General features: G+C 39.5%; 1 protein-coding gene across 1 annotated transcript; it reads left to right on the forward strand.

Annotated features, from left to right (window-relative positions):
- Positions 1-41,843: 41,843 nt before the first annotated feature.
- angpt1 (angiopoietin 1) lies at positions 41,844-109,233 on the forward strand. Its single transcript, XM_074686895.1, has 9 exons — positions 41,844-42,685; positions 67,990-68,145; positions 68,735-68,856; positions 69,900-70,132; positions 77,991-78,118; positions 80,367-80,468; positions 84,609-84,775; positions 103,547-103,677; positions 108,924-109,233. The coding sequence occupies exons 1-9, from the start codon at positions 42,296-42,298 to the stop codon at positions 109,085-109,087; spliced, it is 1,593 nt and encodes a 530-aa protein (XP_074542996.1). The 5' UTR covers positions 41,844-42,295; the 3' UTR covers positions 109,088-109,233.
- The last annotated feature ends 12,663 nt before the right edge of the window (positions 109,234-121,896 follow it).

The raw sequence follows: 121,896 nt of genomic DNA on the forward strand, positions 1-121,896 counted from the left end.
AGGCATGGGATGTTCTCGATTTTTTTTTTCCAAGCTGGTAATTCTTTAAATTGCAGTTAAATGCTGAAATGCTAAATCTGTTATTCTTCTTTTTTGCCAGTGAAAAAGGTTCATATTTATCTCCATGTAAAAAAAAGATCCAACTGCTTCTCATTGGGAAAAATGCAAGAGTGAATTTATAAAACAATGTCTAGTGATGTTTATGTGACAGCATTTGCACTTTTCAGTGGTTCCTGTTTGATTGCCTTGTCTGAAACTATGAAACTATTATCCCCTGGGACAGTGAGCCACACATGTTAAAAAACACTCTTCCAGTTTTTGTGATGCAATTTCCCACTTGACTAGCTGGTTCCTTAATGCTTAGTTTGTAGGTCGTCGCTTGAACTCAAAAGTTAACTCAAACAGAAAGTTTAATTTATTTTTTTGACTCGTCAACTTAACTTTCTGGGAGTTGCTGTTGGTTGCTGTTAGCCAATGAAAATCTGCCAAATCTTCTCTGCCGATGCTAAACAGCTTATTCTGCAGTTGACTTTTTTGGGGCTGGATAAGTTGATTGAAGTCTGATGTAACAACATTTTTTGGCAATTTACCAATTAATTCATTTCACAACAAAAGTTAGCATCTGTAGTGTGCACAGAATACACAGCATACAATTCAACCTACAAGACAAAGATTTCTTTGTTGTGCTAAAAGGGACAAAAAAGCAAGCAATCAAAAAAGTCAACACACTTATTTTGTACCTTCATCACAATTTGATTCAAATGTCAATGCTGTCAGCTAGCTGTTAACACTCAAAGTGCCAGAATTCAATCACGGCTCGAATCGCCATGATTAGTCATTTTTAACACTTTTATTTATGATATTGTCAATATGACCACCAAAATAGTTAGATTCAGTGATATTTCATGCTCCTTAAATGTAATCTTTGTAAAAATAAATTCCACATTTAAATAAAGACAATTTTAAGAAAAATTCAGTGACTTGATTTGAGGTTTAGATGAAAATATCTGGTTTGGTGAACTCACATTTTGATTACTCTGACCTATGTAAATGAATAAGAAATCTCTCTATCTGAAAAGGTGAAACACAGCAAATCAAATGCTAAAGCTAGCTAGCTAGCGAGCCAAAAGTAGCCATACCAAGATAGCCGTAAAAGTAGCTTTTGACTCAACATATTGTTGTGATGTTCCTGCTTCTCTGCTTCAAGGATAACATCAGCTTCAGTATGTAAACATGCACACATAAATCATATAGAATATTGCTGGTTTTAATTTTATGCTTAACTGTTATTAGTCTAACCTCAAGCAACAGTTTGCAGACATACTGTATATCATATTCATTAAGGTCACCTCACTGAACCAGCTGTAAATGATATGTCTCATATAGAAATATTAGGCCCAAAGGGGTTTGTGAAGCAATGTCCCATTAAATTCCACTCAACTACTCAGATCTCACATTTCAGGTTTGGTATTTATAACATAACACTGGAGACAATCATGGCCTCTGTGCTGCAGAGTTATAAGGGTGTAATATAAGACTGTTTCTTCTTTCACTTAAAGTAAAACAGCACGCTTTATTCACAGTCACACCTTGCTGAATGGTGCTGATACATTAATTCTCTTGTTTTATGTGCCACAGAAGCAGGTAAATAAAACGCAGCTCTCACCTGAGCGTCATATGGAGGCCTGTCAAACCCGGGAACCTCAAACTTAAAACAAAAAAGCTCTTTATATGCAGATGCTTTCTGCATTTTAATGCAAATCTAACTCCTTCTGATGGGCAATGCATTTTATGACAGTTGGATTAAACAGCCTACCTCCCATATGTTGTGCCAGCTTGCTGCTTTATCTCTTCCTGTGCTGTTATGTATTGTAAATGTGGATGTAGACTAAAAGGATGAATGCCAAGTTTTTGCGTCCAATACTCTAGTGCCATCTAGTGGTGAAGATTCATAACAGACAAAACCCCCTTTTGAAAAACACACACACGCACACAGAGACACACAGACACACACACACACACACCTATACTTACTCACATGTATAAAGACACACAATAACTCCTCTGTCCTCATATGTCCCTGTTTGTTCCCACTGGTACAGTCTGGTTTGTGTCTGACTGTATACCAAGGGATATTTTAGGACCCTTTGGGCCCTGACTCACCTCTTAAAGAGGGTAAGACATGATGCAGACAGCCTAAACATCAGCACCACCACTCTGCGGTCTAGCCTCACATGACTACAGGACATAAACAAACCAGAGACCAAACATCCCCCAGGGGTGAGAAACAGTTTTCTTTAATACAGCCGGGAAATGACGGGGAAATGGGGCCGTGTGTGAGGGAATATATTTAGACATGTTCTCTAAAAGCTAGAAAATAAATCATTATTGAGAACGACCTGAACTCAGCCCAGAGGACTGTTTGGATACACAAACACTGGATTAACAGTCTGTAAGTGTTGACATAGAATGTGCTCCGGTCTAGTGCTTTCATTGGGATTCAGGAGGAGTATAATTATCTTCTCTTGCATAACTACATTTGTAAAAAGAAATTTCAATATCTCAAAAACTTATTTTTCAGAGAAAAACTAAATATTTGATTTGACAAAAATGTTTTGAATCTGTCCCAGGCAGTTTTAAAAGTATCTTAAAAACTGCTTTACCACTACTTGAATGTTAGGCAACGCTCTAATGAGTGCGAACCTTGAAGTTGACACTCAAAATTATAACTTTAAAGCAACAATGCAGTTAGTCCTTCCTTAAAGGCCATTCAGTTTACTTTTGGTGGTAAAAGTAGCAACCAAGCACTAACTGTTGTTAAATAATGAAGACACAGTAAAAGGTAAAAAAAAAAATATAAGTTAATTGAGTGCCAACTTGTGGCTGTCTTGCAGAAGTTCAAGCTGACAAAAGACTGTATAAAAACATTAACACTGGCTCCATGACATCACCAATGGTTTCCAAATGAGTGGCTGTTTTCAAAACTGCCTACTACACTACGGTACATACTGATTTGACCAAAACAAGCAAAATCTGCTGTATGCCAAAAAATATCTAGATGTTGTACGGATTCAGGAAAAAAAAATTAAGTATGCAACAGGCTAGTCTACCTCGCATTCTTTTTCGAACTATGCAAATTTTCTTCTTTTTTTTTCCTTTTATAATGGGAGGCATTTGTTTTTAGGTACATTACTGTCACCTACTGTGATAAGTTAGCATCGCATCTACTGTGCTACAATGCTAAACATTACAGTGATTAAATGCGAAAGAAGTGCATCAAGTCTTGTCACTTCTAGTGCTTATAGAGGTGAAACCCCATTAATATTTTAATTTATATGTTCATTAATATAAATTATTAAAGTCCATGCTAACTACTTATCAACTTATTTAAACCCTAGTTGATGCCATGGAAGCAGTTTTGTGATAAGTTTTACTTCTGCTTTCCAAAACTGAAACCTAATGAAATATACAAGAAAACAGGTCCAACAGAAAAGTCAAACAACTTACTACATTTCTAATCGGTTTGTGGTATGTAGTACATGCCATATACTATATGTGTAAATAGTCAGAAAAAGGTGGTTCAAAAACCCGCCGGTGTTTTGAGGCACAAGGATGGTGGCCACTATATTAGAAATAGTGACTCAGTTTGGAAATGGGCAAAGAGGTGGAGCTGGAGTGGCGGTTGGTTAGGACCCAAAATAAACAAGTTGCTGCAACTTCAAAAGTGATACATGCAGGATGTGTGCATTTACAGCTGTTTCCACAATTTTAAAGTGACCAAATCTACAGTTATGGGAGCTTTAAGAGTCAAAGTCCTTTTATAGGCGTTCATTACCACGTAGCACATTTTGTCTTTGGGTGGAGAGATGTATTAAAACAGCTATAATTTTGACAAAGTGGTGAATGTAAACACCCTAAAATTAGCACGGAGAGGCTGCACTGTAACCCCAAAGTCATTTTTTTCACGATATATCCCCTGTGCTGGAGCCAAAACAAACACTAATGCTGGTGGGCTGCAGTTTAAGTGGGTAGGATATTTGTGAAGCAATGGCAAAACACTTCCTCTTCCAAACAGCATAAGAAGGTTAACTGTAGATATTTATGCCTCTGTGTTTTTATAACATGAGGTCAAGAGTGGATTTTTGGATCAAGAAAAATAAAGGATATAGAGGAGTTAATCCTTCCTTAAAGGAATGGCTTCCCATGATAACATCCAACAAGTGAGGACAGATTAGCATACAGGCGCTTTTCTGTACTCACACACTCACAGACTTCAATAGAAATTAATACCCTAAGTCTCTACACATTTACAACACACACCCCATAACATATAGCCCCCAAAGCTGCTGAGTGATGAGCGGTCCTCTAGACAGTGTGTCTGGGGCTTAACTCCCCAGGCTATGACATAGTTCACAGCTGTGTGTGCCTGTGTGTCTGAAAGTGTTTACTTTCCAACGGTAACACTACCTTTTAAATGACTTTCTGATTTTATTGAACTTTCCTTTTCAAAAGACTGTTATGATAAGACGGATAGAGGGCTAAAAAAACAAGCTAAGCACTGCCATACAATGCTGGTTATTGTTTGTTCCTCTTTTTGTCCAACAGATGGCAGTCATGTTGTACTGTGACTGTTATTCTCTCTGGAGCTTTTGGGAAACACTTGACCCACATACAGAGAAATCAGTCATGATGAGACGAAAATTACTCTGTAGAAACATTTACACAAGCTTATAAGTAGAGTGCTTTTACTTATTTATGGTTTCAAATTCACTCTAACTCTTTAACTTTGTATCTCTTTAAACAAAAACTGTAATGAATTAATTATTTCATCTATCACTAGTTGTTTGTTATCCTTTTTTTGGTTTGTTGCTTCACTTCCACACAGTTTCACGTTTTTTTTTTTAACACTTGAATATTAGTCCTTGTCTACCCAGTCTTAACCTGGAAGTCATCTGGTTTACCAAATGTTGCACAGATTTGTCTGTAATCTTTTACACTTGGGTCCTACCTTCTTGTCTGCACAGCACACCCTGGCACTCAACTCAACTTTATTTGTATGGTACCTTTGGCATACAAATGCAAGCAGCCTAAAGTGGAGAATGTAATGACAAAAATAAATGAAATAATAAAACGCATTAAAACATTAAATTAAAAAAAACCCATAAAATAATAAATACATTAAAAAACAAGAAAAATAAATTAAATGTAAATCAATTAAAACCAGCTAGAGTTTTTAAGAGTTGACATCTGTATTCTTTTTGCTTATTAAAAGTGTACTGCAGCATTCTGCGTGAGCTGTAGCTATCTGAGAGTTTCTGTGTAACCTTGTAAAAATTGGTTACAATATTTAATGCCGCTGGTTAAAAAAAACATGGTTAAAATATCGGCTTCTTTCTTAGATAAGAAAGGTCTGACTTCAGCAATATTTCTAAGATGATAAAATGAAGGCCAAAAGACCTTGTAAAAATAAGCATTAAAATTTAAATCTTACTAAGTCCCTTACTAAATTAGCAACATTAGATTTAACTTTCTTCTTAAGACCTTTCATAATTAAGTACACTTTGTCTTCTACTTTTTATCCAAGAATTACACTTTTTTCTTATTTAGTTTAAAAAAGTTCTTTCTCATTAACAGATTGACTTCTGTGAACTATGACATGTGGTTAGATGGTTAATTAGAGTTGCGTGTCATCTGCATAGATAGAAATAGAAATAGAAAATACTTTATTTATCCCTGAGGGGAAATTCAGGAGTCACAGCAGCAATCAAGAAAACAAAGGTAAGAAAGTGTGTAGAAAGTGCAAAAAGGTCCACAAGAAAATAGATGACGACAGTGCGTCCACCACTCCCCAGCCCAGCCAGTCTCCACCTCCACAGGGTCCAGGACTGAGCTTCTTCAGCAGTCTGTTCAGTTTCTGTCTCTGGATCCTGTCTGCCCACAGCAGGCGAAGCTCCTCCAATGTGGCGCCGGCGTCCGATGTCAGCTCCGTCAGCCACGTCCGTGAACAGCATGATGCCGCTGGGCTAGCACGGCTAGCTCGTCCATCCCAGCGGAGACAGATCCCACGTTCCCAACAACGATGGATGTAAGGACAGGTCCACGTCGTCACCTCCCAGCTCACAGCCGAGAACCAGCACGTCGTCCTCACCTCCTTATCCTCACCTCCTCCTCCTCACCTCGAGGGAAATCATCAAGCCCTACACTAGTTAGCATTGACATGCTACAGGCTGCTAACAGCTAATTTCACATGTAAACAATGCAGCCATGGTTACATGTAGGATCTCCAGACAAACACAGGAGAAAAGTAGTAAAAATATCGCTGAAGCCACAAAAAGTTTGGTGTCCATGACCAACAATAAACCATACAAAGTAATGATCCACTCCAAATACAAAGATGACAAAAAAGAGACGAAAAAAATTACACGAAACGGACAAAGAAGAGAGAGCTGCTGCAACAGGCAGCTACTTGGGCAGCGCCTCGCAACAGAAAAACAAACAAACAAAAAACCCATATAATTATTATTGTTATTAATTATAAAATTATTAAAATAACATTGTTATTAATATTAACTATTATTGATTATCATATAATGACAATCAACATGGTGATATGCAATGATGCTTTCAAGCAAAAACATGTAAAGTGAAAATGAAAGAAGCCCAAGAATGCATCCCTGTGGAACACCAGCACACACTCTTAACACATTCAGCCTAGATGATTCCCATCAAGAACAAGCCAAACATGAGTAACAAATCTCTTCAGTACATGGTTGATGCAGTCAGTTACTTCCCATAGTTCACCCCTAATCCCATTTGTAATCTTCCTCAGAGCTCAAATAAATCAGAAAATCAAAGCCTTGTCTCTCATGCTGACATAATTCCCAGCGCTGCGATTTATAGCTCACTTCTGTGATCCCTTTCCTTATGATAGATATGGACTTCCCAAAGAGACAGAGAAAGATTAGACAGGCAGATGGATGATTTATCAACTTCCCTGCTTTTACAGGCTTTAATAGTGTTGGTGGTCCAGCTAAAGAATAATGATTCAACTAAGAATTAAACAGTGTAGCTTTTACTTTCCCTCACTCTCAAAGGGATCCCTCTGAGGATTTTCTCCTACTATCGGCTGTCTCTCTGTGTAGATAATGTAGGTCTAATAAATACTTCCCGACCTCCTCTCTCCTGTCCAAATCCCCCCCCCCCAGGGGCAGTGGCTATCAGAAGACTTCATGACCCATTTGCCCTGAGGGTTTGTCAGGCCTGAGCTGGAATACACAGGCTCCTTTGATCCCTGCAACAGAGCCCTCAGACGCTGTTAACTTCAGATTAGACCTTCCGTCATTTGCATAATGCCTCCTTTAGTTGCTGGAACAGCCGCGGACTCTCGGGGGGAAGAAGCAATAACTGTAAGATCTTTACGACAGCATGACAGACAATTGTACAATACTTAAGCTAACAGAAACTGCTTCATTGACTAACCTTTTTAATGTTTAACTAGACCAAGAATTACACAATCCTTAAGTATTGCTGCATTTCATCTCATTTGATGTCCCTTTGATGCCCCCATTTCTTTCTTTTTTCCTAAGCTTTCATAGAACTTTATTGATGCAAGTTAATTTTCAGTACCCACAGTAAGATATGTGATCCAGTCAGCAGGGTGGCCCTCAAGGCTAATTGCAACAATGACCTAAAATACTTCCATTAGGAGGCAAATTAGAAACGTGCCGAAAACTTCTGAAACAATTCCAACTTTCAATGAAACAACATGATGCAAAATTCCAAATAGAGGTAACTGGAATGCATTTAAAATGAAAATAATGTGCTGCAAAATTACAAATCAAAAGCTGCAATAAAATGCTGCAAATACAAGAACATCACGCAGTTTAGTTACGTAAAACGCCAAACTGTGAAACTATCCCTATCATGTCATAACTAGTTACAGGGCTGAATACTTAGTTCTGCTCACTATTGAACTGAAAATGGCTGGTGGTGAATAATAAACCAGCGAGCTGAAAATGTAGTGGAAATAACAGCTACAGTTCACAAACGGAAAGCAGCTCTACTCTTTTCACCAGAACAGACCTGCAAGGCAATTAACTATACAGAGTAGACAAAGCCCTCTCCACCAAAATGTTTTGAATATGATAAAGCAGTACTCTGTATTAATGGAAAAAGTATGTTCTCTGTGTCCTTATTTGTTCCTAGTTTGTCATTATTAATATACTAGATTGAAAGTTAGCACTTCCCAATGAATTACTGCAGCTGCTTAGTTACTACTGTTGATAAATGTTTGGTCCTATTATCTAGTCCTCCACCAGAGGGCTCTTGTTCTCCCCAGAACTTAAAGATTTGTCAACTAGCAACTCTTGAATTAGCTAATTCAAAAACAAACTACTGACTCATAAAGAATCCTCTTCACTAATGCTTAGTTAACAGCTTTTTTAGCTATAAACAAGACAATACTAGACTGTACTTCCCACATGTCAAACTAGCTTTCCAAACACACTGATATCAAATGAACATACAAGAAGACGTAATTTTTCCTACTATCTACAGCGTCCTGAAGCCTAAAAAAAGCCTGAAGCCCCCCAGAGTTTAACTCAAAAATGATTGTTCTATCTGTGCTGGTAAGGCCTAGCAGTTAGGTCACGACCCATGAGGTTAGCCCTCGAGCCGTTGGCCCTGGTTTGAAACAAACCTGCGGCCTCTTTCTCACTTGGGTTCAAGTATCTCTTAAGTCTTGCAAGCATTGCTATCAGTTGTCTATTTCAGTTCCTTAAACCATCCCAAACACACTCACACACAAACAGACAACCCTCTGACTCTCTGTTGCGTGCCTTGAAAATGGTGAATAAGATGACCTGGACTTGAAAGGCTTAGGTAAGCTGGGCTCCATTGTCTTCCTCCATTGCTACTAATGTCCACCACCCACACCCAAACGCACACAGTGCAGCAGAGATAAGTGTAATGGTTTTGCTCTGTAACCATGACATCATTTAAAATAGAGTCCTTTCTGAGTTTCTCTAATTCTCTAATCAGAAATCTCTGGAGGGAGGAACAGTGTTTCTAATCAGGCTCATGTCACACAAACTGTAGATCTGAACCATTATAGCAAACCTTGGACAGCAGTTGACGTACTGTCCCCCTGAAGCTACACAGCTGCTTTCACAACAAATCTGCTTCCAATTGAAAAGCAAAGTGTGAACAAATTGAGCCTGCTGGCTTCATGTACATAGTCTTGACCCTAGAAAGTTTTATGTTGGTGGTTTCTGTTAGTTTTTAAAATAACAGTCATACGTGTCATTCTGGATAATTTCTTGAAAAGCACTATCCTAAAACATCATGGCAGCCAAAGGAAAATACAATATGCTTAGCTAACTAAGTATTTTCAAGCTAGCCTTTGCTCACATATGTTTCCTATCTGCTAAGTTTAGCAAGAAGACCAGTGAGAATACTACTCTTGAAAATGTTTCCCAGAGCTGAATGTAAAGCTAAAGTAGAGCTTACCTTTGCAATACTGTGGCCAAGGTATTCAGCTAGCTTGTCTTTGAAAAAATGCACGGACAACTCCTTAGTATGCCAAAAGCTAAGTTTGATCTCATTTTTTTCCCTTTAAACTCAGACTTTACTTAGCTAACTGTTAAACTATTTTTTAAGTTTTTCTGCTAAACTAGAATTCTGCCTTTTAGGTGAAGAAAAGAGAAACATTAGCTTACCTTAGCCTAAATGATATGCGCTTAGGGACACATTAAACACAGTTCTACAAGGAAGGTGGGAAAAGTTTGCTATTAAACTAGTTACATTTCATTTGAGTGTTCTTTTTTAACTTTTGTTTAACCAAGCTAACTACTTACCTTAGTCATAAGCGACAGACTTTTTGCTAAGCTAAGAGTCTGGCTTTTGGCCCTATACCCCATTCATTTGACATTAACTCTGTGTGAAAGCTAGAAGCAGAAAAGACAATGTCCAACCCATGCTTGCTAACAATTGCTAACAGTTAAGCTAGCTAACAACAAATTTATATAAAATTTTTGTCAAAAATTAACTTTGATCACTAACTAACTCTTACCCTCTATAAACTGTATTTCTGCCAAGCTAGGCAATGCGTACCGGCTGTCTTGCTTGCTAACAATTGCTAACAGTTCAGCTAGCAAACAATGAATGTATATGAAATTTCTGTTAAAATCTACTTCAGTCACAAACTTACTTTTACCCTCTGTTTACAATATTTCTGCTGAGCAAGGCAATGCGTCCCAGCTGTAGCCTCAACATTAGCTAGGTTTAGCATAATTACTAACCCCATAAGGAAACCTTGTGTGGCTTGGTCTTGGTATCCCACTCTTAAGCTTACCAATGATAAAATAATAAGTCATTTGAATAACTTTTATCCTTTTTTAATGCTAGCTCTATCCCTTCTCTTGAACTGTTTGTCAAGCTAAACTACTGACTTGTAGTATTAACCTCATACTTGGTGCAGAAAAATGAAATTTAAAATGTTTGAAAGAAGAAAGTTAGCACGTTTACCATTATGTGTGTCAATTCAATAGTCAACACTTGTGTCAGAGTGGATATAATTTAGATTTTCCAAGATGCTAAGAGATGCTAAGAGATGCTATGATCTAAAATACTAAACTTCTCAGTATTTTCCACTTTGTCTTAATGGATTTTTCAGCTCTGTATATTCAGGATGTAAACTTCATCTCCTCACTTGAGGTGTGGGGTTCACTGGTATTTTTGGATCCCTTGTTTTACAGCTGCTATGTTTCCATCCGTGGTGACAGAAACGGGGCCAGTGATTGACCGAGCATGAAACCACCGCTTTCACCTCTCTCGTTTTTAGATACACACAACCAAATTGTCATTTCAGTATAACACAAGTGTTAAAACGTAGTAACGTGCCAAAGTGTCTGTTAATTCACACCCATGGAAGGCAATTTAAATCATATACTAGATCTCAACAGCTGCCTCAGCTCCCCATTAGCTGTGCAAATGGACAAATAATCCTCAAATCAGCACTTGAAATAATTGTCCCTGAAAATCAACACTTATTAAGCGTACAAAATGTGCTGCACACAGTTACGCACACTGACCCATCACATCACAAATCATAATCAGCCGGTTATGAGCTGTTGAAATTCTTTCAGTTATATATTCCAGGACACTTGAAGAAAGTTTAAAGAAGCTTAGTCAGCAATTCTCTCTACCCTGGCGACTTGTGCTTTAAAGTAAGAAAAGTATCTTTCTTTTCTAAGAGAAGAAACTTATTACTCTTCCCATTGTCTCCTTATCAGAGCTATGCGCTGCATATTCTGGAGGTGTGTTATCTGAAAGAAGTGTCAAGTGGTTGTAGAGCTTTAATATCTCTGTCTTTGCAGCATTCCTTTAGAATACCTGATATTTAAGGTTTCTGCTGACTAATGTTGTGATTTGTCATACCTTCTCTTAAGCTTTAACAATCTGAGTTTTTAAATTCTTTTTAAGCCTCAAAGTGCGTCATCCTTGGCAGCCAGAGTTACTCTATTTTGCTTGTTTCAGAGCTGCAAATCCACAAGCCAGAGCAGATGGTAAACATGCATACACGCTCAGTACAGCCTCATCAAACAGAAGGTGATGGAGACAAACACCAGGACTCTCAGGGCTAAAGCTGCTGGTGCTGCTGACTGATGCATTCTCATGTTCAATATTTTATCTTGTATTATATAACAGTGACTATGGGAATGGGATCCTGAGAGCTGCAGAGGGCATGTCCTCAGTTATTGTTAAGGTCACTTTGAGTGATGTTACGCTGAACTCTAAGCCTCTGTAGATTTGCCTTTAAGTGGTTAAATGCAAGTTGGATCTTAAGGGGCTGTTACACAACAAATTTTAGTGTGAAATGCAAAAGTAATGCTGTGTTTTTACCTCTCATTTACACGGAAACTGTATTTTAGCTGACCTAAAACACAAACTTTAGAAAATGTCCCCCAGAGTGGATTTTTTTCTAAAAGGGTGCCACCACCGTTGCCGTGTAAACAATAAGCCAGCATTTTCGGGGGAAGCGCTGACGTCACACTCTGCTACGTGCAAGCGCATACAAGAGTATAACAGCAACGTTGTTACAATCGTCTTCAACAAATTTTGCCTTTCAACAAAATGAGCATCTGTTGCACCACTTTTCCATTTAGCATCCCCCAATACACCAGATGAGCGACTCGACTCTACTTTGGTGGGTATCTACCAAAAGCTGCTCCTGGACAAGACAGTTATAGCGCCAAGTACAGGCCCGGCATGCCTACTACAGCGTTTTCAGACCTTCACTGTTTCTGTGAAAACAGATTTTTTTCACTACATTTTTACAGTGTTCTAGCATTTTCAGATAAAATGTCATGTAAACAGGGCCTAAGAACAGTCATAAAAATCACTCTGTGTACAGATATACACAACAAAAACTGTTCAGCTTGCACCTTCAACTATGATGTACATTTCTCTTAATCTAACCCAGCACTTGTTAGCATCTATTTGCAACTTTTCAAAAGAGACAAGTGCAATTGCAAACCAATCAATAGTGTCTACTGTCTCTTTAAGGCTCCCAGTTCCACAAGTCCCTTCCCTCTGATTTTCCAGCCCTTTGGAGGCCTGTTGGATGCAGGTGTGTGGACAAACCTTGGTGTTTGAGGCCCGTCCCTCCAAATAAGGTCATGAACCAATTGGGAGATTCCTGTGTGATGACCTCATCACTTCAGCAAGCCTTGTGAGGATCTTGTGCTATTTTTATAACACCACTATGAGCAGTTTACGGACAGATTCAGGGATTTCTACAACATATGAATATGTTGTGGTTCAAAAGTCTGAATATCTTGAGTATAAACATTCAGAATTTTTCCTTAATAGCTATGTTTAAATTTAGAGAAAATAGTTTAACCCCCCTTTAAGCTGCTGTATCATCTCATGGATGTCTTCCTCTTCATTTTACCTCTATTTTCCAGTGAGGAAGGATCAGACTCCCTGCTAATAGAAGGAAAAGCAATATTTTGATTCCAGAAGGTTTCTTAGTTTTTACTCCAACCATGCCTAGAATAGCTATCACTGGATCATGCTGGACTGCCTTCTTAAAAATAACAGTGTTTTGATGTTCCAGCACACGAACAGTTGAAGAAGGGGGCTATAACTGCTGTTTTAAGCTTGGATGAAAGCTGAATTCTTCCATCTTAATCAAAGCTGGATTCTTCAAGCAAAGTGAATTATGATGCATTATAGCTCTCAAGAGGCTTTTAAAGTGAAAGGCTCCACAAGCTTTGAATTACGGAAAACATTACTTACAGTATTATTAAAGCAAGCCATCTGATTTTAGACCAAACTAAACCTAATGAAAATGTTATCTTCTGCACTCTTCAGTGCTAACACTGTGACTCACAGTGACAATATTTTAAAACATGATGCCAGATTTTAAAAGTGGCCTTCAAAGGGATGACTAATCACCTACAAGATCTGAGATAGCCCCCTTTTTCCTCCTGTCCCCCTTAAGTCTGGAAGTCATTTCTGTCCGTTTTCCTGATAAGGACATGAGTAGCACTTTTCGTGACACTCTGCAGAACGTGGGTTTGAGCCCGTCTCACAAAGAGCCTATTCAACCACAAGAGCAGGAATATCCTTTCAGCGCAGATGCCATCTCTCCAGCTATGTATGGGACACTCGAGAGGGACGTGGCGGTAATATGGTTGGAAACATTTTGGCAGCTCACAGCCAGACATAACTCAGGTATTTGTGGTCAAGAGAAGAGGGAATTAAGCAAAACAGTAAAATGAAATGAAGCAGCTCCCTGAGCTAAAACCGCTAAATTGAGGTCAGATTTATTAAGGGACACACATGGGGGACGTGTCGGTTTGCAGATTAATCACATTCACTCATGGTTACGTGCGTCGACACACACCACGTTGGCCCAGTCACGCAAATGCTCTGCAATTAGAGAGAAAACCATCTCGCTAAACCACTTTTCATCGATCGCGGTGACGTTAAGTGAGCTTATTGGCGTGAGTTCAGCTTTTCCTGTCACATTAGTGATGTCAAGTCGACAGTTGTGCGCATCCTGATGCCAAATCAAATACATCACCGCATAGGTGGAGTGTGGCATTTACAGTGGGCTCATATCACAGCTTGTGCAAGAAATTGAGCGTAATATCAAGCAGCTGTGAAAGCAATTTAATTATTAAAGATAAACTCAGACATTTCTGAATTTCCCAAAGCGACACACCCAGGAGGGTGGTCTGTTAGTACAACGTGACTTCCTTGATCAATTATGGAAAAATTGGTCATAAAAGTCTGTTATTGTGGAAATAAAGAGGAAGCCAGGGTTAATGAAACATGATGGCTAATAGTGTGTTTTATATTTACTTTACTTTTATTCTAACCGTCAAGAAATTTGTTGCTGGTTTTGTGAAACGGATGAGGACATCCAGAGGAGGTGACCTGCGCTCACTTTTGCATGAGGCATAAAACTGAAACTCTATCAATATTTAAGAATCAATTAATCTACAGTGTGGGGATCAAAGTCGATAGGGGGTCTGGCATGCGGTATTTTCCGATCCGTCGGAATGGGTTCCATGTGCTTCCCAGATCTGCTGCGCTGCACAGCACAGCTGTCAGTGGGGGTAAAAATAGAGGGTGTAAGACTGTCATGCTGCTCTGTCCTGACACCTTTCAGCAGATATGAAACACAATTAATCGAGTGGTTCTTCCATACACGTCAAAGTGTGCCGGGAGAAGCTCTTGTCACCTCAGCGACACCGGGCACCAGGAGGCCTTACAGTGGAAGAAGCCAAACCCTTTTATGATACATGCACAGACTCACGCAGCCTTTTCTTACATGCTCATCAGAGAAGTGCTTTAGTGCTTAATTGTGCTTTATTTTAACATCTAAATTATCAAAGCATCAGACTCTCGATTCAAGCTTCTTTCTAGAGGTTTCATGTCCTTTTTGATAAATTTAGCCCTCTCTGTAATCACACCATTTTTTTTTCCTGAGCGCCACTGAGGCTGCATGTTATCACCATCAAAAACACCAAATAGCTTGGCAGCAGTGCCAGGCCTGGATCACAGTTCTCAGTTTCCAGGCAGGAGCTGGATTACATCTGGTCCTCTAAGCTGCTCAAAGGTGACAGCGAGACTGTGGTGAAATCACAAGAGGGTGCTAGTCACCGCACACACACCGCATGAGAAAACACTGCTGGTTGCACTTTCAGGGAGCTGAGATAGACCTACACAGACATACCGTCAAACATCAGGTTAAGCATGAATTGGGGAATGATTACAATTTCAGAATTTAGTTCTCAAGCCAGTATTATACATTTTAAATTTGGAGCTTAAAAATAATTTGGGCTCTTCTGTTTTATGATCCATGTACAGGCTGTTTTAAAAATCAAGTTCAAGAAAATGTGCCAGAAAGTTGATGTTGAAATTATAACCTCCACTTAACCTGATGCTACAATGCAAAGTGAGCACTTTTCATCACTGTCATATAACATTGTTATGATTATCATAGTCATAGTCTTCCTAATTTTGTTCAGCGTTAAAGTAATACTCCGGGATGGAACAAGTTGGGTCCTATCTCAAGGTTTAGGGCAGAAATTACCCCTACAGCAGTGTTTTTGTGCAGCAGAAGCCCAGAGCGCTCGCACCAAACACCCCCTCCCCGCTCCTCTGCACTCAGACAGGGCCATATTTTACTTGACCAAAAACACAAATAAACGGACTCCCACCCAAAAAATCTGATATCGGTCTGCATGCAGGCTTTATTTAGAGAATTTTCAGCGTGTTACTTTCACACAAAACACAGCTAAATAAGGCTCTAGTTCTCATTGTGTCTCTTCGTCCTGGCAGACTACCTGCGTTTGTTTATATCTGGCACGCCGCCTCGTAGCCAGCTGTGGCTCTGCAGCGGAGGTAGCGCCGTTTTACGACACGATGAGAACTAGAGCCTTATTTAGCGGTGATTTTGTGTGAAAGTAACGCACTGAAAATTCTCTAAATAAAGCGTGAATGCAGACCGATATCAGATTTTTTCGGTGGGAGTCCATTTACTTGTGTTTTTGGTCAGGTAAAATATGGCCCCGTCTGAGTGCAGAGGCAAGCGGCAGACGAGCAGGGAGGGGGTGTTTGGTGCAAACGCCCTGGGCTTCTGCTGCACAAAAACACTGCTGTAGGGGTAATTTCTGCCCCAAACCTTGTGATAGGACCCAACTTGTTCCATCCCGGAGTATCACTTTAAGTTTTCAAATGGACCTGAGCTTCAGAGTAATGCTACATATGAGGCCTGAGAATGCTGACACAACTAAACAAATTGTGCATAGTATTACCTCAGGCAGGTCATTTAACTCCATTCTGTGCCAGCTAACAGCTCATCTGATTATTCTGTATCTCTAAATTAACTGACTAAGAGCAACCTTCACATCAACACCTTACTTGATTCTGTGTTAGATTTTATCCGTGGCGTGTATTGTCGCTGATGCCCACTCTGTTCTGTACTCTGGGGTACTTTGCTGATGCTCTCCCTGCCTTTGCTTTTCATGTATGCATATGAAAGAGACAACCTCAAGATTTCACATAGGAATGTGGAAGAGCAGGGAGCTCCCAAAACAGAGCTGTAACACTAAATACAACTTATCTCATAAAATTATTTGATACTTTTGAGCATAGTTCCAGCTGGAAAAAAATCTTTGTCCCACTGAAATATTGTTTTTGATTTGAAATATTTAATAAATCTATGTAGTGTGTTAGAAACAGCTTCCAATTGCTTCTGCCTTATATTGTTTTAATAAATTGCTTAGAGGATTTTAACAGTAAGTGCTCTGCAAAGGTTAGCTTGATTTTCATGGGTCACAAATGTAGTCTTTTGGCGCCTGCTGACCAGAGCTAGCTAAAAATTCCTGCCGGGATTTTAGCAGGATGTGACCCAAGTCATTAGTTTTGGGTTATTATTCTATGACAAAGTACTGTAGTAGCATAATAATACGACTGTATCGTAGTATCCTTTTTTTTTCCAAAGTGTTTTCTTAGCCAAGATTGAAGAAAACACAGATGCAGAGATTATGACAGATACAGTCACACAAAACACAGATGCAGAGAAGAGTCTTCTTACCGCATGTTTTCTCTTAAGAACTGTTTGGTGGCTAGATAAAATCCTCTGACCCATTTGACCCAGCTGTCAAGATAATCTTGTCAAAATGAAAAACTCCGTACTTGCTGTTGTTCATCATTGGTTCTCTTACTGTTTTCTGCTGGAACCAGTCCCATTGGCTTGGAGTCCAGATTACTCGTTCCACCAAAAGATAAGGATCTTGTTGTGGTCCTTAATGTAAGTCAACATTAGCTTGCGTCAGACTTTTGTTGGCCAGAAACTTGTCAGGCTTACATCTGTGTTAGCTTGTTGCCAATGTTTTGATTTCAGAATAATTTTAGGACTATCGTTGTTGTTCTACTGGAATTACTGACTTTATCAACTTAATAGTTTGGTTAATCTATGGTCCAAAATGATTGGCAAAGCTATTATAGTAAGCTAATGCTTAGCAAATGGTTGTGTGGGTTTATAAGTTTGGATTTGACTTAGAATTTTAGCTGAGCATGCCCTTTACTCTCAAAGAGGGAAGTAACTGGAATTTGTAAAGCTCCAACCTGAACTTTGACTAACAGGTCAAAAACCTAACACCAGTTTTCCAATGTGCATACAGTACGCTTATATTTAAATATTTCTTAAAGTTAATATTTTACTAAAAAGAGCACTGGTAGGACAAAGAAAAGTGGTTGTAAAAAGATCATCTACGTCAAATGTCTACCGCGGGTGATAGTGTTCATGGGAAGTAGCGTCATCACCCTGGAGAGACATTTCTGATTCTGGCCAAAGGTGTCACTGCAGTTAACAGGAAACAGATAGAGCTTGGAAGCACTTTTAAGGGCTATTTATCCAATATTAGCTTAAAATGTTCCCTCAAACAATAAATATCTGATCCAGTTTTCATGGCGATCTATACAAAGTTTTTTGGGACAACATGCTCCCAAGAGGTGGAATTAACCAGGAGGCCAATTTAGAGGCCAATGTAATGACCCACACCGTCAACACAGCTTCTGTCTGAAGAAAGCTCATTTCACCCCAACGGCGATAGTCTTGTGAGTTCAACTTTGGATGGAAGCAGAAATCTCTAACAACTTAATATATGACAACAGTATAACACTCACATAACCTCAACTGCTGGGTAAGGTGAGGCCAATGAGGTACCAATTACAGAAGTAGAGGGATAACATTTTGTAGCTCTTAATATTTCTTTTTGCATACTTTCACTAGCTTTTTGAAGGTATTTGTGGCAAAGTAAAATGGTTTTCCATTAAGGGAAAACCATTTTTTAATGAGTACAACACTATAAAGTCTAATAGAGAATAGCCAAAGCCGCAAAACCATGACAGATTTATCTCCTCATAGAAAAGACACTGAACAGAACAGTACAACATGATTGAGGGGGATTTAAGGTTGGAACTAAGTAGCTGTAACAAGAAAAGGTGAGCAGTCATTGTTGGTTATGGCTACAGTTTTTAACTGTGATTACCTAAGAATACCGTCAAGCAGCATGATTTAGAAGAATAGCAGAATTTCCATGGAATTACACTGGGAGACTAAAATAGACATTCCTTAAGTGATCTAACAAAGTTTTCACAATGCCCTTAGCTTTTCACCTCTTTCTGTGAAATGAATGTTTTGTCGTTGTAGCTGTTTCTGTAAATTGCACAACACAGAGTAAAAGCCAATTTCCCAGAAACTGACTTTAATTTTTTGACTGAAAAGCTGCATTCTGAGCAGAAGACAAGAGCCAGGATGTGTTAAAATGTTTGTCTTTGTTTTAATGGTTTGCCCTTTTAACCACACTGATGCAATATTTCCTCAGGTCAAGAGTTTTATTGTAGGTTGTACTTTGGTATTGTGTTTCCAGTTAGACGATTCATAAAGATACAACAAGACCACAACTTTTTGTGCTGACAGTTTATTCAGCAGAATTTAATGTACACTGTAACACTTTGAAGAACAATTAAAAAAACATGATTACATCCGTCATCACATCCTCATTTGGAAATCTGAGCTGAGGTTCATTTTTCATTTTTAGGGAAGTCAGTCAGGTGGATAGGAAATCTAAAAATCTAAATCTTAACAAATCGTTTTACCACTTCTGAATTCTTTCTGTGGATGTGTATGCTTGGAAAACACAAGACATTGTCTACATTGCCAGTTAAATCCAAAACTTCTAATCAGTTAAACTAAGTGTCAGTGATATTTATATTTCATCTTCTAATCCAAACTACAGTTGACCTAACATGCCAGTCTTGTGTACTGTCTAAACTTGCCCCACAAGCTGGGACTTTCAATCTAGACAAAGGTTTAAAAAAGAAAAACTTTAGCTAACATTTATTTATTTGAAATCCTGTACGTGACGTACAAGTTAATGATATGATTCTTGCCCACAATAAAAAAAGGTTATATATCACATCAGGGCAGAGCATCCTTAATGTTAGCTGTCACTTCATTCGTTTTACTCACCCCAACTATTCCTTCAGGCCCATTTATGGTTAGCATTAAATACAGATGGAGCCTCCTGTCTATGGTCTGTATTCATTCAGTCTGTGTTTCTGTGCATTTCATTAAGCTTGAGGATACCTGCCAAATGAACTAGTACCACCAGAAACCATGGGAGCAGTGTGGCTGTTTGTACTTGATACTAAGCTCTCATGCAGGGGTTCCCAAACTTTTCTTGCTCAAGACCAAAAACAGAAATTTGGTGTCTCCCCAGGTCCCAAACTCAACTTTTCTTTGTACTTGCCCAATCATGATGCTCCAATCAATACTGTTGTTTAAAGTTTATCGTTGATCTTTATTCAATTCCTGTTTCTGTGTAAAAAGATATACATACAATATAAATATAAGGGAAAAAATCAGAAATGGATGAAAGGAGCAGAAAAAAAAAATCTTACTGTATCTGTTGTCTCACAAAACGTTAACACTTGTCAAAACACACACAAAAGAAGTTACACTATTTGGCCAGTATTCCATATTGCACTTAAATCAGATCATTCTTGAAGCAAAACGCAAAGAAGAACGATTCACAAACATAAAACTCAGTTTCACCCAAACAAAAGAAAGTGACAAAACAACAACAATAAGCAAAACAAAAAAAAGCACTATCAGACAGGGATCAGAATGTCTGGGATTCCCTGTTTTTGTCTAATGTGTTGGTTTTGTTACGTTTTTTGAAGATACTGAAAGTTTAGGCTTCTTTGAAATTTTTGTCCGAGTTGGCTGAATCCAAGGTTATTACAGTTTTGCTTTTTTTCATTTTTTATTCCCAGCTTCATCATAAACAGATATAGACTGTCTTTTATTCTGCCTGCTTCTTAAATAATCTATAACGACTGCAATCTGTGTGTGCAATGTGTTGATCTTGCGTGTGTGTGTGTGTGTGTGTTGAGTTTAACAATTTTTTTGTATTGTGTCGGCCACTGTCTGCTAAGTGAATTGCCCCTCAGAGACAATAACATTATACTCCAGAAGTTAAATTTTGATTTTTAAAACCAGAAAACATAGCTTCAGAACATCCAAAATTCTTTTCACCACACGTAAAAATGACATTCAGTGAAATCCAGAGTAACATCCTTCTAAATTGCACAGCAAAAACAGACAAAAGTAAATTTGCTATACTAGCATTTAATATTTTTCGCTAATAAGTAGCATATATCATTACCCAGGAATTAGCTTGAGGCTAAAGCCATGATTTAGCTCACCAAAGATGCTAATTCTTAGCTAACTTTGATTTCTTATTTGAAAATGACCGAATGGACATTTTACAGTTTTTTCCTAAGTAAAACAAATTTTGCTAATCCAAAAGAAATGGATGGACACAAGGTTATGCTGATTTAACATGTACAACTACTTTATAGTCGCCAAGAATCATAATGTTAGCTTCGAAGTGGTTGAGCTATCATGTTTAATACTCTAAATAGGTTACAGGTTATCAAATTGTACTTTACTTTGAAAGTTTTCCTTACATTCTCAGATTCCACCATGTCTTTCCTCTGAAGAAAATCACTGCTAAATTACAACACCTACCTTCCTCCTCTTCAGTTTGGACTTCCAACAGTGGAACGTCAGACCTGAAAAGTGGCATTGACAGTCCAACTGTTTAATACGACCTGGAGCGGCTATCATTGTGGGCTGATCTCCATGCGTGGAGAGCTTTTCTGGCAACAACAGCGCAGCATATGAAGGTGTTTAGTACAAAAACATCTCCATCACCGTGGCAGGAGAAGCAGTGCGGAGGAAGAAAGACAAAATGATCTAGCATGTTAAGAGCGGTGATGGCTGGATGTGGTGTTGAAAGCCTGGCTGTTTTTCAATGTCCTGTGCGGCGTCATGTGATGGACACGCTACGGATGATAGAAAAGGTTCTGCCCCACACATTTGTTGTTGATTACCTCTTTGGAGGGTCGGGGAGGATGCGTATATTCCATGTTCTCATAGAAAACCTGGAATCTGGTGTTATTAAGAAGAATTATGGCAAAAGTTGTTTGACCAAATAGTGTGATTCTTTGAGGCGTTGCAATACTTCTCTGTTTCCCAATGTTCTATCAGAGAACGATAACATCACTGCTTGCTTTTGGAATCTTCGTGTTCATAGGTATCTCAAACTGAAGAAAACAGACACTACAGTTTAAAAAAAAATCCACAATGCTTAAGAAAAAGAAATAAAACAGGCCACAGATGATGAATTTGTCATATGACATAGCTGAGATATTTTTAATCCATCTACATTAGTTTTTCACTGTTCAATCATGGCTCAAGTTTTTTAGTTGAGAATTAAAAATCTACATTTAAAGTGTGATCATAACTGGCTGCTGAAATCAAAGCAAAACTCTTTGCCACCAAAAGGCCTGATTCAGAAACTTCCTATAATCTCTAGAGAAACACTTTCTCAAACACACCCAAATGGCTGAGATGTGGGAAGCAAAAATTCAGTAATAAAAACAACTTCAAAAACACATTTTTTTTTATTATTTTATTGTGCATTAAATCATCTTTATCTCATCTTTCCCTTCGTCAATCTGTTGGCCTCAAATTTCACATCGCCCCGCAGAGTTCTGAGGGTTATTCTTGATAACAAAGTGAAGTCAGGATTGAGATGATTAGATCCAAACCACAATATTAAACATGAAATTATCCAGAGCTAAGATCATTGATAGAGTTTTTTTTGTTGTTGTTGTTGTAGTAAGTCGCAACATATCTTTTGTTTAATCAAAAAGAGTTTTGGATGAATTCTTAGGTTCTTTTCGAAAAGATGGCAAGATGAAATGAAATGTCACAGTTACAGTTCTTAAACTATGTGTGATGCTGAGTATCAGTTATAATTTGAATGCTTTCCCCTTATACGTCACACAAGATGGTGACTTTTTCATGTCAAATATATGTTACAACAGATGGATGGCTTGTCAGTTCAAAAACAAAAATATTGTTTTAAATGTCTATTTATTTGCATCTTGATGGAGAGATCGAGACACCTGATGTGTGTTGATGGAAAAAAACATGTTGTTTTATAATGTCCTTCAGTTAAAATATTTAGAAGTTGAATCACTGGATTTTTCATGGGTAAGAAACTCTAACTCTCACTTTCAAGTCTTTTTTTCAAAGAACAAATCAACAAAAATCACAACAAACAACATCAACAAAAAAAAAACTACTTTTTAGTGTGTCATTCTGTTGCTGCTTTTTGTTCAATTTGTGTGTGACTCTGTTGTGTTTCTTAAGTCCTGATCTCTGATTTCTAATTTTAATGACAGTTTAGTGTCTGTGAGTCTTGAAAAAAGACTAAACAATTTATTATCATTACTGTTGTTATGTTTTACATGTAGATTTTATGCTATTGCTAGTTTTTAATTTCTGTTACACTTCTGTGGGCTTTAAGAATGTTACAAAAAAAGAGAAAAAATATCAAGATAACACCAAATAGATAATGATAAAACTGTTAAAAAATAATAAAATAATAATAATATGGAACAGAAAAAGAACGCCATCATATCTGATGCTGCTTGAATATTGTTAAAATAATCTTGGATTTTACCCTGAAAGCATCAGTTTCAGTCCAAAAACATAAAAAACAAAGCATTTAACATTTTCCCTCAGTCCCTTTATTTTTAAAAAGACATAAAACAGGCATATTGTGTAAAAAGTTAAACACAGAGTCACAGATAAGCTGATATGAGAAAACCAGAATCTTAAAGTTTGAAGTTTCAAAGGTTTCAAATTTTGGAGGGGAAAAAAAAAGTTGTTTTCTGCAGTTAAATCTGACGTATTGAAGAAAGAAATGTACAAATCAATAAAACTGATTTGCCTTTCCAGATTCTGCATGTAGTTTATAATACGATTTAACAAGAAACTGACAAATTATCCCAGTAGAAACTACTCTTAATGTTAGTCCCCTTTGATTTTAATGCTCTGAACATACTGTGACAGGAAGTCGGCTGCTTATAAGGGTTTGATAAAACAATCAAAGGGATTAATGCTTAACACTTTAGAAGATCGTTGGGTGTGAAGAAGTAGCTCTTTACTCTCATAGAGACACACTTAAGAAGGCAGTGAGTGCGCTGCTGCTGTCTGCCAATCTCATCAAAGCAGGAAGCCCTGCACACCTCCAGGCTGCGTCTCTGTCAACTGTTGCCCTTCTTGGAGCAACAAACACACCCAGAGACATCAGTGAGTTGGTCAAACCCTGTGGTCACGGAGGTCACGTACCATGTGGTGGTGCTTTCTCTCCCCATTTGCTGAATTAGTTTCCATTTATTTGTACTTGGTAATAGCCGCTTTGGTGCGTGACAAGTTCACAGACACGACCTCAAACAAGCAGTGAGGACCCTCGCTGGTGTGTCCTGGAGGCGAGGCGAGAGGGCGCAGTCATTGATTGTGTTTAGTGTTGGCCTGCTGACCCATACAACAGAGTGACATGATGTAAACCATTGGTGGCTTCTGGCTTTATTTGATGTGACAGACCTCCTGTAAACATATGTATAACACAGCCAGGTTGTACCACTTCTTCACCTTTGTGCTAATTCAACGACATGAAAGTGATCAGGTCAAATTATCAGTTGTGTGCGCACAAATTTACTCTCATTAAAAGGCATCAATTTATCAATTGTGACAGATTCATGGGGACATTTGTTTCTGATCAGCAGTGGAGGAATTCACCTCCATGGAGCAGCTGAGGCGAAGGTCTGGTTTGTGGCACCGACAATGTTCCTGACAGGCTGCAACAAAAAGCGCCCAGATCACCAGGTGAATATCTGCCAGTTTGCATGAGACATGTTCGACATGCTCTCCTGCTATCGGAGCTCTAATAGGCAGCTAATGGGCCCACTTTCTGCGAGGTGTTTAAGGTCCTCGCTACACTCTGTCACTCACTCCCTTGACCTCATTGTGTTTCTAATGGTTGAGGCAAGCGTCGCCAGACACTGACGCAATGATGCCTCACACGCTGTTTCCAAAACCAGAGGACCGAAGGAGAAGCTGGGTGGAAATTTTCTTTGTTTTTGTACTTATCTTGATACTGTGTGTTGAAAAATGTCACCAGTTATCAGAAGGTCTTGTCAGGCTATCATCATTACAGATACAAGTTGTTTATTTGTTCGTTTCACTTGTACGTTACACACAAGTCCGGCGAAATCTGTGACACATCAGCTTTGCAGCAGGAGACAAAAATGAATTGCTTTGGCTCTCTGGGTTTCAACTTTATGAGCGTGCTCAGGGATGTGGTCATATCTGCTGGGTGCTGTTTCCCATATGGTTGTCATAAGAAAACAAAAAAAAACAACATGATCTTATTAGCTCACAACATATCCTCTCAGATTGTATTAAATCAATTTTTGGCAGGGGGGCAGGTCTGGCACCAGTTAGCAGAAAATCACTTCAGCGCTATCACAGCTTGAGTGTGTGGTCATCAGATGACAGTTCTACAGAGAAAAGAAAAGAAGGGAGAGAAAGATACAGAATGGTAAGGGCAGGTTATTTTTTTCATTTAATATAGTTATTTTAAATAAACTTCTGTATTTTAAAGCGTGAGGCCAGAATTTAGCATCAGAAGTGTTTGTGGTCTGAGGGATTGCTTTTGCGCCCCTAAACCTGTGCAAATTGGACAAATAGACTAATTCATGAAGCATGCACAAAGGGTTAAATGCTCTACAAACCACTCTGCAGAGCAAATAGCATCACTTTGTGCCAGTGTTCTTCCTATACATTGAAGTGATTCATTATGCATTCATTTGGAGAAGCACAGGCCCTTCCCTATGCAAATGAGCTTTACTGCAAACACCAAACTCATTAATACAAGTGCTAACAGCCCTCCGCTAAGAGCTAGCAGTATTGCACCGCTGTGTTTAAAAAGCATACAGTTCCACCTCAGATGATCAAAGATTTACAGTTATCCGAAAAAAAACAAAAACAAACAAAAAAAAAATCATAGTTCTCTGACTTCACTGTCATGATAGTTTGGGGTTGAGTCAGTCTGAAGAGTCCTAACTCCTCCACATGCATACTATACCATACCATACCAACTTTATTTAAAAAGCATTTTTAAAAACAACCACAGCTTTAAACAAAGTGCTGTACAGGTAGACAGAAATAAATTGATAAAAATAGACAAGACAAAAAAACAATGCAAAAAAGAAAACATACTAAAAACAATTAAAAGTAAGTAGAAGCAAATAAGAGAAAATAAAAGCAAATAACGCTCAACAATAACTCTCAAAAACTCTCACTGAGGTTAAAAACCAAAGAATGAAAATGGGTTGTAAGACAAGCTGTAATATTATAGATATGCGTCAAATCCACAAATAGTAAGGGTTTCTTTTCTTTCAGTTCATTGTGATTCTAGATGGATTTTTAAGTGGTAAGAATGAGAGCACACAGCACAGCTCTGTGCAGCACAGAGAGTACATGTGGCAGCTCATCTTGGTCACGATAATGCGCAAAACTCAAGCAAAGCTGTAAATCTCTGGGGGGTGTTTTGTGCTTGAATGTCATTTGAGCAATTTTCTTTTTGAACTAGACCTTGAGATTGAGCAGATAGCTGGGTAAACAATGTGCAATTCTTGGCACTATTACTGACTGATGGAGAGTAGAGATATTGATAGTGATTAATGGAGAGCTGCCCCTTGGGTTTAATTGTCCATTTGTGTCACAGTGAGCATGAACTAAAACTGAGGTCCTGTTTACAGGACAACGTTTCATCTGAAAATGCTAAAATGCTGTGAAAACGCAGTGAAAAAAATCTGCGTTTACACGGAAATGCTGATGGACTGAAAACGCTGTAGTAAACACACCAGGCCTGAAGGTGGTGCTATAACTGTCTTGTCCAGAAGCCGCTTTTGGGATATCTCCACCGAAGTAGAGTTGAAACGGTCATCTAGTGTATTGGGGAATACTAAGTTTAAAAATGGAGCAAAAGATGCACATTTTGTTGAAAGACAGTCAGATACAGCAGATTGAGCAGCACCAGAACAACATGGTAGTTCGCGACGATCGTAACAACAGTACTGTTGTCCTGTTGAATGCGTGCATGAGGCGGAGTGTGACGTTAGCGTTTTCCACTGAAAACGCCGGATTACTGTGTACACGGCAACCGTGTTGGGAGCGTTTCGGAAAAATCCAACTCTGGAGGCCGTTTTCAAAAGTTGGCATTTTAGGTCGGCTGAAACGCCATTTCCGTGTAAACGTGAGGCTGAAACGCAACAAAACTTTTGCGTTTCACCCTAAAACCGTTGTCGTGTAAACGGCCCCTGAGTCAGCCACATCACACCAGATCCATCTCTGCTCCATCACAGCTGCTGATCTGATATGGTTAGTTTCTTGTCCATGTATAGACTCACAAAGAGTCCTATGGGGTGATGAAGCTACGACACATCAATTTGCACAGAACATATAAAGCAGAACAGGAAGTCAGGCACTGAAACAACATAAAAACATTCAGTTGACTCCCAAAGGAAAATACACTGTGTCAACGTCAGATTGATATGTTTTTTTCCACTTTACAACAACAAACAAACTAACACAATAAGCAGAGCCAGACCAGGTGTCAATACTTTTCTAAGGAGAGGCTCATGGAAATCCTAAATCTCACAATTCCAGCAGTATGGTGGTCCGGGGATGGGAGTCCAAGCAGATAAAAAGCAATGAAGTTGAGGTGGAAGGACACTCCAGTTAGCTTCATTTGACCAAGAAAAAGTCAAAGAGGGAAAGTGAAGGTGAGATGTAAGCCTTGTGACAAACAACTAAATCAGGCTTGCTTGTAAGGGCTGAATATAGATCTTAGCTAATGCTGATTTAGCAGTTACTGGTTTCCTTAAACAGATAAATGCATACAAGAGCAACTAGTAATTCCCCTTTTAAACCTTCTATAACAGCACCAACTCCACTGCAGCTCATGAAACTGTACGTCTGTTGGATGTCTTTGTTGGACTGTTCACAACAGCAACACGGAGACAAGAAAGCCTTGGCTGGAAGTCATCTATCACATACTGCTGGCTTCACTGTGACCCCTGAAAAGTTGTCAATCACCCCCAGAAGCAAACTGTTGACAGACAGCCGGAGTGTCCCAGACAAATGTCAATGCAGCTCAGCGGTAGAGTTCGCTGTCTGGTTTTGGGTTCTGTCCCAGCTCCTGTAGTCCACATGCCAAAGTGTCCTTGGGCAAGACACTGAAACTCAAGTTGCCCCTGGTGGCCAAGCTAGTGGTGTGTGTCAATAGGATTAGCTAAGACTGATTGGCACTTTGTAATGCAGACTCTGCCATCGGTGTAGAATGAATGGGAGAACATGGCAAGATGACTGAAACTGCTTTCTGCAATGTGACCTATGTTCAAACCAACAACAACCCAGCCTAATGACAAAAGGGCTGGCTTTGTGAAGCTTTTTTAGAGGCTGATCAAGCTGAAATTCAACACAAACTATGATTGTATTCAATCTGATCTCCACGATGACAGTCCAGTGTTCAGCTGAGACTTGTTAGAGTTTAGTTAAACTCTGAGAGCTTGCTCGAAAGTCACAACAAAGATTTGAGACATGGAGAAGGGAGGGACACTTTTGCGTTGGATGTAGGGGTCAGATCTGTGCTGAGAGGCAATAAGAAAACAAAAGCAAAACAACTTCAGCCTTTCAAAATACTGCAGGAATGTATGGCTTGATGTGAAAATGAGCCTAAGGTCAAAACCAGCAATCAGTCAGCCTGACAACAGACTGTTGCTTTTACTCAGTATATGTAAGGTCCTTCTGTGTGGCAACATTTATTCATTATATGAACCGAAACACACACTGCAACTTGAAGATACATATTTCATTCAAAAATGTTTCCCAGTGCTTTGTTTTCACCACAGTCATTCTAACCTGAGGTAAGCCAATGAGTCTGAGGTGATGACAGCACACTGTGCAGCAGTTCACCTGGCCAGGTGATGACTAACATATTCAACTTTGATGAAAAGTTGGTTTCAACACCGGTAGTTTATCGTAATGTTACAGCACTGATGGAGGATTTCCTAGATCAACTCAGTGAACTTAGAAGGAAATAATAAGATAAAATATTCTAAAATATTTTTTCTCTTCTGTTTCTGGAAATGTTGGCAGCAAAAAAAGAAATTGTTTTGAAAGAAGCAAAACAAAAGTTGAAAACCCTGCAGTGGATGGTTTCACTTTCTGCCACCAACAAAGACCAAGCAGCTGGTTAGTGTCAGGGCTGCAGAGTGAAAATAATGAAGTCACTTTGTGTTTTTGTCAGGTGATTAAGAAACAGTAAAAGATGCAGAAGTGGGAATAAAATACAGATCATACTGAGGGTTTGTTTGAAGAATGGGCTTGTGAGAGAGACAGAAAAACATAATTTTAAGTGTTTCCTTTATTAATAATATCATTTTGCCGGAGCAAAATCTGTCTGCACAGCAGATTGTGAAACAAACTCTGTTCAATGTTTCACTTTACAGTCAACAGACCAGGAGAATTGAATACTGGACTTCACCCAACAAAGTAGGCAGATCTTGCATACAGCCAAGAAGTTACTGTGATAACTATATTCAGAACAGCAATGGTTTCCCAGATCACTGATTGATATAAGTACGAAAAACAAAACAGTTCATTCCCATTGAATATCAACACTGATCTGGAAGTACTCACAATATTGTATTATACAGAAGCTATCAACCAACTGAAACTTGGTTTATACTTGTACACGTGGCTTATAAAGGACTTATTTGTTTAACAACAAAGCCGGATGCGCTCGCAACTTGGGCACAGAAGCACTGCGAAGTATAATGGTTTGTCAACTGACGTGGAGGAGTTGAAAAAAACAAAACATGTATTTTTAAACTAAATATCAGCACCTATACGGATGGTAAACAGCTCCCAGGTTTGTAAAAAAAGCAGTGAGTGGATGGAAGAGATCAGCAAGTGGACAGATATTAGGTGGACAAACGTTTTTAGCGGAGAAATTCTGTGTGTATTAAGAGTAGTTTAAACACACAACTGTCACTTGGTGCTCAAGTGGTGACTCTCAGCTGTTAATCACTGATACTCACTGATGCTGAGAGTCACCAGTTAGCATGGTCGCTATTAACTTTTAAACACCGGTTGCTCTGTGATGGTCCAAACTTGATAGACCTTGCCTCTGTTGTATAGTATCATTTCTGAAAACTGACCACAGAACAACCATACATTTTAATGCTTCTAACAGGCTGTATTTAGTGTTTGAAAAATGCTAACTCATTTGAATGAATGGAGCTAAACGCAGCTTCTGCAATCAAGATGCATGCGCATCTTTTTGATGACGTAGACTGATGTAAATGTTGTAAACAGTGCTAACAACTTCTTCTTCTCTCTGTGGTAGATATTTGTTTGGGATGCACAGGCCCCTGCAGCTTGGGAACAAACACTGCAGGAGTGTCAAAACTATTAAAGCCACACATGTTCTCTCGTGCTAATTCTGTTTGTTGCATATCTGTGCTGAAAGCATAACACAGCCTTAAGTCCTTTTAAATATTGCTTCATCACGACCAAAAAAAATGACTGTACTGTTTGTTGGCATACCAGTTGTTACATCCACTACAATTTCTACCAAACAGGAATGTTGTTTCTGCCTGTGAAGACCAACAGTCACACTGGGGTGTCACAGCACAACATAGAATGTAACGTCATTCTTATGTCATGTAAAGGTCAAGAAAAGCTGGATGGCAGTTTTACAAGAACAAGAATTAATCCCTGAGGAACACCACACACTGTATGGAATAGGCCACTGAGTATTGCTTAACCGCAAAACAGAAACAGGCAGTCAGTAAACAGATGCAGATGCTGCTGTTCGTGTTGAGGGCTTAAAAGACAATAACTTCAACATCATTGGTCCCATGAGCCTTGGTGGCCACATGCACTTGATATTCTCCCCTAGTTGCATCACATAGTAGTGCTGTTAACACTTAAGTGTCCCAAAGTAGTCATCACAATTTGTCTTTATTGCAGGGCTTACTGGTGAATGGATTATAATTATATAACACAGTCTAGTCTTTTTTAATTTCAAAACATCAAAACCATGAATGTTACACTGATGATGTTTGGGTTTCTGTAACCAAACTTAACGAAAATTGAGTCCAAGGAAATATATGCTGCATAAATTTCTCACCCTACTTTTGACTTTGTGAACACTCTTTAAACAATACATGATTGATTCCACAGACCTGAAGCTGCCTTAAGTCACGCATTTTAAAGAAACCTTAGACTACTTTTTGGGAGTTTAATAAATCAAACTCTTCTCTGTGTAAGCTGCATTAAGTTTTTATCACATCATCACCCCCAGATAACACAAGTTTGAAGATGGATGCTGCAACGAGAGCAGTATCATAACGATCCATCTTGTCTCAAGAGGCCATATATTATGGGATTCCTGACACTGTAAAGACTTTGTGAACATTCTTTGGATCTTAGCACACCAACTGTCTGTGCATTAAAAGATTAGCATTGTGACAGGATGGACAAAACCCTGCTCTCTCTGGTGTTAGCTGTATCATTCCTCATAATTTTCACAAACAGAGCTGTGAGAAGGTGTAGGTGGGGCGGACAGTGAAGCATACAGACCTACCGTTGTTCAGGAGGCCTCTTATCATTCCTCTGCCTCCATCCTTCACACTGTATGTTACAGGTTAGCTGAGGGGAGTGGACTGCTTTTTTCCACATTTATCTTAACTTGATAGAAAGCCAAGAAGAAAAATTAGCGAGACAGAGACATGAAGGACTGTTATACAGAGGAAGTACATGTGTGGCAAATTGTGTGTGACATTCATTTTCAGCACCCTTGTACTCCCCATGTGGGTGAGTCATTGTATGTGATAGGCAACATATAATACAATAGACCAAAGGCAGGGAGTCTGAGGTGGACGTATTTATTGCTCTCACATGTATGATCTCATACAAAACACACCTTAACACTGTTTAAGTATGTGAGGTTGGTTCCACAGGCAGGTTAAGTCAAGAAAATAAGCATGAGCTGATGTCAGGCCCCGAAGTCAAGAGGACCGACCGGCCCCATTACCACAGAAGAAAACACAAGATGACAAATAGCAGCAAACTGGCTTCACATTAAGATAAAGAGAGCAAACACTGCTCGCCAGGGATGAAATTAGCAGAGTAAGAAGATATAGCTGGGCTTACCGCGTCTACTCTGATGTATGACACTGGACAATGTAAGCTATTTGAGGTCTGCAAAAAAGGGGTCCCCATCAGCAACATCTTGATTAATGTCAAACAGTGGTCCAAGTAGTCAAGGCTAAGTTCGTTATCGCTAATTAATGCGGCAGATCGGGTTCCATTGTTGGATAATGCTGCAGAGCGCAGAGAGGGCTGTACGACGGGTCACCGTTGGACTCGAAGGACAGCGATTGTGAAGGAAACATGGTGATATCAGCAGTCATCGGCTTGTATCTGGTGTCAGCTTGCTGTAGTCTAAAATGCTAAACTTTATCTGATGTGGCAGGAGGGGACGGAGAATGTATGTGGAGAATATTAGCTAAAGGCTGAAGAATGCAAATGGGCGAGGGCTGTATAGTTACTGACTGAATCTTGGAGGGGACTTTCAAATTATTGAAACATCCAGACGTATGTTCACTGAAATTTAAGTCCCAAGATTCCAATAAGGGGAACATTTTGTCCAAGTGAGAAAGAACTATTAGAGAGACATCATTCAAGATTGCAGGGTGTCAATAATGACTTTTTCAACTGAAGAGTTTGGAAAGGAAAGTTCAGGACACAGATATGGTTGAGTGGTTCAGGTCATCCCCTTGGGTTGCCCATGTTCAAGTCTTTCCTGCTCTGACCACTGTCCTGTCCTCTAAATTTGAGCCATAAAAGGCCAGAAAAAATACCTTCAAAAATGAAAGTTTGAGCATCATGGTGCTGAGACTGTATGCCATGCTAACTTTGCCCTTGTTGTAAAAAGCTCACATAACAACTGGCACAAGAAATCAAGATGACTTTGCCGTAGCCCCCTGCATATCTTCCGTATGTCCCTGTTTTTTGTGCTCTGTGGAACTAGACTGTGCATTGTTTGCTCAGCTCTCCACACAAGTGGCAGCAAGACAGAGTACCATCCCCAGGGCACTCTTGCAGAATTTCAAAGTCTAGCCAAACCTTCTGCCGACCCCCGCAACAAGAAAACATGGCAGCAGTAAAGGTCAAATTTGTTTGTGCATATGATTGTGAATTGAAAACAGGGTTCCAGTGACATCACTTCATTCTGACAAACTCGATCTGAGTGATTTGCTGAAAATCATTTGACTGTGCACAAAAGCAGAGTGCAGTGCAAGGGTTGGCAAAGTCGTATGTGGGTAAGAAATTGGGGGAAAAAGAGCCAATCAGGAGGGATTGATGCTGTGCAGTACACAGTAATTCATGGAAGGTCTCAAGAAAAACACACATCAACCCGACCTTTGGAATGGATTATGCCATAATGATGAATTACCAACGCACAAAGGGAGGACAAACGCAGAATCTAAACCACAAAAGTTGTTGGACGCTTAAACTTGAAAACTGACCTGAAACACTTATATCTTATTTATTTATCTTTCTCTTTGTCTGTTCCTATTGTGGCTGGTGTTTTGACATTTATTTTTCATGCAGCCATGGTACCATGACCCCAATGGTTTGATCAGCACTAGAGCTGTTACCTTGAACACTGACTCACCCCTTTTGCTTCTTTAACTTCTTGATCCCTCTCTTTTCCTCACTGTGTCTGTCATGAGTGAAAAAAAAAGACTTAGAACTGAGAAGTGGAATAAAAGTTTTAATATCACACTGACAGACGGAAACCTCCTTGCTTTTCTGTTCACCTCAGCCTGAACTTTGAGTCATTTGAGTCGAGGATGGAGGGGACTGAGGTGGGACAAGGATTGGGCATGGCTGCTTTGACAGGAGATAGAGGCCATGCCAAGTAAGCACAGACCTGGGAGCTTGGGGGGGAGTAATGAGGAATGGCAACCACCTTGTGCTAATGGTTCTGCAATGTCACTCTCCTCATGCTCTCACCCTGATGACATCATTGATCCAGGCAGGCAAGTGTCACAACGGGCTGTTTAGAAAATCCATCAAATCATCTGCTCCTGCAGGAACTGGTCCAAGTCACTACTGATGGTAATTACACATCACTGTTGGAGGTTTTTCTGTGTGACATGTCTTTTTGGCTAACAGGATAACAAGAGTAAGAGACTGTAACGATTTTAACAGGATTGTAAATCTGTCTTGTGACAGTATTGTTGCTAATGTCGGGAAACTGACAAAGCTAAAATGCTGATGTGGCAGTTTTAGAACATACATTAATCATAAACTTTGGCACGCTATTGGCCATATAGCACTTAATAAAACGTAGGTTGGGAATTCATCAAATAATAATAATAAAAAGTCATTTGACTTGATGAAAACTAAAAAGATACATTTCAGGAGGGATGCCCAAACTTTTTTTCAAAGAGGGCCTCAAATGCTATATTACCATTATATATTTTACCATTTCTCTTAGTGATATCTGGGAAAAATCAATCACTTTGTGGAGCCAAATGCACCAGTGTCATCATTACAGACTTAAGAAATCAAACCTCACCTGTCCTTAATGTCTCTGAACAACAGATGGCAAGTGGTAAGTTTTTTGCAGTGTTACGTGCTGCGTGAACATCAGTGACTCTGCTTCTTCTCAAATAAATATTCTCTATTAGGGAGAATATGGGGAAATTTTTCAGGACCAGGATGTGGATTTTATTTTGATTCTTTTTTTTTGTGATCTCTTTAAAGCTATATTGACTTGCAAACAACATTTTAGACCCAAATATTTCTTACTCTGCATTCTGAACATTTTTTTTCTATATTTTTTTTGCCTTTTCATCACCATTTCATTATTTTAACTATGTCAAACACGTCACCTGTAAGAGTTGTTGAGTTTTTGTAGGATGTACAGAGCTTTAGCTTTATACAGGTAGCCTATGCAGAGTCTGAATGTAGTTTTGTGACATTTCTAGAAAATCTTAAGTTTTCTCTGTGCACATGATGAAAAATGTAAGGGGCCGTTTACACGACAATGGTTTTAGGCTGAAACGCAAATCTGTTGCGACTTTAAGTGCAATCTTTTGAAAACTGCCTCCAGAGTGTGATTTTTCTGAAATGCTGCCAACAAAGTTGCTGTGTAAACAGTGATCCAGCCTTTTCAGTGTAAACGCTGACGTCACACTCTGCGTCCCGTGAGCACATACAACAGGACAACAGTACGGTTGTTAAGATCTTGGCGAACTACCGTGTTGTGCTTGTGCTGCTCAGTCTGCTGACTGTCTTTCAACAAGATGTGCATCTGTTGCTCCACTTTTGCACTGAGTATTTCCCAATACACCAGATGATCAGCTCAACACAATGTACACATATTTCAGATCATTATTTATTTAAGTGCTATAACTCATGTACCGTAAGATTAAAGCTAATTGCTATATGAAAGTGGACCCTGGGCTTTGTCTGGCTTGTGGTTCTGACTTTGGATGCCGATACAGTGTGTGATAAAGGAAAACTAAAGCGTGTACCAATTTTTGTGGTAATATGTACAAAATTCATACAGAAAATTCAATCTGAACCAAAATGAAGAAATGGCCAATTATCAACATTTGTTCCTGATGCTATGATGGTAGCCTTTACACAAAGACTGCTGTTCTATCATAATAAGTGGTGATGCTAAGTGGCAGTTTATGTGGAATTCAGGATTAAACTTTAATCCCATCTCAAGAGGAAATAGCATAACAAAACTTGTATTTTGCTTTTCTTGTTTTCAATCTGTTCTCAGGGGAGTCCACCTTTAATGTTAATCCATTTACGTTTATTTCTACAAGAAACTCTTTTGAGGGTATCATTTTCAAAGGGATTTCCGTTAGCATACAGCTTATGGTCCTATAGACTTAGATTGCTCAAGTGGCTTCAGAGAGTAAGGCATCAATGTAATTCTTTACCCCTACATATCCACTCAGACTACCCTTCACAGAACTGAAATCCACTCAACGCTCACAGAAATGTATAATTCCTCAACTCTTTTCTTTGAGCTGTTGAGTGTGAACAGTGAAGTCATCACTCGTCGAAATGCTAACAAGGCTATTGTGCGTGAGATTAACGTTCCCTTGAGGCCCCAGCACACTGGATTGTGGATCTTTCAGAGGGGGACTCAGAATATGACAGGTCCACCCTGAACTCAAAACAGGAGAATAATACATCTAGGTGACCCGCATTAGCACTTGCAAATAGGTCCCTTCGCTGATGACTCAATGGTATAGATGCTGGCAGAGCTTCAGCATTACCATGACACTGTGCTGGAGTGGGTGTGTGTCTGTGTGTGTTTGTGTGTGTATGTGTGTACACTTTAATCACCATCACCATGACAAACGGTGAAGCTCTAGGGCTAAAGAAAAGGTGCCATCAGTGTTTTGGCAAGGTTATGCAAGCGTTTAATCAAATTCAAATTTCCCCAGTTAAAAGGGAGCAGGCAAACAGTGAGAGTGCTGAAGCCATTCATACAGGTCTGAATGAGTTGCTGCGGTTTGTCTTCGGGGTCTAACGGAACGCTTTTGCCTTTTACATCCAGTGGCAACTGCTTTTCTAACCCAGGGTGTGTTTTCTTTGTGTCCTGCGGTTAACTGTGCCAAATGCAATATTGTGGGTCACATTTTCTTCTCATTAATTTTTGAAAATTGATGAAAATGGTGCCATGTGTTAAAATATTTTTTTTCAAAGGGCTCAAAGTAAGTTACTCTAGGAGCCCAAGTTTGGTTTTGTATATTGATGGTCTCATAGTTAATAATTTTATGAAAAGTAGAATTTATTTTTTTTGATTCAACAAGCTATTCTGGTGCCAACCAGCAAGGCTGATAATGTTGAACTGTTAAGACACCTAAATGCCTACATCCTTACACAAACTCATGTAGTTTGAAGCCTGAAGCAGCCTTAACTCCCAAACACCTATTGCCAAATTTGATCCAGAGTCCAGATAGTGTAGGCATTCCCCCAATGTCAACATGAGCATATTCAATATATAACCTGGAACCTAAATATGGAACCTTTGGCATGCACTGGTTTCTCATAGGATCAGTAGAAGTGGGACCTACATATGGTTTATGGAAGCTTGTTTCGTGGTTAGCAAATAAATACTTGGGGGCTGCAAATTTGGCGAAAATATCAAATATAAGGTAAGTTGTTTGTTATGTTACATGTTTTATATGTCATGTGTTATATACATTTTATTATTATATGTGTTTTATTATGTCATATTTATCTTGTATGCTATGTTATGTACTATAGATATCTTGACAACCTCCTCTTAATTTTTCTCCAGCTTGAAAGCAAAAACAAAAATATATTTTTTATTTTAAAATTGTAAATAAATTCAGGCATCAAGGGGTTAAGGATCCTCATAACAATTGTAACCCACTCTGTGTTATAGTCTCAACAGTAAACTGTTGTTTACTTCCTAACATACCTAATTTATGAAACTAGAGTTTGTTTCCCAGTCAGGATTCAGATTTGGAAAAGTTTCATTTTGTAGTTTTGGCTACAAAAGTACTGACACACCTGGAAGCTATGATTGAATAATGTTAGTAGACAGAGTTTAGCTAACACCTCCTAGCTGCTCATAGAGAATGATGTGCGAATTCATTTTGCTCTCTCAAGGTTTCCCAGATCAAGGTAGCGATTATCTCCTGCTGAGTTTCCTTTGGAAACAGTCACTGGCACCCAGATTTTAGGATACCGGCAAAGTACGCCAACCAAAGTCAGGCGCTCCAAGAGATATTTGCACATGCTTTGTGTCTTGGCCGGTCTGAGTTATTCAAGGGGTTTGTTATCTTGGGTCTTGCTCATGCATTCGTTCTCACTGCCCCTCTGCTCCCACACAGAGGGCCCTACTTTTTGTAGCCCCCTGCTATCTTTGAATACACACACTCTATCAAACACACACACACTCATGCAGGATCATGTAGATATATTTAGTGTGACATGTAGGCATGAGCAGGCAGATAGAGATTGGAAAAACGTGCACCATGCTGCTCATGTACATGCATAACACATTGAAGCAAGGACATGCACTCAAGCACATGCACCATCGCATATATTTGGATGTTTTGGACTAAAGAAGAATGCTGAAGCTCGGCCAGAATTCAGACAGCTGTGTCTCCCTGAATCAGACGTTTAAAATGGACTGTCCATAACAAGGACTTGACCTTTGACCCAGAGCCTTTCAGCACTGTGTTTCCTCACTCAGCTCTTTCTTCAGGCCTAATGATGAAGACACATTCCTTCTTTCCCTGCTCACACTTGGATATCACTTTTGTTTTCTTGAAAATATAACAGCACAGGGTGTGTGTGCGTATGATAAAGACATACTGTACATGTAGTGGAGATATATGGGGTAGATGAAAGACAGAAAATAAATCTTACTTTCTGCACTCCTTGCAGAATCATAAACCCAGATTGGTTCTGCTTTTTCACTGTAGCTCCTTTCTAGGCCATGGTGAAAGTACTATTAAAGTCATTCAGTCTGATACAATCCTGATGTTTAGAGCCTCGGTATGAGATTTTTATAACATAATATTCTTTATTCTGAAATCCATCAATTTTTCGCATCAAAATCTGTTTATAGATCGAATGAGGTACAACTGCAGTTGTTAAAAATATTCTGTAAAAGCTGTGTCCCTGTTCATTAGGTAGCCTTTAGAGCAGGGGTGGCCAACCAGCCAGAGACCAAGAGCCACAAAAATTACCGTGATACTACAAAGAGCCACATCACACATGTGGTCTTAAGAATGCACTTCTTCTCACACAGAAACAAATTGACATGAAATGAAAATCAATATTAGAGAAACTGAAACTTCAGTATCAATCTCATCACCCAAGTATTGATCAATACTGGTCCCAACGTTGGCATCAATATATTTATATTTTCGATTAATCGTCCTTGCACTACTTATAACAATATATAAATACCTACAATTTTTTAATGAATTGATCAAAAAGCCGCACCCCAAAAGGCGGGTTGGCCACCCCTGCATTAGAGGACCTAGCATTCATGCGTAGACCGCAAAGACCAAACTAAAATGTAGCAATCTACCAAGGATTCTCTGTTTACATCATCAACCGTAACTACCTGAATCCCAGCGTCACATGGCGCCAATCCTGTTGTCTAGCAATTGGTAGCTAGCTGATGTGGCTAACGAGCTAACATCACCCAGCTAGTACAACCATCGCTAACATTTCCCAGCAGTCTGACAATAACAACAATTTCTTGAAGGTGTGCAATTGACCAGACATCTGTGACTTTTGGTAGGGATGATGTATCATGGGAAATGTAGGCCCTTGGTTGCATTGCCTTTATTATTCTCTGTGCAGCTGCTGTAAGTGAGGTCATTGGTGTACTGACGTGGTTTGATACAAACCCCTCCAAAAGCTAGAATGCTGGTCCTGTTTAAAACCAAATAATCCTGATGTCAGGCTCTGAGCAGGAAACTGAAAGAGATGGAGTGGATAGATAGATTAATATCAAACCTGGATCGACTACTATGAGGACTGTAGCCTCCATACATGGGGCACAATTCATCCACAAGGCCAAACCAGCAACCTCAGTTTGGTTAAAAAACAACTTTGCCGTTGACTGAATGAAAAGTTTGGGAAGAAAAGAGAGACACAAAACAGTTTATGCTCAAAAAAGAACATCATCCAGTCATCAGCTGGTCTCTGTTACAACAGCTGCTGTATTTCTCCAATTTCCCAGATAAATGCCACAGATTTTATTCTCTGGAGATTACTGACGACATCCAGGAAAATGACGAACAAACAGGGGCTGTAAAAGGAAAGGACACCACACAAACCCCAGGGGGGACTGATGTGCGTAATTCTTAGTTGCAGCAATGCCTCAGTTTTGGACGACTCATGTGACTTGCCTCAGAATATCTGTGAGTACACAAATGATGCAGTTCATGCCCAATGCAAGAGAGTGCAATTTTTACGGCCTTTTAATGCTTATAAATATTGACAAAGGCAGTCAGTCTCTGGACCTCACAGATCCTTAGCTTGTGATTTGGCTCTGTCCTTTCTCGCCTGTCAACTCACACCAGAGCCGAACCACAGGACAGCTAGAGTCACATGACCGCAAATTTGTGCTTCCTACCCCAATGATGAGACTTTTTTATTCATGTAGTTTTTATTGGGCTCTAAAAACCTCAAGCTTGTTGAGTCCAGTCCTTTCTCCACTCATTTTATTGTCCACACAGAGTATCTTAGTTTTACAGTCAAATGGATATTTAAATGTAGTTTCAATGCATCAACTTCCTATTTCTCTCAATCTGCTCTGTGCAAGTTGCTGAGTCGTTGCTGAGAAGTCCAGCAAATAATGAAGTCTTGTGTGTCTGATTCAGTGTCTCCAACTTCCAACACAGTGTATTAAAACTAGATAAACAAGGTCATTTTTATCTGACAAGCTGATTTTTCAATTGACAAATGTGATTGAATCAAAGGGAATAGCTAGTTTGGCAGCTATTAGGCTCTTGGCTATGCAAGCAAACTGTAGCACAGTCTCTATAAAACCTACTTCTGAAGTTAAATTTGGAAATATACTTGAGACTATTTTTTAATTAAACATTTATTTAACTAGATTGGTCCCATTGAGATTAAAAACCTGTTTTTCAAGGGAGACTTGACCGAGACAGGCAACAGCAAAAACACAAAAAACTGTGGGAAAATACAAAGAGAGATAAAGTACAGTTAACAAAACACAACAGGAGATGGAGGTAGGAGAAATCCCAATAAGAAAGGAATGGACCCTCGGCTGGCCTCTCCTTTGTAAGCTTACCTAAGTGGAAACAGGGCATTAGCTTACACTATCACACTGTCTTTCATCAGCTAGCTAGCAAACGGATGGTTACGTCTGACAGTGAGCCACATGGACAGGTAAGAAGTGAACCAATAATGTCTTCACACTCGTGGTGTTGGTGTGAGATCACAAGTTCACGCGCTAATTGCTTTCAGAGGTAGTTAGCTTGAGTTGTCTTGAGCAGGGAACCATAGACTTTATAAAACATGGACGTAGTCTCCCCGATGTCACCCGTCTGTTTCTGAAACGGAAAATGAAGCACATCTGCTATAGCGGCCATATTGATAGTGGCAAGGGCTTCGGGTACAGCTATAGGGCGCCTGTCGGTCATGTGACCCAAAGCTGTGCCTCTGATTGGGCGAGCTTGCGATCTTGACATCCTTTGAACTACTGAATAAGAAAAAAAAATCACCCCCATACAGTGTGTGCGGATAGTAAAATTAGCGACTCAGACAGGAGACGTTTTTTGAACCAGGCTGTAAATAGGTTAACTTCTGCTTTGAAAATGGCTTTTTTTGGCTTGGTTTGATACAGTACTTCCGGAGCCAGCCTCAAACGGACACTAGAGGAACAGCAGATTTTAGCACTTCTTGGACCAGGGGTTGCCGCTTGGCAGGAACTAGCTCAAAACGCTAAATCACTGACTGACTGATGCATCTTGGGAAATGAAGGAGCTTAATTTTGACAAGGAAGAACTCAAGACTATTTCCCTACATTTTTGGTATATATAGATTATTTTTAAGTACTTCTTTTTGTGAAGAAATGTTTTTACAAATGTGACGTTTAATTAGCCAAAAACTGATTTGTGATTTAGATGGAGCTTCTTGAAGGTACTGCGTTTAAGTTTCCTTTAAACTGGAAGTTGTAACCATAATTTAATAAAGCAAAAAAAAGTATTCTATATATGTACATGACAAAGTGATTTGCACCTCAGGTGCTTGGAAGAAAGAAGACATTCACTTCAGTTACAAGGAGAAGAAGAGAAAATGACTTCCTTTGCATGACCTCACTTGCACCTCACTGATTTTTTTAACAGACAGAGTTAAGACCATAAAACACTTAAAAGTTTGCCTCCCACCTGCCCATTTGTAATATATTGTCTGTCTTTTTACAGAATTAGAGTATCTCCAGAGCAAATAAATTAAACACACACGTTCAGCTTTTTGTGTCAGCGCAGAGGCAGAAAGGCAGGTCAACCACATGATCCTGCAGTCAGAGTGGCTGTAAACCGATCCTCATAGTCTAAGCACATCCTCTGTGCTGGGGTCCCTTTTCTGCCAGGCTCTCTCTCTCACACACATACACACACACACTCTCACACACTCACCCAAGCACACATTCCTCTGCAGGCTCTGTGAGGGGCAGGCGCAGAGTGTGCTGGAAGCTTGGATCTGCTCCTCAGAGTGAGCGTCTCTCTCTCTCACTCCTTCCAAGTCGTTAAGTCTGAGAGCGGAGGAGGAAGAGAAGACAGAGAGACCGGGGGAGGTCTGACGACACCAAACCCAGCTTTTTCCCGGCACCTATTTTAAATGCACAGATTGATAAATGCGAGCGCACAGTCTGCTTCTGGCTGTGGTCTGCTGGAGGGACATCCAAGACTGTCACCCTGCGAGAGATGTGTGCAACTTTTCCTGCCAGGACAAGAACTTGAAGGATACTTTTGGAAGCGTAGCATGTGTATCTGTCCACGGTGGGAGTAGAATTCAATGCTGGAGGTCCAGTGTGTAAGAATGGATGACGCATGCTCCTCACTGAAGGTGTCTGATGCAGCTTTAAAGAGGACAAGGAGAAACTAAAGACACAAGAACTTAAGACTTCACCTGCAACTTTCTCCTGAAGCTGATATGATGCTTTGGTGCAACTTCGGCCACCGGTTGCTGTCTTTAGCAGCACTTCTGGTGATTGTAAGCTGTGGAGGAGGGGAGCAGAGGAGAGGAGCAGACAGTAGCAGCAGCAGCAGCAGCACAGGTGGTGGCAGCAGTAGTGGAGGAAGCAGCAGCAGCAGCAGACGCTTCCATAAGATCCAGCATGGCCAGTGCACCTACACCTTCATCCTACCTGAGGGAGAGGGAGGCAGAGGAGGCTCCTGCAGGGAGCCCAGAGGTGGGAGCACACCACAACAGAACGCAAACTCCCTCCAGAGAGATGCGCCGCCACCTGAAGCGGAGTTTCCAAGCCAGAAGATCCAACAGCTTGAGCACATTATGGAGAATTACACCCAGTGGCTTCAGAAGGTAAGGATGGGGCTCAGGTGGGTGTGTGGAATTAACCAGACAAAACAAAAACTGCAACCACAACAGTTTCACAATGTTCATAAGTGTGTCTTCCTGTTTCAAAACCCTCTTCACTTTTGTGATGTCTGAACCTAGAAGACGCATAAACTTCACACACTGCCCTCTTTGATCCATCGTTACGCAATGTAAAACACTAAATCACATCTGCAACGGCTCCTCATGCGTGGACTAGATCCGTGCACTTTTGAAGCGGTTCACGCTGTCCTGTATCTGTCAGGGTATTTGTGTTTCCGCGGGTGTGTGGTCTCCCCCTGCCGAGTGTGTGTTTGTGGCTTTCACGAGAGATAACTTGTTTTGGTTTCTGGACGAGGCTCTCATGAGTAGAAACCGCGGCTGTGTTTGCTGTTTTCTCGCAGCCGACACATTGTTTGTCACGGTGTTTGTCAGACGGAGAGTTTGTGTACTTTGGGAGCTGAGAATTTGTTTTCCTCTTGGGTGATGCCGTGTGACTGGAATATTACTGAGGGGCAAAAAAACGACTTTATCAGACACACATCTTCACCTTTTCATCTAAAAAAATCTCTTAATTTCTTCTCTGAAGGAGCAACACAATGTATAATTTCCCTCCACACTCTTATGTAACTGTGTTCACTATCTGAATTGAACTTTTTGTTCCGCATGTCAAACAGCTGTCTCAATTTAAATCCTCATCTTTCCAAACTCCAGCTTCGTACCCATCCTGTCAAACACATCTCTGCCTCCTTTAACCTTGTTTCCTGCTCAAACTATCCTGTGAATACATTCCACACACATGTCCAGTTGAGCTGCGTTGAGCGTCGGTCATAGAGCAGAGGTAGTTACATGTCAGTCACCCCGTGTGGGCTGTCTCTTTAATGGCAGGAAGTCAGAGAGAGCCCCCCAGAGACCCTCGGAGGAGGAACAGACAGAGACAGAGAATGCTCCCTTTATTTATTCTCGTGAGTCGATCTTATGAAATCCCCTCTCGAAAGTGAGGAGAAAGTCTGTAACCTGTTAAGTTAAACAAATACTTTTATTAATCAGATAAGGTGTAAAAATAACTTCTTTTAATTACTCTGGAACAACCAAATTACAATTTATTTAGAGAGCCAGCGAGGTGTTTACTATGTTCAAATATGGTTCTACTGTAGTGTTAATGATGGCTGATACCCTTTGGCAGGCACTCTGCTTTCCTAAGCTTTGAGACTTTGTGTCTCCACAGAGAGCCAGACTATCTCTGTGAAACGAACACAAGAATTAAATAAACAAACTTCCAAATTCAGCTTTCCTGCTCCTCCACCACTCCACAATATTGAGCTTCTTAAACTAAGATTAGCTCGCCTGATCTGTGATGAATTGCCCAAAGCTTGTGGTTTGTTTTTGTCCACGAATGCAGTACGCGCACAGATAACACCTGATGGATTTGATGGATTACGGTGGAACAAGGGGAATTAATCAGCCCGAGCTTCATCAATACACCACAGAGTCGATTCGTTAGCGTATCTGCCACTGCTCTCCGCCGTGTGCCTGCTTCTCATTTCCGCTGCGAAAGTAAACTTTTCACTCCTCTGGTTGGGGGAAACGGTCATTTTTCATCAATTAAGCAGGCGTTGGTCACAGTGAGATGTTGATGGATTTTGTAATTAGAGAGGTGTAGGGGTGGAGGTCTCCATCCAGCTGCAGGTCCAGATACTTTATCATCACCAAAGTGGAGATAGAAAAACATCAAAATAGAGCTATTGGGAAATAATTAATCAACATATGGTTTTAAAGGTCTCTCTTTAGCCTGAAAACCAAAACCTGTTCATCTGAAGACTGAGAAGAAAATGAAAAACTGCAAGTCACTGAATTTCTATGACAACTTGATGTTTTCCCCACAAAGAACCACAAAGAAACACTGAAACAGAAGAGTTGAAAATTAATGCATACTGAGTAGTCAATTGATTAATCACAGTCCAAAACCTGACAATTGTTCATCTTTTGACTTAAAGGACAAAGGAAAGCATCAAATCCATTTTTTCTTTCAACAGCCACAAAAGTAGTCGTCAATCAAGTCAGTCTGAGTAGTTAATTAATCACAGTGTTCGAAGAAATCGTTTTGTTCTCCAACACAGCCTAAAAACCTGAATATTGTTAACCTTTTGACTCAAGAGACAAAAGAAAGCTTGAAATTATTCAATATCTGCAGCAGCCGAATGCTTCGCCTTAAACTGATTAAACTAGTTGGTGATTGAGGCTTTTTTAATGGTTACACGATCAGATTTGAGCTCAGACTTGTCTGATTTAACCAAGGGTTAAAAACTTGAAAGTTAACTGATTTTGTAACTGAAGGAATGCAGTCCCTCTGCAACCAGCTTGACACATCAGCACAATGTTGTAAAGAGCACAAAGATGTCAGGCTGTCTAGACGACAAATTTTAGGTTGTACATGATTAGCCAGCAAGCTAACAGCAAAGGTGATGAAGAGATCACTCAGACATAATACTTACACTACCCACCAGTGTTTCAAAAAATGGATTAAAGTTAACTTCTTATACCTTCAGGTAGGAAACAGTTTGCATATCTGACTGTAGGTATCATTGTTAGAACGTTTTAGAAGTTTTTGGTTACCAAAGGCTTTAAGTTTCTGGCACAGCCAAATGCTTCCCTTCAAGACCAATGGATGAAACGATGAATCGTGTATCACATTTGGTGGCAATTGTTGATTTTTGATTGATCAATTGATTAGTCTTGCTTATTCTTTCCAACCTCAAGCCCAAACCTTTAAAAAATGTATCTGCTGACTAAAAAGACACAGAAAAGCTGTGAATTGTCTCATATTAGGATTGCAAACTTTACACCTATGCTGATGAGTGTCCCTTTTAACAAGTCGATAAACCTGCGTCTTTTAGTTGGGCCCCCAAAGCGATCCACGTGTCAGGAAAGGCCAGGGGTGAAATAACACCAGCTTTATCTCTGCTCAGTGGACCTCATCTGTCTGTAATAGTACAAGTGATACTATGAAAACAGTGTGGCAGTGTTCATGGACTGAGAGTTTGACTGATGAGACCTCTGGAATAACTTTCTCCTCAGGTTTGAGGAGAGGGACTTGTGGAAACATCTGCCACCCCCACTGATTTGTCATATTTCTTTTAGGGAATGTTTTGGAGATCTTAAAGGGATAGACAAAAAGCAAGAATGTGAACAGCACAAGAAAGGATTTGGTGTGGTCATTTTAGTTGGGACACTTGAACACACAGTGGTAATTCGGCCTAATTGCACAGCATTTTGGGAACATCAGGATGCAGTTAACATTTTTCAATGGACAGAAGATTAAGTGTTCTAGCAGTCTATCTGTCTTAATCACACCAGTGATTTTTACTGCTTGTCCAAGCAGGAGCGCTCAGCCTGATGAAAGAGACGTTCAGAACAGACTGAACTGCCAGATAGCAGCCCTGTGGCTTGGTGCTCAGTCGACTGTGGGGGTCGAACGCAGAGTGATGCAGCAAACAGCTGTTGGGGAAGCATTTAAAGTCAGATCTTTCTTCCTTGACCGAGGGTAGAGTATATGGACCCTGATAACATTCCTGACCAGTCAAAGGTGGCGTGTGTTTGTCCAAGGATTACTACCCTGGCCTGTCTACAAGGCAAGGAGCCTTGGACAAGCTCTGCTGAGACCTCAAAGAGGAAATGCATCTGATAACAAGCTGCTTTACGCATTAAATAATATTTACATTTCACTTTTTGATGTTCAGCACATTTCCAGTACATTCCCCAAAAAAGATAGGAAAACAACCAACAGCACAACACAAATACTGTAGGAATTTTCGGGTGCTCCAAATTTAAGTTTTTTTGTTTAATGAAAGCCAGTGAATTCTGTGATTGGAGAACCAATCGAAACTGAAAGGTAATGTCGGCAGGAATTTTCGTCACTTATTAGCAAACACTACATTTAAACTGGGGACATCCTCCTTGGCTCAGTGCCAGTGGCAGCACACACCCGCAGCCTCTGACTGTGTGACTAGGCCAACACATTTGCAAACTAATGCAACCATCTGTAGCATCACGTTTCTATGTGGGAGAGACTTGAGAGCTGTGCAACTGACAGAGTATCATGAGTATTTTACACATACCTGGTTAGTGGTGAAAGTCTAGCCAAGCTTCACCCCCTTTCTGGAAAAAGCTTCATCTGTTTGGCATTTCGTTTCACTTTGGTTGTGTTTTGTTTTTGTTTTTTTTCCTGTGATACGCCCTCTTTTGTAGCTGCTCAGGAATAGCATAGCAAGGATTAACAAGGATTAGCATCTCCGCTAGCCATCATCAACACGCAAAGTCACTTGCACACTGGACATGTTGTGATTGGCTGAAAAAACCATGGTTACTCTCCACACACAAATGTCTCAATACAACCAAAACATCAACACACAGGCTGAGGAGAGGATTGAGGCAGACACTGACACTGACTCACACATATAATGGTCCATAGGAGACGATTGAGCAGGATTATTCCTGTAAAAGTTGATATTTTATTTTTTTAGGAAAATTCTGCAGACCCTACCTTTACATCATCTATAAATTGAATCAGTGTTGGTACTCTTGGATTGCGAAGAAGCTTTGTCAACCATGGCCAGATTTGTTGTGCCAAATCTCTAAGTTCACTGGTATGAATTTGGTACATTCCTGTATACATAAATTCACCAGAGACTCAGATTACTCTTAGATAACAGATCTAGTACAGAAAAATTTAGTGGAAAGATTATGTAAATTAGATTAATGTTTGTATTTAGGTTGACAATTATTTACACATTGACTTAACAAGTTAGTCACTAGCTCAAATTACTTTACTTGCATGTGGTGTGAACCCACCATTACAGCACCATTTAATTGACAGAGAAATTATTTTATAGCTACAGTGTTACGTGTGTGCTGTACCTGTTTGTCCGGAAGCTTTAGGCCCACCTTGCCTTCACCTGTTTGCCTGTTTTTCCAACAAGCTGACCACCATGGTGTGCCTCATCAGGAATCAGTGGGTGACTTGAGGGTATGTCCATGTTTTGGACAGTCTATGATGAATACCTTAAAGAGTAAGAAACCAATTAGCCTTTGGTACCCCAACAGTTTCCCACAAACTTGCTCAGTTTTTTTTGCATTTCTGTTAGTGCTAGCCTCATGAGCCACTTGGCTTGTGTTACGCTCAGGGGAAATGAGGATAAGTCTACTCAATGAATGGATGGGTTACTTGAGATAAAGGAATTGTTACATTGAGTAAAACGTAGATTAAGTGCCCATCTCATAGCGCTCTTTGTGAATATTCATTCTACTTCTATAATATTTCAAGGAAAATACAAATTTGGCACAGAAGGACGTAAAGCTAGCCAAATTGTGTTTCTGCTCTTGGGAGTGAAAGTAATAATTCTTCTCCTTCCCCTCCTGGTGGAGACAGTAGAGTGGTTGAGAGCAGTGTTTCTTGAGAAAGACGCTGTGTGCCAAACTAAGCTGCTCAACAAGGGGAGGAGGAAAAACGATCTGCGTTGTCTTATCCCTGTGAAATTCTCATCATTCTGCCTCTCTATGAACATTAGCGTGCAGCACAAACAGTGGTTAAAGCAGATATGGCAGCATGTGGGCAGCAGCTTGTTTCCTTTACATGCTGGGAGTTCAAAATGGGTGAATGTGTTTCCCTACTTAGCCCTATCAGAGGGCCACACAGCATGCATGCGGATCCAAGAAGAAACCTATCTATTTTAGGGGTGACCGCTTCTATGAGAGTTTATTTTCGCTGATAAAGTGCGCCAAAACTAACAATCAGACGACGAGGAAAGGCTAAGAAATGCCCAGAGGGATAAAAAGCGCTTCCTTCTCGACCCCAAATCTTGTAAAAAGGAAACCGTGGAAATTGCTTAAGGACATTACAATAACAGCTTCCAGAGGAGTTGTCTTGGTAGCACTTTCACTACGACTGAGGTGGAAAGGAAACAGGGCTTTCTACTTAGCATGTCCTGGGAATAAAGGAAAACATTATGGCCATGCCACATTATTTCCACATGGTTGTGAAAAAAAAGGATCCCAACTTTGTAAATGTTTCAGGTTTTCAGGTTTTCAGGAAATGGGGCATTTAGTAGTTTTGTCACACTCAATATGGAAAGACTCTTTGTTTTGAGACCGCCCTTTTTCCAGAAATCATATTTCAACAGTTCCTAAATGTGCTTGGAAGTTTTGATTTTGGCCAGACAGATATTGTACACCTTTGTACCTTTATAGCTCAATAAATTAAGATGTATTTCTTGGTTATTTCACTGTGTGTCTTGAAGCTGTCGAGTTTATCTTGCAGCAGCCATAATTCAAATATATGCTTTCTTTTTGATCACTCATTCTTTAGAATCACTCTCTGGTGGGAACTTTATTCTTGATTTATTTTGTTTTAATTACAAGTTGATTCACTTGGCCAAATGGATGCAGAATTTATGGTATTCCTTCTGAAAACATTGTCGCTAGTTTGTAGTTTGGCACCAGCTGATGCATGTGTGGTATAAATCGAGGACTTCCCATGATAGGTTTATGTTTCCATGTGCCCCTGAGTATATTTCGTTCCATAATGGTGCTAATTTTTCTTCATTTCGTTGTCGTGTGAGTTTATTAATGATTGTGCTCTGCAACATGTCACCCAGGCATGAAAGTGTGCAGAAAATTTTTAGGACCACTTTAAAGAAAAACAAACAAACAGTTGCATTTATTTATAGTATTGACTCAGACTCTCTTTAAACACGAGTCCAATTTTCACTTGTCTTTTGGCTCTGCTCCTAAAGCCATCTTTTTAGTGAAGATAGAATACCACCTACTGTTTTGACAGAGATGGTGCAGCCAGACCAATGCAGTGATGATGGCTCCTACCGTTACTATTGGTTGGAGACAATGACTTTATTAGGACATTGTCAAAACAGAGTTCTGAAGCCCTTTGTTAATTGGGGCCACTGGGAATGTAACCTTGCAGAGCAGACGGACCTGCCTGATTCAGTTTCTGAACTCCTGCAGGTTCATCTTGCCAGGCTCCAATGACCAACGATTTCACATGGCTAAATTCTGACCGGCCCAATCAGGGAAGAGAGGCAGGAGCTGTGGGAGCTGACGTGACGTCAGCAGACTTTCGTACTTGTCAGCGTTCCTTTGATTCTGAAGTTAAATTTATAAAAACGGAGGCTGTCATCTAATGCCTTTTTCACAGCTGTTTCTCGTGATTCAGTAGTTGTTTATCTATTGTTTCTTAGAAGCATCAGCTCACATGAGCTACGTCATACCGTGGCTTGATGTGGATTGGTCCATGGTGAGTGTGTTCATCAGAAATGTCGTCACCAGCTGGGGATTTTTTTTAAAGTCCCGCCTCTAAAAAAAATCGGAAGAGCTGCTACCCAGATGGACTAGTGAAATATTTCCGTGGCGAATATATGAAACTCTACGTCTGGCGTGTCAGGTTACTGGGAATGCTGAACTTAGAGAGGAAACAACATTCTAACAGCGATGGCCAAGATGGGTGCAGCTGTATCTCTTTGTGTTTCTTACTACTACTGCTTACTATGTATGTTAATTACATTACATGGTCTTTGTTGCATTGGAGCCCAGCGACCCTATTTGCCATGGTCATCTACTTTGCAATGTGAAAGTTGCTCAGGCTATATGCCTAGGTGTATCGAGACTTGCTGAATCCTGGGGAATCCAACCATAGTCCGATAGCAATGGCATAATTGCATATGCCAATAATGGGTCGATTGTGGTCAAATTAGTTCGATTGGAACTGAGTTGTGGCTATTTCACCTCTTTTTCTAAGCTCTGCATCAGTAATCATTGAGTTCACCCATGTCTAAACAACCTACTTTAAAATGCCCCCAGTTTTGGGACAGGTTTTCCAAACAATCCAGGTATTGAAAGCATCCCAAAATTACTGGCTGAAAACCAAAACAATCAGCTGAAAGATGCTAAAATGCTCAGCAGAGTCTCTTCAGTGTGACCTTATTGTTACCTTTTTGTTCATCACACAAGTTGGCCAATTCGATCCATTCTTCCATAATAATATTGATCAAAGAAGCTTTAATATATCACAAATTCAGCACCTCAGGTATAAGAGGGGTTTCCAGGTATGTAGTCTACCGTGAATTTAAAAATGTTCCATTTAGAACGACAGAAACAAGATCTTAAGCTGTTTAAGAAAGAAACGTAAATATTACTCTGGGCAGAAAAGGAGCAGTGATTTGTTCTGAGAGTGTAAGTTATAGTCAGAAGAGCTGCCAAAAGTCCAAAGTTCATGGTTGTATCCCAGCCACTGTTAAGGCTGAGTAATTATCAGCTAAATATGAGATAGTAATAGCTCAGATTGAGCCAAACACTGGACATTATAGTCAATCTGAGCAATCGGAGCGGGCAAGTAATGTGTTGTTATCACAGCCTGCAGCCAATCACAACTATGTTTGAACAGTTGCAGAATCAGCTGTTATCTTGGGTGTATTTTTGTTTTATAATGAGTTTTGATAAACTGAACAGATGATAATATTACTCACCCGTATCTGCAGCACTTTATTTTCCCGCAGATTTCAGGTTCATGCAGGCTGTGCGCTGTAAATCAAGTTTTGATGGAGGTTGAGGGAACTCAGTCTGGGTTTAGAAACAAATCTTTGTTCTACATTTCGGACCGCAAGACGCCTACACTGCGTGACTTTACATTAATGTGTCAGTGGATTTTTTACAACTGCTGTATTTCCAGGAAACGATAACATTGAGAAAACACGCCTGTCTTGTCGTGCTGATTCTGGCCAGAGAATGAAAAATCGGGACACAAAGCGAGTTTTAATGCGCCTGCGACACGCCTTGTTTTAATGTTCGCTGAAATGTGAAGTGAAGTTGTTTGATGCTCTTGTATCTGACAACTATAAATCCCAAAGTTAATTCTGTCATGTTGAAGAAACAGGGAGGTAATTCCCGAAGCCTCTTCACATGCTGCTTCTGAGCCACGGCTCTCCCTGTACTGTCTCTTCGATTCTCCCCTACAGACGTTGCTCTTTGAGGGGATGTCTTTGTCTGTCAGCACCAGGGAACCTTCCAGAGCTGCTTCACCTCTCCTGGAGTTCAGCTCTGCAGGTTGAGCGTTTCTATGGTTTTAGATTGAAGAAACAAAAAGAATCACAAAGGCTTTGTTGAAAGATATATTGAAATTTAAAATGAAGGGCCTGCAGAATCGGTTAGTTGTGGAAAACGGGAAGCAAACAAAGGTAAAAAGAGAGACAGAGTGGGAGATACTGGGCGGAAGATAAACAGTTTCTCTCCCTCGCTACGTGGGCCAAATACATCTTCACATGACTAATGGTTGGCTCCATTGTTTTTGTTTTGTTCCTGAAGCGGTGGGATAGAAGCCACTTCTTCTTAAGGCCTCTGCGTCACATCCAGGAATTACCTCACTTATTTATCTGATCTCTTTTTCATCCTGTACTGTGGGGGAATACGTTATAATGTATTAACTTTCAATTTAAACCCACATATCTAGCTGGTAGGCAGTCTGATTACATCCTGTCTCTGCTTCATGTGGGTGGTGTGGGATAATTCATTGTTTGTGTGCTTACAGACACACATGCTTAACTTCACGCATATTAAGAGAAAAAATATAGACACACATGCAAGCAAAGATATTACACACTACAAATCTGCATCAGTGTTTTGAAAACAGACTCTTAATCCTGTCCAGAGCAGTGTTTGCCTGGTCTGGGATCAGAGCCAGGATTCTCACATTCTTTATAATACCAGGGCTAGACTTGGCACAAGGACTGTAAACTTGAAGGAGAGCCACGGTGAGGTGATAAAAATCAAAACATCGTACAGTAAAGGTCAGAAAGCCTCATAAAATCATTCACATTGTTGACCCTTCCCCACTTTCATCTGCTTTGCTGACAGCTATCAGTAATGGCTACAACACCTGCTGCACAACACATGTTCACATGTTTTCAGCTCCACTTGTTGAACTAAAAATTGTTACATCCCAGTTCCACAGCCATTTTTAAAGATGTAACAACCATTAAAAAAAACTACGTTTTTAGCAGATGCACGAAAAGGTGCTGATATGGTGGCCCAAAAGTGCAAAACACACCCAAAAAAGGACAGAAAAACTTACAACAATAAAAGTACAATTACAAAGACAAAAAGAATACAAAAACAAAATAGAAAACACAGAATAGGAAATGTAATAACAAAAACATAATCCCAAAAATGAAAGCAGAAACAAGAAAAGAAAATGATATAAGAATTAAGAACACAGCCATAGAACGAAAATTGTTAGACCTGTCTTTTTTGTTTGTTTTTTATTCATGCATTTCTGTTTTCTTTCATGCTTGTCTTTTTTTCTTACATTTTTTATTATGTTTTTGCATTCCTTCTTTTGTGCTTCACTTTGTTGTTGTCTTGTTTTTGTTTTCTTTATATTTGCTTTTTTTAATTTTTTGAGTGTATGTGTGTTTTGCACTTCACTACATTTTACAATATTGCAGTTTTTACATTTCATCAACATTCTTTTGTCTCCTTGCATATAAACATTAGGTTAATATGATTGCACACTTATGATATATACATTTTTCATGGTGCATTAATGCAAGCATACACTGTCATCAGTTATTTTATTTTGCTATCTATAAAATTTTAATCCAGTTTTCCTTGCAGAGTTGAGGGATACAGACAAAGATGAAGCCACAATATACATGTACAGGACAAGTTTAGTGCAACATGTCTTAAGCATAAAAAGTTTGCGATGCATATCCCTGGTTTTGGATTCACATGTCTCTGTTACATAATAAACCTATAATTTTCCCATATAGTGTATCAGAAAACCCTCAAAGCAAGAATGTTGCCACTGTTGTGTTTGGCATTCCCAGTGTTTGCATCAAGCTGCTCTGTACAAGGGCACACGGTACACCATAAATGACAAAACCAGTTACACATGATAAGTGCAGGTAATACCAAGCTAGCGATTATGTGTCTGTAGTAAAGACAGCATGTCAACCTCGAGTACATTCATTTCAAGAAAAGCAATGTAAGCATTTTTCTTGACTTACTGGAACATTTTCTAATATGTCTGAACAAGTGTTTCTGAATGTGTTATTTTTATATGGTTTGCCATCAGTTTCAACACCAGCAGTCCTCTTACACCAAGCTTTGACGAGTCATATGAATTCGTATCACAAAGACAGACCAGGCCTTAAATGTGCTTCTGTACTGTGACCTAGCAGGACCTCACACATAAATCTGTCATTGTCAAACAGATAGATGTGCTTCTTGGTCTGGGTTTACAACCAAAACTACAAACAGCTCCCAATGTTTATTTAAAACAACGTGTTTGCAGTGGTTGTAAAACGGCGAGACCAATCCTCAGGGAATGTGCGTGGTTCATCCATGTCTGCGTACACATGAATCTTTGTCACACTAATGTCCATTTCTGAACATACGTCTGTGCATCACATTGTTTGACGTACATGGGAGTCTGTGTTTGTATTAAGAGACCTTGAGCTTAACGCTTAACTGATGGCCTGTACAGAATCAAATGGGGATGTCTGGATGTGGACATTCATGAGGTGAAGAAGGACAGGAAAGAGGCTCTCATGTTTTCTTGGTGACTGTCAAACAGCTCTACAGCAGAGATGACTTATTTCTGTATGCTAACCCCAAAACTAGTATCTCTCTGCTCCCCATTAAGATTTTAAAATTACCCTCCCTAAAAAAACCTGACTGAAGTAAACCAACAGCAAAGTTGCATGACTTTGTAACATCCATTTCATGTGTCTGACAACCTCTGTCATCTCATCTCGCCACTCGCTAGCAACAAACATCTAATTTTATGTACAAGGTTTGATGTTGGTTTACTTGGTCGCAAAATAAACAGTTAAAACTTTCAAGCTAACGTTAACCATGGACTCTGCTTTAAACAGCCACTGACTTTGAGACCAGGGAATTTAAAGTCAAACTTTCAGGGTTTGAGACTCATTCCATTCCACTTCATTCCATTTAAGTGATGCATGATGTCCAGAGATGACAAGACACATCACTGACAGTTATGTCAACACGGACAAACCAACTCTGAAGCAGGTCCAGGCCAATACTGGAAACAGACCCCTCGTTTTCCGTAACATAAATATTCAACGGGGTTTTTTGAATTTGTCATGGTGTACAGGTCAGATACCTGCAAGCTGAAGAAATGGCAGAAAAGAATCTCTTTGAGCTCCATGTGGAAGCTCTTCTGGGGCTTTTAAGCCAACCGCATGACCACGACCACTCTCCTAAGTTGCCGTAGAAGTGCAAATGTTCACATTTCCATTTTACACTTCGGGCACTATGAGGAGTTTTTGTTTACGTTGGCTTCACTGACGGATCTCAAAGCTCATTCTTATTCTTGGAAGCAGCTGTTGACTAATAAAAAAATCTCACCCTGAGGTCTTTTTTTTTTTAATAAGACTACTGCTTTTTACATCACTGCAGCATACATTGCAGACATGATAGTAATGTTATAACATAAAAGACAAAGCAGTAAAGCAAAAGCAGCATTTGAATCGCATGCTCCCCTTCAGATGCGCAGCACTAAAATGTGACAGAGTATGTCACTTTCTGTTCAGTCAAATGACTTTGATCCTAAGAATGGCTAATGTTGTGGTTTGAATTCCTCTCCAATGTGCAAATCTGTTTTGCCTTCTTGTCTGAACAGAATAATACCAGCTTTGTATAGCTGCTTTTGATTATTTGATCCGGCCCTTGCCTTTGACTGTGTTTATACACAGTGTTTTTTGCACCATTGATGCAAAAATAAACACAAACCTGGGCATATGAAAGGCCAGAGATAGTACATACAGTGCACTCTGTTTGCTCAATGCTTGTCTAAATTATTCTCCACTCTATCCCTCAGTTTTTTTACAGCAGTGGTGAAAGTACACTTTGTTTTTCCTCAAGTGGAGAAAGGGATAGTATATGTGTACTGATTCAACTGATTTTATGAAGAAACAATAAAAGGAAGGCTCGGGCAAAGTATCGGTCGCAATTAAAGACTAAAAAAAAAAGAATTATTTCCTCGTCATTTTCTTAATGAAAGGTTCAACAGAGGGAAAATCATTGAACAGCTTCTTTAAGAGACACAGTTAGAGGGAAAACAACAATGACAAAAAACTGATCATCTGAACCGTGCCCAAGCTCACTTCAACACTAAAGTCCAGTTTGTTTAACCAGTGTGTCAGTGAGTGTGTCGTGCTCAGGCACAGTTCACTTTTCTTCTTTGGCACTCTTTGGGCTGGTGTTCTTCTGCACGGCACACTTCATGCACGAGCACATGCACACACATAATGGGGGCATTATAGGAAACCCATGACAAATCATCATTGCGCCACTCCTCTTTTTAAACAGGGACGGACCAAAACATCTTAAAAAGCCTAAAAGTCACTTAAGTCTTAGAAATGATCTCGTGTTCTCCACTGAGTAGATCTGATAAGATGGCGCTACTTGTAAACACACGCTTTCTAATGATGCAGGTGGGCCATGCTTGTGTCTTAAGTCTGGTTCATATTGGAGTGTGACTGCTGGGCTGAGTATGGCACGGTTCCGATGGCCAGTGTCACAGTGCCCCAAGGTTAGCAGTGCTAGCGCCACCAACCTTAAGTCCTGCACATTAACCCAAACACAGAAGCCTGTGCTGGTTATGTGTTGCTCTGATCCAAGGGTTAAATTTGCATCATTCAGACAGAGCCTAATTACAGCTCAATCTCAAAGCCTCTGGTAGTAACATAAAAGGGAGGGCTAAAAAGTTCATAGTCTGACTAGGAAGGAGTTATGCTATATTGATGAAACTTGGTATGTATTAAATTAATCATTTTCTAACACTTAGGGCATGGCTTATTTTTCAACATAGTCTTCTCTGCGGTCCACATACTTCTTCTGGTGGTGTTGCAGCGCTTGCATCCCTGTGGTGTAGAAGCTTTTATCCTGATCACCAAAAACTTCCACTGCATCAACTGCCGTTTGGTCTCTGCCTCAAGGTTATGGACCCTACACTCATCTTGGGTAAGGAAACTTTCAAGGAAACTGGCTGGATCTGCTTCAAAAAGGGCCAAGTTCGCCTGCAACATTACCAGCCTGGTTTGCATTTGATCAGGCGTCAAAAAGCGTGGCACCCACCGAGCTGACACCTTGGACATGCCAAGTTCTTTGTGCAGAATATTCTCAGCTCGTTCATGGGAGATGGCTATGGTATAACATGGTCAATGTTTTCTTGGGTTGTTGCTGTGGCAGGACATTCGGACCTTGGGTCATCTTCAAGGCTCTCAGTACGCCTCTTGATTTCAGCTGCCCACTTTTTCACAGCTGATAGAGCTAGAGCATCTTCCCCTAATGTAGCAACTATGTTGGCGTGAATGTCCTTGGGGGGTTAAACCCTTTTTCTGCAGATATTTGATAAAACCACAGTGCCAAATTGTATCAGTCCTCAAACACTACATCAGCATCAGTTAATCTGAAAATAAACCATGTCGTTGTGTAAAACTTATAAGTTTTGCCATATATGGTCATGACTGACTTGACTGATGGGTGGACGCCCTGTAGCTGTCTTCAAGGTGGCTGAAGCCTCTTTGCCTTATCCTAAAGCAAACAAAGCCAGGTTGAGTTCAACATTTCCAGTATGGGCTCTGTCGACAATAGGCTTCATAACTATGCATCAGAAATAAATGGGTGACATCACAGAGACCACACCTGTTTACTTTACAATCTATGGGAGCATCTGTAAGATAGATAAGACTATTAAAATGTGTCTGTTAACATGTATGTTATGGTCTATTGTTTCTTAAACAGCTGCAGTCTAAACTGAAGCCCATCTTTGTGCCCTTTTTTTTGATTGAATTGAATGACAGTTCATTATCACTCAGGGAATCCTTAGGCCCACACACACTCACACACACATATAACCACATACTGTACAATATATCACCACGCTTAAAAGTGCCTCACACAGCCAACTGTTTTGATTTATGACTAAGTTCGTGTTCGCCACTCGTAAAAGCAACAGTGGGAGAGCAGAAAAGACTCGTAAGTAACATAATCCGTACCCGATGTGATAGCGTCTGTCTGTCTTTGGTGATAGAAGTAAAGCAAAGCCGTGGTTGCTGGAGAGAAACGGGGGGGAACACATCGAGATAAAGCGATACAAAGCGCGGCATGTGAGAAAACCATATCACTGTGTGGTGATAGTAACACGGGATGACTCCAGCAATGGTTTATAAACTCTGGAGTCTTTGCTTAATGGGATGTTAGGACGTAAGATAAACACAAACGTGACGTTGAAGGAAACAGTCTCTGTCATTAAACACCCATTCATTTTGATTAGAAGAGACATCCAGCTTGAAAGATAGCGATGCTGGCACACGAACTGGAACACTGGAGCTCCTTTTTTTCTGCTGGTAGGTTTAACATACATAGTCATGGCTGAGCTTAAAACAACACATGTCCTTTTGCATCTATTTCTACTGCTTTCTGGCAAAGGAAACCCCTGCTGTGATGCTGAGAGGACACACTGGGAAGCTATCTCAAATATTTGGGTGTAAAAGCCTCCTCCGTTGGATGCTGGGTTTGTGGGATCCTTTTGTGCCTGAATAAAAGGGGCAGACTGACATTTTGGTTAAAATTAGAATAAAACAGCCACAACACAAGCATTTATACTCCTTTTGTGTCCTCACGCTGGAAAACTTCATAACTGAAGTCTGCCCCTCTGCTGGTACTCACTGTGTAAGACCCCCTCGCTGGTCCGTGTTTGTTTGGTTGTTTGGTTTTCGTCACGGATTCCCATGTCTTGGATGAATGCAAGCACTTCCTCTCCCATATGGTCAGCTACGCATAATTAGATTGTAATTTTCAGGCTCATTTTGATATTAGAGAGCAGGATTGTAAGTGGAGGATTTTGAAAACACACATTCATGTGTTAGTTGTTCTCCACTCAGTTTATTTTTATGTAACATAAAAGGAAAGCACAGGACAGTGTGATTGTTGTATCTATTTGAGGTATTAGTCGAACATAAAAGAAACCTAGTACAGTGTTTGAGCCAGGGAAGTCTGGGATGGGGTCAAATGGGTTCTTACATACTTGTCCTGTGGGCTACTGTTCAGTTTAGGTGGACATTAAAGCAATAGTGTAAAAGCAAAAGTGGCAATACATATTTTGAAATAAGCTGTCATATCATTTTTTACCCTTTTTTTAATATAACAGTTCAACAGAAATTCTAGTTATTTGTAAGGACAGTAAGTTCTTTTTATCAGGATTTACTACTGTCTGATATTCTGTTTCACCCTGCCTGAGTCAACTTTCTGGGGGTAACATTTAGCTGTGATACTACATCACATGAAACATAACGTCATGTTCAAGAGTGCATTTACGTTTAATACCTGCTTTCAAAAAAGTTTTGCACCAAAAAAAAAAATTAAAGCTGGATATTTTCAACATTTGATCCTACTAATATATGTCAGTATTTGCTTTGGCTAATGCTACTCTAGCTAACAAACGTTTTGTTGATAGATCAAGGTGCCACAAAATTAGAAGACATCCACATTAAGATTTTTAACCAAGTAGCAACCTCCAGCCTGACAAATTAAACTGATTACTACTTATATTGAAATGAATAATGCTACGAATTTTGTCCATGTAAGGGCATGGCTGACCTGACATACAGGTAGGCACCCTGTAGCTCTTTGAGGCTAAAGGTCTGTCTTTTGCATCATCCAAACCCAAACAAAGCTAGGTCGGGTTCAGCACTTTCGATACAGCACCCATCGACGGTGGGCTTCAGAACTCTGTATCAGGGACAAAAGGTTGATGTCACAGACACTAAGTACATCATACAGTCTGTGGTGCCATTTAAATTAATCGCTATTGTGTTAAAATTTAGAGCAGAGTATGTTTAGTGTTTGACCCTGCAGACATATCAGTTCTTGCTTCAGCTAATGCTGCGCTAGCTAAGGGAAGTTTCACAGACAGGTTCAGGTATTTCTGAATAGAGGAGATGCTCATCAAGATTTTTAAAATATGGTTTTGCATTATAAAGGGCACAGTAGCTCTTTCCCCAGGCTGTAATATTTGACACTGTCGAGGTGATTATCTACCAGTGTGGTGGTTGGTTAGTGTCGTCAGTTTACTTCTTAACTTCCTAAAGTCCAAGTTTTGGAAACTCAACAGTTACTTGTCACTAGCACTGAAAAAAAGAAATAATAATAATTCTGCTGCTAATGTTAGCTCTACGTTTTCTTCTCCTAGCAGAGGATTTTTGGAACAAAATCACTTTTTGCTCACACTGTGCTCAATAAATTCAAATATTTCTTCTGAACATTCTTCTGTGAACATTTTTCAGCTTGTTGTTTTTTGGATATAGGAAAATAAATAAAACTTCTACATGCTGTCAGTCACGTGAGTCTTTCAGATATATTTGATACTACTGGAATCTGGTCCTGTCTGGACTGTCTCTGAAAATTAATTTCCGGAATAAGCTCTGATAATAAAAACAGCCAAGTGTGCCCACACCACTGTACCAATATCTATAAAAGAAAAGCAAACATTTCTGTTGGATCTGCTCGCAGCAGCCCTGCAGAGGTAAAGAACTGATCTTCAAGAAAACATGTTATCATTCTACTGTGATGCAAAGAGAAAGTTAATTCTACTAATAAACAGAATGTCTAAACATAATTTTCACTTTTCAGATAAATGTTTTTTATCTTACGTTAAGCAGACACATGGAAAGCATTCGCTGATTCATCTTTCTTGAATGCATACAGTCAATCTTTGACGGAATTTCCTGTAGACATAACACTGTCAAAAAGCTGATTTAGAAGTCCTCTGAAGTTAAAGGCTCTATTCATGTTGTAGGGTTTGACTGTATGTAAGTCTCAGTAATAAAGAGGACAAATGAGAAATGTGTGCCTCGGGGTAAAAGTTATCTTTATAACAGCAAAAGCAAATCGCCAGATTAAATGTTTTGAAATGTATTATTTATTCTCCCAAAGGAAATTACAAAAACAGCTTACTAGCTCTGTTTTCAATTCTCAGGGCTTCATTTCTGGTTATTTGACCCCGTCTTAAGATCTGTTAAGAGCCCATTTTGACTCAACAATAGTCGCATTTCTGTCAGCTTGTGTTTCAAAATCATGATTTAAAATCACATTCCTCAAGATTTACTCACACTTTCAGGAACCAAGCCTTATTATTTCAGTGGGCTTTACTATTGCTGTTCTCAGTGTAAATAACACTCATGCTTCTCTGAAAATTCATCACATCAGAGTTTTATCAACATACTCACACTTATACTTCACACTCTGTGTTTATTTTAATACTCAACACTTGTTTATTGGCATTGGAATGTGGGACTCAACCTGGACTTAGCAAAAGAACATTAGAAGACATTTACAGCTTTCCAAAGAAACAAACAACTAATCAACCAACCTTCACTAAACTTGAGGTTTGTTTCTCTCATTTTGTCTCTCTTGATGACAGTCCAGTGTGACAGAAAATCTTCAAAGAGTGGATAAAAAGTTGAATTAGAAGTTGGCGTCAGAACTTTCCAACTGATTTTCGACATGGCCAAGATAGCCCATTGATTTGCTCAGAGATTTATTCAGATAAACATTTAGCTTGTTTCAAGTTGAACAAATTTGTTATTATGTCCTTGGAAGTGCACCATCCAAGCCCAAGGCTTGTTCTTCTTAACAAGCTGCCTGATCAACAGTTTTTGAACTTGGGAAAATAAACTACAAGACTACTTTTCATACTGCTTACAAAATTGTTTATTTATTTACTTGAATTTTATGTTTGTTTGTTTTTTCATAAAAAAGTTCTAAAGTTAACAGTTTCATTTAGCAGATGATTTTTGTCCAAAGTGACATACAACACAATCAAGAATTTAGACAGAAGGAAAAACCTAGTTAGTACAACAAAGTATCTTATTCAAGCACTTTGTAATGAACAATTTAAAAGCTTCAGGTTGTTTTGTTTTTTTACATGTCGAATGTATTTGAAGTCCCTGTTCCTATATTTAGGTTTTTGATTCAGTTATTTTTTTTTATTACTTTTTTTACTCACTCAAATAGAAATGACATCATGGTGAAATCCTTTTTCAGGCACAGATATCACTTTACAAAGCAATCAAATCCTATTTGTAGGGCAACTCTTGTACAAATAAAATGCAGTTCAAACTACTTTGGATTGATTGAAAAACATACAATTAAATATAAATAAATACAGTGGCAAACATAAAAAAATATAGGAGTGCATACAAATGCACACCCAAAAAATTAATGATTTCAAAAAATTAAAAATATCAAAAGTAAGTGAAAACATCAAGACAGCATAATATTATAGATATTTAAATAAATAAAAAGGTTGAAGGGAAAAGGTTGGAGACGAATGAAAGCATTTAAAATTTCAATAGGGAATTGAAATAAATGAATTAATAAAACAATAAATTTGGAGTTTGAGTGCAAACTTGTACAGAACCGAAAATAGAGTTAGCCTCTGTCATTAGCTTAAATGAGGACAGCAGCATAGCTTTCCAAATGTGGCTGGATGTTTAAACTACGCATGTAACTTTTTACTTTAACTGTAAACAGAAAAAAAAGACATTTTATTTTACCTTTTTAGTTAAGAAATGTTGACGAAATACATTGAATATCTTTTAAGTGATGTGAGATAGACATGCAAATTAAATCAGCTGATTAGCCCAGATACCACATACAACACCTTAATCAGCTCCTTACTCTTTAGCTGTTCAAAAAAAGTTTGGCTCTTTAACTTTAAAACTGTGGCAGAAATTGGGTAAAAATCTGGAAGTTGCCCACTTCAAATGTCACAGAGGTCAGCTCTGAACTCAGCTTGAGTTGTTGCTCACTGTATCTTGACAGTTTTTAAGACCAAAAATCTTTTAACTGTTTTATATTGGATATGAAAACAAAACAGTCATCTCTACTGGGTAAGAGTTCCCATCCCTGAGCAGCTCCTAAAGCCCTACAAGAGTAAACTATAGCTCAGGTTACAGAGAAGGGTGTCAAATTCACCTTTCATTGTTGGTGGGCGATAAGAAGGTGTAAGTGTATTAGCTGGTGGCTGTCCCCAGGCTTTTTATACACCAGGAGGTGCTGATTTGGGGGGGATGGGTCACTGCGGGTAACAGCCTCCCATGCTCTCGTCCATTAAAGCGGACAGAAATGGATCCAGGCATGAGCGCAGGGGATGCATCCCAGAAGCCAGACTGCTCCGGTAATACCAAAGAGATAAGCAGAGATGAGACGCAGCTCCAACAGAAGTGTTTTATACAGTCCAGACCCAGCATTTTCTAACCCTACAGTCTCTCACAGTGCTGCCGTTTGGAGAAGATCAAGACCTCCTTTTGGAGCAGCTAAAAGGGAAATGTCAGAAAAGTGGTAAACATGTTCTGTAATCTGTAACAATGATAACAGGGAGTATCATGTTGACGGATTATCCTGTTTCTGGCTCTCAAGTTGTGGCAATTTAGCAATTCAGGCACGATAATGTACAGAATCAATCTCAGCTGATGGGTTTTGTGGTGCTTTTTGTCCTTGATGCTTTCCATAAATACTTGCTCATGTTGAAGCTCACTTGGTAAACTAAACACTTTTTTTTGTGATAAGCTTTTTGCCGTTTAAACCTGCATAGTTGCAGCTTTCATTGTTGTCCTCTAGACTGTTTGTTCAGTGATCATTACTTAATTATCCCTCATTAGCTGTTGAAAAGGATAAGTCTGTAACTTTAGTTTTCTACGTCACATGTGTATGTGGAGTGAAGGTCATAAAAGCAGCATCATTAGTAAAATCACAGGAAGTCCACATTGAAACCACCATTTAAACCTTTATGCTTAGGTGTAAAGTGGCACTTAAGGCAACATAAACTTCTGTTTATGTGACTCTTGCTGAGCAAACAGTGATTTTGTCAAACCAAGGGCGGGGTAGAGGGGGTTCTAAAAGCAGAGACAGGTATTATTGCTCCAACTGGTGTGCCTCTTACACAGATTTATTATCATTACATTGACTTAAAAAGGGGTTTCAATTTAATTCCTTTGTTTCTGGAGTGTTTTGCATGTTGCAGTCCAGAAAGTCTGTGATGGTAGGTGTTTAAAGCAAGACTGTAAACGTTAAAGAAGTAACACTTTCTTGATTTAGACGCAATAAAACTCACCACTCCTGTCTTGGTATGCATGTGGCCTCTGCAGCTATACAGCCTTATTTGGTCAGATTCAGATTGTGGCTTATAGCAGCTTAGGTTAGCAAAGTCAGGGTAAAAATTGTTGCAGAACTGACACTGCTGACTCCATGACACTGAAACATTTAAGTCCCATTTGAAAAAAAGTTGGTTCAAAGGTTTGATTTTAAGCCTCAAACCATGTTTCTATGTATTGTTTAAATCTCACAATATCCCTCATACTTAGACGGTCATAGCGGATCCCATTGTGAAGGGTTACCTCTGGTTTTTTTTTCTGTTTAACCCCAAGTTGGTGGGCTTCATGCCCAAGCTTACGTAAAGCCTTTAAGCCAAGTTTACTGCTCTGGAACCTGTTTCTCTTCAATTTCCCATTTGTGGAAAGACAAGTGTCAGGCCAAAACACCGATGTTGTTTCTGTAGCTCTTTGACTCTGCACTTTGCACTCCACTGATCGACTCAAAATGGCTAAGTTACGATTAGGAAATCTAATCATTTGGGTTTTACCTTCAAGTTTTAGAGTGAAACCAAGCCCAGCAGCCTTGCATTCTCATTAAGCATTCATATTTATTCCAACATCTCAATCCCATTCCCTGTAGACACAAATTTGAATTTCAGTCCTGGCAGCAGAGCTGAGTATTTGTTTTTGTTGCTGACAATAGCAACTGTTGGTAGTCACCACCTGGAAGGCGCTGCATTTAACTGAAGTTGAGGTTAGAGACCATCCAAATAACCCCAACACCCACACAGACCTATTTTACTGCTTCTCCAGTGGTGATTTTACATGATTGGGCGTGTTTGTGTAATCTTGTTTCTCCTTGGTACTTTCCGTTTATGACCCCCACCAGGCCTAACCGTGAGTCAGCCACATTCCCTGAGAGACCAACCATTGAGTGATTGCTTGGTGTAGGTTTCCGTGCTTCATCTGTCCTGTTCGTACCTTTTCTCTCAAGGTGACTTCTTTTGTCCTCAAAACAGTGAACATGATAATCACGGCAAAGGGTTTAATAGCAGTGCAAGGCTGCGGTTCGAAGCAATGGAATTTGAAGCTTTCAATGATGTAGAAAGAACCCACACCGATTTCAAACACTTAACATCTCTAGATGGACTGAAAAGCATTCATATTCTATGCTTCATTATCAAGCAGAGTGATCTATCATTACTCAAGCTCTTTGGACTCCAGAATCACTGTTTTCTTTCCAATTCTGCGAGCCAGACCATTGGAGGTTGTGTGGAAAGTGACACTTATATCAGCTTTATATAGTTCATAGTCAGGGGAAGCTGTATTATGCATGAATTCTGGCCTGAAAAAATGATATGGGCTTTAATACTACAGCCAAGAAAGGATATTGCAATGAGAAACTAATTCAACTTGGCAGACCTATGCAAATGGCTGGAAACATTTTTTTTCTGCTGCAAACAAATCCATCTTTGGTCAGACTGTTTTATTAGCTATCAAGCCAAGATTGATTAAAATGTCATGATTAACCTTTCCTTTACCAGAACTATTGCTCTTGACAACAATGTAACACTATACTAGAAATATCCACCCTGTGACCCTTGCCAAGGTTGTGCTAACTAGTACCAAAAGAAGTAAAGTGAGTATTTTGACATGGGTGTTAATGGGGCTTTTGGGAGCTTTGGAGGAACCCACGAGTGGACCCTCAGGGAACTGCAACTTTTTGATCTGCTGCACTGGCGTCAGTTTGGAAACATCAGAGGTTGCCACTTGGGGTGCTTTTTGTTTTTCTTTTTACCACAGGAACTTAACATTTTTGAACCTTCTGGTCTTAAAACGCCATCAGCTTCAAGCTGCTATTTGAACTGTAAACAAACGAAAGGCATAGAAACAAAGTCATGGTCAGATAATCGTCATCATTGGCAGCCCTGAAAAGTTAGTCATTGTCCCCACATATTATTGTGGCTAGCTGGCACGGTTCAAAGTAGCCATTTGATGGACACAAAGTACGCAAAATACTGTGTATCATCATGAGGAATAAGAAAAAAATGCAATGATATAATCTACAATGCAGAGAAAGTTTCCTTTGACAGCTCCCAGCAGACAATAACACACCCCCAACCCACTTTGTTATTGCCACGTTGGAGACTCTAAAAGAAGTCATACTTAACCAAACTTTTTGTTGACTAGTATATTGATCCCAGTACACTGAAGCTATTTAAAAAAGTAACTACTTGTGTCAGAAAAGCGTTCCCTGATGTCCCTCATTTGTTTTATGGCGAGTTTATTCTCTCCCACTAGGGCTTTTGGGGCTCTACACACAAGTTTTAGATCCTCAGTTAAAATCTTCTTTGAAAGAAATGAGTGTTGTTGTCACTTCATTTGGACTGTCAGTGGATGAAATAACCAAACATCAACTAACAAGATAATTACAGCAGTCTGTTGCTAAAGAATGATAGATGGATGAGGCTTTATTGACCCCAGACTACTTCCTCGATCTCCTCAGTTCTAGTTCCAGACGGGGACTGTTTATTAGTAAGATCATCGGTGTAAGGGATGCCATGGCGTTTGACAGTAATTTGACATGGCTGATCTGTTCCTGAAACATGGCTGCTACAGTCCATTTATGATCCAAAGCAAAACTCGGACCTTTAACAAAGGGATAACTGAATCATCTTGGTGTGTGTTCAGACAGAGGACAACCAGATACACAAAACTCAAAATCCAATTGTGTCGAGTTTGTTTATAAAACAAAAACATGGCTCAGACAATCTACGGACAAGCCTTCAAGAAAGTGGACAAAAATAATGTAAAACAGCCGACAAGGACACAAGGACAGAGAGTTCAAGAACCGTGACATGGACAAGAAAAAAGCTCAAAAACAAGCTGCACGGATGTTCCATGTATTTGATGCATAAGGAAATAGTCTTATCTGACACACGCCTCCATCTCCATCTTGTCATTTGTTTGTAGATAAGGATGAAAGAGTTCCTTCCCAGACAAGCCTGAGTGAATATCTGTTTATCTCTGCCTTTACTATCCCCAGCTAACCACCTACATCTGGCAGTGCCTATATTGAATAAACCTATTCTCCACTTGAATGCTGCTCAAATGACGGAAAAAATATGTTTGTTTATGGGCTGGTCCTGGCATGTAAGAAAGTATTTTACGGTGTGTGACCAGAGGAATATTGTTTGCAGAGTGTGTCCGTTCGTTCAAGTGCACGATAAGGTATCGCTCATTTCATTATGTCGTTTTTGGCTTTGGGAGCTGCAAGTCCAGCTTTAGCAAGTTAAGCTAACAAAAGCTCTTGGCATTAAAATTCTTCATCTGTATATTACAGTTAGTAATAACATTGGCATGATTTGCAACATTTGGCATCTGAAATTCAAGTTGTGTATGGCACTGAAGTGAAACACTTAAAAGAATTGTTGAAATATTCATATGAAAAGTTTGCAGAACAGAAAAAACTGTTCTGTACAACCCCCTCAAAAGAAACATGCTAAGTTAAACCAACTCTTGGTCTGTAAGAAGCTAAGCAATTACTGTAATGCATTTTTTTTACGTTTTTGTGATGGCTTAAGACCAAGTCATTAGAGCTGAAGTTGAAAAGTCTTAAATTCACGTTGTCATCATGTTACCCAGAGTTCATAGAGTTGAGTTGGCACCATAGTTACAGCTCTTTAAAAAAAAAATGGCCTGAATGAAGCAGTTTCCTGTCATAACAGCTTGTGCAAGCAAACTGATGCTAATGCTAACAGAAATTCTCCATACGTTCAAATAATAGTAAAGATAGGATCAAACATGATATTTCATGACTTGTAACATTGAGACACTCACATGTAAAATATGAGGCTGAAGTATGATGAGCTACTACTTTGGTTTTGCAAAGAGCTAAGACATAAAACAGAAGGGTTGGAAAATTAATATTTAATAACCAATCTCAGTTCTGTTGACATGTCATTCGCCCATGTTCATCAAACTTTGAATCTGAACAAACTGATTATTTTATGTTGAAGACTTTCTGATGATTTTTTCCTTTTAGGTATGGTCCTGCAAATGACGATAATAAATCATTTTCTGTTGCTTTGTTTTTGCACACAGATTGAGAACTACATCAAGGAGAGCATGAAAACAGAAATGGCTCAACTGCAGCAGAGCGCGGTCCACAACCACACAGCAGCCATGTTGGAAATGGGCACCAACCTTCTTTCTCAGACAGCTGCACAGACACGCAAGCTCACGGACGTGGAGACGCAGGTAAGGCCTCATTAAGCATAAAAAATGTAGATGTGTCTCATTCTGTCTTTGTCTCTTAAAAGTACACACACTCACACTGAAAGGATCCATCCTATGGGCCATTAACCAAATATTCCTTCTCCAACTTCCCCTAAAAGGTTAAAGAGAGCTCGCCAAGGACAACAGGGATGCTATATAAACTCCTGTCCCTTATTGAGTTATTTGGCTCAGCTTTCTTTAAGCGTTTATTTAGGGAAGTGTGAGGAGGAGGTGATGGAAAGTCATGAAGTTAGTGTTGGGTAATTTTTGCTTAAGCACTAAAAAGATAACTGTTTGGAAAGTTAAAAAAGAAAATCATAGCAGAGATGATATTGGTTAAGTATTTCCATGTGCTGGGTGCACACTTGACAAAATGAAAACAAAGTAGATGGTTTTTATACGCTCAGAATGTTCTGTGTGTTAGTCCTCTATGAGATTAAAGTGCCCTAAATGCAGCCCTGTGTTTTGGTTTTCTTTTCTGGATTGGGCGCACATGTGTATGAAATTAGCATGTTTTACAGCAGCTAACTCGAGACATAATGTCATCACAATGTATTTCTTACCACGGCAGGTTCTGAATCAGACGTCCAGGCTGGAGATCCAGCTGCTGGAAAATTCTCTGTCCACTAACAAGCTGGAGAAAGAGTTAATGGTCCAGACCAATGAGATCAGCAAGCTGCATGACAAGAACAGGTAAACAGACAACACTTCAAGCAAACAAAACCATAAAACCACAAGAGCGTAAACATACTGGAGAAAATGGGACAAAGACTGATTGAAGGAAATAAAGATGACCAACTCTGAGCAGAAAACAGGTTTCACTCTAAGTACCGCTAACGTCTGGGGGGATTGCGTAAATAAAACAAATGCTTTGCTACCAGCTCTCATTGACTACTATCTAGCCTGCTATTTTACAACACAATAATTGGAAATATATACAACAGCATAGTAAAAAGCTGTATTTTTTGGAATGCATGAGGCTGTACTTTCCATGTTGGACCATTATGCATCAGTTGCAAAACCAGACAATTAAAATGTGGCTTATGGTTACATTTTCATGTCTCCAAAACTTCTCCTTCACTGTGATTTGTCTAATGAGATCACATTAGATGATGTATTGTGTAAAGGTTTGGTCCAGATCTCTTATTGCAGTATCCATGGGGACTTCATGCAATCACTTTGAAAGAAAAGAGAGGACCATTTAGAGGGGTAATCTCTTGGGGTTATGACTTTTTAGCTAATTTTGAATGGTTTTTTTTCTGGGGGGCAATTTTACTAATTGTCAGCAATTTTTGTCAAAAGTCCAGTGGGCACATCTGTGTGTTTTCCTGTCACTAGACACATAATAGAAGGAATCACATGGTCAGTTAATGAACTAGATGTCATCTTTCATCAGCTTTCATCAGGCATCAGATTGGATGATGATAATGCTTGTTCAAGAAAAGCTTCATATTGCTCAGATGAAAATAGGAGGTGAAACCCTTCAAAGTATACCAGTTTTAATAAATTAGATTTTTTAAGCTGATCCTCACTTATGAGGCCAATGCCAAAAATGAAAAAGTGATGGGTTGCATAACGCATAACACAAATTTCAAAACAGTTTTCAATCCAGCTAAACCTGTGAAAACAAGTCTTGTTCCAATGGATTTGGATGCATGTAAAGATGATAAAGTACTAAGTATAAACTTCTCTATCTTACATAACAAACTTTTTTTGACCTTCGCTCTCTCCCTTAGTCTCCTGGAACAGAAAATGCTAGAAATGGAGATGCGACACCGTGAAGAACTGGAGTCGCTAAAGCGGGAGAAGGGGAGTCTACAGACTCTGGTGGGGAGCCAGAGCGGGGTTATCAGGGAGCTGGAAGCTCAGCTTAGCCGAGCCACGGGGAACAGCACGGCCCTGCAGAGACAGCAGCAGGAGATGATGGATACCGTCCATAATCTGCTTAACCTCTGCTCTAAAGATGGAGGTAAGCTACTCGGAATCAGTGCTTACATACCCAGAGGTTTGGAGCTTTTTCAGCAATTCAAACTGTAAATATGGTCTTACACAACAGAAATCACAGAAAAGTACATTCTGACAGTTTTATACTTCAGAGGATGGAGAAGGAAAAGTTACAGCCGATTAGAAAAGTCAGCAAATATTGAACAAATACAGTAAGTCTGATCACCTAACTTAACCGCTGAGACTTGATAGAGTTGGAACAATCAGTGAAATATGAAGAATGGTTTGGATGATGGCTGCAAAAAGCTGTGTACATAGAGATGTAGAGCATGACTTACAGAGTGCATGACCTTTTCTCTCTTTCAACCTAATCTGTGTTTGAATGCAATGAATAGTTCGGGTGTCTCTAGACATTGCCAGTATATAGTTTTAGCCCTACTAGCAACATGGCACCAGGCAGGACTGATGTGTTGATTCATCCAAAAACTAACCTGAGGTTGATAAAGTTCTAATCTTTGCGATGCCACTTGTTCCTTCTTATTGTTTCAAATGTGTGTCTTAACAAATTCAAAGTAATTAAGCTGCCAGACAACTTTGTACAGATATTGTCTTGTTCTAGAAATTATAAATACCCTAATTGACAAATAATACAAACCATACAATGTGATTCACCAAATACAATATGATGCAATACAACTTTATGTGAAACCGTGTGCAAGATATGATATGATATGGTAAGGTGAAGCATTATGCAATACATTTTTTAAGGTACTATAAAGTAAAAATATGATATGATACAATAAGGTACATTACTTCTAGACTTCCTTCATTTTGGGGATCGAGGATCAAGGATTGGGGATTGGTGATCTGCGCATTCTCACAAATTAAACTGATCGTATATACCTCCGAGAAGACCTGATAACCAACCATTGTTGCTTTTGCTCTGAGGTCTAAAACTCAGGATACTTTATCGACTGTTTAAGTAATAACATAAAGATTTTATTGTTTCACAGGTATTGTTCAATGATTTTCAGTAAATAAGATTAGAACATTCAAGGTATATGCTGTCTGTTATAAAAAGTAAAAATAAAAACCAGTATCGGCAGGTCAGGCTTTTTAAAAGATCGGTAATCAGCCAGAAAATTGTGATCGGTGCACCCCTAATTACTACTCATTACCAATTGTTGCAATACAACAAGTTATGATACAATATGCTAGGATATGATAATATAAATAGGGATGGGAACCAAATTTTGCACTTTATAGGTAGCCCACTGAATTCTGTCTGCAGTACCAATTCACGTAATATCAAACTGCACCGTGCTTCGGTACCTTAATGTGGCTGTGAGGGAATGGAAAAGTAGGCAGTTTTACATACTGGGCATGAACACAGCATTGCAAATTTATATAATTAGAAATAAATGTGTTGAATTGAAAAATAAAATAAGATTTTTTTTTTCAAACAAACCAATATATATTACTACATAAACACACAAAAGGCCTGAAAATTGTTACCTTTGAGTATCAATATTGATTGTCGTGTACCGGTACCGTATTGTTTCAAATGTAAAAGCTACCCATCCCTAGATATAAAGTACTTACATTAGGATCATATAACTTGACACAACAAATAAGGAACGTTTGGATATGACTTTACAGGATGGGACATGGTTTGATACATTATGACACAGTATGATACTATACATACACACATAAAGGTATATACTTCAAGACACAATAAGGTACAACACAATACAACAATGAGACAAGGTACGGTACTCTTCAGTACATACATTAAGGTATGATACATTACATATGTTAGGGTACAAAACAATACCTTTAAAGTTTGATATGGTACAATTAAGATATTATATAATGCAATACACATGTTAAGGTATGATATGACGCAATATGATTTGAGGTAAGAAACGATGTGATACAAGAATGTGTATAAAGACAATTATATACCAGTGGAAATTCCTTACAACATTCAGTATTTTGCACACTTTTTTATAAAGCATGTAACATTGTGATGTCACTTGCATGGACACCAAGTGACTGGATCCCATTGGCCTCAGATGGAGGCTGATTGCAGACTAACAGATGTTAGCATGCTCACTTTTGTTAATTATAGAGATGATGAAGATGGTAAACCTTCTTAGTTCTACACATCACCCTGTCAGTATTTCCTCAGAAAGCATGTTACCCAGCTATGGTTTGCATTTGGCCATGTATACTGCTGTGTTAGTGGTTACAGCCTTATGGATCTGCTTGCATAATTGTATAAATTTCAGCCCTGTGCAACCCTCAAACAAAATCAAGAACATGCACTGTGTACGGGCTTGGCCCAGACAGGCAAAGAAAAGTTTATGTTTATGTGTCAGTGGAGGTGAGCAAAGCCTATAGACTGATCCAAACTTTGTCCACCCCAACCAGTGATGATCCCTACCCGAGAAAGAGCCTATTGACCCCTGCCAGACCACAATGTGCAAAAGAGTTTGTGGATTGGCTGTGCTGGACCTGAACTATGAGGCAGCACTCAACTTGGATTACTTACTTCCTGTGGTCTATTGCTACAGATAGAAGATCTTTTATTTTACAATCCTCGTGAAATTATGATGACACCACTTCTATAAACTTTACCCCATGCAGAGAGACACAGGGATGCGCTGGCTATTAAATTCAGCATCACTGCGAGCAGCGTGAAGAAGGAAACACAGTTCTTTTTGTAACCTGGAGTGCCCTTGTTAAAGAAGCTTGGTGCCTCTCTTAAAACAGCATGGTGCTTGTCTTTTTTTCCAGCAAATGATTTTCAGGCTCTCTTACTTTATAGAGCCTGTGCTCACTGCTGTATTAAACTGTCAAACATGGTACTGGTCATAAAGGGATAGGCGTATTTTTTCCTCTTGGACAAAACACGGGATTTCTCTTTTGGCCCTGCTTTTGATCTGTAAGCTGTGCCTTTCATGTTCACAGTGAACTCTTCTGTCTCTTTCTAAGGCATCAGCGCCACATGTGTTGGATCATCATACTAGCTTGTAATCCCCTTGGACACAGGAGATTTGAAATAAACATCTGTGACAGGGGATTGGTTGCAACTTCATTTCCATTTGTGGATTCCCGAGGAGATGTTAGGGGACCCCACAGGGGTTCCCTGAGGTTTCCCATCAGACAGGAAACAACAAGGATATGACAGGATGTAAGAATGAAGAAATGATTAACACAGGCTCAGCGCTTATCATGCTGCTCTCTTTTGTGAAATTAATGTTCCATGCAGTGGAGGTCACACAGGGCCTCTCTGTACACTCTTTCTGTTTAGTCTGGATTTGTTTATGTTGCATTCAATTACCGGAGGACCATTTTGGCTTGAGTGGTCATTGTGTATCATGTTTCAATCTTCATTTAGAAATCAAAGCATATCCTGATGCAACACTTTCATCTCATTATGTTACAAACTTTGAAGTTTGATTGAACTAGCAGGATATTACACATTTCTAGACTTTCCTTTCTCTTGGTTGTTCTGTTTTCAGTGTCGGTAGGGTCAGTGGAGCATGGCACAACAGCCCACCCCCTCTCCTCTTAAGTGATTGGTGACTGACTTAATGAGAGCTGATAGAAATGGAACGTGGCCGCTGCTGCTCTGTGGTTGGTCCTTTCCTCTTGCATGGTGACTCTGAAGGTTGAGGCTGGCCTGCAGGTCAAAGGTGCGCCCTTTCTTCACCCCAGCCTGAATAAGTCAAACTGTAATAGCTCCTGGGGGAGCCGCTGTCCAAAGGAGGTGAGGGAGGAAGTAGATCTTACTGATCATCTGACGCACTGCTCCTGTTTTCAGCAGTGTTTACAAAAACAGAAGCAGTGGAGCTTTGCGCTGTTCAGGGGAAGGCTTGTGTTTGTTTGAGAACAAATTCTAGTTTCCATTTGTAAAATGGGTCACTATTTCATGGTACTGAGTGGCGTCTGCTGGCATTAGTTATTGTTATGAAAACTGAGCTTTTCCTTTAAAACATGTACTTGAATCACCTTTTGGCATTGCTCTGGGGAAAATGACACATACTTAGAAAGAGGAGCTTTAGCACTAAATCTCCATTTAACCTCTATTTTCTCATTTGTCTATGTACGTTTTTTCCTGAGTTTGGGTTTCACGCATGTTTCCACCAGCTGAACTGGACTGGTTGAGGTTTTGGGCGATATTTTTGATGTGGTCAGAGCAGCAGTGGAGCTCTTGTTTGGGTTGTAATCATTACCCAAACCTCATTAGGGTGCAATGAGCCACACACTGGTATTAGCGGTAATTGACCTCAGCTTTTGGAACCCTGTAAAAGTTCCTGGCTGCAAAATATGATTTTGTCTCACCGCGTTGTATTATCCCACTAAAGGAATGACATTCATCATTCTTTCAGCCGCCTACTCAAAGACTTAGAATGGGAAATTATAATGGGGTTGTATTCAGAGTTGAATAACATCAGGTATGCTAAAACAATTCATTAGACATTGCTATGCTATCCAGATCTAGTTTTTAAGTGTTGTGCATGATTATTTTTCTGCTTCACTGACCAGGGGAACAATTTGACACCTATTGGTGCAGTGACCTCGTTTAGTTCACAGTTATTATGAGTCACACCAATGAGGCTCCAAGAGCTATAGGCAACCCCCTCTTTTTTAATTCCTCATAGGGAACAAGAATGTGATAAAAGAGGGTGTTTGTAAAGGGCTGTTAAATGGAACAGTGTGTGTTTGAGTGATAAGATGCAGCAACTTTGTGAATGTATTAATTGCATTCACTTATAGACTTCAATCAATCCACAAAGACAATAAGGCTGTGGGACTATTTTATCTGTTTGCAGTACAGCCTCACACACGAGAACTCTGCAACAGTTACTAATGCCAAAGTTTCACTATCAACATGCCTTTAAATTTACCCAATGCACCCTCAATAATGGTATTGCAAATGTGTGCAAGGCCTGGCTTGTTTAACACTTGCACACTCCCTGACATGCAACTTAAATAATGGGTGGATCACGAGGGATTAGGTATGATTTTTTTTTTTTTAAAAAAGGTTTTATAATTTAAAGAATATCATAGTTTGTGTGACCCTTATCTCATCTTCAGAATGCTTTTATTTATTTATTTATTTATTTATTTATTTATTTATTTATCTATTTATTTATTTATTTATTTTTATTTTCATTTATTTATTTTTATTTTCATTTATTTATTTTATTTTCATTTATTTATTTTTTTTCCAAGAATTTCAACTTGCCCCTGACTAGTCTATGACAACTTTGCACTGTCATTTACCGTGAATAATAATATATAACAATTATATGTGACTATTGAATAGTATTTTTGATAGAATTGCACGTTTGTGGTAAAATAAAATAAAATAAAATAAAAATAAATAAATAAATCCTTCCTTCAACATGTAAAAGCTGTATGACAGCCATAAGGCAAAGAGAAATACAATAAAATGTTTTAGATTGACATATATTTTAAGAAGTGCACTAATTCATCTTGAACCAAACTTTTTTGCTAGAATTATTATTCAAAAGCCAGTGTCCCATTTCTCATAATTTGCAACTCAGTGTAGACTTTTGTTATTCCTGGATATTCTCTTATTGATTCAGATTTCCAACATATATTTTATTTCTATGATACGTTACAAATGTATACAAATGGTATAGTTTAAATTTGTTAACAAGATATGTTCTGTGATATTTGCCTTTTAATTTGAGTTGCTCAGCTTTTTTTCAGCTAAATCGCTAAGGCTAATGAGAGGAACTTGTAGTATGTGTTGATTTTGCCTCCCCCTGTGGTCGACTGTTTACACATAGGTTGTGAATGGTAAATACTGTCCATCAGACTCTGTATTAGAAACGCTGAGCTAAAACTTTTGAGTTTGACTGAGGTGGGTTTCCAACTCTTGAAAAACATGGTGCCCATCTGTTAGTCAGGTATGTTGTGGTTTACAATGGAAACAAGTAGATGCCTCATGAACTCCAGTTTTTAACCTCAAAACTACAATAATTAAAATACATCTTAGACCATAAGGTTGTTGTTAAGTTGAATTTCAGTAGTTGCTGGACTAGACTTGTCCCATGCAAATAGAGATGCTGGTTTAAAGGAAAAATAATGAAGCCTCTTAATTTTCCGGAGCTGTTTATTTTCTTTTTTAATAAAAGGGAACCATCCAAAGGGACATGGAGGTCACACGAGAACCAATGTTTAAACTGTATGTTCTTCACCAACCAGTTCATAAAGGATGTCAGTCCATGAAGGCTTTCTATTTGAATCCGGGGACACATAAATCCAGGATTTTCACACAGGCCTAATCCTCTTCACATGTTAGGCCATGACTACACATCAGTGTGGTGAAATATATTGTGGGAATCATTGTATAGTGCTTTGCATCCTTCTTAAACGAACATAACCGCCATTGGATGTAGCACAGAATCAGTGAAACTCTCAGCGGCATTAAGAGAGTGTTTATAGTCACATGGGAGCAGTGATGTCTATGGCAGTCCATTTAGATCCATTACTCACTGACTTTACTTCTAGTATTTGGGCTCATTTGGCAAGGGTACTGATTTATGCAAACACCAAGGCCCTGCTGATCTTTTCACATGAACCCCCTACTGAATATGAGTCCCCACTGAACCACAAAATATTTTCTGTAAATAAATATTGGGACATAAATAATATTTGCAGAGCTGGGCAGCAAGCTGTTCGAGAGAGCCGCTCCTTCACTGCAGATTGTCTTTTCCGAGCAAAAAGAGATCTCAAAGTCGGTTGTGAAATATTCCTCCACACTTTTACAGATAGCTCCCCTCTGAGAGTGATCTCCTCGGCCTAAAATGTGCCCCGCTGTCTGCCGGCGTGAGGTAAATTACCGCCTGACAGGCCTGCTCTTTGTTGCATTAGAGTCTGGAGTGTGAGGGCCCACTCTGTCAACCTGTCACAGCAGGAGATTCTTGTCGCTGACACTTAATACTTTGTCAAAATCCTTGGATAGCAAACCCCCCCCAAAAAATCAGCCTTCTTGCACCGGGAAGTCCTGCACTCATGCACGGGGGATCAAAGCGTAAGGGTAAGGATCGCTGACACATTTCACTTCTTCCCGACGTCTTCTTTGACTCAACAATTCCAACAATCACAACAACGGTGTGAAAACCGAGATGAACCTCTCTGGAGAGGCCGGAGAGGGGAAAAAAGGAAAATCGGAAGGAATTTCCATCAATATAACAAGGGCTTGGAAGGTAAATAAAACCACTTGTTATAACAGGAACTTGAAATTTATAGCTTGTAGTATTTTGTCCTCAGCCCCTTGCTTGGTTTCAAAATAGTGCCGCCATAATTATCTGCAGATGGAAATGGATGCAGCTGGTCTGTCAAAGTCTGAAGCCGTGTCTCGGAGCGAGAGATCATCCAGTCCATGAGTTGCTTTTCTCCTGATAATAAGTTCGCTGCCCTGAGATTTTATCTGGCCGTTACAAGATACTCACTGTGAGACTTCACTGACAAGCTTCTGCATCAGAGTCCATTCAGATTTTCCCTTCTGAGATCTTTAGCTCTGAAATATGATAAATTGACCTGCTGAGGATTTGTTCCATATTTGTGATTTCATAAAGCTTTATAGAATCATTATTTCCATGCTTATGTCAAAGGCTGCATGCTGGGTTAGTTTTTAATAGCACTGTTGGTTGATTAACTAAACTTTTAATAACTTTTAACTGACTGTTTCCGCTAACATTCATCCTTTATGCTAAACTATGCTAACTGCATTTTCTGAGTCTCTAAAAGGCTTTCTACAAGGTTTATTAATGCTTGAACAATCTTTTTGGACCATTATTTTTATACTGTCACTATCATGTCTCTGTCACCCACAGCTGTGCCAAATAGCACAAAGGTAGCGGACGAAGAGAAGAAGTTCCGTGACTGTGCCGACCTCTACCAGGCTGGTGTACAGAAGAACGGAGTCTACACCATCCATATCAACCCGCAAGAGACCAAAAAGGTTAGAAGCCACAACACCTTGTAATGTGCCTTCTGTTTTTAGCTTTTACACACTTTCACTTTCTCATAAGTTGAAGAGAGTCTTTCTGAGTTAGCTAAAAGACCTTGAGCCACAGCTTAACACCAGCCACTGATGAGTGTGAATGATAGGTGTTTGCTGCTCCGGGAATAATGAAAGCTGAAAATACACTTGGCAGCTTTATGAGTGCTTTAGTTTAGCAGGGGGGATTATGTGTGAAACAGGACGCTGACTTGATCAGGATGGTGACAACGTGTATTTGAGTGTGTGGATGTGTGTAGCTTGACCTTAGCTTGAGTTGTCATGTTGGGAGCGATGATGAAAAATGTTAGAAGAATGGCAGCTTAACAGCAAAAACATAATCAACTGATCTTAATTATTTTCTTTTCAAAAATATTAAGGAGCTTTTGTATCTTTAGTTTAGAGTTTACCGAGCTTTATGAGTGCTTACATTGTTAACATTGTTGTGAACTGTCGTTGCTGAAGTTCATTTGACATTTGGGGGGATTTTTTTTTGCTGCTAGAGTGTTTCCTGTCTATAAGAACTAGCTGCCAGCATGGCTTACCCAAATGGAAGCTTGCTTACTTTGCTAATGCCCAGTGTAATGTAAAGTATTTTTTAATCAATAACATCAGATACCTTTGCTTGTGTCTCCTAAACACAGCATTAAAATGTAGCTTTTTAATACTGTATATTCATCTAGTTCCATTAGCCCTTTTCTTATTAGGGAGCTAGCTAGCTATACCACTCTCCACGAAACACTCTTTTTCACTAACACCAGACACTCATCTTCTAAAAGGTATTTTTTTTCTATTCCAAAATTGGATGGATCTAGCTGAGTAGATTTTATCCAACTTAAAAGCTAGCTAACTTAGCTAGCTCCCTATTCAAAATTCAAGCTAGTTAGCCATATGAATGTACAATGAAGACAGCCTTTCTTCCCCTTAAGTTCCCTTAAGGAAGGTTTTTGTTAATATTAAACAAATAGGAAAGTACACATTTTTATAATTTTATCATCTGTTTAAAATAGTTAACTAGCCAGCATAGCTAACTGACAACTCCCATTCTGTAAAGGATAATTTTTCTTCAATAACACCATAAAGCAGTGGTTGTGATGGTTTAGCACAGCATTCAAGTTCTTTTTTTTTTAATCACTAAGCACTGATAATGGATTTATCAGGTGATAATGGATTTTATCCTGTTAGGAAGTTAGCTAGCTAGCTACACTTATGTGCATAAAACACTTGCTTTATGAGTAACACCAGAAAAGTAGCTTTTGTATTTAGACTTAATTTCTTTCGACAATTGGGTGAATCTTGTAGATTTCATCCTGTTTCCAAGCTAGTTAGCTCAACCAACTGACAGCTTCTTTTTGAGATTTAGGCTAGCTAGTGGCATGTATCGACATTAAAGACAACTTTTTCTAATATGTTTTCTTTGTTTTTATCCTTTAATCATTTTTTTGTGGGCAAGGTAACTTGGCTAACAAGCTAGCCTTCATTTTAGAGTGGGGACACCCTGCCAGCACTAGCACACAGCTTAGGTGTAGTGCTTTCTAGACAATAAGTCATTAATAAAAGCTTTAAAGAGGGATACAATTATATTCTTACAACAGCAAAAATTACTTGTAATTTCACATAATAATCTGTGGAGCTTTAATGATGAGCTGGTCTCTGGGAAAATCAATCTGTCAGGGGTTCGTCCTTAATTATACCCAGGTTGTGTTCATGTGTGTTCAGCTGTGTGGGCCGGCTGAGGTGAGAGACCCTCTCTGCTCCACCCTGGGGTCTCCTCCTCAAAACAAAAAAGAAGCACAGCAGATAGAGCACCAGCCTCGCATTATCAGCTTACACACGCTGAGGTCCAAGGTTAAGGGCCACATTACGCCCTGGACCTCCACTTTGATCCGGGCCATCTGATGAGGAACATCTCTTGGGAGCTGGTGAGGGATAAGGAGACGCTGATTAAGTTCAAGGAGGACATAGATATGTCGCATTCCAGACGATGATTCATCATAAATGCTGGGAAAAGGAGTGTCTTAAATCATGATTGTCCTAATGACCTTCTATTGTTTGGTAATGCCGCTGAGAGTGACATTGAATGTTGGAATCTGTTGCTACATCTTCTGTATCTTGTAAAAATGTATAAATACCTTTGGGTGCTATTAGTATTCCATTACCTCAATGCATGTTTTCCCACCCTCTCTGCTCTCTTGTTTCATTTGTGTAGGTTTACTGTAACATGGAAACAGCCGGCGGTGGATGGACGGTCATCCAGCGCAGGGAAGACGGCAGTGTGGACTTTCAGAGGACATGGAAAGAGTACAAGATGGTGAGACATGAATATGTGCAGATACTTGCCCTACATGCAGACACTCATTTATCACCATTAAAAGCAATATGATAAAGGTGGACTACATGCAGACAGATATGGAGGGAATACACTCATTTGTATCCATTAGGCATATAAAATATGAGGCAATGCGATGAGCAAAACATGCTGTTTCAAAACACATCTCCACAGGGGTTAAGACAAATTGCTTGCACTTTCTGGCCTTGATGAGCATCCTGAAAACTAAGAGAATCCACTGATCCCAGAAACATTTGGAATCCGTCAGCCAGATATTCCTTCTGAGAGAGAAAAAAAACCTCCTCTGTCATTTTTTGTATAAGCAATATTGTCAAGAGTGTCCGAAATCTTTTCCGCTCCTCAGCTGAAGCTTTGTGACATAGTTACTCTCCCTCCTTTCCAGCAGGAAATTATTACCTCCAAGTAATGCAACACATTTGTTTAGTCTCTTTAACCAAGTGCCAGGTGTTGCATCTGTTTGTCATCAAGGAGAGGTTGTTGCATGTTTGTAGTGGTAGTGTTAACATTTTCAGTCTAAATTGTGTTTGGATGGGAAATGAAATTATTATTTCTGGCCGGTGCATTGCTTGTGTTTGCTTTGAGAGTCACCTGTGTATACCTATCACAGCGTGTCAGTTTATTATCAAAAGACCAATGTTCATGCTGTCCCCTGTAATCTGCTCTCTGTTTCCCGTTTCTGTTTCCACCTCTCATGATGTACAATATACAAGTCAGCGGGAAGGGTTTCAAAGACTCTCAAGTTGGATAAATAAAAGTGCTTAACTGAAAACAGAAGGAACAGTGAGCGATAGCATGAAAAAGGACGAAAAGGAGGAAGTAAAATAAAATTCAGGGTATTCAAAATACAGCTCTAAGGAGACCGATATGGAAGCCTTCAGCTTTGAACAGGTGTTACAGAAAGCATGTGGATATAATTAGCCTTAGGTTACCATTCTCCTTGAAAAAACTGAAAGTAGTCAATGTAGTTTTATTGTGTTATCAATTTTTTCATACTTGGTCTCTTGAGGCTTGTGTTCACAGACTTAATGTTCTTACAGGATGTATAAATCTTTCAGGGAAAGCTAAAAAGATACTGTGTCTTTGTGGGAATGTTGAGAATCTTGCAACTGAGATAATAAGCACACAGTAAAATGTGACCTTAAGATTACTTTTCGTACAAAAACCATATTAAGTTTACAACAACCTGACAGGGAGACCACACATCACAGCAGACCTTACAATAGATGCTCCAGAGGGACTCTTTTATCCAACTGGCATGGATTTCTATTGTTTTACCCGAAGAGGCAGTTACAGGATACAGTAGCCGAGGGGTTTATTTGAAAACCCCATGAATTATGTAAGATCGTCCATAAATCTGAGTTTAATCTTTGCTGTTCATAACACACTCTCCCCACCCCTTCAAGTTTATGGGAAAATGCATGGAAGTAAAAAAGAGAAAATGAGACAAAAGAGAGCAGTTAGACAAAAGTGATTACGATGAACGGGTAACACAAGTAGCTGTAATCATTAAAAGTATTGAACTGCTATAATAGTTCAAGGTTATCGATAAATAATTAACATATCTGTCCATCTTGTTATGTAGTAACTAACTCAAAAGTGAGTTTATGTTAAAAATAGCTCAATCAGGTGAAATAGTTGTAGGTAGACCGTAAAAAAGGAAGTACAATGCAGTCAAGATAAGGAAAACATGCTTGAAAATAGACAAACTGTTTAGACTGGTAGATAAAGAGTCAACATACTTTTCATACAAAGTACTTTTAAAATAGTTTTCGTCAAGCTGTGTAAAACAGTCACAAAGATACCCTAAAAAGCAATTAAAATAGTCAAAATATACGTCTTAAAGCTGTGGAGAAAAAAATAAAATGGCTTTCTTACATTAACAAGAAAACAGTTAAGTTAGCTAGCTTGAAGCTATGAAAAACAGTCACAGAAAAAGGCTAAAAGAAGAGTTAGTAGTCAACATATTAAGCTATAGGCCGTGCAAGTACATAGAATTTCGCTTTTATCGTGAAGAAGCCTTGAAACAGCTAGCTAACAGCCATGAAAACAGTCAAATAATTGTAAACCTTAAGCCAGCCAAAATCCTGGTATAGTTGAAAATAGCTAGCTTAAAGCGGTGGAAAACAGTCACAAAGATAAGATAAAAGTGGTGAAAATAACTTGAATACTAAAAGTGGTGGGAAGTGAGTGAAATTGTCTGCTATATTTAAAAAGAAACATTTAAAACAGCTAGCTATAAAGTTAGGGGGGAAAAGGAAAAAGCTAGCAAAAACTCATGGATAATAATTGAAATACTTACCTTAAAGCAGTAGAAAAAAATCACAAAGATGAGCTCAAAAGCAGTGAAAATATTTGAGATATCTAGCCTAAAAATGTGGAATTAAGACAGAGAGTCACTTTATACTAACAATAACATTTGAAATAGCTAGCCTGCATCAGTGAAAAACTGTTTTGACTAGCTAGCTAGCCAAAATCTGTGGAAAACAGCAACAAAGATTAGCTCAAAGCTGTGGGGGGGAAAAGGTGAAATAGCTCACTTAACGCTGCAGAAAACAGTCACAAAGATGAACTAGAGTAGTAAAGTCAGAAAGGCCTTAACAACAACAAAAAAAGTTGAAATGCTATGTACCTAGCATACAGCTGTGAACAGTGAAGAGTGACTGGCATGTTGCAGATTTTAGTGACATTCAGCAAAACAGAGCTGAAAGAAATTAAATATGATGTTCCTTAAGTTGGTGTATAACCACATGGATTTAAAAATTTAGAATATTTTAATACATATGTATAAGACTGAAAATTTAAGAAGATTTGAAGAAAAGATTTTAGTGACGTTTGTATAATTTAGTGCAGATGAAAACCCCTGTTATGGTACGCCTTTTTGTACAGCAGTTTTTGATTTACAGTGCTCCAGGTTTACAAGTGTTCTTATTTTTTTCTGTCTCATACAAAGTGATTGTAGCAAGTGTAACTGAAAGGCAAACCAAGCGCTCTATCCAACTATATGACTAACCATCTCCTCATCTTTTCGGAGCTGATAGATGTAGATCAGGTTTGCGTGTGAACGATTGCGAAGCACCGGAACTATACGAAAGAAACCTGTCAACAGATTCTTACTCCGAGCTTTCTAATCCAGCCAGGGTGCTTGAGATAAACTGCGGTCACATCAGGAGGCTTTGGCTCCAACTGAAAGTCTGTAAGAGGGGAAGATCTCATCAGGAGTGAGATCGATTGTAGAGAAAACGAGAAATAAGGAGAGAAAGCGGTAATGGGCCCCAGTCACTTTCTCTTCCACCCACTGGACAGGACATGCCTAAGGCCCGAGGAATGCCCCATATTTACTTTCCCTCCTTCCCATTTCTCATCACCACACACACTCAGCACAAACACAGACTTCTCCCTGACTTTGCCTCCCTTAGCCCCCTCCCCCCTCCTCTTTCCTGATCTCAAATGAAGCGGTTCAGACTCCTCTGTCAGAGCTGTAATGTCATCCCACTTTGCGATATTCCCCTCTGCAATCTGCTGCTCTCGCTGCTGTCAGAAGTACTTTGCCTGTGACCAGGAGCCACTCTGATCAAGTGCATACATTTGCAGTTGTTTGAAGGAGTGTCTGTGCATGTAGTACATATTTTAGGAAAGAAGTCTGTAGGTTAAAACGAGTTTAACATGTGTGACTTGAGCCGAGGACAGGAAAGGAAAAAGGTGGTAACACTTAAAGAAATGCAAGTCAATCCATGGGTAGGATCAAGCCAAAAGCATGCTGCTTGACATGCATACATACTGTATTTTGAAATAACCCCCTTTTTTTAACCAAGATTTAAAGAAAATCAGAATATTTTGCAAATCACTTTGAGCAAAAAGCAATCTGTTGCTTTAGTTGGACAAAAATAAAATATAAAAAGTCCAAGATTATCTGATCTGATTTCTGAATGAAAAAAATAAAAAGACATAAAAGAGAAATTCTGTCTCACCCATTTCCTAATTCTCCGGTTGGTGAGATTTCTGGAAATGAAAGGAGGTCATTGAGACTATCTGTAATTAATGATCATTCAAAGGGTCTGGGTGTTATTTCCACATGTTTATTGGTTTCTCTCTTCTCCACAGGGTTTCGGGACACTTGCTGCGGAGCACTGGCTGGGGAATGAATATGTTTACCAATTAACCAGCAACAGGCAGTACGCTCTTCGCGTGGTGCTCACTGACTGGGACGGACACCAGGCTTTCTCTTTGTATGATCGATTCCAGATTGGCAGTGAGAAACAGAACTACAGGTAAATCCAGTCATATTGGTCATATAACTGTCTTTTCATGCCAAAAATCATGCTGACAGCTGTTAATATTGGCTGGTGGATGTCCTCAGGAGTAGGTCTTTCTGCAGAACTCATGCTGTGTTTGAGCGACACTCCCATATTTCCAAGAAAAAATGTCATAACAACACAATTCAAACAAAGGCGATTCAGACACAAAGAGCAACAAAGAAAAACAAAAACTTAATAGAAAATTGAGGACAGGATGATATCAGTTCAAAAAAGTGGTAATAGTTGAACAGTCACCTACTTTTGTGCTAGGTAGCTAATGCTAGTATGCATCAAAGTTATGTTGCTGAATCTCATCATGCCAATAATGACATTGCAACCAGGATAGCATGACTTAATTATGGTTTCACTTAAACATGGATGACACAGCTTTGTGAAGAAGTGAAGCCAAAATACTGCCTCACAGGGTGCTGACATATTGTGCTAGTCTCAATTTTTTGGAGCCGAGGCACACTCCAAAGCAAGCTGGCTGGTGGAGCCAAAAGTGTTACACCTCTTTAGGTGACCAAAGCACACATTAGCTTACAAATAAACTGGCTAGCCTAATTGCTAACATCTTTCTGCTACTCATGTGTTCTACTGATCCAGGACAAAGACTGTAAAAAAAAATGGACGTCATCTTGCTTAGCTCGAAGTGAGATCCCCAGGAAAACTGCTCCCCCTGGTGGCTGGTTGCAGTATAAATCCAAAAATGCAGCTCTCCAGACATTCCAGATGGGCTGTGGTCAAACTTAAAAAAACGAGTTCACCTCGTAGAACTGTTTCTCACGTTCGATTGTTGTGGTGATTTGGAGATATTATTTGGCTGCCTTGTTTGTATTCAAGTCCTCTTTTTTGGAAAAGTTTTGTTTTCAGTAGCTATAAGAGGTTAAAAACTAGGTTTTACGTCACGTTTAACGATGATTAGCAGCTGCTGTTCTTGTGTATTTTTTTCGGGGACTGTAAAATATGTCAGGACATAGAGGCAGGAAGCGATTAGACTCTTGAAAGAAAAAAAGTATGTATTATTTTTGTCACCTGGCTCCACTCAGATTCTCCCAGAATCCCTCATCTCTACTGTGCAGACTCTGGCTGCACAACTGCTACAATGGCTGCACCTGTGACAGGGGTATTTTGGCTTCAAATCCGTTCAATGGTAAATGGTGGAGCCACGCTGTCCACTCTATATACAGTTTATGATCCAGAAGGGATGCAAGTAATTGCAATTGAATTTACAAATGACCATCCTTTTTTTTTTTTTGCATTAGCGAATCCTTCTATGTGCATCCGTGGATTTGTGCATGCATTTTTAAATATTTTACGCATTTGCCAATCTGTTACATTTGTGTATTGACTGACACATTTCTAGGGGAATTTACACAGACGCAATTTCGCATTTGTACATTTTGAGACTGCTGTGAGTCCATAATATCTTGCCTTTGTTTTTACTATGGGGGTTTGCACAATCTCACTTGGTTTGTGTTTATTTGTAGCGTTTTAGCGATTGCAGTGATTGTTCTGTAACTGCATATATGTTGCTGTATCTATAGTGGTGTAATGTCTTTCTGTTACATGGCCCTTTGGTTGTGAATCAGCAGCTAGCGAATCAAAAAGAAGCAATGCCCTAAAGCTGACCCTTCTTGAGTGTCTGCTTAAATTTTAACAAGACCAAATTTCACAAAATGAACTTCATGCTGACTTGAGAATACAGATTAGTAACCGAAACCCCAAAGAATTTTTTTTAATGACACAATAGATGAAGTGAAAAGATAGACTGGAGTCGAACCCTGTTAACTTTTGGAAAGGCAGCAGATTTTAAGACAAATCCAAATTGGCTCTGCCCTTTGAAACCAAAAGGCTACGTCATCATATTATTCGCAGTCTGTGGTGTAACACGATGTCTACACAGCCTGTGTAAGGAAAGCATCAGACGCTGCATCAGCCCTCTTGCGTCTACACAGGATGTTTCCTGAAACAGTATCAGGCGTGGGTCACGTTTTGGCTGCGGTTGGAACACAAGACACATTTAGTGTATGAGTGAAACAGAAGGAAGCTGAGCATGCTTCAGGTTGTGGTTTTAGATGTAAAGATTACAATCTAACATTAACCGTAATTCATTGCAACAATTTGTTCCGGTGGATTTGCTTGAGATGTAACAAATTTAGCAGCGACACTTTCAGAGTGCACATGCTTTTAGTCACTCGATCAGTTCTCCAGCGTTTATCATCACTGAAGAAAGGAAAGAAAACCAATGATACCTCAGTCGAAAAACAAGATGTTTTAGGTGTGAGTCACAAATGTAGCCAAAACTGCAAACCTTCCAGACGCATCAATCATATTTATACAGTTATGTAAGCCTGCAGTGAGGCTTTTCTCATCCCCTCTAAACTTAAACATATCACTCGTCATCATCTCCTCATTGCAAACTTGACCTTGATTGACGTTTTGTCCTTGTGTCCTGCGGGGGCGAAGGTTTCTATTTTCCTTTGAGGGGGTTAATGATAACAGGCCTCAAACTATGGCAGATGCTTGGCCCCTCTCAGATGTGGAAACTACTGCAAATTTCACCGACTTCCAAGCAATTGCTGGCTTCAGAGAAGAAGGTCTGACATCTCCAATTCGGCAGTTTTCACTGGATGGCTGGTTCCTTCTGATAAGAAGTCCCTTCAGTTGCGAAATTGCTCGCGTTCGGCTTTGAATAACGAAATGAGGGAAGAGAATCTGATGCCTAAAAGCCTTTGCCTCAACCTTTCCGTGCCTTGCACCAAACCACAGAAACAAATAAGTGTCAAGTGTTTCCCTGCGGCTGGGGGCAGTTTGGCTTGTTGCCATGTCTAATTCTCAAATTGTCTTGCGATGACAGGGGGTTTCACTTTGCAAGGTCTCCATCGTTGGGAGCTTGTACCTTGAGTGAGCGTTGTGGTTTCCTCTGAGGATTTGAGAAAAGGAGCAGAACTGTTTGGTTGAAGATGGAGCAAAAATCTGCCTTTTGTTCCCTATGGTCTTTATTCCTGTCAAATAAAATGATATGCTAATTTTGACTAACTACGTCTGCAACTGTCTTTTTCCTTGCATTTCTAGAGCCGCTTAAAAGCATTATCCTTGGAACATCAGGCTTTTAGCGTCTCATGCTGACCTTTTGTTCCTCAGTACTGAGCGGACAATAACTGTTTCTGTCCCACTGAGGCAGGCGAAAGGGCATCCCCAGCCATTCCAGATGCAGGCTCTCGCTGTGTGTACAACATGCCGGTCTCTATAAATAGATTTGTTCTCCATAAAATAGTTGTGGTATGATAATGACACATTGCTCTTCTGAATCTTGAGCCAAAACAAACCAGATGGTCAAGCCTCGGACAGACCAACACCGCTATGGTCTCTGCTCTGTCTGCTTTGCTAGATCCCTGCTTCGAACAATCTGTGGTACATTCTTAAATCACATGTATCTCCGTGAGATAAGAAAGAGTTGGAAATATGGCTTGTCTTGTGGTTGTTTTGTTTTTGTCACTCATTCTCGGAATTGGTCTGCGTCAGCGTGAGTCAGTCTAATATTTCTCTGTAAGCCTTCATAAAGTCTAGAGTCCATCTGCCTGCTGCATTCTGTCCTAAACACACTGTAAAACCAAAAGTGTACAAATAAGGCCACAGACAAAGAAAAGAACCTCTTGGGAACCAGGTACAACAACTGCGTAGTCTAAATCACACAACACACACAACTCGCCATTCATCAAATACAACACTGAGCATTTTAAGCCAGTTTGTCCTGCTTCCAACTTCTTGCTTTCATATACACGCTGAAAAGGAAATTACTCAACTTGCAGAGAGGGAGGGAGGTGTGCAATTATTCCTTTGTGAAATATAGAGTCCTAATCCTAAAGTAATGAAATCATATAGACACAAAACACATTTATTACCAGTGCTCTGAAAGTTTGGACCCGCTGTTCCCCTTTATTCCGCCGTCCAATTCTTGTTGGCTTTGTCCAATATAATGAAAAATTGTATCAGGGCATTAATCAAATTATTGACGAAAGCAGAATCCTGTTTTCAAAGTAAGATATCATGTCAGTGCTCAGGTGGAATTCAAGAATAATCGAAACCCTTTAAGATCATTTTTTATTTCCAAAGATTCAGTTTTATGTTGTCGAATCTTATAGTCTCCATCTCCAAGAAAACCCAATTTGAACAGGAATAAAAGCTCACATTTACTGAAAGCAGTAATGTTAGGAGAAAGCTTAATCCATCAAAGATATTAGCTCATTGAACTAGAGTTTAAAGTCCTGTTAAATACCATTCTTATGATGGAAACTCTGCTCTCTGGACATCGCCTTAGTGAATCAAAAATATCTGAGAGAGCTTGTTTGTAATTCGAGTTGTGTCAGTCATTAAGTGCATCATGGACACCGAAGTTATGTCTTGTGTTAAAAACAAATTAAATGATTGTTTAAGAAATTAGTTTTTGTCTGACCAGTAAAAAAAAATAGAAAAAAACATTTAACTTTCATTCCCCCTTAGTTTTTATTTCTTTAAAAGCAAGGGATGTGAACTCTATTTAATTTTTAACAGGTTTATGGGGGAAAACAGCTTCAGTTAGCTGTGATTTGACATGCCACGACAAAGGATTAGAGGTGTTTTTTGGATGGAGATTTTGGGAATTAAAATAATTCCGGAGAAAAAGCCAAAAATAAACAGGAATACAGTTGAAATTATACAAAAAGAAATTATAAATTAAGGCTGTACATTTACAAGGACAAAGCAATACTTTCAATAAAGTAACTTTTCAACTTTCAATCATCTTGAGCAGTATTTAATTAGCTGTTTTAGGCTGCTCATGGCACTTAACTGTATGTAATGTGGTTGCAGATAGTTGAATCTTAATTTGGATGCAGTTGTTAGACATTTTAAACACTGGTGTAAATGGCACTTCCTTCGCTTTAGAAGCCAGCCTAAAGTGGACACTCGAGGAACTGTCAATTTTTGCACTTCCACTTTGGCATCACTTATTTTGCAAACTGCGTTTGTATGAGCCTTGATTAGATTTAACTGTGCAGTCATTACAACCATTCATCTTTCGCGCATAAGTTTCCAATTTCTACTATGCAAGATAAGGCTCCACAAGTATGAGCGAAACAGAAGGCGTACAGTGCAACATAGCTAAATCCAGAGCTCCATCTGCACAGTGTAGGCTGACATAAGAAGTATTGTTTTAATGTTGAACCATCAAATCCTGTGAACACTATGAGGAATAAATTTGAACTGACCAGAGCTGCAAAGTTCCCACTGAACCACAACCTCATAATATTGTGAAATATGCTGCTTTTATTTTATTTTTTTTCCTTCATTGTGAGTGAGGTCACTATAATTGCAGAGGTTACTGTCTTTATAAACAGTAGAAAAAAGTCCCCTTCTCTCATAGCTAAATTAACTGCACTGGTTTCAGAAAAGAAAATACTCAAGTCAAATATAATTTGATGACCTGCACAAATAGTTGTAATGATAGCATCAGATCAAAACACCCAGTTAATCACCACCATTCATCAAAATTTATTTGCTATAAAAATGGCTTAAGTGTTATGTATCACCGAGAACAGATTGGCTGAAGCAGAAGTTGACCTTTGTAGCACAGAGAGTGCAATAAAAAGAGGCCACAGAAAAGCAAAGAGGTGGTTCGATGAACAGATGGAATAAAAGAAAAAAAATAATGCTGAGTCTGAGGGAAAGTTATGACTCAGATTAAAGCAAATTGCTCAAAACTAGATTATGTAACTTGTGAGACGGCCACAAAGTGAAATGAATGACACACAATGCCAGGGTAGGTAAATAGTGTCAGATAGATAAACACTGAAGAGTGATTGTACTTTTGAAACAGCAGAGCGTGCTTTTTTTCACTTTACACTGTAGGTGGCTTTGTTCAATTTTCCTAAACACAGCATGTTTGACAGTTTGATGAAGGGTCTGCACCAAATAAATACTAAGAACTATTTTGTTTTCCAACCAAAAAACAAAACACCAGAACCTGTAGAATTTGGAGGTGCAGAGTGCCATTTCATACATTTCATGTGTCATAGTATAGAAGGACGCCATCATGACAGTTGCAATGTAACAATGGCTAAGTGAACAGAACTATGATTGTAAGTATCATCTGCATAGAGAGATAGCTGACAGTTACAGGTAAGAAAAAAAAATGTCTTAAAAAGCAGTTCAGAACATTAACACACTTTTTTTTTTTTGTTGTTGTTGTTGTTTTTGTATGTCTTCGTGGTGTGTGTTTGTGTATCATTGTGTTACTATATGAAAATGCAAAAAAAATATTAGTTAAGAAGGAGTTCAAACAGCTGATAAAGGAGAGTTGAGAAAGAGTTGTAATCCCTCAATGTGAACTGAATGGAAATATAAAATATAATACAGTATCATCCGTGTAAAGACATAGCTGATAGTTACTTTTCGCCTGGAAAGAAAATAAATAAATAAGTTAATAAATAAAAACCTAGAAACATAGAAAATAATTTAGCCGTCTAATGACAAAGTTTGCAGCAATGCTGACATCTATCTTTTTATTTTAAAAAATCTTTAGATTTATAAGACTGGCTGATGCGCATACTACATTTGTATACTTAAGTCATACACTGAAATAAAATAGTTAAACAGCTTAGTTACTCATAGTTTTTAAAGTAGAGAGTGAAGTTAAAGAAGATAAATGGTGACAATTTGTAATAATGCACATCCTGGTCACCCCTGGTATGTCACTGCCGTTATTGTTTATTTGTTTATTTGAAAGGATCCCCATTACCTGACGCCAAGACGACAGCTGGGGCCTGTACTACGAAGCTGGATTAGCTCTTAGAGAGATAACTTCCAGGATAAGTTTCGGGTTTTCCGTACTACAAATGTGGATCTCTTTTTATCCAGACACGTTGCCCCGGTAACTGATGCTGAACGCCAAACCTGGTGCGGAGCAGGTTAAGTTCCAGGATAAGAGCTCACGGGGTGTGACAGACCGCCTGCTGACCAGTCAGTTCTCTCGGGCGGTCATGAAAGACCGCACAGTCACCAATTTGCTCAGCTGGAGTGAAGTCCTCCGGCGCAGGACCACCCCCTGTCTTTTGGCCCAACATTTTTTCTTATGTGCTGTGAACAAACAATATCTTACTGATCATCATAACTGAGACATTGTCAGGGAAAAGTAGAAATGTGTGCAAATGGAATCTTTCATACTGACCACTTTGAAGGATGTTTTTATATTTATTTTTAATTTGCTCCCACGTCCTTTTTTCCCCACTGCTATTGCATCTGCAATACAAATTGCCTATGATGTGCGTTTTCCTTGGGATTTGTAGGAAAGTTGACTCTTTTTTAATTATGAGGTCGGATATGATGCTGATCACACACACACTGACTGACAACATGAATGAATAAGGACCTAACTGCCCATGTCGTCACATGATGAGATAGGTATATTAATATCAGCATTTTGGAAATTTACGCATTCACAGAGTCAGCGATTTTTTGCCAGCAATCCCTCCGGCTTCTCACAGCCGCAGTCGTACTCCTTGTAGTTTTGCAGGATTATTTGCTGCTCCTCCCCCGTAAAGTAGCCTGCTCTCTTCTCCATTGTGGGAAATGCTTCGGGGCCGCTAACCACGCCCATTTTATGTGTGTGCGCACAGATCCCAGCCGGATTCACTTATCGAGTTGATAACGAGCTTTGTAGTACAGCAGATCTGGATGATGGAGATCCGGTGAAGTTCAGCGAGTTATCGCAGAGTTATCCTGGATGACTTAATCCAGCTTCGTAGTACAGGCCCCTGGTCGTCCTGGGGTCCAGACCAAACATACAACATACAACATTCACAATGTTGTATGTTGTATGTTGTATGTTACACCCCATTCTGATAGTCTGGACACACCCTTGCACAGAGGCACACAGTAACAGTTGTAACAGTGGTATGAAAGCTGGCAGGCTTTCAAGTTTGTTCAACAAAACTGGAGGAAGAGGAAAGACAGACAATCTGCAACTCCTGTCCCAGAGAGAGCAGAAAGGTGACTCCTATAGGAACATGTTTGCCTGTAGCTGGTACGTAATATGCGCCACTGGATTCGCAGCGCTGATCATCATGACAGTCCCTACAAAGTGATAAGGATGAAGTTAATAGTGAATATAAACCACACAGAGTGACAAGGGGATCTTCTGCTTGTGCTGACTTTATATAACGATATAAACACTGCGATGCAGTGCAGAAACAAAAGTTTACTCCACAACTGATGAGATAGTTATGATGTGATTTGCATCATTCAAGCATCATCAGCTAAAAAAGCATAGAGCTAGATGATAACATGTATCTTTAAACACTGATTCATGGCAAAAGTAAGCACAGAATTGATTTTCACCAGTAACTGCATGTCTTATGTGCTCTGTCTGCGATGCAGAGAGCTGAGAATTGTAAACTGTAAAAAGACCCGCCCGAGCTCTGTCTCTTATTGGTTTTGACCATCATATTATCCTTCCACAAGTGTGAGTTTAAGTCTAGGCAGTTTTGGCTGCATGTAAAAGAGCCCGGTACAGTATAATTCACCTTTGAAACATTTTTTGGGGAAAAAAAAGGTCATAGTCCTGCAGGCTTGGTGGCTTTTATTTTGCCGTGGCGGTGCATCACAGTTATTTAGATGAAGCAGAAACCCTGTTTAATCATTGTAACCAAGAAAATATATGTACAGGACTATTTAACCACAAGAAATGTGTAAAGAACAAATATTCAAGTACAAAGTGGGTTCAAACTAACATACTGGTAAAAGGTCCTCTAAAAGTATAGTATCCATGTATAATTGAACAGAGTTAGAAAGTATAGCAGAGTGTTGTCTGCACAGAGGCAAACATTGACAACAATGAACATATCTAATGAAACTGCACATAGACAGTTGACAACCACAGTACTCAAAGAAATTCTAACTCAAGATTAGTAAACTCACTGTGGATTACCAACTGCTTCCTATCTCGCAAAAGGGCTGTTCAGTGTGTGTGTGTAATCATCTTTTAATGGACTGAGTCATAGGGGGACATTTTGTGGCATTTAATAAATTTCTTGGTAATAACACAGTAGTTAGTATTTTTGCAGACGTTGGACCCTAACAGGGGTTGTTGAGTCTCATGACAGAAAGTAAGAAAGAGAACACGACCGTGGTGACGACATAACACGTGAATAATAGTGTGATATCTTCTTTAGACTGTAGGAATTCCATTTTGGGACAATTATCCAGTCGTCAGTGAATTACGGAAAAGAGCTGCAAGCTGGTACAGTTAGAACTTTTTCCCTCACCAATTTGACATTTGGATTATGACCCTAAGTCTCTGCTGTCATTTTGGGAATCAGGAAACAGTGCATCATTTAAGTTTTCTGAACGGCAAGTTCATCTTTAAATCCCTTTAAATTGATACTCCGGGATGGAACTAGTTGGGTCCTATCACAAGGTTTAGGGCAGAAATTACCCCTACAGCAGTGTTTTTGTGCAGCAGAAGCCCAGAGCGCACGCACCAAACACCCCCTCCCTGCTCCTCTGCCGGTTTCCTCTGCACTCAGATGGGGCCATATTTTACTTGACCAAAAACACAAATAAACGGGCTCCCACCAAAAAAATCTGATATCAGTCTGCATTCACGCTTTATTTAGAGTACGCCAGTCTTCATCGCCAAAGGCAGGCAACATCATGTACTATGGAGATGCCTGGAAAACTCTATGTGTTACTCAAAATCTGACAGCAATGGTTTAATGTGTGGCTACGCAACTTGAAATTCTATGCATGACATCCATAAACACACATTTATTTTGCCTTTCAGAGCCACCACTGCAACTGAGATACACAACTTGTTTACAGATGAGAAAACTCAAGAGGTTTAAAATGTGCTTATTTTTGTATGGTTAAGCTAAGAGTTTCATGCTGTAGCTAAATATGTTTGGTGAATATCTGTATGCTTTGAGTGTACTCTGAAATGCTAACATACGCACAAGAATGCTCTGAAGTAACCCAAGATAACCAGCATATCCAGTGTTTTCTAGGGTTACAGCAGTTAATCACATGCACAGACACATGCTGAGGCTTATGAGGAAAAGTGTTTTCTTACTTTCAAAGCTTTTGAGCTGGAGAAAATGTTTCTTTAGAACAAGCCATCACATCTCTGTTCAATACTCCTTTATCAAACAGCCTTGTTCTTAAAACGAGTGATTTCTCTTTATGGTAATGGACCAATTTCCCCCTGGACAGATCTTTTTTAAGATGTTCTTCATGAGAAGCTTTGGTGAAGGTTCGGCCTTTAAAACATTGTGACCTTCTGTTTCCAAGAACGATCTCGGAAATCTTGAGTTATATCTTAAATCTCATTCCCGGAAGCCAAGTGTTCAACAATTTCAAGTGATACAGACTTGAAAGAGATCAAAGCTGAGGTCTAAAGCATTCACATTCAACTCCACAACAGGATTTGTTGGAAATAAGCAACCTGTTGGGGATTTAAACTTTATCTGGAACCATGCTGTGAAAGGGGAATATTTCATTGTGCTTGTGCTGCTTACCATGAATGTCTCAAATTAAACAGCAGGAAACCTAAAAGATTGGAACAACTACAAAATAACTAACTCATAACTCATGAACAATTCCAACCAAAAGTCCAACCACCAGCTGTTTCCAAAGCTTTTTAGTAGATTATATGGTATTATTCACCAGCGGACGAGGTCTTCTCAGTAGGCATGGCTATATTTCATATTAAACTCAGATGTCAACAGATTCATCCATGGTTACCAAAGAAAGAAAAATATTGCAAAATGGTTAAAAGCTGGAGGGTAAGATGGAAAACAGTTGTACTTGATATCCAAGTCAAGGATGAATTTCAAGGTTTTCAAAGGAAAGTGGACCAAAAACAAAATCCCCACTGATCCTATCATCAAATCTTAAACCAACCATTTAAAGTACTTTGGAAATCTAAATGCTGATTGGCATGTGCGATACAGTACAATGCAGATTTGAGTATGTTTAAAATTTTTACCACACTGACAAAAACTTCAAATCTTATTAATTTTTTTTGTCTTATTTTCAGTAGAACATGCCTTTTTGGACTCAATATGAGCCAAATTCACCTGACTAGTCCAGAAAAAAAATGTCTTGTTTCATTAATAAAAGAAAAAAATGAGGTCTGTACTGCTTCAACAAGGGGAAAAAAATCAGCCAGTGTCACAAGAGAAGAGTTACTTGTATTAAGACATTATTCTAGTTTTAAGCAAATTTTCAAGCAAATTTTTTCCGTGTTCCACAGGCAGTTTTTTTTTGTTTGATTTTTGTTTTTGCTTCTTGCAAGAAATTTAGCCCTCATTTTTGTATTTTAACAACTTAAAACAAGACATTTTTCTGACTTCATAAGTTGAATGTGGCTCATATCAAGTATTATAAGACATTTTTTACTTTAATTAAGACAAAAACACTTGATTTGTTTTCAGTTTTTTGCAGTGCAAGAATTGACGTCGGCTGCACTTGTGTTCCCCTTAGATTGCCACCTATAGGAGTGCAGATGCCATTGCAACTGTGTTTGTGTTCTGATTGTTTTTACTCTCTATGGATTGAAAATTCTGAAAACTTTCAGTGCAGAAAATCCAGATTCTAGATTATTCACTTTTGTGTAAAATTTGAGAAAACAGAGATTATTAAGATGACTTACCAACATTCTGGTAATTCTACTTCGTAGGACATTAAAAAAAATCCAAAGGCACTACAGCTTACCCATATCTATCTGCACATAATGTTCCCATCAGTGTACTTGGGTCTCTATGGGGCCATATGACACCAGTGGCAAGACAGAGCAGCCAAGTAGGTCTTAGTTAACCAGACACCTCTGCAAACCGTGCAGTAGGAAGCGAACCATTGGTCAAGGTGATTAACCTCTGCAATGGGCCAATCAGACTGCAGTTCAGGAAGCTAATGACTGCCAGGTGTGTCAGAACACGCGCTGGTCCCTCTGCTGGATAGGCCGTCGCCTTTCATGGAGAAGATGAAAGAAAACAAGCAGCCCTGGCTTTGCTGTGTCAGTGAAGCAATAGAAAGTGACTTTTATTTTCAAAAAGTACTGCAACCTCTTTCAGTATGGCCTGAAGAAACATTTTGTGAACATTATGGCAGCCATTTACACTACTTCAGCGTTTTATTGCCGTTGTATTCTTCAAAGAATCTCTTGAACTTTGCTCACAGTCACATACATTCCACCAGACACTTTGCTCTAGTGCTTTTCTCCAAACTCCTTCAGGGAGTTTTCTTTCATAAAGTTGTTGTATGACAGCAATATCCTCTGTTTAATGTTACACAGTGTGATGTGAAATGGGAAGTGTCAGCTTTAAGTAAGACTACAAACAGGCGACATTATTAACAGATCTGGGACCTGGAGCCAGTCCTGGACTGCTGATCCAACAGATGTCTGCTGTGTAGGGACACAAAAGGACACATTGATCATCTTGATGATAATAATGAAATATGTGCACATATTTAGAGAAAATAGACAAATATTTATCATTTTTACGTTTTATTCTATGTGTTTTAATTTAGGAATCTAAACCTCTATCCAGCTGAGCTTCTGCCTGTTTTGGCTCTGACACTCCTGGACAGAAAATGTCATATTTCTCCTGGTTTAAGATGAATTAGCTCCATAAATTATGAAAAAACATGTGTTTTTTATGTCTACAGCAAAAGCCTAAGAATCTCCAAATCAGGTCACCTTAACAAAACCATGTGTGTGTGTGTGTGTGTGTTTGGGGTGGGGACTACGAGTCATGTAACATTTGCATAGTTAGGGGTATAGCTAAAGCTGGGTTTACAATTCTGTGTCGAGCCAATGCTGTAGGTCTTTGTAGCCTTTTGTTAGTGTAAATATGTAGACCCTAACCTTACCTGCATAGCCCGATGTCACATGCACCTCTTCCAAAATGTAACTTACCTGTTGAGATTAGTCCCATGACTGGTCCGCGAGGTGGTGTCGTATTTACTGGATCTGTAAGTATTTCCAGAATTACCTGATATCGGCCATACATTTCATCTCCTCCAACATCTTCACTCTAATTTTTTCCTGTAACAGCTCAAACTTAGCATAACATTTTTAAAATTGCTATGAGAAAGTAAACAAAAATACAGTGGGATCAGAAACACACGATCCACCTATTTTACAGACCACACTGCCCCCATGTGTGCTGGGGGAGTATCACATAGTGGCACGGACACACTGCCTGGCCAAAAAAAAGTCAGCACCAAAAAAAGGTCACGCTCTCTAATATTTTGTTGGACCACCTTTAGCTTTGATTAAGGCCCGCATTCACTGTGGCATTGTTTTGATAAGCTTCTGCAATGTCACAAGATTTATTAACATCCTGTGTTGCATTAATTTTCACCAAGGTCTTGATGGTAGAGTCTGACTGCTGAGCAAAGCCTCCTCCAACACATCCCAAAGATTCTCAATGCAGTTAAGGTCTGGACTCTGTGGTGGCCAATCCATGTGTGAAAATGATGTCTCATGCTCCCTGAACCACTCTTTTACAGTTTTAGCCCGATGAATCCTGGCATTGTCATCTTTGAATATGGCCGTGCCATCAGGGAAGAAAAAGACCATTGATGTAATAACCTGGTCATTCGGTATATTTAGTAGTCAGCTGACCTCATTCTTTGAGCACAGACTGTTGCTGAACCTAGACCTGACCAACTGCTGCAACTCCACAGGCTTGGACAGTAGGCTCTAGGCATGATGGGAGCATCACTTCATCTGCCTCTCTTCTTACCCTGATGGCCCATCACTCTGGAACAGGGTCAATCTGGACTCATCAGACCACATGACCTTCCTCCATTGCTCCAGAGTCCAATTCTTATGCTCCTTAGCAAATTGAAGCCTTTTTTTTTGTTAGCCTCACTGATTAGTGGTTTTCTTAAAGCTGCACAGCTGTTTAGTCTCAATTTCACTAAACATTTGAGTGATCACCAATCATGACCACTGAGGATTTTTTTACGGCCACATTTCAATAATGCATTGGACAGTTCTCAACCCAATTTTAGTAGTTTCACCTATCTCTTTAGATGTTTTTTTTGCTTGATGCATGCCAATGATTTGACCCTTCTCAAACAGAATAACATCTTTTCCACAACCACGGGATGTGTCTTTCCACATGGTTGTTTAAGAAATGAGAAGCACCTCCTGATTGGCAAAGTACACCTGCCCTCTTTGTGGTGAAAAACACGTTTTCTTTTTAACTTTTTGTTCCTGCCCTTCCAAAAGTGTGTAACAACAGAAAGAAGACATGTTCCCCCTTTCCCTCTGTGGCGTTTGGTCACAGGATACTGTTGGTTTTCAGCCAATACTTTGATCTTTCTCCATTAGAGACATTTGTTGCTCTCTATAACTAATGTGTATGTGGATGGTTATGGACATTGGGTAATTTCTATCTGAAATTAAACAGGACTGTGTCCAAACAGAAAACTCCTGAAAGGACTGTGACCCTGAGGACAAGCACAACACCTCAATGTGAGCAGCTTGGAATGGGTGTGACCGTCTTCTGAGGAGAATTCTGTGTTTTATCCTAATTGAAGTCGGAACTGCTGATTTGTGAAAAGGCCCTTTATATTTTTCGAACTCAAAGTGAATTTCAATTTTCCTCACTTTCAGTGTAACCAAATACTCTGTGGCTTATCTGATACCATAGCTGGCAAATGGAGAAGCTCTTTTTCTGCTTTGACTTTCCAAATGTGTTGAAGATGAAAAACAAGCCTCTACTCCCAGTGGATATTAGATGAATTGGAAAGCTAGATAACAAAATCCCCTCTCCAGAGGTGTCATTGAGTACAATGATTCCTCTCACAGCTCAGTACTGTGTTTACTAATGAACCTTGACCAATCACATTACTAGGTTTCTCTTACGGGAACAATCAGATTAGCACGCATTACAAGTTAAATCCCCAACCTGGCTGATGGGCAGATGTCTGTCCCCTGATACATTTCATTAACATCAATTACTAGACGCCATCTCTGTGTGCATCTCAGTTAATTTTGCTTAAATACTTAGAAACAAGCCTCAAGAAAAACATGTCCTCCTCTTAAGCCTGTGACTTAAACTATTAGTGGGTTACCTCACTTAGCATTTGGAAGCAAGATGGCTCCTAACAGGGGGAGTGAAGATGTCAGTCAAGTTTGGAATTGTGTGGCTGACATGGTAAACACAACGGTGTTTTTTAAAGCTGCCTGTCAAAGTGTCATCTAGAAAATCCCCCTTGTTGATGTGCTTTGGATGGTTCTTCAATGCAGCTGCTAGCAGACCTGGTAAGAGCTTTGGAAAGTGGAGAGTGACTGTGCAGCAAAGTCTGTTCTTCATCAGGGCAGTAGCAGACCTCTTCCTTGACACCGCATGTTTTATTCCCCAAATCAGGAACTATCTGATAGAAGTCATGCTACCCGTAAGTGAAGCAGGATGTGAGTTACTTTAACGAAAAAATGCCTCAAATACATCTGTTCTCTTTTAGGCAACGGTTCATAAAACAGCTTCTGACACAGAGAAGACAATCTTTTTTTATACAGCTTACAGTATGTTTTAATCAGTAAGCGTTGCACTTAAAAAAAAAAAAAAAAAAAAGACACAATATTGCTATTAAAACCGTCAAAGCTAGGATAAGGATGACATTAAGCATGACACCACATGTGGTACATTTTGTCAAATATTAAAGAGGAGGTATTGTGTTTTTTTAGCCTTTAGTTTCCCTTTGGCACCAACCAAGTAGCTTCACATGATTTACAGTCCTCAAATCCTTATTGTTCGCACACTGGTGTTTTAGAAAACCCTTATTTTGCCCTCAGTCTGAGACACTTTGTTTTGTTACTGTCTCTTTAAGGCTCCCTACTCCATGAACCCCCTTCCTTCTGTTTGGCTAGCCCTCAGAGGACCTGTCAGGCCAGAGCAATTGGCAAACCTTGGTGTTTGAGGCCCACCCAGCCAATGTGATCTGAGCATTAGTTAGGAAATCCTTATGTGATGACCTCATTGTTACAGCAAGTCATGGAAAGAGTTCATGAAGTTCTCACAAAGAGGAGATCCTGGGCCCTGTTTCTCGACATTTCATCTAAAAACACTATAACACAGTGAAATTGCAAAATTGTGTTCACATGGAAACACTGAGGAACTGAAAACACTGTAGGAAGCATGCTAGGCCTGTAGTTGGTGCAACAACTGTCTTGTCCAGAAGCGGCATTTGGTAGATCTCCACCAAAGTAGAGTTGGGCCGATCATCTGGTGTACTGGCGAATGCCAAGTGCAGAAGTGGAGCAACAGATGCACTTCTTTTTGAAAGACAGTCTGCAGATTCAGCAGATTGAGCAACACAAGCACAACACGATCATAAAAAGTCATCGTGATGATGTACTGTACTGTTGTATACGCTTGTGCGAAGTGGAGTGTGACGTCAGTGTTTCCACTGAAACGCCAGATTGCTGTTCACACAGCAACAATGTCGGTACTGTAGCTGAAAAATTCCACTCTGAAGTCCGTTTTCAAAACCTTGCATTTTGCAGATTGGTTAAAAAGCTATGTGAACCCAAGGTGGAAACACAACAGTACTTTTGCATTTCACCCTAAAACCATTGTCGTGACCAGAGGCTATTAAGATCCCGAGCTCGCTCAATCGGAGGCACAGCTTAGGGTCATGTGACCAACAGGTGCCCTATAGCTGTACGCAAAGTCCTTGCCACTACCAACATGGCATCATTTTCTGTTTCAGAAACAGAGGGGTGACGTCGGGGAGACTACGTCCATGTTTTATATAGTCTATGATAATACCCTCTCTTTAGAGCTGTAGCCACCCACAGGTTTCCCATGCTCATTACAGCACCCACTGTGACACCTATTCTGTTTTTGCTTGAATGGAAGCGGAAGTTGTCAAACAGGTCTTGGAAATTAGGATTAATCTCCCTGCCAAATAGAAATCCACATTGAAGTCCACCACAGTTGGTGTTCGCTGGTCTTAAACACCTCACAAGAACTTAGTCATGTATACACACATGCAAGAGCTCATGATATACTCAGAGGCTCTTATCCAAACTTGCCTTGTCCACTGGACATTCAGTACCTCTGATTCGACACATGACTCACCTTTGCATTGCACGATTACACATATTGGTTTAGTGGCACCGTTAATTCCCCACTGCGACCTGCTCTCCATGTACACAGCTGTCCAAATACAGAAGTCTGTCACGTTACATGACTTTCTTTCCTGGGGAGTCCTTGTCTCTTGTTTGAGATGTTCAACCTGATGCCTCCCAGCTTGAGCTGTGCAAGGCTGAAGGTGCGTAACATCTCGTGGAAAGCTTAAGTATAGTTTTTGCATTTGTTACTTTCTCATCGGAAAACTCAATCTGGGTGCAGGGTTCACTCCACGCCCTTGGTCCCCTGTTGTAGAGAAATACAGTCAGGAAATTGCTTCCGCAGAGAGATCCATATTTAACAAAAGAGACCTAATTGGCTCCGCAGCGCAGTCCCGCTATCAGTACATGCAATCTCTTCTGTGGGGAGGAAGTGAAAATGAGGGCGTGTGTGAGAGTGAAAACATTAAAAGAATCAGAGACAATAACAGGCAAGTGATGCGGCAGATCAAGGGAAGGTGGGGTCAGTTTTATTGTTGCAGAAGTGTCAGACGAATGAAGGAACTGTCAGAGAAATCCCTGATCACACCACAAATATGCTCAGCACAGGACTCTCCCAGGAGACAATCTGCTTCCAAGAAACTTATTAGTTTTTCAATTGTATGTTAAGTGTGGGAAGGAATTCAGCCTGGGAGTGACAGTTTATCAGCCCCATAGATGAACTTAGTGAAAAATAGGGCAAGAAAGCAGAATACTAACTCACATTTGTATGTTTCACAGTTTAAAAAAGTGGTTCTCTGACTTGGTTTAGCTGATAATACTTTCTCTGAATGTATGCATCCTGCGCATTTTTTGATTATATGGTCACGATTAAGTCCATGTTTCAAAAGTAAGGGTACTTTCTTGAAGCAAATTTGATCTCCGGACTTAGAAATTGTAAAATCTGTACAGCATGCTGTCATTATTACTCACCTACAGCTTCCTGACTCTGAAACTGAAAACTGGACCAGAAGAAAGAACAGAAAGCAGTGACGTGCATGGTTTTATTAAAGGAATGTTACATCAGGAAGAGAGACAAAACAGCAGGAAGCCTGCCTTAAACAGACGAAGATATGAGCAGTGTTACATGCTGTGCTTGAGTACCATACTTCAGATTTTCTCTTCCTCTCCGCCTCTGAGTGGATGATAGTTTAAACAGGTTGCTGTTCTACTGTATATAACTGTAGCAGGGCGTGTATGTAATGATTTAGTCTGTTGATGTTGTGTAAAATATTGCGCTTGCCTCTGCAGATGGAAATGTGATTCACTGACATTCCTTGCACTACATGCTTCCTCCTCAAGATCTGTAACACTCTCATTTGCCTTCTCTTCCTCTCTTTCTTTCTGTCTTTCTGTCTTTCTTTAGTGTTTTTTATACCCTGCGCATGTTATTCCAGGTGTTCTTCATGTACTCAATCACAACAAAAATAAATATCTCCCTTGAGACATTTCGTGCGGCGTGTTATGTCTCCTTGCCGTCTTTATTGCTTACACCGCTCACTCCACCGCACTCCTCTCCCGGTTTCCTCCTCCTGAAGTGTTTCCATGTCCTGACTCCCCCTCCTTCTGATGTCTTTCAGGCTGTTTCTGAAAAGCCACAGTGGGACTGCAGGCAGACAGAGCAGTCTGGTAATCCACGGGGCAGATTTCAGCACCAAGGACATGGACAATGACAACTGCATGTGCAAATGTGCTCTCATGCTAACGGGCGGTAAGTGAAGCCACACAGTGACTCACAGTGAGGACAAATAGTTTACCTCCTTGCTGAGGAATTATTCTCATTTTTATGAGCTTAGGAATTCTTTTTTTTCCACAAATCTCACCATAATCAAAAAAAAACTCAAGAATGCTACACTGAAGCCAAACAGGCTGAGATACATGAACAGTTAAACCAGTGGTAAACAAGCTAGATGCTACGTTTTATCTTAACAGTATCAGTCCAGCGGAAAATCCCACAGTAGTCAGGACTTGCGCTGAAAAAAACAAGCAATAATCAAATCAAGACACTGATCAATGAACAGTTATAGCTTTTAGGTCCGTCAAAACAGCTTTTATGTTTTCTTGCCACTAGGGGGCAGTGTAACAAACTGTGAATGCACAACAGGTAAATTTAACACCTTTGAAGTGGGAAATCAAAAATGCAAGACACAACAAACAGTCACACACATGCATAACTTTTGTTAAGAGTTGAGTTTCTGGCCAGCTGGTGAACCTCAGGGCTCTGTTTTGGTCTCCTCCTCTTTGGATTATCATTACACATATACAAATTGACAAAATACAGTTTGGCATCTCACCGGAAGTGCCATCAGCAGAAGTGCAACTTACGTGTTTTTAGTTACTAAATACTCCACTGCTTTTTTTCCCCAACTTGCTGTATGCATGTATATGGTTTTAATCTTTTAAATGCAGTTGTTAGTTTCAGTTCAGTGTTTTGTTTTGTTTTTTAAGTATGGAAAAGGTTTCAGTTCTGATTAAAGACTGTAAGTCAAAAAATGGAACCGTCTGAAAGGTCCAGACAACAGACGTGTCTTCACATGGGAGGATATTGTAAGAGGTCTCTTGGCTGTAAAACACTGTTTTCATGTCCACTGTTAAGCTCCTGTGAGGTGTTTCTAACTGGTAATGAAACATAAATACTGGTGTCAAAAATCATTCCAGCAGCCCATTATTGCTCAGATTAACTTTAGGGAGTACAATGCTAATATGTTTAGTTGAAATCATCTGTAAAAGACCCAGTATCTAATAAACAGAACAAGTCTTTTAGCAATTGTGTCTGTGTGGCAACGCTGAACAACAAAATAAAGTGCAATAAAAACTTTTAAGAGAACACGTTCACATGATGTAACCACTCTAACATGAGTTTTCTCTGATTGGCTTAATGTCCAACCTCTCCATGTTCGTTGCCCAGTCATTAGTTCAAGTCATTATGACCTTGTGAGACGTACAATGGGCTAACACAGCCACTTTAACATCTATCTTCACCTATTAGGCCATATTCAGTATCCTCTCCCAGTTGCACTGTGGTGGGGAATGAGTGCATTGTAAAAATCCCTGGGCGCAGCACCAAGTGTCAGAGATATTTAACATGACTCCACTTCTCCTGCTGTGTAAGTGGAGCTCGGTGACCCTCAGTGTCACCTCATGGCAGCTCGATTGCTGACCTGGTACTAATCAAGCATTTCTAAGCGCAGATTTAAAATCAGAATTGCCTCTTATGTCACTGTGGATGCATTTGGGCTGAAGGGAACTGGCATCGGATCACTGGTCAACACCCCCTACTCTGCTTGATTCATGTCCTGCCTGCGGCCAGCCGCTAAAAGAAGGCATGACAACATGTAGCCTGAGTCAAGCTGGTCCTAACCCAGCTCTGTGATAGTGTATACAGTATATCATTTGATTTATGCCTCGAATTTACAAGAGCATGGCTGAAATCAAATGATGTAAGTGTCTGAAATATACAAAAGTGGAATACTTCTCTGCTGCATTTATGAGGAAAACTTCATCATGCTGTGCTAAGGATAAAGAGGAGGAACCGCACGTTCTGTAATGTATATATTTACCCAGCAACGGAACATACAGCAAGGATGAGACACTGACTGTAGGAGAAAGGGGTGATTCCTTAATCACCAGAACAAACTGCACTCTCTGGGGCGCTCTCAAAAGGAAGACATCTCCGCTGTTTTTACAAGTCGAGTAAAACCTCTGGCCTGGAAATAAAGAGTATACTGATCGTAAATCCAGAAAGATAGCTGCTGTGAGTGCTGTATGTTTATGTGGTTGTGTGGTCTGTGGTGCATCAAGGGAGGGTTAGTGAGTTAGGAGGAAAGACTGCCATAGGAAAGTGAAGCAGCAAGTCGTGTTGGGTAATTAGCATGAACTGTCCCACAACGCTATCAACAACAGGATTTTACCAGAGACTGTAAATAGAGTGGACAGCATGGCTCAGCCATTTACCATTTACCATTTGCCACGGTTTTGAAGCCAAAATTCCCCCATCACAGGCACAGCCATTGGTAGTTATTGTGCAGCCAGAGTCTGCGCAGTAGAGACAATAAGAGATTCTGAGAGGAGCTGGGTAATGAAAATAATGATTTTTTTTTTTCTTTCAAGAGTCTAATCACTTCTGGACTCCACCTCCCGACATATTTTACAATCCCTGAAAAAAATACACGAGAACAGCAGCTGTCAATCATCGTTAACTGTTATGTAAAGCCTCGTTTTTAACCTCGTATAACTACTGAAAACGTAACTTATAAGAAAAAAAACGACTTGAATACAAGACAGCCAAATTATATCTTCAAATCACAGTAAAAATTGGACTTGAGAAACATTTCTACAAGGTGTATTAATTTTTTAAAGTTTAACCAGTGTCCATCTGGAAAGGCTGGAAAGCCAGATTTTTTAACCCATACTGCAGCCAGCCACCAAGGGGAGCAGTTGTTGTGGAGACCTCACTTCGAGCCGAGCAAGCGGGCGTCCATTATTTTCACGGTCTATGGATTTTACAACCAGCTAGTAGTGTGAACTATTTTTTTAGATGGAAGATCACCATAGATTATGAATGAGAGATGTGAGATGACAAAGATAACAGCCAAACAGAGTGTGTAAAGATCGTGAGAAAAGAAAATGGAGATTATGGAAGGGATCAAAGAATGGAGCTTTGGAGACAGGCAAAAAATAAAAAATCAAAGCTATAAAATGGAAAGAAGAAAAAATAGGATAACAGTGAAATTACAAGGATAACATCAACCTAAAAAACAAAAAAATCCCAGTTCAAAACAGGAAATAAAAAATATGGCAGACTAAAAATGGTTACAGCTCTGTTTTGCTTTATTGGTCTGATATTAGCAAAAAAATGGGTATCAGGTTATATCTTCCTGCATCCAAAGTTTCTCCTCACTCTCGCACTCCAGTCTATTTCTTGTGGTGGTAGCGAATTGAGGAATTTTGATACGACCAACCTCATCATTGATTTTGAGTAGAAAGACTTTATTGAGTCTTTCTTAACATCCTGCAGGCAAGGCAAGATTATTTGTAGAGCACAATTCATACATAGGCAAGGCAATTCAAAGTGCTTTAAACCTAAAATAAAATAAACCCACAATAGGCAAAATAAAGTACAAAATCAGAGCCAAACAGAACTGTTTTCAGCTGTGATTTAAAAATTGAATATACAACAACATAAGTAATAAAAGTATGAATCATCAGTGATGATACATTGTAGCGGATTTATATCTGACAGCCAAGGCAGGGAGAGCAGCAGCAAAGACCCCCAGGACAGAGCGAGCATCAGTGACAATGCATGTGACACTGATAAAATCAGGCGTTGCATACAAGGAAGAGCTGGGGTGGAGGTGGGTTGCAAAGATGTTTGTAAGCAAAGCAGCCAGAGCCGGCATGTTACAGTAATTTAGGTAGTAAATCTAATCAGCTGAGTCTTCAGCTGATACGGGTTAGTGTTAAGAACAGCTCATGTTCTATTGCCAGAGCTGAACAACCACTATACTCAATGTCTGTCTTTGTTGAGTTGACATTTAAATATTTGATACTGGCCAGCATCCAAGAAAAGAGAACAGAATCAGTATTTTGTGAGTAAATTTGGATTGAGATCATCGTTATTTAAAACTACCTTGCCTGAAAAAAATAGCTACACGTGTTGACTGAAAACACGTGACAGCAGGATGTGGACAGTGATCTGAGCCAAAAGATTATAAAAGTTTTCAGTAGAGCTTTCGGAAACTATGCAATGGATTTCGCATTTCTTGGCGTTTGGAAAGACTGTTTACTTCCTTTTTGAACGGTGCAACAAGGACCATGCATTTGTGGGATGAGCAGCAGAGCCTATTAGATATTTACCAAATCCTCTCTGCAAAATAGATTATTCTGCTGTCAACTCTTTTGCTGTTTTTATTGTTGTTTAGTGGATTGATAGGCTTTTCAAAGGTATTCCCATTCTAACAACAATGAAATGATCTACTTAACATGAGTTACCTCACTTTTTGCGCTAAATTTAGTTGATCTCACACCCCCCAAAAAGTAAACCAAATAAAATTGCAAATTGGATTCCCACTGGCATCATCAGCTTGAAATGTTATTATGCAGTTGGGGAAACGCAAAGATCAGTTTCCATGCTATGTTGTGTATGAGTTTCAAGGCGATGCAGCAATCAATATGAAATTCATATGTGTGGTCCATGCCAGCAAAAGGGGCAGAACATCGCTCCTGATTACAGGTCCCGTGAAATGTCAGCCAGGGAGGACGAGGCCATGTGTTGCTGGGAAATTGACACATGCCATGCCGTGCATATGTACTATAACGGAGTGTATCAGTGGGAGTATGTTGATACATAAATAGGATGTGGCTGATGTCATGTTCAGGAAATCTCAGTGATCTGAAGTGTATTGGCACAAATATAGTGAAACAAGCTAAACATAGAGACACTAAAGCTTTTCATCTCTTGATACCAAGCCATGAAATTTTTAAATCATCTATGAAAGGAATGTAAATGTTTGCTTTGAATTACGATATATGATTTCCCCAAGTTCAAACATTTCTACCTTTTCCCTAAATACCAGATCCAACTCAGAGGAATCATGCAATGTGTCACCTTGGAGTAGAAAAGAGTTTCCCATGCCGCTCACTGAGCTGCTTTAGTACTCTTTGCACGCTTTGCTTTAAATAGAATGAGGTATCGAAAGTGTACAGCAACAGGTACAGGCATGCTGATGAACCCTCTGACAGTGACACATTGAGGAGATAGCAGTGAAACGGTGTCTGAACCAGTGCCATGGCCCTGTTGGAGAGGCCATGGGAAACTTTTAGCCTTTACCAAGGACAGAATATGTATGCTGTATGTCTTCTTTCTTATTACAATACATCACACACGATAAAGTTCAGTTTATGTCTTAATCACAGTGTCTTAATCTGGATGTTTTTCTGCCCTTACTTCTTCCTCAGGTTGGTGGTTTGATGCCTGTGGTCCGTCCAACCTCAACGGCATGTACTTCACCCAAGGACAACACGTAGGGAAGTTGAACGGTATCAAGTGGCACTACTTCAAGGGTCCCAGCTACTCGCTACGAGCCACCGTCATGATGATCCGCCCCTTGGACTTCTCCTAGTGCTTTGAACTTGTGAACCTTTCAGCATCTAAACTGCTATGTATGTAGCACATTAGAGGGACGCTTCCCATTTTATCCTCGTGTTTCATCTCAGCTCGCTGGCCATGGGAGTCGACCTGCAAATCATTTTGTCCAACGTGCTTTTTCCCGAGCAACTGCTGCTGCTGCTGCCGCCACTGCTGCATTATAACCTTTCCCCTCCATAGACTGAGAAGCACTCATGCAAAATGGGGGGAGGGAGACAGAGCAATGACATGATTCACATGAACCGATTTCTGTCCCCAAGCAGATTCACAAACTTGAACTTGTTGGTGCATTTTCGCACGCCTGGATTTTTAATCTCGCTGTATGCTGCCTCAAAACCCCAGTGTCCGGGTTTTCCGGGGTTGTGAAAATATGGCGACATTGAGCTCTCAGCAGCTGTCAGAGAGTAGCACTGACTCTTTAACTGCAGGACAGAACTTCTCTAAAACCGGAGATTCAGCTTTTTTTACTGAAATGTTGCTCCCAGAACGCTGCCTTTAAATATTCTGAAATAAATGTTGTGTTTCTACTATCGTTCCTTTGATGCTAACTGTATATCCACAACTGTTGTTTTTTTTGTACTGTACAGCGTGTACTGAATTTGTCTGTTTCAAACCCACTCTGTTCAAAAGTGACCTTGTATCTGTAGAGATTCCTAATAGTCCAAGGGTCACCTGCAGTATTTGCTGGCAACTACATACAAGCTGTCATTACAGTATGTGATTATTTTTAGAGCTCAAGATTTGAGGTTGTTATTGGATTAGATTCTGGACTGTAGCCTTTTTTACTTTCGTGTTGGCTGAGAAGCAGCAAATACCTGCCAAGGTTTAAACTTTGAGTGATTGCTTTACTTCTGCTGAATATGAAAAAAACAAATATGTTCATGCAGCCGCAATTAGTGATACCAAACAGTTACAGTGCTTTGGAAAAATCTACTTACAATAAGTAGAGCTTGATTAGAAACAGACTCAGCTTAATTCTGACTGTAGCATCAGTGAACTGCATCATTTTCCTTCTACTTTCATTAAGATGTAGACACTTCTATTAAACTGGTGCCCAACTTCTACCAAACTGCATGAGCCATGAAACAAGATGCAAGTTAAAGATGTTTGCAAATTCAAAAATGCATAACCTACACCCCCTAAAGGCCTGGAGGACTCCTTGCAGCGGTTTTCTGGGTTGCAAAATATATCATTTTTTCACATTGCGTTTTCATTCCATGAATATTTTCCTTGTCCACCAAATTTTATCATTTGATGCATGGTTGGGTTTTATACTTTCTGACAGGATTTTGTATGCATTTTTGAATTTTCATTGTTTCTGTACTGCAGCTCATTTTCTTTCCAGCTGTTGAATCAGTTTTGCCCTTGTGTGCAAATGTACAAACCTGCAAAAAAATGTTGTGTTAACTGCCTTTACGGATATACCTTTATCATCCTCCTGCCTAACAAAAACCCCTGCTATCTAGTCCACTTTCAACTCATAGCTAGAAAAATATAGCTTTAAATGTGATTTAAAATGATTCATGTGATGATGTAACAACAGGAGTCGTTTGCATAGGCATGCATGGAAAACCACTCCCATTCCTCCACTACTCCTACGCTGTTGTGGCTCTTGGCTGATATGGCTGACCAAAGACTAAATATATAATGGAGAGGTTGTCTCTGGCTTTTACCATTGCATGGTTTTATAACTAAAATACTCCCGTCTGAGGTGCAAAATCTGCACAGTAGAGAATCTGTGTGGAACTGGGTGGCAAATCAAGCTGCTTTTTTTTCCTTTTGAAAGCCTACTCTCTATTGGCTCTTCATCGTGACATATTTTACCATTTCAAAAAAAAAAAAAAAAAAAGTTTTGTTTTGTTTTGTTTATGTTTTTTTTCACAAGAGCAGCAGTAAATTATCGTGAAACATGACCTAAAACCCCATTTAATTTTTTAACCTCAAATAAAAGGAAAGAAACTCTTTTGGAGAAAAGAAGACTAGAATACAATGCAGCCAAATAATAACAGCAAATGAATGTGAGAACATTTCTATGAGGTGTTTTTTTTCCAAGTTTGACCACAACTCCATTAGACTGAACTGGAGAGACAGAGTTTTTTGACCTATACTGCAGCCAGTCACCAGGGGGAGCAGTTTCTGTGGCGACCTTACTCCGAACCAGCAAGTGGGATGACGTCCACTCTTTTTTTGTACAGTCTATGTGGCTGACTGCATAAATTTACACTCAAAAGACAAGAGAGTAGAAGTTACTACTTGCTCAGGCTCGCCATCTTTGTTTTGGTGTTTTTCCACCTCTGCATTTGTCTCCACTGGCTTTCGGCTACCAACCTTAAGCTTGATTTATACTGGACGCGTCTGTAGTCCGCGTGGTTTTGTGCAGACAAATGATGTCATTTTAGCAGCCTTCTCTGTCTGCGCTGTCCTTTAAGCAGAAAATTTTAATGCTGTTTGCATCCAAAATTTTTTTAACTTCCACACAGAGACACTCAGACGAACAGGAGCCCCACGTGCCTGAAGTACAAAAATAGTGACATTTATATCACTCATCACACAGAGATTTGCGTGATTACTGTGTGATGAATAATTCCTTTCATGAAATTGTGGCCACACTCTGAAGAACAGTTATTGTTGAAAAAAAATGTTGTAAACAACTTCTTCTGTCATGCTGATTCCCCTTTAAATAGCTTTTAGCCAGCCAATCAGCACTAAGCCTTATCATCAGACCATAGAAAGTAGAAATTATTGCTTAAAAAACAACTAGAACATGTTGTAAACCGCTACATAGAACACTAAATAGATCCGTGCTAACTCTGACTTCTACCTATCAAGGATTTTATTAACCATTTTTCTCTGTTTCATCACATCCTGACCTCTTGCCTTCACATTAAGAGCAGACCATTAACACAAATAACATCCAAACTATTTTTCCACACACATCAACATTACACAGCTTTAACATTAAGCCAGTTTCTGTTTCCCATCAATGCAGCTTTGAGGAGGAAAAAAAAAGAGAAAGAGCTGGGATTTGATGTGAAGCATGAAATTAATGATTCCACCAAGTGATCCGTGTGAACACATATTTCATAACTTCCAGCTTACAACAACAGACTCTACAGAGGAGTATTTACTGAAGGTACATGTGGTGGGAAGATAAAGTATATCTGGAACCTGTAAAACTCCAATTGACATGTTTATTCGCATAGTAAAAATGTATAATTTAAAGTGTGTGTATGCAGAGCAGCTTTCCTGAGGAAAGCTCCTCTCTTTTCTGTAATTTACTCTGCCAGGAGTACAATGGTGTTCTGAAGTTGAGCATAAAACATGCAAGTTAAGATAATAACCCTGGAGAAATGTGCCTTTGATAACTGTGCTTTTACCTCATTAAATTCCAGATTTGCAGATTTATTTAAACATCTTTTTGTAACATGTGGTAAGTGTTGTGTTGCTAGATTAAATAAAGGAGCATGTGATGCACTAATGTTTTCAACCTGCATTCAGGCTGTACCTTTTTTGTGCCAAATTGATGCAATGGAAGATGCAGGTTTTAAGGTCAGGCTCCCAAAGGTTGGCCTTTGATACATATTCCTATGATGCAACATGCTTTTACGACTAAAAGCTTCCTTTTGTGATATTATCTGAAACATTTTATGTGCTGTATGTCATGCACAAAAAAATGAGATAAATCTTACAGATAAAAAAGCATTCTTTCTTTTTCCTGCAAGTGTAAAAAACTTCCTCTCTGCTCTCGGGCAGTGTGTAAGGTTTGTCTCGAGTGGGGATCACTTGCTTGGCAATGACAGATTGCCAAAGTGTCAAACGATGCTGTTGGGACCCGTAGTGTCTCTCCATAGTTGACATTCCTGGGTCTAATCAGAGGTTAAACAAATTACTGCAGCCAGCAAACTGCTGCGCGTCCTTCAGCGCCCGCACTGACCCGACACCCCGTCTGGAATGTGTTCTTTAGAGAGTCTGGACTGTGAAGAGAGTCCGCACAAGCTGGTGAACACCTATGAGGGTCTTGAGAGCTGTCCTTTGTTGGTGTGAGGACAGGACGTGCCAGAAACCACTTCAAAAACTTGGGGTAAAAGTTTCCTCTCTGCGAGCAAACCAACATTTCACTTGTCTCCTCCACACTTGCCACCAAAAACCTCACTCCTACAGCCAAGTTGCTCAGCTGAAAACAGATCCTTTCCTGTTCACTAAGGAAGAGCTGGGGGGAAAGAGGACGATGACACCCACAGGGGGAGGTTGAGGTCTTAGCTGCACACAGACGGACGGTGTTGGACCCCGACCAGATCAGATATTAGAGGACAGAGCCTGCAGTATGAATGCTCAGGGCTTTTGAAACCTCTGAAGAGGCCACTTGCTCATGTTTAATGAATAAAACCACAGAAAGAGGAAGTGAAGGTAAATAAAGAACAGCTTCATCTTGACGAGTTTGCTCTTTGTATCTGTAAAACCTTTTTTCTTTTTTTATTATGTTTACTGAAGCACACAAGGAAAACGTTTACTGTTATGGTTTCAAAAGTGAATGAAGAGGGAGAAAAAAGGAAATAATGAAGCAAAGCTAAAAATCTAAACGCTTAACCTTAATATAGAAACTCCTTAGTTTAAATTTTTTTTAAAAAATGGAAATATTAACAACTAACATCAACTAAGAAATGTTAACCTCTTCTTTTTCGCATATCTGTGCTACTTTTTTCAGTGTTGCTTTGCTAGCTTGATTTGCTAGCTTACTTGATGTCACACAGTCATGGTACTGCCCCCTTTGTGGGTAGGCTTCATACAACTACACGCTACAGCAAAGTTACAGGGCTCTGATGCCAACTGTGTGTCTAAAAAAAAAATTAAAAAAAAAAGAAAAAAGATAAAGGATGTGTCAGACAGCCAGAGAAAGAAAATCCTGTGAGGAGGAAGTCGTGGTTTAATGCCATGAGATGCTCTCTGATGAAGGGACAAACAGCAGCATTTCCAGGGCTGACCAAAATACATTTTCTAGGTATGTCAGGTGACTGTGGCTCATGTTTAGCCGAGGAAGATTCATTTTGCTGTTGTTCTTTAACCACAAAAATAAGACATAAACACTTTACTAGATTTCGGGTGTTTTTAAACCTACTTTAACTTCAGAATTGATTTTAACTGGTCACGCTAAAATTTGCTAGTTATAGCAAGTTTTCACTTCAGTGTGCAAGATTTCATCGGCTCACAGAAAAAACATTTCCTTGTTTCAGGATAAGCTTTAAATACTGAATTTTACTCTGCCAAGAGTCAAGCTAACTAAGCTAGCTTTGCATCTAGCTTTTTTTTTTCAGGCAAATGTGTTGTTAGCACTACATCCAAAGCAGCTTATTTTTCTATTAACTGTGTTTTAATCTCTTTCATTTACTCTTGTGGACTCATGATGCAAAAAATGTTGACCGTCACTAATGACCTACTTAATTTTCTTTAGCATTAGCTAACCACTTCTGTTACTTGAAGTACACAAAGTTGTGAATAATCGTGTCTTCAAGCTAACGTGAATGTCCAGATAAAATGCTCGAAGTAACACAATTTTTATATTCTGTTTCTGCTAACATTTCTGATATTGCGCCAACAGTTAGATCAGATTAGCTTAGAATTAGCTTTTTTGATTCACTTCCTTTCGTTAATGTTGGTTTAGATTTATTTTATAAACTGGACCCTCTACTGTTGACTATGTTACTTTCTAGGACACAGTTATGCTGGCCATCCTACCAAGCATGCTTCCACCCTAAGGTCCAGTTCATTCGGACAGTGTGACCGCTCCTGTACCATGCTCAACAAGGACATAACGTGTAATCCCTGACGTACATTTTATCACAGTGGCTGCTTATAGATATCTAATGAGTGCAGAACACTAGCTTGAAAATCGCCACCTTTCATGATCAATTCAGGGGTGTTAGAGGGCTGTGTCTGACCAAAGTGACTTAACGTAAGCCAAAAAGAAGCCGAAGTCGTGGCTAAGTTCTCTGTGTTCTTCACTGTGCTGACTCTGATGAGACTGCGCTTCTTGAAAACAGTCGCTTCATGATGACGTAGGTGGGCCATACATGTCATATTAGGATGTGATTATGTATGTACAAGAGGAGCTAAAGCTAAAGTCTGGTTTATATTGCAGGGGTATTACTCTGCTGGGGGCCAATTGTGCCTAAATACGGCACAGTATGGATGGCCAGTGTGACCGTGTCCTCACTGACTCTGTTTCCAGCAGTTGACCCCAGTTCATATGTCAAAGAGCATCTGGTGCTTTAACCTAGCTGCCAGCATTGTAAGGAAGACACAAACAGACTTTTGGCCTTCTGTTACAGTGATATCATTTTGCTGTTGTTGAAATTAATGACTCTGTCTGAAAAATTTTCAAACCACAGGGAAGACTTACCAAAATTTGGTTCTTGAGAAATCAACACTGGCACAGAATCGAGAGCCGATAAAGCAAACATTTTCTAAAAGCCACAGGAACAGCAAAAAGGTGCTAAAAAGGCACTGGGGAAGTAACTCATAAATTTTTGGGATGTAACTTTAACTGAAACCATGACAGACAGTCCTGACATCAGTGAATGCAAAAACTCCAGGTCATTATTTTATGCTGTTTTATAATCCCAAACCAACTGTGTGGTCCCTGCAGAATCGCTGATGCATCATTCATCATTTCCCCAGAATTTTTTTTTTATTTTTTTTTTGAAAGCTAACCCGGACAATATCCATATCTATTTCACATTCAGATCTTTAAATCTAGGGCAAAGATGGATAAGGTCACTCGTTTCTTAAGACGACTGAAGTATGTCTTTTTTCCATTTTTGACTTTTTAAATAAAAATGTTTTTGTTGATTTTTTGTTGTGTCAGTTATCAAAGCAACTAATACTAGATCTATGTGTTGAAAGAAAACCCTTTCGATTACTTGGTCTGCAATTAAAAAGCAATTCTGGATCGTGTCATGCTGGTTTGAACAGGAAGGCGTGTGGTTTAGAAAAATAAATGAAGTCGTATGAGAATGTAAACGTGACTTAAGGTGGGGGAATCCCTCACGTCCAAAAGAAATTGAAGGGGAGCTGGATGTGATTGATGGTCTGTGGGAGTTAAAATGACACTTGGTGTACACACAGGGTGTGAAGCAAAGAACGACTACAGGCCCCGGCAGGAGGAACCTGATAATAACACGAAGGCTTCTTATTTGGATGAAGAGGTTTTTAAAGTGTCGGCTGTAAATCTCCTTTGGATGTCCGAAATTTGCTAATACGGATCCCAGGGAGACTTTAAATTATGCTCAGACATCCTGGGAAGTAAAAGCAAGTGGGCCTTTATTTCCCTCAAACATTCAATGGAGTGTTATTTCCTTTGTCCATTCCAGTGACTATTTTTGTATCAAAAAACCAGCAAAAACACATGGAAAATCAGTATGAATGTCAGGATTGGCTGATGAAAAGAAGGAATCGAAGAACGAGTGTCCAGGTCCTTTTCAGGCTGTTTTGTTTCATAGCTTTGTGTCTCTTATAGCATAAGAGTTGATGTAACAAGTGAGAAGTGTGTGGCCAATTATTGCTCCAGAGGCTGCACGGCGGTCAGGAGTAATGAAGTGTGATTTCTGACTGACGCGATACAGGCCAAAAGCAACATGTTTTCATAAGATCTCTGGTAACAAGATCGTGTTTTAAAACAAACAGTGCATGTGTCTCACTAACACATTCAATATCAGTACGGCTCAGAGGATCAAGCTTTTCAATCCTGATGGATGCACTTAAAATCGGCCTCATTTGCCTTTGTCTGTAAAAGTAAAAGTCTTTAGTCAAAAAACTGGAACATCCATCCTGTCCTCTGTTCTTTTTCTCTCATACTGCTTTATTTAACGCAATACATTCTGGATTTAAAGGAAACAGTGTCAAATCTAGTTTTTAGTTTGCCCCGTCAGCTTACAGGAAGGTGCTCCTCAGTCTGAACATGGTGGTCAGGTGGGGCCTCTCTGCAATGAGAGAATCCCTTCCTCTTTGAGTGAGGACTCCATACTAACTCTGAATAGCAGCTTGAATGTGATTGTGAATGGTTGTCACTCTCAGATGTGATTTTCTTAACACTGACTGGCATCTTCTCCAGGGTGTACCCCACTATTCAACTCCAGCCTCCTTGACTGTTTAAAGATGTGCGGCACCTGAAACCGGTGAATTCGATTAAGCCCCGTGTCTGTTACATCAGTTCTTTGGTAACACTCCCTCAGAGAAGTTTTAAAAATGAACAAGAAGGTTCTTATTGACTAATTGCTCAATCTATTCATGTTTTTGAAGTGATCCACCAAGTAAACCAGACAAGTGGGCGCCAGTGGTTAAAAAGGTACCCAGCGTACAGAGGCGATTACACCAACCAGGATCATCTCCAACCTGGGGCCTCTTTCTACCATGTCGTTTGCTGCTTCATGAGGAGATCCATTATTCAAGCCAGTTGTAAATCATAAAGCTTTCCAAAGATAGTCTTGCAATACCCAACGCAAGCAGCGCAGTGTTCCTTGCATGACCAAAGCTTAGAAACCTCAGTTGATTTTTAATTTAAGTGTCAGAATAAATTATTTGGCAGCCAAATCTAATTAGCAGACATTTTAGATAAAATTAGTCATGCTAGGTTTTGCTAAGCTAGCAACAGACAAAGCACAGTTACAAAAAAAGAAAAGAAAGAAAGAAAAGAAAAATACAGACGAGCTGCCAATGTTTAGCAAAAGCTTTTCTCAATAGTGATGTACATCTGAAAGTAAATGCTTAACAATATTTAGAAATTACACTTTAAGTCCAATTGTAAACAACTACTGTAATAATGTTCTCCAAAAAAGTTTTTTTGTTTATTTCAAATTCAAATCAAAGTCATTATTCAACAATAAAACCAGTTATTATTAATGTTATCATTATTCATTTTTCATCATCAATTTTACCATTAAAACTATTGTGTTTCTTTTACTATCATTATTATCATCATTTTGATTGTTGTCATCATCGTAATATCATAATTGTTATCACCATCATTATCATCCTCAGTATCATCATCATTAACATCATTACCCACATCATCAGTCTCATTGTCATAATTATCATCACAAATATCACCTCTATTATAATTATCATTATTATCATTATCATCATCATCATCATCATTATCATTTTTAACATTCTCATCTATAGAATGATTATTAGCATCACGGTCATTCTAGAAAATGATGATCAACATCATCTTTAGTCAGTATTTTCAGCATCACCTAAGTGATCCTCATTATCATCATTACCACCACTATCATCATCATCATCATCATCATCATCATCATCATCATCATCATCATCATTACTGCCTATACTTGACTAATTTTAACCAGCATTAACAGCCTGAGCAGGTCTTTGGGTAAACATTTTTATACTAAAAGACACCACTTTGATAAACTGTGACTGACTTGATCAGTTTTTATATTCAGTTTTGTATTTTTTGTGTTATCTATCTCTGGTTTCCTGTTTTAGTTTGTAGATTTGGGGTTGAATGGACAGCTCTGTGATGGGTTTTGAAATTTTTGGCTTTTACAGAGTGGGTTTGTTTAATACGTTTGTTAGCGTTTTAGCATTGTGTATTTGCACATAGCTCATAGGACGGCTGTTTCTGAGTTAAGCTTTATCTTTGGACACTTAAGGTCGTTCAAAGCCATTACCAGCTATCAGTGACAGACACAAAACATCTTTAACATGAAACAGCCGAACTTCTCCAGCACTCCTCACCCCAAAGACCTCCTGCTTCCACTGTTATCATATTCTTCCTCCTCTGCTTCCATCCTCTTCATCATGTAAAACACTGTCATGAAGCCTGTCACATAAATCCAAAGCAGGGACCTTCAGTTCTCCTTTTAGCCTGTAATGAGTTCGTCTGGGCCCCTGCAGCGCTCTCTGTCATCCTGTCGGTTCCTCAGCAAGGGATGAGGCTTCCTCCCTGGCCTTCCCTGACCCCTGTATTGAGCTGTAGCTTTAATTTACTTTCTTTCCCATCTTTATTTATCAGGGCCAAGTGGCACAGCCAAACAATAACATACAGTGTCCTCGGAAGGAAGTATTAGTGGATTACACCGGGTTTGTTCTTTCAGCGCTGAGACAAATTTGTACGGCTGGCTTTTTTTCTTTTTTTTTTTTTTTTTTTTTTGCTGAGGTCAGCACTGTACAAAAAAAAAGAAACATGATCAAACCTCTGATTTATTGTGGTTATTTTAGATGATTTGTTCAGAGCCATATGTTTGGCGGATACTGATGTTTTTGTAAATTAGTGTGGAAATGAAAGGACACGAAATCCATCAAACTCAAGAGACAAGAAGTGAAAAACATCCTCCGAAAGCCGACAACAGATGTTTCATTTAATCTGTTTTCTATTGTCCCGCAAATAAACTTTGACCGAATTAAAGCCACCGCTGCAGTCAAGATGTCAGATCTTGAACATCTCTCACATGCTGGGGTCTTGATCTGATTATTCCAACTACAGAATCCCAATTATGTGCAAACTCACCCCCGGGTGTAAAACAGAGTCAGCGTGGCATATATAGAGGTCAGAGAAACAGCTGGAGAGATGCATTCCTGGACAATTAATGTGCAATAACACAAGCAGCCAAATAAAACAGTCACAGAGCAAGCAGTGGAAGGTAAACAAAGCAGCAGGAACTGTGCAGATGTTGATAAGGAGCAGGACACACAGGTGCATTCTGTCCAGATCTGGACCTCCCCTGCTATAAGTGGGGTGGACTGCCCACTCTATAAGGCCCGGATCACCTCAGTAACCTTACATTCAGGGAATGCACTGAGTCTCACCTGCAGTGTGTGCCTTCTTATAGACTGGGACAGAATGAAAGGAGAGACCTGCAGAAACTGTGCTGTTGAAGTAATGACTGCTTTGAAAATAGAAATCAGCAGATGGTAAACTGGGATTTTATGGACTCATTTATCGCTTTATTGCTTATTTCTCACAAGTGTATGTGGTTTTGTGTCATATTTCTTAATCTTTGTGGAAAAAAATGCCTCTTTGAGCTCATAAATCCCTCATTTATTACACTTCCTAATGAAAAATTCAAGATTTAATATGTGTATTTATTGATAAATATCTGTAATATAATACTAGAAAAGCACTCACAGACCTCCACCAAGCATATTGTGGTTGTCACGCAACACTTCGGTCCGACTTTAATGTTATACTCCCTTTCAGCAAACTGTCTGCTACAATTTGGTGTTAGTTGCAGGTTTGTACGATAATTTGTTACCTGACAGTGTTGAAAATTATGATGACCCAGTACATATTTCATATTCAGGATCTTAGTATCCAGAATCTTGCCAGGATCTGGATTGTACTTTTATGCCCGTCAGAAATAATGGTGACCTTGTCTTGTATTGTTTTGCAAAGCAGTCTGACCATTCATAGTGAAGTTATATACACATATGGTGAAAACAGCCCTATCTCACAATGATAAAGAATTCTTAAAGGAATTTAATCACTTCTTCCTTATATCATTTTGAACATTTCCTAAACATTTTATCAAGAGCTGTTTGTTACTTTTTGAGTTATGTTCTTCACAAACTCTCCCAAAAACATAACCTCCTTTGTGGAGGTAATAATAAGAATAGTATCATACTAACCCTAAACAGGAGAATTATTACTGCTCCTGTAAAGCATTTAAAGACTCCAATAATGAAATTAGAGCACCCTCTAGTGGTCGAGTGCCAAGCTTACACTTACCCTGCATGGTTTTGAAAACTTTCCCAGCAATTTAGGAATATATGTTTGGTTTCAGAGTCTTATCAGAAATATGAAATGATTAGATTGTGGAATCCAGACAGGAAGCAACTTTTAGAAAAAGACAATCAAGCTGTTATTGTCTTTCCTAAAGACTGGCTTTGGCCAGTTCAGTGGTGGAGTTGGTGGAGTTGGTTATGTCTCAAGCAGAAGGTCAGAGGTTGGTCCCTTGAAGTGTCTTTTGGGTAAGTCACTTGTGTGAATGGAATTAGTTAAAACTGATGATGCTTTGCGTAGCAGCCTTTGCCATCAATGTATAAATCTGGTGTGAATGGGTGAATGTGACATGTCCTGTAAAAGCATCTCAAGGAGTCACTGAAGTTTCATCTGTAAAAGAAATGAGATGTACTTCTTATAAATGTTTAAATCACTGGTGATGAGAAGTTTCAGAGAAATTCACTGCTGGACTAGCAGTGAGTGGCATCCCATACAGGTGTGTGTCCATCAGTTAAAAGACTCTGCAAAGGCTGCTCCTGCCTCCTCTCTCATCACTCATCCAATTTTCTCCTCTCTCCACTGTCCTGAGACTTGGAAGAAGAGTGAAGGAGCTGCATCATTTTTGGTGCATGCTGGGACTTAAACCTGCAACCCTAGCCAAGTCAATATGGACTGAGCCGTTGCCCCCAAAACTGCTGACGTCAAACATTTTTACCTCCGCCAAGGAGGTTATGTTTTTGGTACAGTTTGTCTGTTTGTTTTTCTGTGAACAATATAACTCAAAAAGTAACAAACGGATCAGGGTGAAATTTACAGGAAATATTCAAAATGGGATAAAGAAGAAGTGATTACATTTTGGAGGTGATCTGGATCACCGTCTGGATCCAGGGATTTTTTTAAAGGACTCTCTATCATTGTGAGATAGGGCCGTTTTCACCATATGTGTATATAACTCCACCATAAATGGATGGATTGCCTTGAGAAGAAATGCAAGACAAGGTCACAATAATTTCTGACGGATGTGAAAGTATGATCCAGATCCT

This window comes from Halichoeres trimaculatus, unplaced genomic scaffold (genome assembly GCF_033239565.1).
Source record: "Halichoeres trimaculatus isolate MK-OKI-2021-1 unplaced genomic scaffold, fHalTri1.1 fHalTri1_scaffold_14, whole genome shotgun sequence".
NCBI lineage: Eukaryota > Metazoa > Chordata > Actinopteri > Labriformes > Labridae > Halichoeres > Halichoeres trimaculatus.

Excerpts from the sequence above, each read along its gene's own strand:
- angpt1 (XM_074686895.1), top strand. The coding sequence starts at position 42,296 with ATGATGCTTTGGTGCAACTTCGGCCACCGGTTGCTGTCTTTAGCAGCA. Across the intron at positions 80,469-84,608 it reads CATGGAAAGAGTACAAGATG|GGTTTCGGGACACTTGCTGC; the intron begins GTGAGACATGAA and ends TCTTCTCCACAG. Across the intron at positions 84,776-103,546 it reads AGTGAGAAACAGAACTACAG|GCTGTTTCTGAAAAGCCACA; the intron begins GTAAATCCAGTC and ends GATGTCTTTCAG.